The following is a 144179-nucleotide window of genomic DNA, read 5'->3' as shown; positions in this document are numbered from 1 at the left end:
GCAGCAATGAGGTGCTGGTCAGAGCGGGGCAGAGAAAAGGAAAAGAAGATTTCATTTCAACAGAAATGTTTTAAAGTTAACACTTTTCTTTAGTAAAAAACACAGGTGCTGCAGATAATACTGCCATCGTCATTGAGAGGACGTATATGTGTATCCCATGTATCCGACGCTGTCTGGCTAAAAATAGTGGCATGTCAAACTCTTTTTGGCCAGACAGTATCAGATATATGCATCAGATACAGTATATGGACAACATATAGTATGACAGTGGCTCTGTTTCACTCGCTCAGATGATTTGTCCAGCGAGATATTTTCAGCCTCTTGCGAATTGAAGGAAAGTTGGCAGGTGCACTGTTCGGATGCTGGAACTATTTTGGATGAATGTGCGAAGGTAACCTCCTTTTTAAGTGATGTGTTTGACAATCAGATGAAAACATCATGACTGGTTGTGCTCATGGCACATTCAGACTGGCCCCTGCCTGGAGCCTCCAAATCACTAAGACCACACCTTGAATGGAATATCACTAGCTAGGAGGTATAATACCAAGTCTTCAACTTAAAATTGAAAGTTTAGTCTAATTATAAAGATACATAAATCCCACTTCACACATAAATGTGCTTTAAAATATGAAATATGAAATAATGACAACTGTATGCTCTGTCTGGCAGTTAATGATTCATATTCTGGATTAGACTTGCACCAGAGTGTCATTAGCCTTACAGATCCCTGCACTACATTGCTGCATCTGTTGACCAGAATCTTATTCCCATTGAATCTGTACAGTAGTAGGCCTATTTGGTAATAAAACATCCGAATGTGGAATGCCAATGACAAACCACTGCACTACCACACACCAAAAATACTATTACGTTTTTTCTTGATTGCTAAAACGCTTTGAATGAAACTGGGGTCCACTTGATCTCCGTCAAGGGGCATTGTCATGTGCACAGGGGCATTGTCATGCTGAAACAGGAAAGGGCCTTCCCCAAACTGTTGCCACAAAGTTGGAAGCACAGAGTTGTCTATAATGTCATTGAATAATGTCATCAAATCCTCCACCAAACTTTACAATTGACAGTATGCATTTGGGCAGGTAGCACCAGTCTCAACGTCAACAATGAAGAGGCGACTCCGGGACACTGGCCTTCTAGGCAGAGTTGCAAAGAAAAATCCATATCTCAGACTGGCCAATAAAAATAAAGATTAAGATGGGCAAAAGAACACAGACCCTGGACAGAGGAACTCTGCCTAGAAGGCAAGCATCCCGGAGTCGCCTCTTCAGTGTTGACATTGAGACTGGTGTTTTGCGGGTACTATTTAATGAAGCTGCCAGTTGAGGACTTGTGAGGCGTCCGTTGTGAGGCGTCTCAAACTAGACACTCTAAAGTACTTGTCCTCTTGCTCAGTTGTGCACCGGGGCCTCCCACTCCTCTTTCTATTCTGGTTAGAGACAGTTTGTGCTGTTCTGTGAAGGGAGTAGTACACAGCGTTGTATTAGATCTTCAGTTTCTTGTCAATTTCTCACATGGAATAGCCTTCATTTCGCAGAACAAGAATAGACTGACGAGTTTCAGAAAAAAGTTATTTGTTTCTGACCATTTTGAGATTGTAATCGAACCCACAAATGCTGATGCTTCAGATACTCAACTAGTCTAAAGAAGACCAGTTTTAGTGCTTCTTTAATCAGAACAACAGTTTTCAGCTGTGCTAACAATGGTTTTCTATTGATCAATTAGCCCTTTAAAATGATAAACTTGGAATAGCTAACACAACGTGCCATTGGAACACAGGAGTGATGGTTGCTGATAATGGGCCTCTGTACGCCTATGTAGATATTCCATAAAAAAATCAGCCGTTTCCAGCTACAATAGTCATTTACAACGTTAACAATGTCTACACTGTATTTCTTAACAATTTGATGTTATTTTAATGGACAAAAAATGTGCTTTTCTTTCAAAAACAAGGACATTTCTAAGTGACTCCAAACTTTAGAATGGTAGTGTAGGTAATCACATGGCTCCCAGTTGGAGTCTCCCATGGCTACCGTTAAGAGTAATGGCCCTGACATTCAGCCATACAGATACCAGTGAGCATCGGACAGAAACATAGCACCGCAACGTTGGCCCAAATCGTAACCAGTACTACAATACACAGGTGTTTCCATTAAGCGTACACCCAAATCAAATCAAATGTATTTATATAGCCCTTCTTACATTAGCTGATATCTCAAAGTGCTGTACAGAAACCCAGCCTAAAACCCCAAACAGCAAGCAATGCAGGTGTAGAAGCACCCCTACTATATACCGTAGTCTAGGTCCGTAAAACATACCACTGCAGATATCATCACAGTCATATCATACAAACCCTTCTGTTGGTGCCCCCTGAGGGTCAAGCTCATGGGTGAATGCATGTAATATCTGAGACCTCTTAATACCATTTCGTGGAACACCTCAGAGCAGCCAGAACCACTTAAAGCCAAGCAACAGAAAATACATACCTGAGTACAACCACCGCATAGAGACGAGATGGTCACTCCCCCATTCTTAACAGAACAGTCTCACACCCACTGTTACAATGCATCTGAGCAGAGGAAGGTGGGGGGATGGAGAGGATGGGGGGGGGGGATTATGGCCAGATGACGCTGCCTGGCAGACAGGTGAGCTCAGCGTGACTCGGTGGACGGCAGGGGGGGACCAGGCCAGGCCAACCACAGGGAGGGGTGACCTCCTCGACCCCCGGCTCCGCCAGAGGGCCCACTGTGAGCGGCCGGAGGCGTCACCTCTTCCTACTGCCCTGTGGATCGCTGCCCAGAGCCCGCTGTCCTTGCCAATTCTACCTAGCGGACATGAGATGCATTCAGAGCAGCAACAAAGAAGGCCCAGGTTCAGGGGCCCTGGCATCTGATTCACAGGGGGAGGACCAGCGTGGGGCGAGGGAGGGAGGCAGCAGTGGAAGAGCAGATGCTGAGAGCACATCTGGAGGAGTGATCTGTCTGTCCCCCACCTACCAGACCACCACAGACAACACTAAAACACACACAGGAAGTACACACACACACACACAATATGTTGGATCAAAGGCTCAGATGAGGCCCCCATATCCATTATCAAGCTTGAAACCCATTCCAACCAAAATGTTATCATGTATAGCCTACTAGTGTACATTTAGGCTAGCTGTTAGGCTGTGCATAACTGTCGATGTGTCATAGCCCCTAAAGAAAGAGACTGAGATTCTGATGGAACGGCTCGAAGCAGTTTGTTCAAATTGTACTGCCTCGGGGCTGGAGGACTACTGCGGCGGTAAGTCTAGTCTACACATCACAGTGACAGTCTCATTTCATGTCCAGCCCTTGAACACGGACATGAAGGAGAAGGACCGGGAATTTTAAAAAGGGACATTTACTCCTGAAAAGAGCACAGGGTTTGAGCGGGTTTGAGCACAAAAGGGGCTGAAGAGCAAAGTGCCCTGCAATAAAATGAAGTCAGGTCAGCAGACTACCCATGTGACAGCACACTGCCTTGGATTAGGTGGTGTAAGCCTATTAATGTGGTTTGGACTAGGTGGACCACCCGGTCTCCCCACCCCGCCTGGCCGGCCAAAGATTAGCCTGTTAAACGTACTTCCCGCCTGCATAAGATACAAACTCTGCTCCTCATCCAATAGCAACCATTCAGATAGGGACCTGTCTGCCCACCCGTAACTTGAGTTAGCTTCTCTACCATTCAAATGCATATGGGATTTGTTTCCTTCAAAAGAGCACTTTTCTCTTATCAGCCATATTGTAGTAATTGGTTTGTCTTTATTAGGGCAGTGATATCATGAGTAAAGGAGGATGTCAAACTTCTCAGCCAGGCATGTGGCATTGCTTTTACACTCCAATTAGAATCAAAGCACTTTTGAGTGAAAGGTAAACCTCTTTTATTTTTTACTCTGGACATTGGTGAATCATGCAAGGAATTTTAGTAGGCCTAGCTACACAATTTGAAATACCCCTACAGGCAGTATGCTATGTCATTTCTGAAATATGAATAATTTGGCTCGTTTACCTGGTTAGGCCTCTGAACAGAGCAGGTAAATCTATAGCCTAATGAAATTCAGTCAGCGACCTTTATCATTATGCAATTTCCTTGCATAGCATTTTGGCAGTGTAACAAATGAAAGGGTACAGTTCGACACCGTGCCATTTAAAAACGACAAAAATACAATCTACCACTACATTTCCCCCCCCCCCCCTACAGAGACTGGGGATTAACATTTCTGAGATTAGGTGGGCGGGCGTGTAGAATTTCAGCATCTTTCAGAGGCACAATGGCTCCTTCTTACGGTTTCCTCGTCTATTCTCCGACGGTGGGGGCTTGCTTGCCTTTGCTCCTGTATTCGTTTTACGTTTTCAGAATACCCTTGTTTTTGAAAACATGTTTAAGAACCACAGAGGGAAAACAAACTTTGTACTTAACACAGTCGCAAACTGAGTTTTTTTCTCTCCCACCGACACTTCCTATCACGCCGCTGCCACCTTCTGGGAAAAGCACGACATGGCGTAATAGTGCACAGGTGCGCTACGACATGGGTTATTTATTTATTCTGGTCTGCTTTCTGTAGCCTGGTCCCCTCACCAGTAAAGAAATGAAGTTAATTTTGAGCCTTAATGCTAAACAGCAGTATGCCTGTAGTCCAACTGCTGCATGTGAAACAAAGTAGCCTACTTTGTCACAGAAATTGTACTTTCGCATTTCAATATAAAAAAGATTAAAAGGAATTTAGAGCCAAGTTAACATTTATTTAATCGATGTGAAGCTGTTTTGGGAGGAAAGATGCAATGAATCCCCTTGTGTGGAGAGCATAGACAATCTTCCCAATCATGGAAAATGACAATTACTGAAATATACTAGAAACAATGATCAAAAACATACATCATATAGCACATCCAAACTACACACAAAGATAATGTCATACTACAGTAACAAGTTATTTCATAATGAGAGGAAAGGCAAAGAATGAACTCATTAAACAGTGAAGTCAACCTGCCCAGAATAGAGTCAATGTTTTCATTGCACATTCAGGACAACCACAAAGCAATCTTCTCCTCAAAGCTTGACACCCTCCCCTGGCTCCATGTACCCATCAAGAGGCAGCAGGGGGCTGAAGCGCAGCAAGGGCAGGTCCATCGAGGGGCAGCAGTCCTTAGGGCGAGCCCAGCCCTCCTTAGGGCGCCGTACGGGTGGGGGCAACTCCGAGTTGGTGCGGCTGGAACGGTTTTTGCAGTCAGGAGGGGGGATGCTCCCGAGGCTGCTGCGCCGACAGTGGACCAGGAAGGCCCCCCAGTGGTGGCGGTGGTACAGCACGCCCACGGTACAGAGGAGCAGCAGGATGAGGAAGCTGAACAGGAAGCACACCACGTAGATGCCTTTGATCATCCCGCTGGACTGTTCCGAAGTACAGCCTAAGGTCAAAGGTTAGGCAAGGATTAGATGTACACAATTGACTTAGTGCAAAGTCACCTTCATAACCATGCAACTTTATGTTTAACATTCTGTTAGGGTTACCTAAAAAAAATCAGGAATGTTAGGGTGGTGGTCTAACTTGTCAACTTCCGTGCCACTGATTTTGAACTAACCAATGTCATACTAATGTTTTCCTTAAACTTCAGAGAACAATAATTCTACGAGGTACCAGTGTTACAGTGCTGCTACTCAGGACTATGCTGATCTACCGTAATCGTTGACTTATTGTGGCGGTCCATACCAGCGGCCTTGGTGTCCACGCAAATGGTTCCTCCACCCCCCCCCCCCCCCCAAAAAAAACATTCTGCAACTAATTTTTATTCTGACATTTGGAACATCACAAATAATCATAACATTTAAAACTATATTAAAATATATACAAAATAAGACTCAAATATCAAAAGTAGATAAAGACAAAAACAAAATATATAAATACAAATAAAGAAAATCGAATAATTACACTATTACCCTATTGTTAACACAAAACTAAAGTTGCACAAATCCTATCACACAGATAGAATAACACTTATAAAGAAGAGAACCTGATGATCACACTATTGCACCTCTATTTGATAGATTCCCCCGCTCCCTCGGGCTTCCAGTGGGAAGACCTGAGGTCAACCTACCCCCACCCATCTCGTACATCTGAGTGGGAGACCTTCCCAGGCAGTAACCTGCCTAGCTCACAAACTAGAATCAGGGCGCCCACTCTGACAAGGATAATTGACACAGTCCCACACGGTGACATATCATTGACGTGACGTGCAAATGAGAGATAGAAAACAGATTGCGCAAATGTCACCATTTAGATTTTTCTTTTTGTTGTTGTTGGTGCCAACACGGGCAGCTTTCCATGTCGCCGAAACCTAAATCTGCCACTGCGCTTTGAGCATGGTGAAGTTACTAATTACACTTTGGATGGTGTAGCAATACACCCAGTCACTACAAAGACACAGGCGTCCTTCCTAACTCAATTGCCGGAGGGGAAGGAAACCCCTCAGGGATTTCACCATGAGACCAATGGTGACTTTAAAACAGTTTAATAGCTGTGAAAGGAGGATACTGAGGAGGAATCACTGTACATCGACCAAAAATATAAAACGCAACAAGTTCAAAGGATTTTACTGTGTTACAGTTCATATGGAAATAAGTCAATTTAAATAAATTTATTAGGCCCTACTATATGGATTTAACATGACCCGGGAACACAGATATGCATCTGTTGGTCACAGATATCTTAAAAAGAAAAGGTATGGGAGTGGATCAGAAAACCAGTCAGTATCTGGTGTGACCACCATTTGCCTCATGCAGCGCACCATCTCCTTCACATAGAGTTGACCAGGCTGTTGATTGTGGCCTGTAGAATGTGTCCCACTCCTCTTCAAATGGCTGTGCGAAGTCGCTAGGGGAACTGGAACACGCCATCATACGTCGATCCAGAGCATCCCAAACATGCTCAAAGGGTGACATGTCTGGTGAGTATGCAGGTCATGGAAGACCTGGGGCATGTTCAGCTTCCAGGAATTGTGTACAGATACTTGTAACATGGGGCAGTGCATTATCATGCTGAAACATGAGGCGATGGCGGCGGATGAATGGCATGACAATGGGCATCAAAATCTCATCACGGTATCTCAGTGCATTCAAATTGCCATTGATAAAAAGCAATTGTGTTTTTTGTCCGTAGCTTAAGCCTGACAATACCATAACCCCACAATGGGGCACTCTGTTCACATTGACATCAGCAAACCGCTCACCCACACAACGCCATATGCGCTGTCGGACATCTGCCCAGTACAGTTGAAACTAAGATTAATCTGTGAAGAGCACACTTCTTCAGCGTGCCAGTGGCCATTGAAGGTTAGCATTTACCTACTGAATCCGGTTATGACACCAAACGTCAGTCAGGTCAAGACCCTGGTGAGGAAACGAGCACGCAACTGAGCTTCCCTGAGATAAATAACTGCACAAACGGTCAGAAACTTTGGTTGTACAAACCCACAGTTTCATCCGCTGTCCAGATGGCTGGTCTCAGACAATCCCGCAGGTGAAGAAGCTGGATGTGGAGGTGCTGAGCTGGCGTGGTTAGACATGGTCTGCAGTTGTGAGGCCTGTTGGGCGTACTGCCAAATTCTCTAAAACAACTTGGAGGAAGCTTATGGTAGAGAAATTAACATTAAATTCCCTGGAAATAGGTCTGGTGGACATTCCTGCAGTCAGCATACCAATTGCACTCTGGCTCAAGACATGAGACCTGTGACATTGTGCTGTATGACAACTGCACATATTATTGTCCTTTTATTGTCCCCCAGCACAAGGTGCACCTATGTAACGAGCATGCTTTTTAATCGGTTTCTTGAGACGCCACAGATGTCAGTTGGCTGGATTATCTTGGCAAAGGAGAAATGCTCACTAACAGGGATGTAAACAAATTTGTGCACAACATTTGAGATTAAAGATTTTTGTATGGAACATTTCTGGGATCTTTTATTTCAGCTTGTGAAACATGGGACCAACACCTTACATGTTGCATTTATATTTTTGTTCAGTATCGTTACTCTGCAATACTAACTGACAGAGTGAAAAGGAAGCCTGTACAGAATAAAAAAAGATTCCAAAACATACATCCTATTTGCAACAAGGCACTAAAGTAATACTGCAATTTTGAAGAAGCAATTTTTGTCCTGTATACACTGTTGTGTTTGGGGCAAATTCAACAACACAGTACCAAGTACCACTCTCCAGATTTTCAAGCATAGGGGTGGCTGCATAATGTTAAAAGAACACTTGTTATCGTTAAGGGGAGTTTTTCCAGGATAAAAAAAAGCTAAATCCAAGAGGAGAACCCAGTTCAGTCTTTTCCAGACACTGGGAGAGGAATTCACCTTTCAGCAGGACAATAACCTAAAACACAAGGCCAAATCTACACCGGAATTGTTTACTAAAAAGACGGGGAATGTTCCTGAGTGGCCGAGTTACAGTTGACTTAAAATCTACTTGAAAATCTATGGCAAGACCTGAAAATTGTAGTCTAGTATTGATCAACAACCAATTTGACAGCATGAAGAATTTTGAAAATATATTTTTTTAAATTGGCAAATGTTGCACAGTCCAGGTGTGGAAAGCTCTTCGACTTACCCAGAAAGACTCATAGCTGTAATTGCTGCCGAAGGTGCTTCTACAAAGTATTGACTCAGGCGTGGGAATACTTATGTCAATGAGATTTTTGTATTTCATTTTCAATAAATTAGCAAACATTTCTAAAAACATGTCTTCACTTTGTCATTATGGGGTATTGGGTGTAGATGGGAGAGGAAAAATGTCAATTTAAATCCATTTTCAATTTAGGCTGTAACAACAAAATGTGGAATAAGCCAAGGAGTATGAACACTTTAATGGCACTAAGACAACATCAATTTATGAAGAAAGTTATTAGAATACCAGTCTAAATCCCATAAAGCCTAGTTGTCAAACAGGGGAAGGTTTCCATTCGTTACCCCACCATTCATTCTCCCCATAGTGGACATTAGACTTACCCTGGCGTGACCTTTTGATAACAGTGTAAATCTCTAGGACAAAGGTGACTTTTATCAACATACCCTCGGAAAATACCCAGATCCCCTGACTTTTTCCACATTTTGTTATAGTACAGCCAAAGTCTAAAATTGAATAAATAAAAATCCTCAGCAGTCTACACACAATACCCCAGAATGACAAAATGAAAACATTTTTTCTAGTTTTTTAATTCAACAGAAATGCCTTATTTATATAATATTCAGACCCTTTTGCTATGAGACTCGAAATTGAGCTCAGATGCATCATGTTTCCATTGATCGTCCTTGATGAATTTCTACAACTTGATTGGAGTCCGCCTGTGGTACATTCAATTAATTGGACATGATTTGGAAAGTCATTATGCGGTATTGTCTGTAGATTGATGAGATAAGAACATTACATTTTAGAATAAGGCTGTATAATTTATCAAAATGTGGAAAAAGTCAAGGGGTCTGAATACTTTCCGAAGGCACTGTATACACATGTATTATCCCCCCAAAAAACAACACGTCACACCAGGGTAAGAACACGAAACGCAGCCCTTATTTTAAGTGTTTCTAAAATCCCCTATGGGAAAAATAAATGGTGGAAAAACAAATTGGAACCATTTCCTTGTTTAGACTGCTAGGTTTTATGGGTATTATGACACCTCCACTGTGGGGCTCTATTGTTCATGAGATAACTCACCAGAGACTTCACTGAGATCAACAGTGATCTCACAAGATGGTCCCAATTCTCCTCTGGCGCCACGAGGATGTTGACTTCAACAGCCACCTCAAATAGGTGGTCAGAGAAATACAGAAAGTAGGCATCTCCTTTAATACTCATTCACAGCTCTATAACTATTGTACAAAGGTGAGTGACTTGCAACTTTTGTTATAGCCTTTGAACTATATTAAAAATATACAGTGCCTTGCGAAAGTATTCGGCCCCCTTGAACTTTGCGACCTTTTGCCACATTTCAGGCTTCAAACATAAAGATATAAAACTGTATTTTTTTGTGAGGAATCAACAACAAGTGGGACACAATCATGAAGTGGAACGACATTTATTGGATATTTCAAACTGCACCTGCACTGTGATAGTCTCAGAGGTCCGTTAAAAGCGCAGAGAGCATCATGAAGAACAAGGAACACACCAGGCAGGTCCGAGATACTGTTGTGAAGAAGTTTAAAGCCGGATTTGGATACAAAAATATGTCCCAAGCTTTAAACATCCCAAGGAGCACTGTGCAAGCGATAATATTGAAATGGAAGGAGTATCAGACCACTGCAAATCTACCAAGACCTGGCCGTCCCTCTAAACTTTCAGCTCATACAAGGAGAAGACTGATCAGAGATGCAGCCAAGAGGCCCATGATCACTCCGGATGAACTGCAGAGATCTACAGCTGAGGTGGGAGACTCTGTCCATAGGACAACAATCAGTTGTATATTGCACAAATCTGGCCTTTATGGAAGAGAGGCAAGAAGAAAGCCATTTCTTAAAGATATCCATAAAAAGTGTCGTTTAAAGTTTGCCAAAAGCCACCTGGGAGACACACCAAACATGTGGAAGAAGGTGCTCTGGTCAGATGAAACCAAAATTGAACTTTTTGGCAACAATAGAAAACGTTATGTTTGGCGTAAAAGCAACACAGCTGAACACACCATCCCCACTGTCAAACATGGTGGTGGCAGCATCATGGTTTGGGCCTGCTTTTCTTCAGCAGGGACAGGGAAGATGGTTCAAATTGATGGGAAGATGGATGGAGCCAAATACAGGACCATTCTGGAAGAAAACCTGATGGAGTCTGCAAAAGACCTGAGACTGGGACGGAGATTTGTCTTCCAACAAGACAATGATCCAAAACATAAAGCAAAATCTACAATGGAATGGTTCAAAAATAAACATATCCAGATGTTAGAATGGCCAAGTCAAAGTCCAGACCTGAATCCAATCGAGAATCTGTGGAAAGAACTGAAAACTGCTGTTCACAAATGCTCTCCATCCAACCTCACTGAGCTCGAGCTGTTTTGCAAAGAGGAATGGGAAAAAATGTCAGTCTCTCGATGTGCAAAACTGATAGAGACATACCCCAAGCGACTTACAGCTGTAATCGCAGCAAAAGGTGGCGCTACAAAGTATTAACTTAAGGGGGCTGAATAATTTTGCACACCCAATTTTTCAGTTTTGGATTTGTTAAAAAAGTTTGAAATATCCAATAAATGTCGTTCCACTTCATGATTGTGTCCCACTTGTTGTTGATTCTTCACAAAAAAAGAGTTTTATATCTTTATGTTTGAAGCCTGAAATGTGGCAAAAGGTCGCAAAGTTCAAGGGGGCCGAATACTTTTGCAAGGCACTGTATATATTTTAAATAAAAAAATAACTCACCTTCTGGTAAGTGTGGTACTTCGGTGTGATTTCTGACTTTCTCTGCAAAGTCAACATTCAAGACAGTTTTCATAAAACAGACAAAGGATGCAAATGAAATTGCTGACTGCCTACTATATTGTCTGCTGTCGAAGAACGGTTCAACCATGTCTGGGAGATGGTCAAAGGGATCCTGGGTCTCAGTGGGTGTATGAGTGGCACTGGATGCTGTAGACTCACCCATGGTCATTTTTAGCAATTCCTTATTGCCACCTCACCTTGGTCATCCACATCTGTTGTGTGTGACACAATGTTAGACTCGGTAGGAGGGATGGCATTTGTAGTTTGGGCATCCACGTTCCTTCGCATAGCAGATGAAGTGTGTGGCGAGGGTTTGGGATTCAAGACAGGGGGCTGGTGTGAGGGGTCACTTCCAGGGTGTGCTGTGTGGGTCTGTGTGGCACCCCTCCCTGACCATGATGTACCCTGACGAGTGAACACCATGGGGGGAGTGGGAGTCAAAGGCAGATGGGATTCATTGTCCACCACATCTCCACTCAAGTTACCCACTTCCCAGTCTTCCTCTAATTCAGTCCCCTCGGAGATTCCTCTGTTCCAATCTTCTTCCTCTCTCTGAAAAGGATAACATTTGAAGGGCCCCTCTCTGACCATTGGCTCATCTGCTTCCCACGATGGAAGCTCATTGGACGCAGAGGAGGAAGTGAGTTGGTCGAAATAGTCAAACACCATCGCCGGGTTGGTCTGAGCTGGCGGGGTGGGGGCGCACCAGAAAAAAATGGCCTCCGTAGGGGGAGAAACTTGGTGAAACTTCTCAGAGAGGGAAAGGGTTCCAGTTCTGACGCTTTTGGTTCAGTCATCAACTTCCTGTCTTCTTCGGTGGTATCACCATAAGCATTGTACTTGACTGGCGGTACGAACGCCTCGTAACACCCATAGAAGCCCCTGTGGATCAGCTGAACCACATGGAGGATGTTGGAGAGGGACCTGTACTTGGCCTCACGCCAACACTTCTCCAGGATCCTGTGACCCCCAGGGGCTCGTCCAGGTGGATCTGGTCCAGCTTCCCGCTGCATGCGTCTGACTGGGTGAGGTCCTCTAGATGGAGGAGCACACGTTTACCAGGGTCTACCTGGATGGTCCAGTTACACCAGAACGGTGGGTTGGAGCACAGGTAGTCTGGGGAGAAGAACTCGCTGGCATCACCTGGTGGCAGCTCCGCATTGCCCTCATTACCACGGTGGTCATCTGAGAAGAGGTGGACAGAGAGTGTGGAGGACAATCCAATGTTGTCAGAGTTATAGGCCTAAACAAGACACACGCATGCAGATCCTCACACACATACAATTTTGAAAGAATTCAACAAATAGCATAGTACAGGGCAGAAAGGCTACATAATACATATTTGTCTTACCCGGAGGGTTGTAAACGTCATTCCTATTTACCTGAGGACGCAATAAAAACGTTGCGGTAGCATTAAACCAATAATGTTATAGTCAACATGATAAAATGTACCTACAATCTCGAGCTAAATGTAGGGGAAATGCTTATAGAAGGAAGACAGTCATCAATTTACCCAGGACAGTTCGCAGTAAATAAACCATAGGCTAGTAGTGCACGTACAAATAGTAACTTTGAATGATTTCGTGGCATTTTAGTGTCACGCTGTGTTTACTTTTTCCAGTATTTGGCAAGCAAGTCCACTTCCCACACTGTCCCAGCTATTGTCAATTTTTTCATGCGGTGCTTCTTTCCGTTTCTGCCAAAAGTGGACGTAAACAGGTGAAATATATTGCTAATTAGCACGCCTTGATATTCGTGTGCTTCTGGTCTATATGGGTTGTATCCACTAGGTGTCACTGCTACACTGTTGGTAAGTTTACTTGTCTTCTGCAGCTCAACTTCTCAGGTTCAACACAGATATTATATGTTATACCTTTATCTTACCAAGTACTTTATAAATACAAATATATTTGACAAGAAAGACACTTCCATCAATTTATTAATTATCCAATGGTAAAGATGTTTATTCTAAACATTTTATGTTTTGTATACAGTAGTGAACAGATAAAGAAAGATACCTTTAGTACCTTCATGATTCAGACCAACTTTGAAGAACGAGAGTGATTCCAAGGTTTGATGTTTGAATATTTTTTTATTCACTGTCATAAAAAATTGAAATACTCCAGGTATCCATCACATTTCTGAAAACATAAAAAGAAAACAGACATAGGGCATAAAATGGAGTTGGAAGTACAGACCCAGTTGATTCCATTATAGGCTTGTGAGTCACAGGAGGTTGGTGGCACCTTAATTGGGGAGGAGGGGCTCCTGGTAATGGCCGGAGTTGAACCAGTGGAATGGTATCAAATACAAACACATGGTTTGATGCCATCCCATTCACTCCATTCCAGTCATTATTGTTGAGCTGTCCTCCCCCCAGCAGCCTCCATTGTTGTGAGTATACAGGAAGAGCTCTACACATAACATCTCACTACAGCCTAAAAAAACACTGGGTCACAGGACTACTAACGCCTTAAAATTCTGGATTATTCAACAAATATTTATTCACCAAATGTGCAATTTTGTTTTATTAATACAAAAAAATACTTTAAAGCTGAGCTCCTCATAAGGTGAAATAGAGCCACTGGTCGCCCCAGGCACATTTGTTATTGTTTTGTTTATGAAACGGAGAAGAGGAGCTCGATAAGTGTGGTAAAACATATATATATATATATATATATATTACACACACTGAGTGTACAAAACATTAAGGATGCCTTCTCTTTCCATGACAAAGAATGACCAGGAGAAAGCTATGATGCCTTATTGATTGTCACTTGTTAAATCCACATCAATCAGTGTAGATTTTTAAGCCTTGAGATAATTGAGACATGAATTGTTTGTGTCCCATTCAGGGGGTGAAAGGACAAGACAAAATATTGAAGTGCCTTTGAACAGGGTTTGGTAGTAAGTGCCAGGCGCACCCGTTTGTGTCAAGAACTGTCTTGTTACTATTAAAAGAGATATGGATCCCCCTCCCAATCGTAGGTGATTTTCACATATGACTTATTGTGGCAAATTACATTTATTGCAAATGAAGGACCTGTTGTGCAATAGTGCTTGAAAAGTACATACAGTACAAGTACATTTATATTAATGATAAAACATTTGCCAAACACAGTCTTGAAGAGTTTACATGAATGGTTGCTCATGTAAAAAAATACTTTGGAATGCTTGAGATATATCAGCTGATTCTATTGAAGCTGGAACACATTGACTTGTGACGTGCTAGTCGGAACTAGGAAACTCAAAAATGTTCAACTTGCTAACTGGTTGAACACGGCACGTGTATAACTACAACTAATTAGCAAGTCAGAAAATTCAGAGTTCCAACTAGCACGTGAACCCAGCATTGCTACCGAACCTCAAGGATTTTGCGAATTCCACAAAAACCAAAGAAAGCACTTAGAACACATCAAAAAAATAGTGCACTATGTAGGGAATAGGGTGTAATATGGGATGCATGTAGATGTCTCACTGACAGTCCAATTCTGGATCGCTGAGCCAGGCCCAGATTTTGATCATCTCCTGCGGCGTCCTGCTGTGCACGAGCATTAAGCTCTTATACGTGCACGGGTTGCCCCTGTATTTCTCATCAATGTCAAACGTCCTGAAGCCCTTGTGCTTCTCCGGGACCAAGCCCAGCTTCTGGAGACACATCCCTGTGTAGACATCATCAATAGGATACAGCGCCACCTGCTGGGAGATGTTGTGCAACTGCAGTGCCAGTTCCCCCGAGTACAGGAACCCTCCTCCGCCGGCATAGGGAGGGTATGGCCCCACGAACACACTCTCTGGGATGAAGTACTTGAGCTTCCGGTCCCGGTGCGGGCCGGCGTTGGTGATTACATCCCCTATAAACAGATCCCTGGCCCTGATGTCTGGGAGATTGTGGAGGAAGTCTAAGATCCTCCAGGTGTTGACGAAGACGTCATCATCCCCCTTGAAGACAAAGCGGGCGTCGGGGCAACGCTGGCTGAACCAGTCCAGGAAGAGCACCTCTTTGAGGGTGAGGTTGAAGAAGGAGTCTCGGTAGTCCCACTGGAGGAGGTCCCCGTAAAGTCTGGCCTCGTGGCTGAGCATCCCAGACAAGTTGGGGAAGTGGTCGACTGCCACGGCATTTCCAAGGAGGAAGACCGTGGCTACAGTCCGATTGGCCAGAACGCCCACCCGCCCCCACGACTCCCGGATGGCCTGCCTCCGGTCGAAGTGGGGCGCCAGGGACTTGACGGCCAATAGGAGGTAGGGTTTGCTCTCGCATACGCGTGGCTGGTCCATGATCATCGGATACGAGCGGCAGCGCATGTGCTGCAGGAAGTCCTGGAAGCGGGGTGGCAGGGAGTTGTAGTCCTTCACCTGGGTGGTGACGCTGTAGTCCGGTTGGCAGGGGTCCGGGGACTTGGTGTCGTTGAGCCAATCAGGTAGCTCCAGGAGAGAGTCATTGGTCAAACCCAACATGAGGATGGGGTTGTAGATATAGTCCAGCCTCTGCTGCTCCTTATTCCAGAAGATCTCGCTGGTCATCTGCTTCTTCCAGAACCTCTTGGAGGGAATGCGTGGCTTCCGCTGGTCCCCCTTATCCTGGCCCAGGTTCCGAGACACACCCACAAGGATGAAGACGAAGACATTGAGTATCATCATCACACACAGCACCCTGGTTTTCTTCCGACCGCCGTGCATCTTGGCTCTCTGCAGTCTCTGGACCTGGACAGGAAGTGGTAGAGACAAACAGGAAGTAAGAGACCAAACCCAGAAGTTACAGACTTACAACGTACAGCGTATGAAGCGACCATAACGAGATCGGCAGACTTACAACAAACCCAGGAGGCATGGGCCCATTCAGAAACATAGTGAAGGGTAGTCGTGGGTCACAGCTGACGGCCTAAAGTTTTGAGGCAGTAGACTCAAGGAGAAATGTTTGAAGGTAAAGCAGGTTAGCGGGCCTTCTTGGCCAGTGCGTTGTTCGTGTCCAAGCCGGACCCAGCAGCAGCCGCATACCAGCCTGCTTTTCATCCCCTAATCCCAGAGGAATGAGCTTGTGCACATTTTTCTTTAACCCTTCTTGATTTCCTTCTCTTCCTCCCTCTCTTTCTACAATGCCCAGACGAGCATCATCATGCGGTCCCAATTCGAGGAGCTCTCCCCGTGACACCAATTACAGGTGGCAGTGTGTCAGTGTCATCTCAGGCTAAACTGGCCTCGCCACACAAAAAGAGCCACACATTTCCACGTGCATTATTCACGTCACTGAGAGCTTTCGTGAGCCCCAGGGCACTGGCATGTAAAGGGATCTCTATGATTGTGTCAATGGTAACAGAGTGTAAAATTAGACAAACAGAGCCTTGGATAGAAGCAGAACATGTCGTGATTTAATCATACAAATGATGACAATGGTAATGGCTTTAATTCAACACATGTACGTACGGTATCCTCATATATTTCCAATTTGGAAGTGAGGGTGAACATACAGGCCGTCATTGTAAATAAGAATTTGCTCTTAACTGACTTGCTGAGTTAAATAAAAGGTTAAATAAATAAATAAAAAATAAAAAAATACAGCTCTGTGTTTCAATCACCATGATCCAACCCACTGAGCCATTGTAATCACTTTTAGTTCCTCCCGCTGTTATCAAATGATATCTAGCATATTACCTGTGACTAGCAGGAAATGACTGGTCAGGCTGTTCCTGTGGTCCCGGCCCAGACCTTCTTAGCCCATGTGGGTCTCCTGCATGGGAGAAGGTTCTAGAAAGGGGAACTGAAACAGGACTGGTGTTCCTGCAGCAGCCACCTGGAAACAAACAACAAAAAAGACACAAGCACACAGCATGTCAACAACACTGCGTTTTTTCTCCCGGAAGGGCAGGCTTTTTCTCAAGGGGTTATAAAAGGGCTTGCGCAAACCAAAGTGCAATTAGCCATGCTTATACGCTCCCTACTGTAGCTAAGCCCTACCCTATCCCTCCAAAAAAGAACACACAGACAAAGAACTACAAATCCCTCCAAAGAACCTGGTTACAACAGAGGTGTTGCTGTAGTTACTAGAACCGTCACTGTAGATCATCTACTGAAAGCAATGGAATCCTGTACCTTTGACCTCAGAGTTTCTTACTTGTGAAAGTAGACGGAAGAATCTTAGCCTTTTAGGAAATGACGGTTGCTGATTGGCATTGCACCTCTTATAAACAAAACTAGACAGAGAGCTAGGCTACAGTAATTCAAAATATTGCTCTGCCGTGTGTGTGTGTTCAGCAGCAGCATGATACTCACAAGCTGTCAAATCTAACCAGACAAGTTGAGCTTTGAATGCCGAGTCACGAAAATGACCCCCCCCCAACTCACTTGCAGTGGCAGAATAGTGTGCGTCCCAAATGGTACCCTATTCCAAGCTGCTTACCTATTGCAGATTCAGTCTTCCTGCCTGGTGCAGGTCTACAATTTTGTTTCTGGTGTCCTTTGTCAGCTCTTTGGTCTTGGCCATAGTGGAGTTTGGAGTGTGACTGTTTGAGGTTGTGGACAGGTGTCTTTTATACTGATAACAAGTTCAAACAGGTACCATTAATACAGGTAACGAGTGGAGGACAGAGGAGCCTCTTAAAGAAGAAGTTACAGGTCTGTGAGAGCCAGAAATCTTGCTTGTTTGTAGGTGACCAAATACTTATTTTCCACCATAATTTGCAAATAAATTCATAAAAAATCCTACAATGTGATTTTCTGGATTTTTTTTCTAATTTTGTCTGTCATAGTTGAGGTGTATGATGAAAATTACAGGCCTCTCTCATCTTTTTAAGTTGGAGAACTTGCACAATTGGTGGCTGACTAAATACTTTTTTGCCCCACCGTATATATATATATGTCATTAAGTAGTAATATTGGACTCAATGAAGTAAACTGATGAAGTAAATACGATGTAACATAAAATAAACAACCACATCATAGTCCACTAAATCGTTACATAGTCTATCATTAGTTTACTTCATATGGTCAGTCATTAAACTTTAAGTAAAGGTTGAGGGAGGCACTTGGGCACATGCTGGAGAGGCCACACAGATAGAGACATCTTTATAAACATCTTTATTTGTATTTATTTTTTAAAATGTAACCTTTATTTAACTATTTGAGAGGGGGCCCCCATAATTAAACATCAGAAAAATGTGTTTACTGAAGCACAGATGACTCAGCAGTGTGATATCAACAGGACTTAACAGGCCAGCCACTGATAAGAAAGTGAGAAGTGCTAACTTGAAGGACATTAGGTTTGAAATACATACACTCATCTAAGTATTTATTTGGACAGTGAAGTTACATTTTTTTATGTGGCTCTATACTCCAGCACTTTGGATTGAATGTTTTATATGAGGCAACAGTACAGAATGTTACCTTTTATTTGTGGGGATATTTTCATACATATCTCTTATATTGTTTAGAAATATATGCACTTTATGTATCTAGTCCGCACATTTTAAGGTGTCAAGTATTTCGACAAATTAACTTATAATGTATTACATTTAGTCAAAATGTTAGTATTTTGGACCAATATAAGAGTTGAGGAAAGACTGACTCACTTCTTGTTTTTATAAGAAAATGAACATGTTGGAAATTCCAAATTGTTTCCATAGTCAACTTACACACGGCACTGACAAACACACTTACCCCACCACACATGCCACCAGGGGTCTTTTCACAGTCCTCAGGTCCAGAACAAATCCAAGGAAACATATAGTATTATACAGAACCATGAGTGCATGGAACTTCCTTCCATCTCATATAGTGCAAGTGAACAGCAAACCTGGTTTCAAAAAACAAATAAAGCAACACCTCACAGCACGATGTCTCTCCCCCATGTGACCTACTTGTTGTGTGCATGTACTGCCATGTACAGTATGTGGAACTGATAGATGCACACACACACGACATGCTCATGTTTTTGAATGTATGCAAATTGTAAAGTCTTTTGTCTGTAATGTCTTCTTCGTTATTTGTCGGACCCCAGTAAGACTAGCTGTCGCCATTGGCGTCGGCTAGTTGGGATCCTAATAAATCAAATCAAAATCCCAGCACACAATGACTACGTCAAGCTTGTGACTCTACAAACTTGTTGGATGTATTTTCCGTTGTTGTTGTTGTGTTTCAGATGATGTTGTGACCGGTAGAAATGAATGGTAAATAATGTATGGTCATTTTGGAGTTGTTTTTTAAAATCGTAAATAAGAAAATATGTTTCTGAACACTTCTGCATTAATGTGGATGCTACCATGATTACGGATCATCGTGAATCCTGAATAATAATGAGAAAGTTACAGATGCACAAAAGTCATGCCCCCAAAACATGCTAACTCTTACCATTAGCAAGTTTGCAGAGTCACAAGCTTCATGTAGTCATTACATGTTATGAATAGGGGACCAAATACTACACTTTTGACTAAAGGAAATACACTAGAAGTGAATTTGTCCAAATACTGATGATACATTCAAATGGGGGGGGGGGGGGGGGGCTAGATACATAAAGTGCTTTCATTTCTAAAACGGTAAAACCGATATGAAAATAACCTCAAATAAAAGGTGATGTTCTGTATTCTCGCCTCATGTAGAACATTTGATTTCAAATCCAAAAATGCTGGAATATAGAGCCACATTTTAAGTTTAGCTTCACTGTCCAAATAAATATGTAAGGGGACATGTGAATGATATAGATTTCAAAGGTTACTATGGACCTCTAGTGATGTAAGCCACTGATGTAAAAGTGACAATTGAATGAGCATGCTAACTGTTAACTCGAAGGACATTTGGTATGAGGAGAGAAATATACACATGTGAATGATGTAGATTTTCATGGTTACTTTGGTTGGCTCTGGAGTGTCATAAATGGAGATAATGGAGAATAGAGTGCCTCTCAATGCTCCCTCATCAAATACAAAAGGAAAACATTGAATTACTAATAGGCTAGTCTCTTTTCACAGATGCTGTGAGACTAGTCATAGGCCTACATATGGAGCAACACGTTTGAGATGGATGTAGTGTACAGTTGGAGTGTACAGTGTGTGTGTGTGTGGCCTCCCCAGCACATGTCCAAGCGTCTCCCTCTGAACCATTACTTACCCTGTCAGTGAAGAATATGCAACAGACAAAAGGATTTTGACAGTATCACTTCATAACCATTTGGTTTCTATGGTGAATTTCCCTTTGGAATCCCATTAGGTCTCAAATAACTGTTTCAATCAATGGTTCTACCTAGTGTTCCATATATCCAGAAATGACTGCCTCTCTCTCCCCCTCCTCCTAATGCATGCTATGCTATTAGATGAGCAACTGCTAGCAATCAGGTACTCAATGAAAACACAGACTGAGCCCCTTGTAGACTATACTGGTCACACACTGAGTGTATAAAACATTAGGAACACCTTCCTAATAATGAGTTGCATCCCCTTTTGCCCTCAAAAAAGCTCTACAAGGTGTTGAAAGCATTCCACAGGGACGCTTGCCCATATTGACTCCAATGCTTCCCACAGTTGATTCAAGTTGGCTAGATGTCCTTAGCAAGGTGGACCATTCTTGATACACACAGGAAACTGTTGAACGTGAAAAATCCAGCAAGGTTGCAGTTCTTGACACAAACCTGTGCGCCTGGCACTTACTAGCAAACACCATTCAAAGGCACTTAAATATTTTGTCTGGCCCATTAACCCTCTGAATGGCACACATACACAATCCACATCTCAATTGTCTCAAGGCTTAAAAATCCTTCTTTAACCTGTCTCTTCCCCTTCATCTACAATGCATTTGGAAAGTATTCAGACCCCTTGACTTTTTCCTAATTTTGTTACGTTACAGCCTTATTCTAAAACTGATTAAATCGTTTTTTTTCTCTCATCAATCTACACACAATACCCCATAATTATATATTTTTTGCAAAGTAATAAAAATTGTAAAACTGAAAAAATAAACATTTACATAAGTATTCAAACCCTTTACTCAGTACTTTGTTGAAGCACATTTTTGCAGTGATTACAGCCTCGAGTCTTCTTAGGTATGATGCTACAAGCTTGGCACACTTGTATTTGGAGAGTTTCTCCCACAACGACCCTCTCAAGCTCTGTCAAGTTGAATGGGGAGCATTGCTGCATAGAGATTTTCAGGTCTCTCCAGAGATGTTCGATCGGGTTCAAGTCTGGGCTCTGGCTGTGCCACTCAAGGACATTCAGAAACTTATCCCAAAGCCACTCCTGCGTTGTCTTGGCTGTGTGCTTAGGGTCGTTGTCCTGTTGGAAGGTGAACCTTCCTGAGAGGTCCTGAGCACTCTGGAGTAGGTTTTCATCAAGGAGCTCTCTGTACTTTGCTCCATTTATTTTTCCCTTAATCCTGACTAGTCTCCCAGTCCTTGCCGCTGAAAAAAATCCCCACAGCATGATCCTGCCACCATGCACAACGCATCATCGGGGGCAAACTACCTGCCCTCCAGGACACCTACACCACCCGATGTCACAGGAAGGCCATAAAGATCATCAAGGACAACAACCACCGAGCCACTGCCTGTTCACCCCGCTATCATCCAGAAGGCGAGGTCAGTACAGGTGCATCAAAGCTGGGACCGAGAGACTGAAAAACAGCTTCTATCTCAAGGCCATCAGACTGTTAAACAGCCACCACTAACATTGAGTGGCTGCTGCCAACACACTGACTCAACTCCAGCCACTTTAATAATGGGAATTGATGGGAAATGATGTAACATATATCACTAGCCACTTTAAACAATGTTACCTAATATAATGTTTACATACCCTACATTATTCATCTCATATGTATACGTATATACACTGTACTCTATCATCTACTGCATCTTTATGTAATACATGTATCACTAGCCACTTTAACTATGCCACTTTGTTTACATACTCATCTCATATGTATATACTGCACTCAATACCATCTACTGTATCTTGCCTATGCCGCTCTGTACCATCACTCATTCATATATCTTTATGTACATATTCTTTATCCCCTTACACTTGTGTCTATAAGGTAGTAGTTTTGGAATTGTTAGCTAGATTACTTGTTGGTTATTACTGCATTGTCGGAACTAGAAGCACAAGCATTTCGCTACACTCGCATTAACATCTGCTAACCATGTGTATGTGACAAATAACATTTGATTTGATTTGACCATGCTTTTAGGTGCCTTTTGGCAAACTCTAAGCGGGCTGTCATGTGCCTTTTACTGAGTGGCTCCCATCTCTCAAAAAATCCAAGATGGCATAGCAGTCAGGCATCTTTGTCTTCGTCTTGTCGTGTCCCGTGTATATATATTTTTTCTTCGCATATATTTTTAAACATTTTTCTTAACCTCAACTTCAACATACTCTCCTGCAACCCGCCTCACCCAATGTGGTATGGATCTGCTATTTTCTTTACTTTAGAACCGAAACCCCCAACAGAAAGTACTAGCTAGTAGTCAGCTAGCCACTGCTAGCGGTCATCAGCTAACCTTTAGCCCGGACAACTCCTGCCAGTCTGCATAGCGCGATTCAACCCAGCGCATATTGGACTTCTTCTTCCCCATATCTCCGGATTCCTACCGCAAGCTCTGAACCTTTTCACCTGGATCATCGCAGCTAGCTAGCTGCTACTCCTGGCTAACATCTCTGTCCCGTAGTAAGCACCAATTAGCCTGGAGCTAGCCTATGCTAGGCCCATCTCCCGGCTAGCTGAAGAGGTCCATCAGCCACTCCATCAGCCACGCCTCTAGCCGTACCCTTATCCTACTCCTCCTCTGTTCCTCTGGTGATGTAGAGGTTTGTCCAGGCCCTGCAGTGCCTCGCTCCACTCCCATTCCCTAGGCGCTCTCATTTGTTGACTTTTGTAACCGTAAAGCCTTGGTTTCATGCATGTTAACATTAGACGCCTCCTCCCTCAGTTTGTTTTATTCACTGCTTTAGCATACTCTGCCAACCCGGATGTCCTAGCTGTGTCTGAATCCTGGCTTAGGAAGGCCATCAAAAACCCTGAAATGTTTATCCCCGTTTTAACATTTTCCGACAAGATAGAACTGCCAAAGGGGGCGGAGTTGCAATCTACTGCAGACATAACCTGCAGACATCCGTCTTACTATCCAGGTCTGTGCCCAAACAATTTGAGATTCTACTTTTAAAAATCTTCCTTTCCAGAAACAAGTCTCTCACTGTTGCCACTTGCTATAGATCACCTTCTGCCCCCAGCTGAGCCCTGGACACCATATGTGAATTGATTGCCCCCCATTTATCTTCAGAGCTCGTGCTGTTAGGTGACCTAAACTGGGACATGCTTAACACCCTGGCCATCCTACAATCCAAGCTTGATGCCCTCAATCTCACACAAATTATCAATGAGCCTACCAGGTACAACCCCAAATCCGTAAACACAGGCACCCTCATAGATATTGTTATGTTCTTTTAATTACTGATGTCCCCTTTAAGGATGGAGCACCCTTGGTCATGCTCAGTATTGTTCTATGTTATTCTGGTACTAACTAGTTTGAGTAAATGTGAAGCTCCAGTTAAATTGCTTGTATTCAGAGTCTTTCTTATTACATAAATAAGTACTAAGTGTTAAGACACTACAATGGTGACGAGGATGATTACCTGCAGTGTGCATCACGAATACAGATGGAGTTCGTAGGAAGAGAGGAAGATTTTGACCCTGTAGCACAACAGCTAGCAAGCAGTGAAGACGAGGGGAGAGCTGACGACAACGAGGCGGCAGATCAAAGACCCGTGGAGCCGGAGGTAAAGAGAATGGCTAGCATCGGGAAAATAGATGTGTTTGATGCCACGCAAGAAAACTGGGCAACTTACATTGAACGACTGGAACAGTACTTCATTGCAAACGACATTGCTGATAACAAAAGAGTTTAATTGGCCCAAAAACATACAGTTTGCTAAGAGATCTGACTGCCCCTCTGAAGCCCTCAAATAAAACATTCACAGAGATTGTGGAGATATTGCAAAATCACCTATCACCTAAACCACTCCTCATCGCGGAACGTTTTCGTTTCCACAAGAGAGATCAGAATGAGGGGGAGGGTGTTAGTACATATGTAGCAGTGTTGAAGAAACTGTCTGAACATTGCCAGTTGGGAGAGAACCTAAATGACACATTAAGGGATAGATTTGTTTGTGGACTGAAACATGAACACATTCAAAAACGTTTGCTCACAGAATCAGAGCTCACATTTGCAAAGGCTGTTGAAATTGCTGTGGCTATGGAAATCGCGACTAAAGATTTATTTGAGTTGCAAAGTAAAAGAAGTACTGACCTGACAAATTTCCCTGCACAAGTTTTCACGCAGTCGACAGCGCCCCCGTGTGGCCGAAAAATGCAACAGGTGTGACAGAGATGGTCACAGAGCAGAGGACTGCCGTTTCAAAGACGAAATTTGTCACAAATGCAGTGGAAGGGGGCACATTCAAAGAGCATGCAGTCACAACAGGAAAACTGAGAAAATGAAAGGGTCTGTGAATGCACTAGCAGAGAACAGTGGCAGTGATTCAGATGAACGATTAATTGGTACAATGGAGTTAAACACAGTGACTTCTCCCAGCAGTAGCATAATATGGGTGACACCAGAAATCAAAGGCAAACCCCTCAAAATGAAGCTGGACACAGGATCTGCAGTGTCTATAATTTCCACTACTGTCTACAATGAGCACTTTAAGGCTATCAAGCTGAAGAACACAAATGTGTTGCTGAAGACATACTCAGGAGAGAGATTGAGCCCAATGGGGGCGTTGCAGGTCAGAGTGCATTATGGGGGGCAAACACAGCAATTACAGCTGTATGTGGTGCCTGGAACTGCCCCCCCCCATTATTTGGCAGGGAATGGCTTTCAAAAATAAAGCTGAATTGGTGTGACTTGAAAATGCTCCACACGTTCCAGTCTAAAGAGAAAGGCACAGACCAAACACTGGAACACTTGCGAAAGAAATACAACACAGTTTTCAGTGATCAGATGGGAACAGTAAAAGGCTTCACAGCAAAACTTGTACTAAGAGATGACGCAACCCCAAAATTCTGCAAAGCCAGATCTGTTCCATACTCCCTGAGACCAAAGGTGGAAGCGGAAATCGATCGCTTGCAGGATACAGGGATCCTGACGAAAGTGGACAGAAGCGAATGGGCCACACCCATAGTTCCTATTGTGAAGAAAGACGGGTCTGTTAGAATGTGTGGGGACTTCAAGGTAACTGTGAATTCAATGTTGCATGTGGACCAATACCCCCTACCACGTCTGGATGACATCTTTGCTGCACTAGCTGGTGGGAAACACTTCAGTAAAATCTATCTGAAACAGGCTTACCTGCAGCTACCGGTTGAAGAGAGTTCCAAACAGTACCTGACAATAAACACACACAAAGGTCTATACAGGTATAACCGCCTGGTTTTTGGCATTGCATCAGCCCCAGCCATTTGGCAACGAACTATTGACCAGATTTTGCAAGGAATCCCAGGACCCAGTGTATCCTGGATGACATGATCATAACAGGACACACCGACAAAGAGCACCTGGCTAACCTGGAAGAGGTCCTGAAAAGACTGAAAGAGTATGGTCTACAGGCAAACTTAAAGAAGTGTGAGTTCTTCAAAGACAAGATTGTCTTCTGTGGACATGAGATTGACTGCAATGGATTGCACAAAACACAGGACAAAATCGAGGCAGTGGTACAGGCACCACGACCACAAAATATCACAGAAGTGAGATCTTTCACGGGACTGATCAATTACTACAGAAGATTCCTCCCAAACCTTTCAGCAGTACTCCAGCCTCTAAATCAGCTCCTGGAAAAGAATAGGACATGGCGGTGGACAGAGCAGTGTGAAAATGCATTTCTGGAGGCAAAACGGCTCATAACATCTGAACAGGTCCTGATGCATTACGACCCTGAAATGCCAGTGAAGTTGGCTTGTGATGCGTCCCCTTATGGATTAGGGGCAGTCCTTTCACACACACTGAAAGATGGGTCAGAGAGGTCAGTTGCATTTGCGTCACGAACATTGAATGATGCAGAGAAAAACTACTCACAAATCGACAAAGAAGCACTGGCACTAGTGTGGGGCGTCAAGAAATTCCACGCATACCTATTTGGCAAGCGTTTCACACTGGTTACAGATCACCAGCCGTTGCTTTCCATTTTCAGTCCAAAGAAAGGCATTCCGGCAATGACAGCAGCCAGGTTACAGCGATACGCCCTGTTCCTTGCCAGTCATATGTATGACATTGAGTTTAAGCCGTCATCCCTCCACACAAATGCAGATGGATTATCCAGACTGCCTTGTACAAGAGAAAGACAAAGGAGGGTGGATGCAGTGGACATGTTCCATACCACTCAGCTCGAGGCACTACCAGTCACAAGCACAGTTATCAAACAGGAGACAAGGAAAGATGTGACCTTGTCAAAAGTGTACACCTACACCATGTCAGGATGGCCAGCTACTGGCAGAAAGGAGCGGACTCCGTATTTCCAGCAGAGAAACGAAATTACAACGTACCAAGGATGTTTGATGTGGGGAATGAGAGTCATGATACCCCAGAAATGCCAACATCTAGTCTTGCAGCAACTACATGAAGGTCATGTTGGAATTGTCAAAATGAATCTGCTCGCAAGGAGCCACTTCTAGTGGCCAGGTCTGGACCAACAGATAGAAAATATGGCAAAGAACTGTAGCGGATGTTTGGAAACCCTTTACATGCCTGCTCCTGTCCCAGTCCACCCATGGGAATGGCCCGCAGAGCCATGGCAGAGAATTCATGTGGACTACGCTGGTCCCTTTGAAAAGCACATGTTTCTTGTTATAGTTGATGCCCATTCCAAATGGCCAGAGGTGTTTTGCACTGACTCCTCCACCTCAGCTTAGACGATAGAGTGTCTCAGAACAACGTTTGCACGCTTCGGTTTGCCGCTGCAGCTGGTAAGTGACAACGCGCAAGCTTTTGTAAGTGATGAGTTTACAAGATTCATGTCAGTAAATGGAATCAAACACTCAACCTCAGCTCCGTACCACCCTGCCACCAATGGGTTGGCAGAACGCTTTGTGCAAACCCTAAAGCAAGGACTCCGTGCAGCAAAACGAGACGAAGGGACTTTGCAAACAAAACTGGCCAAGTTCCTGGCCTCCTACCGAAACACTCCACATGCCACGAAAGCCCAGCCGCACTGATGTTCGGGAGGCCTCTCCGCACACAGCTGGACATCATGAAGCCAAACAGGCGTAATGAAGTGCTGAACAAACAAGCCAAGATGCTCTCCGGTGGCCGGGAGCGCCATCTCCAAACAGGACAGGAAGTGATGGTGCGAGACTACAGAAGAGGAGGGAAATGGACAAGAGGGACCGTACACACACAAACGGGACCCAGAACTTACCAGGTTCAAGTGAGCCCAGACATAATGTGGCTGCGTCACATTAACCAAATGCATTCCACGGAAAACAGCACAACAATCGAGAGAGAACAGGCACAGAGAGCTCCTGAGAGTGACACACAGGGAACTGTAGAGGACGGTGGGGCAGTAGAGAGACCCCAGGCTGAAAGAAGGGATTGTGTTGATGAAGGTGCTGCTATAGCAGACGCTATAATGGAACAAGCACACACTGAGGATGTTCAGGAGCCTCCAGACAATCCGAGGCGCTACCCAGAACGAAGGCACCATCCACCAGACAGACTAGACAAATAAACAAACAAAAACGAACTGTTCAAGTTCAAAGATGCAAAATAACTACAAGTTCTGGGAAATGTTTCAGTTGTGGTTTGGTAAAAGTAAGTGATTGTATAAGAGAAGGAATGTTATGTTCTGTTAATTACTGATGTCCCCTTTAAGGATGGAGCACCCTTGGTCATGCGCAGTGTTGTTCTATGTTATTCTGGTACTAACTAGTTTGAGTAAATGTGAAGCTCCAGTTCAATTGCTTGTATTCAGAGTCTTTCTTATTACATCAATAAGTACTAAGTGTTAAGACACTACAGATATCATCCTAACCAACCTACCCTCCAAATACACCTCTGCTATCTTCAACCAGGATCTCAGCGATCACTGCCTCATTGCCTGCGTCCGTAATGGGTCTGCGGTCAAACGACCACCCCTCATCACTGTCAAACGCTCCCTAAAACACTTTAGCGAGCAGGCCTTTCTAATCGACCTGGCCGGGGTATCCTGAAAGGATATTGACCTTATCCCGTCAGTAGAGGATGCCTGGTTATTCTTTAGAAGTGCTTTCCTCACCATCTTAAATAAGCATGCCCCATTCAAAAGAATGTAGAACCAGGAACAGATATAGCCCTTGGTTCACCTGTGGCGTACTGCCTTAGTATCGAATAGCCCCCGCGATATGCAACTTTTCAGGGAAGTTAGGAACCAACATACACAGGCAGTTAGGGAAGCATAGGCTAGCTTTTTCAAACAGAAATTTGCATCCTGTAGCACAAACTCCGAAATGTTCTGGGACACTGTAAAGTCCATGGAGAATAAGAGCGCCTCCTCCCAACTGCCCACTGCACTGAGGCTAGGAAACACTGTCACCACCGATAAATCCACGATAATTGAGAATTTCAACCCCTACCCCGGTCAACAGCACTGCAACCCCACAGCAACTGGCCCAAGCCTTCCCCATTTCTCCTTCACCCAAACCAAGATAGCTGATGTTTTGAGCTGCAAAATCTGGACCCCTACAAATCAGCCGGGCTAGACAATCTGGACCCTCTCTTTCTAAAATGATCCGCCGAAATTGTTGCAACCCATATTACTAGTCTGTTCAACCTCTCTTTCGTATCATCTGAGATCCCCAAAGATTGGAAAGCTGCTGCGGTCATCCCACTCTTCAAAGGGGGAGACACTCTAGACCCAAACTGATACAGACCTATATCTATCCTACTCTGCCTTTCTAAGGTCTTCGAAAGCCAAGTTAAACAGATCACCGACCATTTCGAATCCCACCGTACCTTCTCCACTATGCAATCTGGTTTCCGAGCTGGTCATGGGTGCACCTCTGTCACGCTCAAGGTCCTAAACGATATCATAACCACTATCGATAAGAGACAATACCATGCAGCTTTATTCATTGACCTGGCCAAGGCTTTCAACTCTGTCAATCACCACAATCGGCAGACTCAATAGCCTTGGTTTCTCAAATGACTGCCTGACCTAGTTCACCAACAACTTCTCAGACAGAGTTCAGTGTGTCAAATCGGAGGGCCTGTTGTCCGAAACTCTGGCAGTCTCTATGGGGGTGCTACAAGGTTAAATTCTCGGGCCGACTCTTTCCTCTGTATACATCAATGATGTCGCTCTTGCTGCTGGTGATTCTCTGATCCACCTCTATGCAGGCGAGCACCATTCTGTATACTTCTGGCCCTTCTTTTGACACTGTGTTAACTAACCTCCAGATGAGCTTCAATGCCATTCAACTCTCCTTCCGTGGCCTTCAACTGCTCTTAAATGCAAGTAAAACTAAATGCATGCTCTTCAACCGTTCGCTGCCCACACCTGCCCGCCCATCCAGCATCACTACTCTGGACGGTTCTGACTTAGAAAATGTGGACAACTACAAATACCTAGTTGTCTGGTTAGACTGTAAACTCTTCTTCCAGACTCACATTAAGCATCTCCAATCCAAAACTAAATCTAGAATCAGCTTCCTATTTCGCAACAAAGCATCCATCACTCATGCTGCCAAACATACCCTCGTAAAACTGACTATTCTGCCGATCCTTGACTTCAGCGATGTCATTTACAAAATAGCCTCCAACACTCTACTCAGCAAATTGGATGCAGTCTATCACAGTGCCATCCGTTTTGTCACCAAAGCCCCATATACTGCCCACCACTGTGACCTGTATGCTCTCGTTAGCTGGCCCTCGCTTCATATTTGTCATCAAACCCACTGGCTCCAGGTCATCTATAAGTCTTGGCTAGGTAAAGCCCCACCTTATCTCAGCTCACTGGTCACCATAGCAGTACCCACACGTAGCACGCACTCCAGCAGGTATATTTCACTGGTCACCCCCAAAGCCAATTCCTACTTTGGCCATCTTTCCTTCCAGTTCTCTGCTGCCAATGACTGGAACTAATTGCAAACATCACTGAAGCTGGAGACTCATATCTCCCTCACTAACTTTAAGCAACAGCTGTCAGAGCAGCTCACAGATCAGTGCACATAGCCCATCTGTAAATACCCCATCCAACTACCTCATCCCCATACTGTTATTTATTTATTATTTTTGCTCCAGTACCTCTACTTGCACATTAATCTTCTGCACATCTATCACTCCGCTGTTTAATTGCTAACTTGTAATTATTTCGCCACTATGGCCTATTTATTGCCTTACCTCCCTTATCTTACCTCATTTGCACACACTGTATATAAACTTTTTTCTATTGTGTTATTGACTGTATGTTTGTTTATTCCATGTGTAACTCTGTGTTGTTGTTTGTTTCGCACTGCTTTGCTTTATCTTGGCCAGGTTGCAGTTGTAAATAAGAACTTGTTCTCAACTAGCCTACCTGGTTAAATAAAGGTGAAATAAATCAAATAAAAATCTACCCACTCTACCATAAAGGCCTGATTGGTGGAGTGCTGCAGAGATGCATGTCTTTCTGGAAGGTTCTTCCATCTCTACAGAGGAACTTTGGAGCTTTGTCGGAGTGACCATTGGGTTCTTGGTTCCCTCCCTGACCAACGACCTTGTCCCCCAATTGCTCAGTTTGTCCGGGCAGCCAGCTCTAAGAAGAGTCTTGGTGGTTCCAAACTTCTTCCATTTAAGAATGATGGAGGCCACTGTGTTCTTTGGGACCTTCAATGCTGCCGACATTTTTCGGTACCCTTCCCCAGATCTGTGCCTCGACACAATTCTGATTCAGAGCTCTACGGACAATTCCTTCAACCTCATGACTTGGTTTTTCCTCTGACATGCACTATTGGACGTTATCTACACAGGTGTCTGCCTTTCTGAATCATGTCCAATCAATTGAATTTACGACAGGCGGACATAGCAAAGGGTCTGAATACTTATGTTGTTGGCCACTGTTTCAAATACTAAATTATTTTCGTAAGTAAGTCACTATATTTATAGAACATTATATGAAAAGGGCCCATTTGGTCGCAATTAATTAGCTTGGTTTCTCAGAGATCAAACTATATTTCAACAAAATAATGTTGCAAGAATGCTAATCCTATCGGTTTCTAACTACAGAAACAATTTCTGAACAATAAGAGATGGCGGATGTCATGGCTTGATGAAATGACATTGAACGACCCATTATGAAGTAATTATCAACAGTTCCTATGTTCATTACAGGTGATTAACTAAGTCATCTTTCCCCTAGAAACAATGATGATTCATAATATAATCTAACATTGATCAAATACTCGTATTTATAGGAGCAAAACTGATGGAAGCAAAATTAATAACGTTCATATGTTTTTCTATCTGGCATACGTAGCTATGGTGGCGTTGCAATATTACAATCTAATATAATGTTTGCTATAGCAGCAGGACTCAAACGCAATTACTGGTCTTCTAAGTTATAATATGCTAACCAATACGGTTAAACAGCATGTATTCTCTAAACCTGGTTGCTGTACTTTACCTGAATAGCAAAGTTTCCAATCCAAGGAGCCACATTTTGGCCCACAGCCTACAAAACGAGTTTATATGAATATACTCCTTTTCCGCAAAAAGTTACAAGAAACATAACTTTAGAGTGAGGCGCCTATGCTCACTATAAGCAATCCATGTTAGTTTAATATTTCATAGATCACAGTAGAAGTCCTGTGTAAAGTGAAAGTCCAGGACTTGCCAAAATGAGAGAGAAAGAACACGCCATAGTAACGTTCGGGGTCTGTTCCTCTCTGATCTCGACTTCTACTCACCCTCCGCATTTTCAGGAAGAGGAAAATTCCAGCCTGCGTTCTGATCAGTGGGAGAAATAATAATATTCGTATTTTTTTCTTAGCGTAACGTTTGAGGGGCACGACTCCTCCTTGAATTATGTGACGTACCCTTTGATATTAACTAGGGGCAGCGTGTTTCCTTTTTTTGTGTACTTTACTGAATATGTTGGGAGAGCATGTCATTTAGATTTCTCATATTATAAAACCAAAGTAGAGCACTTTCATTTCCCTCGCTATACAAGTAGACAGAGACAGAATGAAATGCGTGAATTCAGTTGAATGCATAGTATACATGGCTTCAAATATTGTTTCAGTTAATGTTGTTTGTTAATGAGGATCACCGACAATGACTAACCCACATCCTCATGTCACCCTCCCCCAAGTCAACTCGGTTATGACAGTGTTTCTGTCGCAGGTTGTATATTATTGTCATGAATCTTGCCCTGGAGGCAGCTCTACAGAGTGATCACTATAGCTCGCACAGCCACAAAGTAATACAATTGAATTTTAAAACTAACTCTAACCTTAACCACACCTATAACACTAAAAATAATAATTGGCGACGCCACTAGGCCAATGTGTTACTTTGCAGCTGGCGCAGTTAGCGTAAATCGCTCCGTTCTGCCTCCAGGGCAAGATTCATGACAATAAATGTCAACCTGCGTTTCTGTCTTGCCTTTACAGAACCAAAAGCTCCACTGTGATTACCATCTATTTTATGAGCTTGCGGTTCCAAGTTCATATGTGGACTCCATAATTAAATGTGTTGTTTGTATCTTTATGGGTAGATAGAGAGTATATACACTGTATACAAAACATTAAGAACACCTTCCTAATGTGGAGTTGCACCACCCTTTGTCCTCAGAACAGCATCAATTTGCTGGGGCATGGACTCTACAAAGGTATTGAAAGTGTTCCACAGGGATGCTGGCCCATAATGACTCCAATGCTTCCCACTGTTGTGTCATGTTGGCTGGAAGCCCTTTGGGGGATGGACCATACAGACAGGAAACTGTTGAGCATGTAAAAACCCAGCAGCATTGCAGTTCTTGACACAAACTGGTGCGCCTGGAACCTACTACCATAACCCGTTCAAAGGCACTTCAATCTTTTGTCTTGCTCATTTACCCTCTGAATGACACACATGCAAAATCTATGTCTCAAGGCTTACACATCCTTCTTTAATCTGTCTCCTTCCCTTCATCTACACTGATTGAAGTGGATTTAACAAGTGACATCAATAAGGGATCATAGCTTTCACCTGTATTCAACTGGTCAGTCTATCATGTACAGAGAAGGTGTTCCTAATGTTTTGTATACTGTAAGTGATAGGCTTTAATATACAAAATTCAAGGCTCTATACAGCAAGGCAGTTTTCAAATGAATGACTAAACAAAATTGGCTGAAGATTTCAGTGAAATATAGTAGGATGTAATGTTGGATGAAATGTTGTAGAAAGTAAATCCTCTTATGCAGAGGTTTCGGCCGGTGATTCAAGACTACAGGTGTTTCTGGTACACCATCTCTGCCTCACATGCTTCAACTTCCTCTTTACAGTAATCTTATAGTACGTCCTCTTTGACATAACTTTCTCAGCAGTGTCACGCTGGCCGTTTCCTCCTTCGGGGAAGTAGTGTTGTGAGCTTTTCCTTTACTTGAGAATGGCAAAAGCCCTGTGTTCTCCAGTCAACACAACACCATTAAGACTCTCTAAAAAGGAAGTGACAATGCAATTAAATCCATTTCATGCCTCTCAAAGTTCCTAATTTCCCAGTTCAATAATCAACTCTGGTTGCGACACACACTTGCTTATTTACATATTAACTAGATTCAACTTTGAGTGTCACCACCCCACCTGTATTTGGCAGGACTCTGTAGCACAGTTGTCATGCTCGTTCATAACTGGTAATGTGTGGTATTTAGCACTCAAATGACCGTATTTAGCAATAGTATTCGTGCCAAATTATCTCTATCAGGAGATCATGTCAAATTGAAAATGCATCATCTTGTCCACGGAAATCATTAGTGCTTAGGTTCCTGCTGGATTGAGAAGTGTGTGTTATCCATGTTGTTCAGGTGCCAAAAAGACCCAAACGCATAAGATTTCACGCTGTAACATTTAGTTTACTAATAGGAGTTGGACAGAGTGAAAGCCATATGAGATTGGTGAGCTCTGAGTAACCACAACAGAACCACTGTTACCCTGGCCTCCTCCACTTTATCTGCTAATGCAGTGGACCCCATCTAACATGCACTAACACGATGAAAGATGAGGAACGTGCATGGGAGGCAGAACTCTTGCTGCTTTTCTCTAAATACAAGGCAGACTCAAACACAAAAGAATGACTACAGGCTGGTATAATTGGGTTAGCTGGAAAGTCCATTTCTTTATCGCCTGTCGTAAACATGGACCGATGCCATAATTATAACTAGAACTCAGTCTGATTTATTTATAACTGCTAATTGAATGTCTCTGGCTCTGAGTCCCAATTAGCACCCTATTCCCTACACAGTGCACAACTTTTGACCAGAGCCCTATGGGCCCAAATGTGGTGCACTATATTGGAAATATGATGTCATTTGGGAGGCAACCAGGGATGTAAGCAGGGAGTCTACAGCTGCTTTCGTCAGCGAGCACTTTCAAGCCTAAACCATCACACGCCCCTATGCTAGTCCTTAACCAAAGCCCACTCCTTATTAAAATTGTTACTAAAAATTCCATCTTGAACTCTGGTAAACTTTGGACACGTGTCCATGTGACTCAACGGTACACATGCTGGTGTTACATTACAATAATGCCTTTGAGATCTAGATGTTATAGTATGACAGCTGTAGCTGTCTGTTGTCTAATCCACATCCAGTTTACTGCAATTGTAAAATGGGACCTCCAGGTCCCATGTAAGGCTGACACCTCCAGGCTGAGATGTTTAGCTAGAGTGCTGGGTTTGTCTTCGGGTTACGTAGTTGGCAGTGCCTGGATGACGTAGTTGACTTGGGTAACGGAGTTGACGACGACTGGATTTCAGAGCTGACTTTGGTCACTTAGTTGACGGTGAGAGGGTGTGAATGTACACTAGAAGACTAGTGGGTTACACGGCCTACAGGTCAGCTCAGCTCACGGCAGATGAGTAAGCCACCAAATCTTCCCGACCTGTTGGTCTCATCACTGCCCCGTGTGACCACAATCACGTCACACAACCACATTAACGATACCTAGATAAGGCCTGAAATCTTCCTCCTATCACGTTACAAGGAGGGTGTGATGCGGACACACAAGAATGTCTCCTTGTATACGAGGGTGTATCAGTCCTCTCAGACCCAGTCAGCTCCCTGTCAATGGTGGTGGTACGCAAAGGGTGTGTATGAATCAACTTCCCCCACCTTATCAAAGCCCCGAGTGTCATTCTCTTCCCCCCTGTCATCAGGAAGCCAGCCACCCCTCCTCCACTCCTCATTTCAGAGGCAACAGTGCCAGTCAGTGCAAGTCGGCTTGGTTGTCAAACAGTAACACTATCGCTTCCGTCCAGACTTTGAGCAGGAAGATTCGAGGACCTATGGTTCTTGGAATGCGGACGACGCAGAAAGAGGTGATGAGGTCCTTTACACTCTGTTTTATTACATTACAAAGACAAAATGAAAAGCAGGCGTTGATACATTTTGTTAGTTTAATTTTTTTCCAATTATACCTGGTCCAAAGTGTTTAGCTTGGTAGCCTGTTACGGTGGGTTGATATCCCATTCTGCAGATGGGGGTAACAAGATGACATGAACCTTCATTAGAGCTGGGCGATATGGACAAAAATCCATAAATTGACTGAATTATCACAAAAACGACCAACTGCACGATAAATCGATAACATGAATGTGCACCAGTTACTTATTTTGTATTACCCTTAAAAACTACCTTGAATGTTGCAGCTATCAATTATCCAGTTAGAAATAACGCATATTAGCAGACTTAATTAAGTTTTTCAAACTACACATTCCTCTAGTAAAGGCTACTTATCGTCAATATCAGTCAAATGTCCTAGATAAAAATGGTTGGTTCGGTATTGATTGTTTTATAGTCCCAGCTCTAACCTTCACTGTACAAATTCATCTTTATGACATTACTATGGATGAATAAATGTTAGGTTTTTTTTCTCTTTCATGATCACTGACAGTTCGAAGGACCAGATACATTTCCATCATTTTTTACTTTTCAACAAATCAAGTCTTTCAAATCAACCCAAAATAAACGAGACAAGAAAATAAGGATATGTAAGCCATTGGGCCAATTGGGACAGCACGTAGGCCTGTCCAGGATGGTGCAACCATGCAAAATAACTCCCTGAATATGTTGTACGTAGAACAGATAGTCTTGCCTGTCATGTAGAATAGCAAATCTTGTCGGTTCTATTTGCAATGTTGTTGAATGTCTCACCTCACCCAATATCCTACACCCTACACCCATGGCCTGTGCCCAGTGTTGAAAGTCTAGACCAGGTCAGGCAGTCAGAATGTTTCAAGGAGCTGTGAAGCACATTTCCCCCAGAAGGAAATTCATGATGGTGAAAGTAATAGTGTGGAAAGAAGCAGCTCATTTGGGAACAACGATATTGTACAAGTTGTCTGCCCAACATTAAGCAAGGGGATGTTAAGTTTACTAGGCTTAAACTGAAAATATCAACGTGTCACTGTCTGGAATGGCAAAGCGTACGTACAAAATGGACACTGCACTAATCGTAAAATCAAGCATAACAGTAGTGTAGGTTCTGTACGTGAAAATAAGTCTTCCTTTCCGGCCACAAATTTTTTTTTTTTAAAAATGCATGTTTTCTCCTCTAGCAGTGATAGAACAATATCCCCTTTGGAGTAAATAAGGCCAATGTTAGATTAAACAGATAGGACTTACTAAGAAATTAACTAGCCAGTGTGTACAGTAAATAAAAGTGTAAAGATACATCTATAAGGCATATTTGTCCTGTCTGATGTGGCAGGCTAATGTTTTCTGTCCAAGTTATAGAATGAAGGGAAATGACAAGACAAAAAAAACTTTTTTTTACAGAATGGGGACGTTCCTCTCTTTCTATCGCTCACACACACATTTACACCCTAGCTGCGGTGTACGATGGTGTTGATGCTCTCCTGGATCTCAGCCATCTTCTTCAACACCTGGTTCACCTTCGCCTCGTCAAACTCCAGACACACAAAGTCTGAGTCCTGGAAGGAAAACAAGAACGGAGAAGAGTGAAAGGGATGGGGGAAGGAGAAGGGAAAGGCAAAATAGGGACAGTATACTAAGAACAAGACAACAGGCAGTAGAGCATACTTCATGGATGATTGGTTGAGGGATGTAGCTCAAATGACGTGACATCAGAAACATTGTGATAATAGGAACCTTACAACTTTACAGCAGAGGGAGAAGTTCCCATCAAGTCCTATTTTAAGGTCCGGGCTCTCAGACAAAGTGGGAGCAAAGGTCAGATTAGGAAACTCCTATAAACATCCACTGAATAACATCAAAGAGCTGTAAGAACTAGACTGTTATGCAGTGGTGCTAAAGATGGGACCTGAGATCTAAGTCAGTTTGTGACCTCCATTGAACCTTTCGAAAGCTTATTCAACACTTTGTGCTACAGGAAGGAGGTGTGTGTGTGAAAACTGGGTCAGAAAGTTGAGGAGCCTAGGATCAGGATGTGGTCCAGACACATTCAGTTAGGACCAAACACTTGTTCTTTCTCTTTCCAATGGACAACAAACTAAAAAGGACTAATCAAAATAAACATTCATGAATAAACCATTATAAATGCTTCTACATTTAAAATATTGTTTTATAAAAAGGTTTATAAATTATGCTTATTCAAGAAATGCATTTTTAGCGCGTTTCCAAGAAACTAATACAGTGGAAGAAGATTTCAGAAGACTGTTAAGCGGTGCGCGCGATGACCTAGATGTACAGGAAGCGTCACTTTGACAAATAAAAAGGCAACAGTTGGCCTAAATATAGCGACACTTTGCCTGCAGCACAGCCATGAGTTTCCCCCACTTATAACAGGATCCCTTAACTTTCACTTTCATTCCCGCTTACCCTCAGAGGCATTTAAAAAAAATAGCCTCCAATATCACTAGTGAGAATGTGACCTTTAACCAGAGTGCCATCAAAGAGAGATGACGACAGGCACAAGGGATGAAGGACAAATGAGGGAAAAAGAGACATCTTAAACAATTTAAAAATAAACAGTTGACTGTCCAAGGACATCCATACCCCTTGAAGAGCTACCTTTGAGTCTTAAACATGATGCCACATAACATCATGTTAACTCATAATGGTCACAGTTAGGACTAGATAATGGAAGCTGGTCCCAGAACAGTGAAGTTAAGCCAGGAGAGCAACTATAGCACCTGCCCTTAAAGGAAAACTCCACCCTAAAAACTAGATTTAGGTATTTTTCATTAATCCACTATTGATATAGTCCCAAAATAGTTTGTCAGTAATCAAGTTTTCAAAATATATAACTTGCGTCACACCAGCTGTATTTTTCTATTTTGAAAGTTATACATCTTGAAAAGTTGGTTGCTGACATGCAAAACATTTTGGGATATTTGAGTCAGAGTATATTTTCAAATGAGTAGCAGTGTACACAGACTGTGTGCAGATCGTGTGATTGGCCCATCTACTCACCCATTTCTATGATGTGTAGCATCTTTATTACATGCCACTGAAAAATTCATGAACGTCCCTGGGTGGCCACAATAGGACACAAGACCCTCCATCTGGCCATGTCTTTGTTAGTCTGATTGTTCCCGAGAGTGGACATCACTACACAAGGACCCCATCACTGCTCTTAAAGAACAGTTGCCTGGTTACTGGCTACCGCTGCCCTATTTCTTTCCACCGTCATTTGTTTGATTGAAACACAGGGTTTGAAGCGCGTCTGTTGCCCGGGACGATACAGTGTTCATTTCGGTTGGCGAGAGAGAGGACCCTCTTGAAGCTGTCCATCCACCTCGGCTTAATGGAATGCCATGCGCATTGTTCAACTGTCACTCAAGACTATAAAACACAAACATTGTAGCTTAGTGAATCCAGGCTGTATCACAACCGGTCGTGATTGGGAGTCCCATAGGGCGACGCACAATTGGCCCAGCGTCATCCGGTGTAGACCGTCATTGTAAATAAGAATTTGTTCTTAACTGACTTGCCTAGTTAAAAGGTTAAAGTTAAAAGGTTAAATAAATAAAATAAGTGAGTAGGACTTGATAGATGAAATTACTCTGTGTAATCTCCTTGCATAGGCTTGCCCTGAACACCTATAATAATTTACTTTTATTAGGCTGCAAAACAGTTACTGTAGAAGTGCTCCCCATTAGCCTCAATACCATTACATTTAGTGTTTAGCCTACTAAATTGTCAACTAAGTACCATATGAGGCACACCTCAATCCTAATCTTCCTCTACTCTCAGGTGGAAAAGTAGATTCACCATAGCGGCAGCAACTGAATTTATGTATAACTCCTACTACAACAGCATAGTAGACTTCAGCTAAGTGGTATCTTGTCTTCAAGGGCGTGCTGCTCTGCTGGCCTCATTCTCAGTACCAGGGGAGTGGCAGACTGTCACAGATCTGAGGGACATGGCACTGGAGCGACTGCTGACACCAGTTGCACCGGCAACTGATCACCTGTACACGTTCTCAATGGGCTTGACCCCACAGTGACCCACATCCACACAGTGCCACATGCCCGTTCGGCTGGACATGGCAAAACACAGGTAACCAGGGGTGTATATTCATTAGTGTACAACTTAGCAAATGTTTTCAAATCAAATTGTATGTCACGTGCCAAATACAGCAGGTGTAGATCTTAGTGAAATGCTTACTTACAAGCCCTTAACCAACTATGCAGATTTAAGAAAATAGTTTTTTAAATGTAAGAGAAGAATAACAAATAATTAAAGAGCATCAGTAAATAACAGAGGGGCTTTATACAGGGGGTACCGGTACAAAGTCAATGTCTGTGTGCGGGGGCACGAGTCGAGGTAATATGTACAGTTGAAGTCGGAAGTTTACATACACCTTAGCCAAATACATTTAAACTCAGTTTCACAATTCCTGACATTTAATCCTAGTAAAAATTCCTGTCTTAGGTCAGTTAGGATCACCACTCTATTTTAAGAATGTGAAATGTCAGAATAATAGTAGAGAGAGTGATTTATTTCATATTTTATTTCTTTCATCACATTCCCAGTGGGTCAGAAGTTTATAGACTCAATTAGTATTTGGTAGCATTGCCTTTAAATTGTTTAACTCGAGTCAAAACATGTCGGGTAGCCTTCCACAAGCTTCCCACAATAAGTTGGGTGAATTTTGGCCCATTCCTCCTGACAGAGCTGGTGTAACTGAGTCAGGTTTCTAGGCCTCCTTGCTCGCACACGCTTTTTGCAGTTCTGCCCACAAATGAGGTCAGGGCTTTGTGATGGCCACTCCAATACATTTACTTTGTTGTCCATAAGCCATTTTGCCACAACTTTGGAAGTATGCTTGGGGTCATTGTCCATTTGGAAGACCCATTTGCGACCAAGCTTTAACTTCCTGACTGATGTTGAGATGTTGCTTCAATATATCCACATCATTTTCCTACCTCATGATGCCATCTATTTTGTGAAGTGCACCAGTCCCTCCTGCAGCAAAGCACCCCCACAACATGATGCTTCATCAGACCACTTTCTTTTTATAGACAGTCACTGGTGCTTCCTGCTTTAATTTTTGCTTGTAAGCAGGAATCGGGAGGATATAATTATGTTCAGATTTGCCAAATGGAGGGCGAGGGAGAGCTTTGTACGCTTCTGTGTGTGGAGTAAAGGTGGTCTAGAATTTTTTCCCCTCTGGTTGTACATTTAATATGCTAGTAGAAATGAGACAGTTAACCTGCATTAAAGTTCCCGGCCACTAGGAGCGCCGCCTCTGGATGAGCGTTTTCCTGTTTTCTAATGACGGTATACAGCTCAATGAACGCAGTTTTAGTGTCAGCATTGCTCTGTGGTGGTATGTAGACAGCTACAAAAAAATACAGAAACTCTAGGTAGATAGTGTAGTCTACAGCTTATCATGAAATACTCTACCTCAGGCGAGCAAAACCTCGAGACTTCCTTAGATATTGTGCACCAGCTGTTGTTCACATATATGCATAGGTCCCCGCCCCATGTCTTACCAGAGGATGCTGTTCTGTCCTGCCGATGGAGTGTATAACCCGCCAGCTGTATGTTCTTAATATCGTCGTTCAGCCACGACTCTCACAAAATTTAAGATATTACAGTTTATGTCCCGTTGGTAGGATATATGTGCTTTCAGCTTGTCCCATTTATTTTCCAGTGATTGAACATTAGCTAGCAGGACGGAAGGCAAGGGCAGATTAGCCTCATCGCCTGATCCTCACAAGGCAACCGGGTCTTTTTCCACTAAATCTCTGTTTCCTTCTCCAGCAAATCACGGGGATCTGGGTCTGGTTGGGTGTCTGTAGTAGTATATCCATCTGTCCGACTCGTTGAAGAACTCTTCGTCCAGTTTGAGGTGAACAATCGCAGTTCTGATGTCCAGAAACTCTTTCGGTCACAAGAGACAGTAGTGGCAACATTATGTACAAAGCAAGTTACGAACAAGGCAAAAAAACAACAAAAAAACTAGCCGATAAGATGGCAGGCCTCCCCTCCAGCGCCATCGTGTTCAGAACAAGCATTTCTAATTGGAATAGTTCAGGTAGGTCCTGTTTGGTTACTAGTGAAGACATTCCTGATACTGTATGTTGAATGATACAAGTGTTTATCCTGTTTGGTTAAGTATGTGCTCTTATGCTAGCCATGTGTGGAGGGAAAAAGCATTGAGAATTAACTATGTTGCAAACCATCGATGCACTCTAAAAAAGTGTTTCAGTTCTCTGAGAAAGCATTAATAGTATGCATGCGTTTATGTTGCGCCTACACACTTAACAGCACAATAAACAGAATGATATGCTATATAGGCCTACACAGCATACCTGGCACAATTAACCGAGACAATGGTTTGCTAAACACTGATAGGCGACTAACATTTGTAATACAAAAGGATTCAGAAGACACTGAATACAAACTGCATTTTAGACACACTACAGGTCAACCAAAAGACAACAGTAGGCCTATCCAAATCTATCTTCCGTCACCATTGTGTGCATAGCCAATAACCACCAACCACTCCTTACGTCTGAATACAGTAGTTTCGCAAGTTTGGCTGTGTCTCAAGTTAGGCAATCTATTCCTTTAAAAAAGTGAACTATTTTTGAGGGCCATAGGCGCTGATCAAAAGTAGTGCACTATGTAGGGAATACAGGGCCATTTGGGATGCACACAGCGTTAGAATGCTGCCTCACTGTTGCTACACCCATTCATTTCTTCCGTATTGGAGGCACCTATGAGTCTACCGGATCTGTCATCATATATTAGAGAACTCATTTAATGCACTCAAAGGGTCACGCCCAGGATCGCGCGGCACGCTAATGTATTTGTTTACTGGAAAAACAATAACAAGACATGAGATAACGAGAGCGCTGGCCAAAACGGAGCCGAGGCTTATTGTGAGATATGATACCCAAACCTGGTCTCAGAGCATTTCTTATTATTCTGTATGTAAATCCGATATCATACCAATTGGGAGTGTATGTTACGTTTTGTATGGTACATATTTATTTGTGGGTGTCCAACACCCATTTCGTATGATATGTTACGAATTACAATTCGTATGATATGTTACGAATTCTAGCAAGGTGGCTAACATTTGCTCACGTTAACTAGGCTAGCGGTTAGGGTTAACCCTTTAACCTAACTGTTAAACTTAAGGGTAGGGTTAGGGGAAGGGTTAGCTAACATGCTAAGTAGTTGCAAAGTAGCAAGTAGTTAAAGTTGCCAATTAGCTCAAATTGGTCGTGATGAGATTCTTATGGAACCATACCAAACGTAAAATATCATACTAATTTGAGTGGGCTGGATTTACATTTACTATGCTACGGCTAGTCTATGAGACCAGGCTGGATACCCTGGGAATACAAGTGTGCTCCCATTACTGTTATCGAGATCCATCATTCTTCTGTTTGTTGTGAGAGAAGACAAGCAGAAAAAATGTAATTTAAGATTTCACTGTGCAGTCCTCTGAGAAATCACCTGTGTGGAGAGAAGAATTGGTCATGCCTTCTATGTTTGCCAATGCACTAAGGCTTAGGCTGTCATCCAGATGAAAAAAGACCAACGCCTGGATGGGCTTAGTTAATGGTGTTCAGTAGGACAAAATGTTTTACAACGGGAAAAACAAATATGTGTTCTTATTGGACAAGATCCTGTAGCACCTCCATTTTGAAGTATTTCATAACGTTTCGTGCCTACAGAACAGGAACATGTGCTATATGGAAACTACAACCTCATACATTACCCACATACAGCCGGTTTAGTTCTGGAGCTCTGAGAACTCAATAGAATGTACAGCATGTACTGTGGTCATGCTCAAAAGGAGAGAGCACAGCCACCAGTGGTGCAATTTACGGAGCTTCTCTCAGCTAAGTAAATAGATCTATTGAACAACGACAATTTTAGGGGACTTCCCTAAAACCAACAGAATTGGTTTACTATTCCACAGCATCTGATAAACAGTCAGTTACTTAGAATAGTATGTGTGGGTAAGATAGAGGATGTTTTAACCACAATCACTGGGAAAATTATAAAAAGGGGGATACCTAGTCAGTTGTACAACTGAATGTGTCTTCCGCATTAACCCAACCCCTCTGAATCAGAGAGGTGCGGTGGGGGTGCCTTAAAAATCGAAGTCCACGTCCTTGGTACCCGGGGAACAGTGGGTTAAACTGCTTTGCTCTGGGGCAGAACGACAGTCAGCTCGAGGATTCGATCCAGCAATCTTTCGATTACTGACTCAATTACAAACTGTTACAGAACCCAATTGGCCTCATCAGAAAACCTGTTCTGCATAATTCAGACTTGTGCAACTGTTTGATTTACAGATGAGGGGCGACTAACCTGTAGAAACATTGCATGTGACCTTGCTAATCTTACTCCACACAGACTACCAATTGTCTGTTGGCCTCTAGTTTGCATGCTGTAAACGTTACAACGACGCTACTAGATTAAAGTGAGGTTATTGATTTAGCACGTTATTGTAAGAAGTATACACATGGGAATTCTTAGTTAAAGTTCTCGCAAGCGGAAAATAGTCTCTCCCACTGCCAAATCAAAATGTCAACAGACCACTTCTATTCACCCTAGTACAAATGATGTCTTCATAAATCAGCTGTGAATCTGCTTTAGTACCCAATGAAAAGGAACAATGGCTGTGGATACAGCAAGAAAGTGATTGGGTCAGATTAGATCTTTTTTGACCCCAGATAAAAGTTGAAGCAGACACCACCCAGCCCATTATTAGGCTATACCAAGTTTATTGAAATAAGTGGGAGTGGAAGCTGTGCTCCATTTTAGCTCAAGTCTACAGGGAGCTACCGATTCAGTGTTGAATGAAAGTGGGCCACTCCGGTCTATTAGAAGATGAGACATGCAAAAGGAACAGGAAGCCATTTTAAATGTTGTCGGGATTGTATTCTGTATGGTTCATATACATTTTCCTGTTAAATTAAGTCATTTCTGGGCAATATTTCTGCCGGACCCCTTTTGGTTCTAGAGCACCCTCCGAAGCAAAAGTTCTATATAGCCTTTTTAAGCAGTTGACTCTAGACCAGGGCTGCCCAACCCTCTTCCTGGAGTCCAACCCTAATTTAACACACCTGATTATACTAATTAGCTGCTCAACAAGACCTTAACTAGCTGAATCAGATATGCTTAATTGGGGTTGGACTGAAAACCTACAGATCTCCAGGAAGAGGGTTGGGCAGCCCTGCTCTAGAGAGTCAAGGCTATAGAAGCATTAGCGGGACAAACCAACCAACCATAGGATGGATGTAGCTCAGTCATGCAGATAAGACGTCGTCCAACAGCTGGAATAGAGTCAGGTTGGTGCTTTGGCCGTTGGTGATTAAGATGAGGACAGGAGTGGGGCAAGCTGATCCCAGACCTGTAACCTCCGTGGTGGTGGCTTCAGCTGGGGTCTGTCAGTTGACTTGTAGTGCGTCCCAAATGGCACCGTATTCCCTCTGGCCAAAAGTAATGCCCTATAGGGAATAGGGTGCCATACCCTTCAAATTATTTTTCACCCTCTCAGACGTGCAAGGAATATCCATGTGTACTTCTGGGCGGTGGCGTCCATAGCGGTTTGACAAACCAAACAAGGGAAAATATTTTTTATTCTGATCTATGACCAAACCAAAGCCAATCAACATTTGGCATATAGCTTATAGATACAGTTGAAGTCAGAAGTTTACATACACTTAGGTTGGAGCCATTAACTCGTTTTTTAACCACTCCTCAAATGTCTTGTTAACAAACTATAGTTTTGGCAAGTCGGTTAGGACATCTACCTTGTGCATGACACAATGAACTTTTCCAACAATTGTTTGCAGACAGATTATTTCACTGTATTAAAATTCCAGTGGGTCAGAAGTTTGCATACACTAAGTTGACTGTGCCTTAAACAGCTTGGAAAATTCCAGAAAATTATGTAATGGCTTTAGAAGCTTCTGATAGGCTAATTGACATCATTTGAGTCAATTGGAGGTGTACCTGTGGATGTATTTCAAGGCCTACCTTCAAACTCAGTGCCTCTGCTTGAACTCATGAGAAAATCAAAATAATTTAGCCAAGACCTCAGAATTTTTGTTGTTGATCTCCACAAGTCTGGTTCATCCTTGGAAGCAATTTCCAAATGCCTGAAGGTACCACGTTCATCTGTACAAACAATAGTACACAAGTATAAACACCATGGGAACACGCAGCCGTCATACCGTTCAGGAAGGAGACGCGCTCTGTCTGTGCAAATCAATCCCAGAACAACAGCAAAGGACCTTGTGAAGATTCTGGAGGAAACAGGTACAAAATTATCTATATCCACAGTAAAACAAGTCCTATATCGACATAACCTGAAAGGCCGCTCAGCAAGGAAGAAGCCACTGCTCCAAAACTCCATAAAAAAGCCAGACTACGGTTTGCAACTAGCACATGGGGACAAAGATCATACATTTTGGAGAAATGTCCTCTGTTCTAATGAAACAAAAATAGAACTGTTTGGCCATAATAATAATAAAGACCTAAGAAAGGGAATGTTTACTAGGATTAAATGTCAGGAAATGTGAAAAACTGAGTTTAAATGTGCTGAACTTCCAACTTCAACTGTATGTGTTAGGTCTGAGGACTAACAGGTTAAAGGCAGACTAGTGTATGTAGTGCTGGTACATCAGACAAATGTTGAACTGTGACAATGCAATAAATATACTGCTTAAGCAGGAAAGAGGAAGATGAGAACAAAGCCACTGATGTGTTCTGAATGACATGTGCTCTTCAGCTTCCTCAGCTTGCATAGTCCTGCATTATATTCACATTAGATTTCTTAGAGGTTCAACCCGGTGGCCCGGGTGGGTGGAGATTTAACTTTAGGACTAATTAGATGGTTTAAAATCAAAATGTGCAAATTCCACCCACCTGGGGCACATTATGGAACAAGTCCAGAGCATAAAGCCTGTTGATTTGCATAATTTACTATGTCTGAAAGCACAATTTGGGAATCAAAACATATAATATTGGTCTAATTGCAGGCAGCCATGTAATGTGCTTGTACAGTCAGTGTGACTGGTATTTTAGAGTGTGGGCCTTTTTCTCTCCCCCCACCCCAACTCCCCTCTCACCTCTCCAGCCCTGCCCAGTTCCAGCTCCACCAGGGCCACGGGAATGTTGGCGGCACCCCCTCTGCTGGCTGAGGTCTGGAGGTCCACCCTCCAGGTGAGGCCCTTCAGGCCGGGCTCCCAGCGGCTCTGGCCCAGCAGGCTCTCCCTCACCCGGGCCCGATGGCTCTTCCAGAACCGGGAGAGGGCGGCCGCCTGCTCGGCGCTCACACTCCCCGTGCCCTGCTTCTTGGTCTGGGCAGTCAGGAAGGCTTCCAGCTGGGCCTGGTCCATGTTTGCAGCGGCAATGGACTGAGAAGGGGAGAAGAAAACAAGCAGAGATTTGTTAGTCTAACAAAGAGGTTGATGTTTTTCTTGTTGTATTATCTTGGCCTGGTCAAGACAGAAATTTAGACACAATGTCATCTCCACATCAAGTTGCTACCATGCGGTGTTGCTGCCTTGCCGTGATGTTGTCGTCTTAGGTCTCTTTATGTAGTGTTGTCTCTTGCCGTTTTGTCCTATATTTAATTTATTATCCCAGCCCCCGTCCTGGCAGGAGATCTTCTGCATTTTTGGTAGGCCTTCATTGTAAATAAGAATGTTCTTAACTGACTTGTCTAGTTACATAAAGGTTAAATAAAATAAATAAAAAAACAAGGACAAAGGGAAGTTGACATGTGTTTACACAGGTGTTCTAGTGCTGCCATCTAGTGACATGTAAATCTCAGCCTGTAGGGAAGACAAACTGATCTATCATTGAAAACCACCGTTCTCAACATGAATGAAGTTGTCAACATGAATGAATCCACACACCCTATGCTAGCAATTTATTTACAATGCCACGTGTACAAATTAAATTAACTGATTGAGCTGAAAGCTTTGTTTTGGTAATATTTTACAGACACAGACAATTAAAGAAAGACAATAGAGAAACAGGGTTCGGGCATATGGGCTGCAGGACGAGGTTGAGCATTTGAAACATGTAACTATTTGTTACCTATTGCCTAATCCCATAATAATGTAGCTGGTTACGTTTCTCAATCAACACAAGATTAATCAGGTGAGAATGATATCCAAATGCAAAGTTGACAGTACCTTTAAAAGACCTTTCATCTTTTCATGCATCGCGCGAAACTCCTCCTGCGTTAAGTCTGGATAAAGTTCATTTTTCAAAAGTTCCTCTGTTATTTCAGCATTATTATAATACACTATTTGTGCTATTCCATTCAGCAAACCGTTCAAAGATTTGGTTGTTCCGACATCTGCCATGTTTCAGCCCCACGGGTCACGTGACTCCTGTCATGTGTATGCCCGCTCATTGGTTGTTTTTCTCACCATACTCACGCACATAAATCGCTGATTGGCCTACATATCCTCGAAAACCCATACACACACACCAATCATCGTTGAAAGCGACGTGAGGTTGATAAAAAAAAAAGTTGTCTTATATAATTAATACCCAAAATATAGCATAGTTGAAAACAGTATTTCTTTTTGGACTTTGTGAACCTTTGCCAAACTAAATAGAACATGACAAGTATGTTAATGGTTGAACAGTCTCAAAATCAGTCTTTAATGTCTATTTATTAACATCAATAATACAGTGGTGAGTCTTGAAATGAGATAATGAAAAACATTGTAGCTTCAAGTTACAAATAGCGTCACTGCACGTGTTTGCTACATTTTGTGTAGCTAAGTACAGTCTTGCATTGTGTACTTACGGTATACATGAGGTTTAAGACAATTGCATTAGGTTAGTCCTAATTACTGTACTTAATTATAGAATAATACCCGTAAAACACTCACTAGAAGGACACAGAATAGGTACAGCAAGAACCCTATCTACTTCATAAAAAAGGTACCGGGAAGTATGTATGAGTGTGTGTGTGTGTGTGTGTGAGAGAGAGAGAGAGAGAGGAAGAGAGAGAGAGAGCGCACGTGCGTGCGCGTGTGTGTTCATGGCAACATAGTAACAGTTACCGCAGGCTGTTTTTACAATTTGACATCGCATCTGTAACGTCAAACACCTATTTTATAGTTTGTGAATTACTGTATCAGCTAGTAATAATCTAAAAAATATTTTTGAGTGTTCGAATATAAACAAAGGTTCACAAGCTACTGACCTCAATTTCTTCAACTCCGATCATAAACTACTATGAAGTTTGAGAGCAGCATTACATGCAGAATGAGGTTAGAATAGGTTGAGTTTGTGGCTCAGAAAATTAGGATGGTAGAGTGGTTAGTTTGTATTAGGTTGTTATAGGTTGTGACAGGATCAGGAAACAGGTATTTGGCTTCAGTCCACTCAATCCGGTAGTGGACAACGTTGTGGAACTCTCACATAGAAATACATACAAAAGTATAGGACAACCCTTCAAATGAGTTGATTCGGCTATTTCAGCCAAACCCGTTGCTGACAGGTGTATAAAATCGAGCACACAGCATGCATTCTCCATAGACAAACATTGCCAGTAGAATGGCCATATTGAAGAGCTCAGTGACTATCAACGATGTCACCTTTCTAACAAGTCAGTACGTTAATTTTCTGCCCTGCTAGAGCTGCCCCTGTCAACTGTAAGTGCTGTTATTGTGAAGTGGAAACGCCTTGGACCAACAACGGCTCAGCCGAGAAGTGAAGCTCACAGAATGGGACCGCCGAGTGCTGAAGAGCGTAAAAATTGCCTGTCCTCGGTTGCAACACTCACTACGAGTTCCGAACTGCCTCTGGAAGTATCATCAGCACAAGAACTGTTCGTTAGGAGCTTCATGAAATGGGTTTCCATGGCCAAGCAGACGCACACAAACCTAGAGTGTGGAGGCTTTTATAGCAGCAAAGGGGGACCTACTCCATGTTTAATACCCATGAATTTGTTATGAGATGTTCAACGAGCAGGTATCCGTATACCTTTTGGTCATGTAGTGTAGCTATATTGTGTTATACAGGCATGTCATGTAGTAGTAGGGTTAACATTTTGTTTTCCTCTCTCTCCTCTGTCCTCTCTCTCCTCCTTCCTCTCTCGCATCCTTCCTTTCTCTCATCCTTCCAATATTTTCAGGTGTATGGATGGCTAACGTTAAAACATGAAATGTAATGGGACACCTCAACTCGTCTGGCTCTGGTAGGCCTTGGCCCAGGCATGGACTTTACCTGCTCCACTGGTTCTCCCATAACTACGTCATATTCGACAACAATGGTGACCTGCTGGCGCCGTACAACCCCAAAAGGAAGGAGTTCGGCTTCCATCGCTCCGATAACCGACTCGAGTGTGACGGTTACTGTTGGCAACTGCTTCCCAACCAGAACTTTCCGTACTATGAGATGGGCAACCTGAATACCCCAGGGGCAGATTACTTGCCATCATACGTTACGCAGAACTACGAAGGACACCATGATGACAGCAGTATGGACCGTATCATCATCAGCCTTCACCCCGACCCAACATGAGGATGTGAGGACCTTTGATCACCAGAAGACCTATCGGATCATTAGGGATTTTGTCAGGCTCATCCGTAATCTGGAGCTGGGGGAGCTGCTAAGGCAAGCTGGGTACCTGGTGCCCAGACCGATTATGTTTGTCAAAGCAGTCAAGCGGCAAGAAACTCCAGCTCGAAGCCACACCACCGTTTATCAACCAGCTGTCAGCCAACCTGACCGGGTCAACATCAAGGGGCCATCAACATCAAGAGTCCCAGGCCAACACCATCAAGGGAGTCTGTGATTGACATGCCACATGACTCAATGCCTCGTAAGAGCAAAGGAAACATGCGGACACAGAGTCATGTTTCTGTCAGTATCCCTGAGAACAGAGACTCCCATAAGCCTCGGCCGGAGAGGCGATGCTGTGTCACTCTGTAGACTGGGCCAAAGAGAGTCAAAAGAGTTGTGCTACTTCCTCTTACAGGATGAATTGGGAAAATAACCGTGGACATCATTTATTGCGGTGCTCCTGTGAGTAAGTTTACTGTGCAATACTATTGTAATTACTCATTATTGTTACACTGTAGCTACAGCAGTGACCCTTAACCCTAAGTAACTTTTTAAACAATTATTTAGAATAAAGTAATTGTTTTATTAAAAAGGGTTCATTTCAACATACAATCACTTTTTAATATGTGTAGATTTATTATAGATTATAATCAACCTCTATACTTCTAGTCTAAAGAAAACTACAACACAGCCCAGTTACCTGGTTTGGAACAGAATACAGAACCTGTTCCTGGTTTGGAACAGAATACAGAACTTGTTCCTGGTTTGGAACAGGTTTGGAACAGAATACAGAACCTGTTCCTGGTTTGGAACAGAATACAGAACTTGTTCCTGGTTTGGAACAGGTTTGGAACAGAATACAGAACCTGTTCCTGGTTTGGAACAGAATACAGAACTTGTTCCTGGTTTGGAACAGGGTTGGAACAGAATACAGAACCTGTTCCTGATTTGGAACAAAATAAGCTACATTGGATGTAAATGGAGCTATGCTTGCAAAGACTGACAGCCCAAAGACTGACAACCAGGACTCCAACCTGGGTCTGTAGACTGTTGGTCCAACTCCCAAAACAGTTGGGCTAAGCCAATAGGTCCAAACCGCTTCTCAAAATAACTGTGATATGTTGAAGGTATACATGGTTTGTTTACAAAGACTCAAATGACATCAAAAATATAAGTATGGAGTAATACAACCTTACATTTTAGATGAAGCTTTTCGATAGGTGTATCCAAGTCAAATGATATACTCTTGTAAATTATATGTTAACAGTTCAGTGAAATGTCTGCAAACTTTTTTGTCACTTTTGGTTATCATTGGAATACATATTTTTTCAAAGGCCTTTTATTTACCTAAATCCTAAGGGGGATTCCCCTAGCTAGACCTTTAGGATGCCCAAGGATTAGAAACATTTGTACAATAAATTAATTTGTTCCATATGCTGTACGGGGCTTAATGTGATGTCTCAAGGTATTTTTTGTAACTATTTTACATGAAATAGAATATTTGTTATCTATTGTCTATGAATTTATACTGTCTATGAATTACAGGATGGTTACATTCCTTCAGTCCTATCCCTCAGGTTTTTACCAAACAGTAGTGGGGTACCCAGTTTGTTATTATTTGAACCGCAGATTGCCCTTTAATAATCGTAATTCTCTTTCACTAATGCAACTGTACATAGTTGATTTTCTGTAAAATCAAATTTCCACAGTCTTGTAACAGCTCTGTTCTAATTGGTTAAACAGCTTCTTGTTTAGATTCAAATGGCTAAAGGGCTCTATTCAATTCATATCGGCTTAGTTCAGCGTTACAGCATGATCGAAATTTGAGGGCAAATTTCAGCGGAGACCGCGCGTTCACGGTAAACTCGGCATATGTCGTCTCAATGGGAAATTACCTTTACGTTTCTATCTCGCAATCTGTAACTCTTCAGCGACACAGATTGAATAGAGCCCTACAGTAAATTGCTCCGATAAAAAGCTGATAAAAAAAGTAAGACCATTTTTTCCCCACCTTTATTTAACCAGGTAGGCCAGTTGAGAACAAGTTCTCATTTATAACTGCGACCTGGCCAAGATAAAGCAAAGCAAACCACAAACCGACACCACACCTTATAGTTAATTAAGACGTTTGTTGAATGCAGAAAGAGATGAGTAAAATGGTTTTACAAGCTGGTACAAAAGTTTTACAAACTGGTACAAAGTGTCAACGTAGACTCATTATGAAGCATTCATTCAGAATGTGAATTTGTTAGAAATCACAAGCCAACTGTTGATAAAAGGGAATAAGTCACCATTAGTGCATTAGCGATCAAAGAAAGCATACATTAAATCGACCCATCTATTTCCCACTCTTTATTCTCTTCGCTTAAAGATAGCACTGAGAACTATTGACCAGTCAGAACATACTGTAGTTCCTTGATTGTGCCTGTGTTATAGTTCCCAGGTGTGGGATGCTATAGTGTTAAGGGAATTTTTATCTATAATGACTAATTATGTATACATTTCAATCAGGATGTACTAATCAGAATACTATTATGTTACTGAATATGTACTAATCAGAATACTAAATGTTACTGTATATGTATGAGTTTTCTTTCTTGATCCCAGTACTGAAGATAATGTGTGTGTGAATGTAGTCACGAGTTTAGAACAATGACGGTCTGTTCCTTGGTACAAATGAATGAACTATATCTCCAGACTGTCTAGAATGCTTATCTACACTGACTGACCTTGGCTCTAGGCGAGGAGGGAAGGCTTGAGAGCTATAGAGCCTTTCTACCAGTATCAAGAAGAGACGGAACATTTAGAAAACGCTGACGTCATTTTCAGTTTATAACCTGCGGTAAAATGTGTGTGTACTCAGTACTCTCTTGAATAAAGGCTGTTACTTGACTTTTAAGACCGGGCTCTGTCCATTCCTATAAAATAAGGGTCTTACAAATTCTTATGAATTGACAGAGTGTTTAATTGTAATTGGGAATTAAAACAGAGGAATTCAATTCATTCAACATATAGGCAGATATGTAATGAAGAGAAAGAGAGAATTAGCTTCTTTAACTTGGTTTCTATTCCAATGCATTTATTAAAGTTTCTCATATTCAAAATGTGTGTTTAATTCAAAATCATCTCATTACACTGTATATTGTAGAAAATGACACGTTTACATTCATTTTGTCACGCTCTGACCTTAGAGATCCTTATTATTCTCTATGTTTGGTTAGGTCAGGGTGTGACTCTGGTGGAAAAGTCTATGTTTTCTATTTCTTTGTTTTTGGCCGAGTGTGGTTCCCAATCAGAGGCAGCTGTCTATCATTGTCTCTGATTGGGGATCATATATAAGTTGTCATTTTCTTTGTGGGATCTTGTTTTTCTGCTTAGTGTCTGTTCCTGACAGAACTGTGTGCTTTTCGTTTTCACATTTGTTATTTTGTTTGAGTGTTTTTTGAATATTAAAATCATGAATACTTTCCACGCTGCGTCTTGGTCCACTCTTCATTCAACAAACGAGAGCCGTTATACATTTAAAGAGATTCACATTTTTATTCTCATATCAATTGAAATCCCTTTTTCACAAGCAGTAGTTTATAACTGTAACGATGTACGCTGAGAGTCGGGAAGTAAGTTCAGGGAGTGAACACATTGAAATAATAAATAAACAAAACAAGAAACACAAAGAGCGCACTGACATGAAACAGGAACAATGATGACTGGGGAAGAAACCAAAGGGAGAGACATAGAAAGGACAGGTAATCAAGGAGATGATGGAGTCCAGGTGAATGTCATTATGCGTGTAACGATGGTGACAGGTGTGCGCCATAATGAGCAGCCTGGTGACCTAGAGACCGGAGAGGGAGCACACGTGACAATAACTACTGTGTATCTTTGTGTGTATCACACCTGCTGTGATTTATACAAGGTCAAAGTTCAATGATTAAGTCAACGATGGTCTATTTATAGACGGTTTACAATATACACTATGTTAGTGTCAGAAGGTGGTCCGTCTCGATTTCTCAAATCACATTGTTTCATAATAACCTCATCTCCATTCAGTTTTTATTGAATATGTAGTTTAATGTCACCAATAAATGGGACTAGAAACTTGTACAGTAACAAGAACTGTCATAGTGAAGAGTTCAGCTGACCTGGACAGGGAGACTGTTGGGAACTTCATCTTTCAGGTCAGACACTCTGAAACACAGCAGTACTTAGACCTCCAACGTTTATCCATTTAGCAGCAGACATAATCACAATAACTTATAAATCAGAAAGGAACCTGTAAATATGTCTAAAAAGTTGCAAACCAGGTCTAATGGCACTTGGCAGTGCCCTGTACCGTCTAATAAAACGTATCTTATCAATTAGTCTGTCACAATGGGCAGTGCACACGTCAGTTGTTATGCTGTTGAACACCTTCCCATATCTTCCCTACATCAAATATGAAGATTGAAGCACGGGAAAACGACCCACCTAACCACGTTGCGTTGGCTGATGTGAACGTCACCCTCCTGGATGAGAATGACAACAGTCCTCAATTTAAGAGCTCCAGGTACGAGGGCAAGGTCTTCAAGAACCAAACGGTGGGGATGTTGGTTACCCAGGTGAGATGGTTTCTAACCTTGCACCTCAATTCGTCACTGTGTTTGGTAAAGTGGTTTTTGTCTGAGGCATTTGCAACGTGGGAAACACATGATAGCCTTTTTCATCAGCTGATGTCACCATACATATCCACAGGAACACGACTGTAAACAGGAAACAACGGTACTGCTTTGTCACCACATGCATTTTATGCCATGTGATTGGTAGGTTTTATGCGATGTGATTGGTAGGTTGAAGCAGCAGATCTGGATGCTGGTGCTAATGGACAGGTCAAGTACTCAATAGAGTTTGGGAACCTGGAAGGATTTTTCTCCATCGATGAAAACACAGGCGAGATAAAACTGGAAAAGAACATTCCTCTGGAGGAGAACAAGGTCCTTCAGTTCCCTCTCTATGTGGCAGCAAGAGATGGTGATTCTAGGTACAGTCTCTGTCTACAGAACTTGAAGGCACTGTCATGTAAACAATTTTGTTGAGCGCATTGTAGTGTGGAATTAATCTGAACGTAAAGTTGAGAAAATATGTAAATTAACCCAAGCAACTCAAGAAAACATACTATAGCCTAGTAGTCATAGCATATATACACTGTAGACTAGGAGAATATGAGAGGAATAGTGTATATCTACAGGAGGCTAGTCAGTCAACAGCTGGAGATTTGGTTATGGGTTCCCACATTGTTTTGGGCCCAAAGTGACTGTGGATGTTCTTCTCCTGTCCTGTAGGGGGCGGAATTTCTCGTTCCTCCGCGGTGCTGGTGGAGATCCTGGCACCTGGAGATTCCAAACCCATGTTCATTTTGAGCACCTACCGTGGGAGCATAGAGGAAGAGACGGATCCAGGGGCTGTGATTGTCAAGGTGAACTTCCCCAGATCCATTAAATTCTACTTCATCTGAAAAAACAACCAGATCGATCCTATAACATTTTTGTCACCACAAATACAGGTGACCTTCCTAGCAGTAACTACAGTAGTTCCCGTGACGCTTCAGGTCCTGACAGACGCCGACAAGTTTGCCATCGACTCCAAAGGCGTTTTTACCTCTAAGGTCAAACTGGACTATGAGACTCAAAGGAACTACTCAGTCCACATCTCAATCTCGGATGGCACAAGCAGCGATGCGGCAACCATCGTGGTGCTAGTGATTGACATCAATGACAACAGCCCTGTGTTTGGCACCAGCTCTGTGACACACCCTGTCCCGGAGGATACAGAGGTAGGGGCCAACCTCACTGCCATGACCGCCAGGGACGCGGACGACGGCTTCAACAGGGAGCTCCGCTATGCCCTCTGGGGAGGCGAGGAGAAGTTCACTATCGACCCCAAAATGGGGATGGTGTCCCATGGCTGGGGCGCTGGACAGAGAGACCAAAGCCGAGTTCAGCCTGGAGGTGGTGGCTCAGGACCAAGGTCGTCCAGCTCTCTCCCTCTACCGCCACCCTGCTCATTCAAGTATCTGACATCAACGACAACGTTCCAAGTTTCTCCAAGACGGAATATGAGGTTGAGGTCTTAGAAACAGAGTCCGTGGGAACGACACTGGTCACCCTAGAAGCGGTGGACCTTGACGAAGGCACAAACGGTGTAGTGACCTATAGTATATTTCAGCAAGACCCTCCCTCGACCGTGGCGCTCTTCCAGCTGGACTCTTCCACTGGGCTACTGCGGCTGGCTCGGGCCTTGGACTATGGAGCAGTGAAGGTGTACAACCTAATGGTACAGGCTGCAGATGGGGGGACCCCGTCCTTCGTTGGGAATGGATCAGTGGTGGTGAGGGTGACAGATGTGAACAACCCGCCTCAGTTCAGCGCAGAGCGCTACGATGTCGCCGTCTCTGAGAACCTGGGGTGGATTCTCGAGTGGTCACTTTGTATTTACAAGTGATACCTTCAACATAAACAAACAAGGTGGTTGTGTCCCTGAAGAGTGACGTCACCTTGGACAGAGAGACAAAGGATAACTACGTTTTACAGGTATACCACGTCATGTCAAGCAGCATGTGCTTCAGCTGCGTCTCTCATAAGATCTACACCCAAATATAGGCCCCAATAACAGTCGGGTCTACTTCCATAAATGTAATCCATGTGGAGGAGGGAACATTTTTCATATCTTAACAATGGGCAAGGACACAGCTGGAGGAGAATCTCTCTCTTCCTATCAGCCTGACCTTAACTCTACCCCACCTAGACGCCAAAGTAAACATTGTCTTTGCTCATGTTGTTAAGTCATATAGGTGATAAAAATGTACAATGTGGATAGGCAAATGCAGGCTGGTAATTTGACTTAAGATGCTCAGGTAGACCATGAAGGTCAGCAACGTTATGCGCTGGAGTCAACAATGTTACGTTTTGTCAACTACGTTACCTGTTAAGATCTTACCCCTATCACTGTGTTCAGGTGGTGGCGGTGGACAAAGATGGGCTGAACGCCACAGCCCAGCTCAACATCACCGTTCTGGACTACAATGACAACACACCCCAGTTCCCTACTCTTCCAGACCCCATCCCACCATGACTGGGAATACATATATGCATCTGTTAGTCACAGATACAGTACTTGGGTCAGAAAACCAGTCAGTATCTGGTGTGACCACCATTTGCCTCATTGCGCGACATCTTCGCATAAAGTTCATCAGGCAGTTGATTTTGGTCTGTGGATTGTTGTCTCACTCTTCAATGACTGTGCGAAGATGCTGGACATTGGCTGGACCTGGAACATGCTGTCGTACACGTCGATCCAGAGCATCCCAAACATGCTCAATGGTGACGTGTCTGGTGAGTATGCTGGCCATGGAAGAACTGGGACATTTTCAGATTCCAGGAATTGAGTACAGACCCTTGTGACATGGGGCTGTGCATTGTCATGCTGAAACATGCAGTGATGCTTGAAACATGCACGCATTGAAGCTGTTCTGGCAGCTCGTAGTGGATGTATATAAATAAATTTGCCAACATCTCAAAGCATAGCCAAGGTGATTTGTCCACACTGATGCTGACATGGAGGCGCATGAAAATATAGCCAAACGTTTAATTACATAAATAGGCCTAAAGGCAGTAGTGATGTTTGACAAATATCATTTAAGATAATTAACATTAACGTAAAGGCTCGTTCTGTTGACATACTCAAGGCATGGTTCGTTCAGATCAAATGGTCACAAGAGCCGCTAGAAAGGCCAGTGCCTGTTGCGCACCACACACGTCAACCACCTTGAAATCTGAACATAGGTAATCAGCATTTTATAACTAAACCTGGAGGTTTTAAGTCATTTTGAGGCATGTCTTACCTTGCTCCAAAGTAGCCTAGCGAAAATCAGACCATGAAATGTTGAGGGATTTTTATAAACAGTTCCTTATACCACTGAGCAGCATTTCTAGCATGTACTGGGTTTCTATCAACTTCATTTCAGTTTCCAGCAGCCCAAGACAATCCTAGTTACACTAGCAACCAATGCTAATTGCATCTTTAGATCTCCCCTCTTCCTAAATGTTAATATCGGTCACATAGAACCACTGACGTACTGTGCATTTTGAAACATTCGAGTGTAGCCTATACTGCATTGTGCGCAGTGCTGCGCCTACCATGGGCCGGTCCAAAAGCATATTTTGCAGTGGGGGATACGATGATAAAATGAGGAACTGATTCTGTGGTGCAAAGCCAGTAGCTGCTTGGCGCTTTACAGTGGGAAATCAAACTAATCATGGCATATTAACGGGGGGGGGGTTCAAATTGACGCGTTTCTAATAACCCGCCGCAAGTTAGCGTGTTAGCATCGGCCTGCTAACTGTCAATCGCCGTGGACCCACATGTTCACTTGGCTACGCATGCCTCTCTCTAATATCAATATGCCTCGTCCATTACTGTCCTGGTTAGTGATTACTGTCTCACTGTAGAGCCTCTAGCCCTGCTCAATATGCCTTAACCAACCATGTTGTTCCACCTCCTACATATGCGATGACATCACCTGGTTAAAACGTCTCTAGAGACTATCTCTCTCATCATTACTCAATGCCTAGGTTTACCTCCAATGTACTCACATCCTAACTTACCTTTGTCTGTACACTATGCCTTGAATCTATGCTATCATTCCCAGAAACCTGCTCCTTTTACTCTCTGTACCCTTAACCTACTTCTCCTGTTTCTCTGGTGATCCAGGTCCTGCAGTGCCTAGCTCCACTCCCACTCCCCAGGTGCTCTCATTTGTTGACTTCTGTAACCGTAAAAGCCTTGGTTTCATGCATGTTAACATAGAAGCCTATTCCCTAAGTTGGTTTTACTCACTGCTTTAGCACACTACCAACCTGAATGTCTTAGTCGTGTCTGAATCCTGGCTTAGGAAAACCACCAAAAACCTTAATCTCCATCGCTAACTATAACATTTTCCGCCCAGATAGAACTGCCAAAGGGGGCGACGTTGCAATCTACTGCAAAGATAGCCTGCAGAGTTCTGTATTACTATCCAAGTCTGTACCCAAACAATTTGAGCATCTACTTCTAAAAATTCATCTTTCCAGAAACAAGTCTCTCACTGTTGCCGCTTGCTATAGACCTCCCTCTGCCCCCAGCTGTGCCCTCGATACCATATGTGAATTGATTGCCCCCCCATCTATCTTCTGAGCTCGTGCTACTAGGTGACCGAAACTGGGACATGCTTAACACCCCGGCCATCCTACAATCCAAGCTTGATGCCCTCAATCTCACACACATGATCAATTAACCTACCAGGTACAACTCCAAATCCGTAAACACAGGCACCCTCATAGACATCATCCTAACCAACCTACCCTCCAAATACACCTCTGCTGTCTTCAACCAGGATCTCAGCAATCACTGCCTCATTGCCTGCATCCGTAATGGGTCTGCGACCAAACGACTCTCCTTCCAGACTCAAATTAAGCATCTCCAATCCAAAAGAAATCTAGAATTGGCTTCCTATATCGCAACAAAGCATCCTTCACTCGTGCTGCCAAACATACCCAAGTAAAACTGACCATCCTACCGATCCTCGACTTCGGTGATGTCATCTATAAAATAGCCTCCAACACTCTACTCAACAAACTGGATGCAGTCTATCACAGTGCCATCCGTTTTTGTCACCAAAGCCCCATACACTACCCACCATTGCGACCTGTACGCTGTCGTTGGTTGGCCCTCGCTTCATATCTCACCGGTCACCCCGAAAATACAATTCCTCCTTTGGTCGTCTTTCCTTCCAGTTCTCAGCTGCCAATGACTGGAACGAACTGCAAAAATCTCACAGATCTCACTCACTAGCTTTAAGCACCAGCTGTCAGAGCAGCTCACAGATCACTGCACATAGCCCATCTGTAAACAGCCCCCAGTATCTCTACTTGCACATTCATCTTCTGCACATCTACCATTCCAGTGTTTAATTGCCATATTGTAATTACTTCGCCACCATGGCCTATTTATTGCCTTAACTCCCTTATTTTACCTCATTTGCACTCACTGTATATAGACTTTTTGTTCTACTGTATTATTGACTGTTTTGTTTATTCCATGTGTAACTCTGTTGTTGTATGTGTCGAATTGCTGTGCTTTATCTCGGCCAGGTCGCAGTTGTAAATGAGAACTTGTTCTCAACTGGCCTACCTGGTTAAATAAAGGTGAAATTAAGTTCCACAGCTGCCTGAAGGGTCCCTGTGTAAAAGTGGTCTTCAGTAACCCTGTAACAAATCAATACATTTTTACAGAGAGGATGATTATGATAAAATACCATCACACACACACCACACTGGTCTCTCAAGACCAGGATTGGGTAACGTTGAGTACACCGCATGTCCTCCTCTCAAGGACAGTTTCAAGACTGTTTCAAAACACTGACCTAGCATTGGGTTGTGCAGGACTTACACCATGTTAAGATTGTTACGGTATAAAGCAAAACCAGACGGAGCAAAATTAAAAACAAGAGCAGAGCTGATAACAGCGGCCATTACTGTCGCAGTCCACCCAAAGACTTCTCTCAAAACTGCCGGACCAGGTTTCCCTTGAAAACATACATCCATCTAAATGGAACACGATTGATTTGATAAAGACACGGTTCAATTAAAATGATTGTGGTTCTTCACAGCAGTGTAACGTGTGGCGGAATAAGTCCGAAAACATTCTAGTAAACCTGACGAGCACGGTGAAGGCTGTAACGGGGGCTCCTTTAAAACAAATCAATCACAATGCTAAATCAATCAGATTGTAATCCAGGATGTGCGAGGACGCTATAGAACAAAATGATCATAGCTCATTTGTGGTTCAGTTCATAATTATTCAGATTACAATTTTTATTCATTGATCCTATAATCGAAAATAAATTAAAAAAAGAAACAAAACAACCAGAAGAAGCAAGAATGACAATAGATTATGGAATGTATTTTCAGTAAATAAAATAAAGCTCCAACTGTTACACCAAGACTGCTTTATTTCACCCACAGATATCGTGTCAAATAAAGCACCATTATATATATATATATAAAGTTTTATATATATATATATATATAGTTTTCATATACACTGCCAGGCAACAACTAGAGAAGATTCTTTACAGAATCAAGTTTCTTGTGGTTCTTTTTTAATGTACAGGTAAACTTAGTTTGGATATTAACCACAGAAAAAAGCAAGGCAACTTTTGCCTCTCATCAAGTACAAAACTGGCACAGAGGACACCATTTTATACAGAGTAAAAATGCAATCAAATTAAATTGCATACAGAAGAGACTAAAATTCCTGTAAACCTTTCCCCGTTACAGCAACCTCAAAACAAATAAATCACTTCAAAAAGAACTCGGAAATCGGTAAAAAAAAGTAATTATTTTTCGTCCAATGGATCGGCGGCTGTGCATGTTTATAGTCATTTGGGAGCATGCTGTCTAGAGCCTCCTTCTGCCATTGAAGCTGGGGAGGAGTGATTGCGTGACAAACCGGAGCACAAGAACTGATAGAAGCACATCAGCAGAGGCCAACGCAACACACACAGAAAATGGAAAACAAAAACGAAAGGATGAAAACAGGGAAAGAAAAGTGTTAAACGAAAGAGCATAATACACTTAGAGAAAAAAAAAACAGATAAAAAAGATTTTTAAAAAGGGCTCATAGCGCTGAGAGCAATAATGGGGATGTCACGAGGAGGCGGAGCACGGCCCTTTCACAGATAGTTTTGTAACCACGGCGATAGTGGCCTCCACTGTCCTGTAGAGCATTTCCAGGGTGTCCGGAGGTGGGGCAGAGTTCGTCAGAGCCTGCGAGGGAGTGTGGCTACTGCACCCTGGGGCCTCTGGCCCCTCTCCTGCCAGGCCCAGGGCAGAGGGGAAGGCCAGGTCCTCCGAGGCCAGGGTGGCCGAGCCTCCGCAAGTCTTAGAGCCCGTCTCCCTCTCCTCCTTTGTCTCATCCATTGCCGCCGTTGCTTCCCTCCTCTCTTCCTCCTCCGCTCCTGCCATGGCTGCCTGCTGAGTCTGAGACGACTGCGGCTCCTCCCCTCCCTGTCCGCTGCCGCCGTACGACAACTCTCCCGTCTCCGGGAGGGAGGAAGAGGATGATGATGAGGAAGAGGAGGAAGAGGAAGCCTCCATCTTCTCCTCCTTGGGGGAGGCGTCCCCAGGGGGTTGGCTGCAACTGGTGGCAGCGGTAGGATCCGGTGAGGGCGGGTCGTGCTCGGTTCCCGGGTCGATGAGGGATGAGGAGTCCCGAGTCTCTGTGTCCGAGGTGCTGGTGGGAGTCAGTGCCTCTTGGTGCTCCGGCTTCAGCTCGACACATGGGGGGAGGGAGGAGGTGGTGGCGGCTGCGCAGGTGGGTCCGGATACGGTAACACCCCCGGTGCTGGTGCCGGCGCTGGTTCCTTCCCCGGGGCCGTCGTCGCTACTCATCCGCCGGCGCTTCACTGGGGTGGCGCCCTCCTCCTCCGCTAAAAGACAGAAGAAACTCGGGTGATTAACCTTCACATCTGTGTACAGGTAAGTACTACCATTAGCATTTTCAACTTCAATTCATCATTTCCCAACGAGTTTAAATGACACAGTGTAAGCAGATAACAGGGTTGGACTAAGTGACACCACACATTGACTACCATCAATGCGTTTCAATTTTTCCAAGTTTGTGACAGTATACTGTATGTGTCGTACCTTTGGCCTTGCGGTCCTTGGCCTCCTGTTCGAGCGCGCTGCGTTGCTGCACACAGGCGCTACACTTGGACAGCAACTCCTGCAGGGCCGGACCCAGAGCCGTGTCCAACGCCTGGGGGGTGTGTATGGACAACATCAACGCCAACGCTCGCAGGTCCTGCAGAGAGGGAGGGAGGGAGGGAGAGGGACAAAAGAACAGTGATTATCTAGTAGAGAAAAGCATTTGAACAGGGAATGACAATCTAGTAAGGCATGACTATGGAATTAACGAGTAAGCATGAATAAGGCCTGAGTAGAGCGTGAAAAAGGGATGAATAGCATGTAAATAGGGCATGAATTGCATTAGAATAAGGCATGAATAGTGCACTAACAGAATGTGAATAAGGCGTGAATAGGGCGTGAATAAGGGGTACGGACAGCGTTGAGGAGGCCGCTGGTCTTGCTCAGCTCCAGGCGGTGCGAGGCCAGCTCGGGCTGTAGGCTGCGGTACTCGTTCAGCAGGTTGGTCACCAGCAGACTGATCAGGTTGGCGCAGCTGGGGCCTGACAGCACCTGGCTCTGGACCTGAGAGATGACACACACACACACACACACACACTTACTTACGGTCATGCACTCGAAAGGCCCATCAACATGGCATTTACAAGTAGCAAGGTTAGTCTGAGTCCCAGATCAGATTATGCAGTCTTGCCAACAGTCTTGCCAACATAGACAGGGCTCTAACTCCTCTAGCTCCACAATGAAATAGGGTGCAGGCCAGGCAGCAGGCTGTTAGCCAGCCTGCCAGCATAGTGGAGTCTGCCACTAGCACAGTCAGTGTAGTCAGCTCAGCTATCACCATTGAGACCGTGTCTGTGCCTCGACCTAGGTTGGGCAAAACTAAACATGGCGGTGTTCGCCTTAGCAATCTCACTAGGATAAAGACCACCTCCATTCCTGTCATTATTGAAAGAGATCATGATACCTCACATCTCAAAATAGGGCTACTTAATGTTAGATCCCTTACTTCAAAGGCAATTATAGTCAATGAACTAATCACTGATCATAATCTTGATGTGATTGGCCTGACTGAAACATGGCTTAAGCCTGATGAATTTTCTGTGTTAAATGAGGCCTCACCTCCTGGCTACACTAGTGACCATATCCCCCGTGCATCCCGTAAAGGCGGAGGTGTTGCTAACATTTACGATAGCAAATTTCAATTTACAAAAAAAAAAATGACGTTTTCATCTTTTGAGCTTCTAGTCATGAACTCTATGCAGCCTACTCAATCACTTTTTATAGCTACTGTTTACAGGCCTCCTGGGCCATATACAGCGTTCCTCACTGAGTTCCCTGAATTCCTATCGGACCTTGTAGTCATAGCAGATAATATTCTAATCTTTGGTGACTTTAATATTCACATGGAAAAGTCCACAGACCCACTCCAAAAGGCTTTCGGAGCCATCATCGACTCAGTGGGTTTTGTCCAACATGTCTCTGGACCCACTCACTGTCACAGTCATACGCTGGACCTAGTTTTGTCCCATGGAATAAATGTTGTGGATCTTAATGTTTTTCCTCATAATCCTGGACTATCGGACCACCATTTTATTACGTTTGCAATTGCAACAAATAATCTGCTCAGACCCCAACCAAGGATCATCAAAAGTCGTGCTATAAATTCACAGACAACACAAAGATTCCTTGATGTCCTTCCAGATTCCCTCTGTCTACCCAAGGACGCCAGAGGACAAAAATCAGTTAACCACCTAACTGAGGAACTCAATTTAACCTTGCGCAATACCCTAGATGCAGTTGCACCCCTAAAAACTAAAAACATTTCTCATAAGAAACTAGCTCCCTGGTACACAGAAAATACCCGAGCTCTGAAGCAAGCTTCCAGAAAATTGGAACGGAAATGGCGCCACACCAAACTGGAAGTCTTCCGACTAGCTTGGAAAGACAGTACTGTGCAGTACCGAAGAGCCCTTACTGCTGCTCGATCATCCTATTTTTCTAACTTAATTGAGGAAAATAAGAACAATCCGAAATTCCTTTTTGATACTGTCGCAAAGCTAACTAAAAAGCAGCATTCCCCAAGAGAGGATGACTTTCACTTTAGCAGTGATCAATTCATGAACTTCTTTGAGGAAAAGATTATGATTATTAGAAAGCAAATTACGGACTCTTCCTTAAATCTGCGTATTCCTTCAAAGCTCAGTTGTCCTGAGTCTGCACAACTCTGCAAGGACCTAGGATCAAGAGAGACGCTCAAGTGTTTTAGTACTATATCTCTTGACACAATGATGAAAATAATCATGGCCTCTAAACCTTCAAGCTGCATACTGGACCCTATTCCAACTAAACTACTGAAAGAGCTGCTTCCTGTGCTTGGCCCTCCTATGTTGAACATAATAAACGGCTCTCTATCCACCGGATGTGTACCAAACTCACTAAAAGTGGCAGTAATAAAGCCTCTCTTGAAAAAGCCAAACCTTGACCCAGAAAATATAAAAAAACTAATCGGCCTATATCGAATCTTCCATTCCTCTCAAAAATTTTAGAAAAGGCTGTTGCGCAACAACTCACTGCCTTCCTGAAGACAAACAATGTATACGAAATGCTTCAGTCTGGTTTTAGACCCCATCATAGCACTGAGACGGCACTTGTGAAGGTGGTAAATGACATTTTAATGGCATCGGACCGAGGCTCTGCATCTGTCCTCGTGCTCCTAGACCTTAGTGCTGCTTTTGATACCATTGATCACCACATTCTTTTGGAGAGATTGGAAACCCAAATTGGTCTACACGGACAAGTTATGGCCTGGTTTAGATCTTATCTGTCAGAAAGATATCAGTTTGTCTCTGTGAATAGTTTGTCCTCTGACAAATCAACTGTAAATTTCGGTGTTCCTCAAGGTTCCGTTTTAGGACCACTATTGTTTTCACTATATATTTTACCTCTTGGGGATGTTATTCGAAAACATAATGTTAACTTTCACTGCTATGCGGATGACACACAGCTGTACATTTCAATTAAACATGGTGAAGCCCCAAATTTGCCCTTGCTAGAAGAATGTGTTTCAGACATAAGGAAGTGGATGGCTGCAAACTTTCTACTTTTAAACTCGGACAAAACAGAGATGCTTGTTCTAGGTCCCAAGAAACAAAGAGATCTTCTGTTGAATCTGACAATTAATCTTAATGGTTGTACAGTCGTCTCAAATAAAACTGTGAAGGACCTCGGCGTTACTCTGGACCCTGATCTCTCTTTTGAAGAACATATCAAGACAATTTCAAGGACAGCTTTTTTCCATCTACGTAACATTGCAAAAATCTGAAATTTTCTGTCCAAAAATGATGCAGAAAAACTAATCCATGCTTTTGTCACTTCTAGGTTAGACTACTGCAATGCTCTACTTTCCGGCTACCCGGATAAAGCACTAAATAAACTTCAGTTAGTGCTAAATACGGCTGCTAGAATCCTGACTAGAACCAAAAAAATTGATCATATTACTCCAGTGCTAGCCTCTCTACACTGGCTTCCTGTCAAAGCAAGGGCTGATTTCAAGGTTTTACTGCTAACCTACAAAGCATTACATGGGCTTGCTCCTACCTATCTCTCTGATTTGGTCCTGCCGTACATACCTACACGTACGCTACGGTCACAAGACGCAGGCCTCCTAATTGTCCCTAGAATTTCTAAGCAAACAGCTGGAGGCAGGGCTTTCTCCTATAGAGCTCCATTTTTATGGAACGGTCTGCCTACCCATGTCAGAGACGCAAACTCGGTCTCAACCTTTAAGTCTTTATTTATTTATGCTGCAGTAGTAGTTTATGTGTCGGGGGGCTAGGGTCAGTTTGTTATATCTGGAGTACTTCTCCTGTCCTATTCGGTGTCCTGTGTGAATCTAGGTGTGCGTTCTCTAATTCTCTCCTTCTCTCTTTCTCTCTCTCGGAGGACCTGAGCCCTAGGACCATGCCCCAGGACTACCTGACATGATGACTCCTTGCTGTCCCCAGTCCACCTGGCTGTGCTGCTGCTCCAGTTTCAACTGTTCTGCCTTAATATTATTTGACCATGCTGGTCATTTATGAACATTTGAACATCTTGGCCATGTTCTGTTATAATCTCCACCCGGCACAGCCAGAAGAGGACTGGCCATCCCACATATGCTCTCTCTAATTCTCTCTTTCTTTCTCTCTCTCGGAGGACCTGAGCCCTAGGACCATGCCCCAGGAATACCTGACATGATGACTCCTTGCTGTCCCCAGTCCACCTGACTGTGCTGCTGCTCCAGTTTCAACTGTTCTGCCTTATTATTATTCGACCATGCTGGTCATTTATGAACATTTGAACATCTTGACCATGTTTTGTTATAATCTCCACCCGGCACAGCCAGAAGAGGAAGGGCCACCCCACATAGCCTGGTTCCTCTCTAGGTTTCTTCCGTGGTTTTGGCCTTTCTAGGGAGTTTTTCCTAGCCACCGTGCTTCTACACCTGCATTGCTTGCTGTTTGGGGTTTTAGGCTGGGTTTCTGTACAGCACTTTGAGATATCAGCTGATGTACGAAGGGCTATATAAATAAATTTGATTTGATTTGATTTGATCATTGCGGTCATTTGAAGTTGACAAGACGGCAAAACAGATCTGGGACTCAGACCAGCATGACACCTTGGTAGAGCGTCAACATTGGATGCATACATGCAATGACACGCTAAAAAAACAGGCTAAAGCAGAGGCTGTCGGTGTTGAAATAAACAGATGGTAGCGGTGGCTCCAAGATCGCTACCTTGTGCAGGAAGCAGGTGAGGAAGGAGTAGGCCATGTTGTTGTTGAGGAAGGTCCTCTCGTCCATCAGGATGCACTTGATGTACTCGCCGAACGCCGGGTCCTCGCACAGAAGCTTCACACACGTCTTAGCCAGGGCCGACTACAGAACAGCACAGCAAGATGTTGGTGACAACGACCAATTATATTTTGTGTGTTACGTGTGTTTGTAGATTTGGATGTGTGTTAAGTGTGTTTTGCAAGTGAGAGAAATAGTACACATTTGTGTCTGAGTATTGTGTGTGTGTGTGTGACTGTATTGGAGTGAGCGTGTTAAAGTGTGTGTGAAAGCGTGTGATATTTACCTGAGACTGGCAAAGCTCCGTCCACAGCTTGGGGAAGAGGGCCAAGTGCAGAGGCAAGCCCTCGTACGCTATCAGGACACCTGGAACCAGAGAGACATGGTCACATTGGCGACACACCAGATACACACACACACACACACACACACACACACACACACACACACACACACACACACACACACACACACACACACACACACACACACACACACACACACACACACACACACAGCCTTTTTAGTCATTAGATACAGTAACATTAGAAACGCATCCACACACACTCACTTAGTTTGACAAGGGTCTCTGTGAACTTCTCGCAGTTGATGGCGACTCGACACAGCAGGTGGATGAACTGGTGGTAGGAGAGAAAGTAGTCTAGGAGCATCCGGTCATACACCTCATCTTTACCCTAAGAGAGAGAGAGCGAGAGCGAGCGAGCGAGAGACATGGAAGTTGATGATCCTTCTCAATGAAAGCAGGAAGACCACACTAGCGCAAATATACACATGAAATGAACAGACCTTGAAATTGCGAAGAAACATGCATACATAAACCACTTTATTTACTTCAGCTTCCACTTATCCAACCATGATTGTAACCAGGTAGGACAGATGGTCTCATCTTAAATTAAGCTTTACTTAGCCAGGTAAGCTATCAAGAACAATCTCCCTTACAACAACCTGGGGTGAGATTTCCCCCAAAACATAAACATCCTCTTTAGCACCAAGACCACTGTTCAATCAAACTTGCCATGATCTTGGTGCCAAAGATGGCCTTTATGTTAAGAAAATGACAAACTGGCCAAGAGACATGAAGCAGTGGTAGTATTCAGAGACACACACCTTGCTGGTCTCCACCATGGAAGGCAGGAGGCACATGTTGAGTTCGGGTCTGGGAGGCCGGATGTTGTTCTTGCCTCCCATCAGCTTGATGTTCTCTCTGCAGGGCAGGTAAGGCCCAAAGGACACTGTGTACAAAAGAGGGTCACATTCAGACAAATCCTACCTGGTCTTACACAAATCTACAGCAACATTTACGCCAATGGGAGATTGTGGACAAAAATACGTAGTTTTTTTGTTGTTGTGACTTTCTAGATATGTGTAGGACAGTTGAGTGACTGCCTCAGGCACAGAGAGGCCAGGACAGTCAGACTCCCCCGGTACTCTGGCATGCACTTGGAGAACCAGAGGCTACAGACAGAGCCAGGGTCCTTAGGATAGCATGCTGTGTAGTATTATTCGTCGGCATTGTTTCCTTGATCACTTGCGTTGGTCCTCGTTAACTTTCGTCAGTACATAAGACGAGCTCCAAGTGTAGCAGCTGGAGGGGGGCACTCACTGGGGATGTTGCTGTGGTGGTAGGTGCAGTGGTTGTGCTGCAGGAAGGGCACCAGAGTGTGCAGGAAGTCATGGGGACTCAACAGGACCAGCTCCTTCAGAACATCTGGAAGGAGGGGGGGGGAAATAACCAGGAACTACTAGTGACATCACATCTCATATTACATACAACAACAGGTACTCCCTCGAGTGATTGGAATTGTTCCAAAGGTCTATTGTATATACTATGTGGAATAGTTTAGAGGGGAAAATGTGGTCAAATATTATCCAAACTGTGTGCGTGTTCTTACCCAGGCAGGCGTTGCGGAGCTCCGGAGGGCTGTAGGAGTTGAGGAGGGTGAGCAGCTTATGGGCAAAGTCGATCCTCTCCTGCCACTGGATAAGAGCCTGCTTCACATCTATAGGAGAACAACAGGTTACACAGAGACTTTACAGGGTCCATAAATAAAGAAAGGCAAGTCACTGAGCTCTAGTAAACAAAAAGGCTCCGACAGAAGAACACAGGGCTTATTCACACGGGGGGGTGAATCCTAACTTTCACTTCAGTCATGCATTGATGTCAATGGGAGACAGAACATTTGACTCGGAAATTAGGTTTTGCTACAAGGTAGGTGGTCAGCGTAGAATAACTGTCTTGAAAGTAATTGACTAGGGACGTTGGTGGTGAGATGAAAGCTTCTTTTTAGTAATAATACATTTTACCACTTTAGATTCTACAGAACAATAAAAATAAAGTTTAAAAAAAAAAACTTCCTATTGAAAGGCATTCTGGTACTTGCAGTCAATAGCGTAATCCAATACAACATAAATATGTACATAGCTCTCAAATCGCCACATGAATTCTAATACAATTACTCTTACATATGTAAATAACTCAAATAAAATATTTTTAGGATACAGCGGAACTAATTAACTGTAAAGATGAACTCTGTACCCCATTACGGTTACAACATCCAGAGGAGAAGGGGGAGGGAGGGTCGTTTTTGCTGACCTTTGCGCTGCAGATAGGGCCGTGTGGCCTTGAGTACCGACAGGAAGATGGACAGCAGCTCCACCAGGTCCCCCGTCACATGACACGCTGTGGCCTCGTGGTACATCATGTGCAGGGTGTTGAACGACTGCAGGAAGCGGAGGGCGAGGGAGAGCGCGAGAGGGGCACATCAAATGACAAACCGTTGCCTACGCTAAGAAATTAACGTTCCTACACTTTATAGTAAAATATGATTTTACTGGATACAGTTCACAATGAAGAAACTTCATCAAACTACCAACATCATGTGTAGGGTGTTAAAGACAGCAGGATGGAGAGGGTGGGGGTGGGGGCACGTCAAATGACCGGTAACGATTTATGCAACAGCTGACACTTTACATTGAGAAACGTAAAAAAAAAAAATATATAGAATATTTTATATTGGATACTGACTAATACTACATTAAACGCTAATATTATTTACACTTTGAACCCGTTAACCAAACCTTGATTTCCGCTAGCCGAGTGATACAAGAGACTTGGAAATGTGGCAACACGAGACTTGCCCCAACCCCACAACTAACTCCAAATGATAATATAGAAGCCAGTGAAATGAAGCCATGTATGAACGGTTCGTTATAAGCCTAATAACCATAATTAGTGCAGAATGTCTTGATGTACCTCTGTCATAAGGATGAGTCCTCTGTTGAAGACCACCAGTAGTCTGTCCTCGTCGTTCTCCAACAACACACGGAAGGCACTGCGACGGACACAAAACACAGTTACACTATATTATGGACATATACCGTAGTTCACAGTGCTCTCATCTCAAAACTAAAACAGTGCCCATATGATCCTCTAAAAGGCATCAGACATCTCTCTGGTTAAGTTGCCGTGAGTTCATATTTTTTTTAAACTCTGCAGATCTGGGCCGTGTTTTAGGGCATGCAACGGAATAAAAAAACAAAACAACGTTTTGCAACAAATGATTGTGTCCTATTGGACCATTCCAGGTAGTCCCTGTTTCAGTCCATTTTCTTCAACGTGCTGCCTGATGAACATGATCCTGGTGGCAAGTGTGCGCGCGCAATCCCCTCTGTGTGCGCGATCCCTCTGTGGCTTTTGTGGAGCAATGGGTAACGATGCTTCGTGGGTGACTGTTGTTGATGTGTGCAGAGGGTCCCTGGTTTGCGCCCGGGGATGGTCTAAAGTTATACTGTTACATCCCCCTCCGCGTGCGCGACCCCCTCCGCGTGCGCGACCCCCTCTGTTTTACCTGATGAGTGTGGTCCAGCAGGAGCGTCCGTCCAGGCAACGGAGGTAGCAGCTGATGGTGGTCTTCTTAAACTGCTTGACGTCCTCCAGCTCCTCCTCCCTCATGTCCGACCGCTGGGCCACAAACAGCTGCATCAGGTTGAACAGCTCCTCCACCGCCTGCAGGGTGACAAACACACAGACACACCAGACAGTGGTCAGAGATGTAGGGGGGGGGACAAACACACAGACAGTGGTCAGAGATGTAGGGGGGGGGACAAACACACAGACACACCAGACAGTGGTCAGAGAGGCAACAGAGACAAATGCAAATCAACCTCATACCGGAGTCAGAGAGACTACGTAGAAACATCTGAGGCCTAGCCCCTACTCCCTACTACTATCCATCTGATCTCCTCATGAAGTGCTTAGAGGATGATAGTGGACAAGGCACAAGAGACTAATGAATCGCCTGAGGGGTCATGGACACAGGCAGTATAACAGAGGCATAAGATATGTCGACCTGACGCAGTAAGAGAGAAAAAAAGACAAGACGGAGAGTCACACGAACAGACAACACACACCAGCACCCAGTCAATCAGGTCATCTTCCCATTACACACAAAGGGACAGAGTCAGTCAGTCAGCCGGACCACCCACCCCTGGGTACTGGCTGGCGTGCGGCGTCAGGTTCTTGAAGGCCCACTGGATGTTCTGGTGCGAGGCCAGCTGGCGGGTGAAGGCGGGCGACTGCTCGCAGCACATCCTCAGGATGCCGTAGTACGCCGGCAGCATTCCCCGGTTGAACAGCACCACCTGTTGGTAAATCATTTCAGGCAGGCTTTCAGACTCACCTCTAGCAACTGGGCCACCTTCATTTTGGCGGTTGTGTTTTTGCTAGTAACATTTTGTACATTTACAATGTGTTCCTGGATAAATTGCTCAGAAAAAGTTGAGTTCTCTCCGCTCTCGTTGCCAGTGGAAGGCGCTTCTTTCACCGACGGTTATAACTATTGTACTGTTGGACGTAGGGGCAATGGAATTTGGTAAAACTTCAGTTGGAAAGGACAGTAGGATATGACAGTGCCATGGTAGCGTGAGGCCTCGGAGGCGCTGTGGCCAACATGCACTACACATAACTCATCACCTTTTTGAGCTAGAATCATGCAACTTGGTAAACACGGTTAAGAGAGGTATCGCCTTCGCCCCGTTTACCGTCATGCTTCCCAACGATTGACCAAGTGGTACCGTTTCTATAGCTGGGACATTGTTGCCTCTGCTCGAAAACTAGATTCATTTCATTAATATTATTAGTTTTTTAATAATTAGGGGGGGTTTGCAGCTAAAATGTATTATTTCTACCTCCTGGTCGTCGTGGTCGGCCAAGATGTAGTTAAAGGCGATGTTCTTAGTGACCACGGGGTTCTGGACGACCAGACGGACGTTCTCGGGACACTCCATACACACGTTGTACCAGAAGGAGAGGAGGGCCTGCTTGTTGTGGTTAGTGGCGATGGCTGGTTCAGACAGCTTGGGCTGAGAGGGGAGGGACATGGTGAAAGATCAGAGAAGTTGTCTTACTGCAACTCAATTATCTGATTACTATCACTAGTTATTATTCAATAAGGTGTGTACAGGTGAACACACCACAGAGGAAGAGAAAAAGGAACCAAACAAATCTAAATGAAACTAATAAACTTCATTTTCATGCCGTGAGATGAACCAAAACGCCTGTATTTAGTTATTCTAGCGTGGTGCAGTGAATGCACAAAGAGACTAACTTCTAAATGACTAATGTGACAAATCTAATCCCACTCTCATTTAGCCCACTCAATTCTTCCCAAAGCAGACACAGCCCTTTCAACACCCCCCCCCCCACTCACCTGGAAGAGGTTCCACAGGTCCATGAAGTAGCCGGAGAACATGAGCTTCTCCGTCTTGGAGATGAGGCAGTAGGTCATGAAGCTGAAGTACTGCACCAGCTTGGTGGTCCCATGCACCGCCGCGTCCACGTAGAGCTTGGCCCGACCCAGCAGGCCCAGAAGCAGGTTGTACACCTGGTACAGGAGCAAAAGGGAAAGACTACAGATATTTCTCTGTATTTTTCGTTTTCACACAAAATAAACACAATTTCAAAACAGTTCCTGTGAAACACGTACACTTCCATCTAATCGTTGTACATACTGTATCTTGTCAATAAATTGTATTATGTAAGTCTCCTTCACGGGTTGTAAATTACATCCACTTCTCCCAGTTTCAATAAAATATCTGTACTTGAAGTCTTCGAACTAGAAGATATCTGGGCAGGTGATCAAAAAATACCAGCAAATGGATATTATTGCCAAGACCCGATTGGTCGAAACGTCACTGATGATGGAAACCGTTTGACTTGAGCCCATTATAATTGTATAATACGCTCATTAGTAGTAGTCTTGTTATGGATTTGGTTGATGGAGCTTGTTATTGTAGCGGCAAAGGGGAAGCACAGAACGTGTAGGTCTCAGGTCAGACACTGTTAGTGCTGTATATTAAGATGCTAAGGAAGTAGGTAAAAGAGCAACAGTTGGGTTGCTGTTGAGCTAAGTTAGTTTCTGAGGGACAAGGGCAAGGAGAGGACAATAGTTGGGTTGCTGTTGAGCTAAGTTAGTTTCTGAGGAACAAGGGCAAGGAGAGGACAATAGTTGGGTTGTTGTTGAGCTAAGTTAGTTTCTGAGGGACAAGGGCAAGGAGAGGACAATAGTTGGGTTGCTGTTGAGCTAAGTTAGTTTCTGAGGAACAGGGGCAAGGAGAGGACAATAGTTGAAGAGGGAGGAAACATCTGCGAAGGGGGGGCCAGAGTGGCGCCAATGACACTAACTGCAGCTTTCTCTCCCTCACAGACACACCGGCCCACAAATTTTCTGGACACTAACAAAGAGGCACAGACCTAGTTTCCGCCCAGCAACAGAGACTAATTGTTTATCTTAGACATACAAGAAGGGGAAATCCGCCTAGTCGGGGTATAAATATATGCTTGTGTAACTTGCATGCAGGGCCGGGTCCTTGCCTCTCTGCCGCCCTAGGCGAGACACACACAAAAAAAAGGACCTTGGCTGGTGTTTACTGGGGTGCAGCCTACCATGTCGACCAGCCATGGAATTTTATGAATGCCCATACACCCGGTAGGCCCACCATTTGTAAAACAGGCTGCTTTATTGGTCCTGTGACTAATCAATTTGTCTATTTAAGCTCCGAATGTCAGCTACCCAACTTCATCAGGAGTTATCCTGAGCCTATTTGCAATGTGTTTGCACAACACGTAATATAAACAAAATTCAAGGAGAGCCGCACACTCCAGGAGCTCAGATGCAATAATTTAATGTCCAACGTGTCAACAGACAAGCCGTCTTCATCAGGGTAGAATCAACACGTAATGCAGAAATATTCGATTTTTTCGCTATGGTCAACTTGTTAAAAATACACAAACTTGAAACCACTGATCATGACAAAGGGGGGGGGGAACTCCTGGACAACAGTTGTGATTGTAGATTCTATATTGTCCATGTTACTTTGACCTGTCCTGTTTTCAGGATATGTTGTTTGTTAACGCGACAGCGCATTTGTCGTCGTCGATTGGGCGCCATTTATTTTGGTCAGAGAAACCTGCACGATGTCCGTCTTAAAACATCGTCGTACGTTTTGATCTCCAGCCTGCTGGCTACAGAAAAGGCCACATTCTCTTTCTACCATATCTGACACGTGATTTATGTTTGATTTTCTTTTTGACGGAACGTTGGTGGCGCGCCGCATCTCAGCAACAGCACCCTGGAGAAGTGCGCTGGGAATGGACAAGTGAAATATTTCCCGCCCCCCCGTCTTCGACAAAGTGGGCACTGCTCATCACAGGGCGGCATCAGAGCACACCTAAAAAGCCCATATGCCACTGGTTGAAAGAAATTGTAATTGTTTTTGGCTAGAATTCCGTGAGGTTTTATGTGTTTTTGTTGGTGCACCTTGGTCAGTTTAGATCAGAAAATGGCGCCCTCAATCAGTCTGCCGCCATAGGCGGACGCCTAATCCTGCGAGCAATGAGCAGGCCAGCCATGCTTGCATGTTACGCTATTTAGCTGAAGCATCCAGGCTGGGTGAATAAATCTGGTTTGAGCGTTTCTCAGTGTCCGACTGTACCTGGAGTAGAACCTAAACACGAATAAAAACACAGGGAGGAAAGACTGCAGCGTGTAACCGTACCTGGTGGAGCACCACGGTGGTGTCGGGGGACAGGGGCAGGTCCCGCGTGGGGATGTGGAGGGAACGCGTGGAGCGGAACATCTGGCGGAACGAGTTGCTGGGAATCAGGGAGACCAGGAGGTAGGCTGCCGCTGGAGGGTCAGAAAGAGGACTTCAGAGTTGGAGCAGCGTTTAGCCTAAATGTCTGTCTTTAAAAAAAAGATTTCTAGGCTAACTACACACAATCGTTCTTTTGATAGAGTGAGAAGAGAAGGATGGGGATGAGTGCAGTGGACAGCAGTGGTACCTAGCTCTCTGTTGGTTCTCTGTGAGAGGTGGGGATGGAAGCGAGAGAGGGAGTAACATATAAAACAAGTTGAAAAGGGCACTTAAGGAACCTGTTTTAGGGGATTGTTTTATGGGGAAAGTTTTGTAACCTACACTATATATATTTTTATTTTACCATTATTTAACCAGGTAGGCAAGTTGAAAACAAGTTCTCATTTACAATTGCGACCTGGCCAAGATAAAGCAAAGCAGTTCGACACATACAACAACAGAGTTACACATGGAGTAAAACAAACATACAGTCAATAATACAGTAGAAAAATAAGTCTATATACAATGTGAGCAAATGAGGTGAGATAAGGGAGGTAAAGGCAAAATAAAGGCCATGGTGGCGAAGTAACTACACGCGCAACGCCAAGCAATGGCTGAAGAGGTGTAAAGCTCATTGCCATTAGACTCTGGAGCAGCGGAAACTTGTTCTCTGGACTGATGAATCACGCAGTCCGACGGACTAATCTTGCTTTGGCGGATGCCAGGAGAACACGACCTGCCCCAATGCATAGTGCCAACTGTAAAGTTTGGTGGAGGAGGAATAATGGTCTGGGGCTGTTTTTCATGGTTCGGGCTAGGCCCTTTAGATCCAGTGAAGGGAAATCTTAACGCTATAGCATACAATGACATTCTAGACAATTCCGTACTTCCGACTTTGTGGCAACAATTTGGGGAAGGCCCTTTCCTGTTTCAGCATGACAATGTCCCTGTTCTGCCCCTGAACAAGGCAGTTAACCAACTGTTCCTAGGTGGTCATTGAAAATAAGAATTTATTCTTAACTGCCTTGCTTAGTTACATAAAGGTAAAATAACATATAAACAAAGCAAGGTCCATACAGAAATGGTTTGTCGAGATTGGTGTGGAAGAACTTGACTGGCCTGCACAGAGCCCTGACCTCAACCCCATTGAACACTTTGGGATGAATTGGAAGGCCTATTTGCCCAAAATAAATGCCCAACCTCACTAATGTTCGTGGCTGAAAGGAAGCAAGAACCCGCAGGAATGTTCCAACATCTAGTAGAAAGCCTTCCCAAAAGAGTGGAGGCTGTTATAGCAGCAAAGGGGGACCAACTCCATATTAATGGCCATGATTTTGGAATGAGATGTTTGACGAGCAGGTGTCCATATACTTTTGGCCATGTAGTGTAGTTCGTAAGAACTTCCAGACAAAGACATCACAAGTGTTCTTACAGGTGCGGACACGGGGGTAGTTGTGGGCCAGTAGGAAGCGCTCCACCCAGTTCTCCATGTTCTGCAGCACCCAGCTGTGAGCCAGCTTGTTCCTGGGGGTCTGCACCGCCAACCAGTCCAGACACTGGCTAGGGTTGTACTCTATCACCTGGGAGAAAACACACACACACACACACACACACACACACAACAAAAAGGATAAGATTCTGAATATTTTAGGCAATGACGTCAAGATCAACTGAAATAACTTGACTAAGTGAATTAAGGACAAATACATAGATACATTTATGTTTAACTGAAGTAACTTGATAAAGAACAATGAATCAGATGAACCTATGTGACTATGTTCACTCCAAGCTCATCACTAAGTTCAGTACTCTGGGACTGAACACCTCCCTCTGCAACTGGATCCTGGACTTCCTGTCGGGACGCCCCTAGGTGGTGAGGGTAAGCAACAACACATCTGCCACTCTGACCATCAACACTGGGGCCCCTCAGGGGTGCGTGCTTAGTCCCTTCCTGTACTCACTATTCACCCAGGACTGCGTGGCAACACCTAACTCCAACACCATCATTAAGCTCGCTGACGACACTACGGTGGTAGGCCTGATCACCGACGACAAGACAGCCTAAAGGGAGGTCAGTGACCTGGCAGTGTGCTGCCAAGACAACAACCTCTCCCTCAATGTCAGCAAGACATCGTGGACAACAGGAAATGGAGAGCCAGGCACGCACCCATCCGCGCGATGTAGTGGCGCGGGTCGAGAGCTTCAAGTTCCTCACTAAGGAATTAACACGGTCCACACACACCAACACGACAATGCCTCTTGCCCCTCAAGAGGCTGAAACAATTTGGTATGGGCCCTCAGATTCTCAAAAACGTCTACAGCTGCACCATTGAGAGCATCTTGACTGGCTGCGTCACCGCTTGGTACGTCAACTGCTTGGTATACCGACCGCAAGGCGCTACAGAGGCCAGTGTGTACGGCCCAGTACATCACTGAGGCAGGTGATCATCACTGAGGCACGCTCCCTGCCATCCAGGCCCTCGATACCAGGCGGTGTCAGAGGAAAGCTCTAAAAATTGCCAAAGACTCCAAGTCATAGACAGTTCTCTCAGCTACTGTATGGCGAGCGGTCTGGAACCAACGGGACCCTGAACAGCTTCTACCCCCAAGCCATTAGACAGCTACATAGCTACCTGGACTATCTGCATTGACCCTTTTTGCACCAACTCTTTTGACTCATCACATACGCTGTTGCTACTGTTTATTATCTATCCTGTTGCCTAGTCACTCTACCCCCTACCTATATGTACATATCTACCTCAATTACCTTGTACATCGACTTGGCTATATACACACACGTGGTACCAGTACCAAGCTAGTTATTTATTCCTTGTATTATTTATATTTTTCTATCTGCACTGTTGGGAAGGGCACGTACCGGTCACTGTTTACGAAGCATGTGACAAATAACATGAGATTTGATGTTTGTGTGTGTGTGTGTGTGTGTGTGTGTGTGTGTGACCGTACCTCCCAGATCCTCTGTAGGATGTAAGAGGCGAAGGAAGGCATGCCCGGAGGACCACCTGACAGCTCCATCAGCATGGTGAGCAGCTTGAAGAAAGGGTTTGCCGCCTAGACGAGGAGAAGCGGGAGACGGAGAGCAGGGTGAAGATAAGGAGAGGGACGGAGAGAAAGAAGTAGAGAACATGAGGGACAAATTGAGATTTGTACAAACTAATAATTGAGTTGGATAATAGACAGAGCATTATGTATTAAAAGTATAGGTTCTCACATCAGTGCTTACCTCAGGCGTCAGTTTAGCGATAGAGGTGAAGAGCATGGATACAATCTGGAATAAAAACACAGGAGAAATTATGCCCCTCTATGTAATAATAATTTGGTGGGTGCCTATATTTGTCCTATTTCAAACATGTAAAAGTCTGTATTAATACCAATTGTGTTTTATGCAAATCCCAACTCTCTCTGAGACACCCTCGGAGAGTGAGGTCACGGCCAGGGTCTACCATTAACAACGGCGACGTGTTTGTTTGTGGGTGCGTGCGTTAGTGTGTGTGTGCGCGAGCGTTAAACGTACGTGCTCGGCCAGGCGGTTGTTGTAGCGACACAGGCTGAAGATGAGGTTGCAGGTCTGCCTGATGTTGATGCCGTCTCGGATGTGCTGGAAGAGGAAGGGGAAGCCTTTCCCCCCGGTCAGGGCTGCCATGTCACTCTGGGACAGAGTCAGGTGTCTGGAGAGAGAGGGAGGGAGAAAAGGAGATTAGAAAGAAGATGAAAAATTAAGCATATGAAGAAGGGGGAGGATTTGATACCGACAACAGTGAATACATTTGGGTGCTATATGTGGTAGTATTTCTAGCTAACTTTTGGGAAGTATTACCAACACTATGTTGTGCTGTGCCAAAGCTATGAACATTTCCTGTGACCCAGCAAACGTAAATACCAAATTGTCTAGTCACAACAATTTGTCTAGTTCTGGGTGATACTCAAATTGCTCAGTGACGTTGACAAATCTCACTTTGCTAGTGGCAGGTCAAATCCCTGTGCCAGAGACTGCTTTTCCTGTGTCCCAAGTGGTGCCATGCCATGCAATGCCCTACCTCTCAGAGCGGGACTGTTCCACCAGCAGGGCGATGAGAGCTATCATCTTCTCCAAGGCGGCAGGGCGGTACTTCTCTTCCGCCAGGGATAAGATGTCCTCCTCCTCATCCTCCTCTTCTCCCTCCTCCTCAGACAGCACCTCCACCTGGGGCTGGGGGGGGGGGGGCAGGTTATTACACACCCAATCACAGAAACACACACACACAACTAGTGTTTACTTACGTTCTCAGGCCCCTTGGTGCCCATGTAGAAGTGCACCATGATGGAAATGGCTTGTAGGGACAGAAGGAACTGACTCTGGAGGTATGAGAAAAGAAAAAACAAAACAGACTTAACAAAAACCTTGTTCTCTAAAAACCCTTTCAGCCATGTATTTTGGTGAGGTAATGCCAAGGTCATGGGGTTCAAGACCTGCAGGAATCACAGAAAACATGTGCACTCAGAGAGCAGGCTCTGGTCAAAAGTAGTACACTCTCTTGGTTATAGGGTGCCATTTGGGACTCCTTTTTACACACTTAAGTCCTTTGGGATAAAAGTGTCAAGAGTATTTTCCTATAAAATGACAATTGTTATCAACGACCCACCTCCTCCTCTCCCATCTTGGCGAACTCGTAGAGGAAGGCAAAGTACTCAGTCAGGTGTTTGCTGTGGGGCTTGACGCCGTGTTCCATGATGGACAGCAGCGTCTTGACGAAGCGCGTCACGCACGAGCGGCTGCCAATGTCCTCCACCGGCCCGTCCATGTCGTCAGACCTGGAGGCAGCACACAGGAAGTGACACCAGACAACTTGTGAGGTCATGTTCATTACCAAACAAATGAAGATGGACTGAAACAAAGGGACTACCTAGACTTGTTCAATGAGAAACTCATTTTCATTTCCTTTTGCAAAGCATTTTGAAACGTTCTCTGTTGAGTACCCTAATGAACATGATCCAGGTGATAGTAGAATTAAACATGGAGTCCCCCCCCGAGTTTTTCAAAAAAATTATAAATCGATACTTCTTTGGTTTGTGACCATTAAACCTCAATGTTTTTCCACAAAACTCTGCAGGTGCCCATAGTGCTAGGGCAACAAGGTGACACATGGCCAGCTAATGACACCGACAACACGGTGATGTCATGCTGCAACACCTCTAGTTTCAGCAAAACAGAGGAGAGGTCTTGCTGACATTGAGGGTGTGCTCAAGAGCCACGTTATAGACTCATGGGATATCAGAAGCCAGTTTAATCTGGGAAAAATTCAACAACAAAAAAATAATATAATTATGTGTAAGCCATCAATTGTTAACATTATAAAGCATACAAATTAACATGTTTCTCAGGTTGTGAGCGATTGAGTGGGTGGATGATTGATTGGTACATAAGTAAACATTCCTACCCGTCCTCCATGCCAGGTTGTAGGTAGAGGTGGGCGTGGACTGGCCGTAGCCTCTGGATGACGTGGATACACAGCCTCTGAAACATCTGATGGGGGACAACAGGGTAGAGAGTATGAGTGAGTGAGTGAGTGAGTGTGACCGCCGAATAATCTGATTGGGGCTCTCACCTGTCGAACAATCTGATTGGGGCACTTGATGAGGATCTGCATGGGCCACCAGTTGTCATCAGCCATGCGGTCCAAAAACCACTGAAAGACCATGACAACAGGAAGTTAGCAATTACCCCGCTAATGATTGAAAACCATTTCAGCACAATGTGTTCCCGGATTTGTCCTTCAACAAACAGTCAATTCACCTCGCAGGCCGCCTGGCTGTTGTTGAATTGTTTGGTCAGTAGCTCGATCCACTGCAGCATGGTGGGCTGAAAACACACAGACACAATTTAGACAAACCCTTGCTATAAGTTACAGACCATCTTCCACGCGGTAAAACAAAGGGGAAAAAAATAGAATCATTAAAAATAATAATAATATATATATATTTTTTTATACATATATATAAATAATAATATAAATAATAATAATAATAATAATAAATAAATTGCTGAAAAGTAACCAGACTGCAATTGAGGCTGGCAACTAGAGGGAGCCATCCACTGACAGTAAGGAAGGACAACTCACCTTTTCCTTGGAGTGAATGAACGTCTCCAGGACAAATGATGTGCTAAGCTGTAACCAAGGAGGAGAAGTGTGAGTGTGGAAAGTATATTCAAAAAGTGTAAAGGTAAAACCATAAAAATTAAACGGTGAAAAAAGTCAAGGATTTTAAAATGAAGTTCTACGGTTGAGAATAAGGCTTTTGTGGAGTGTGGTCGTACCTTGGCAGTCATGAGGGAGATGGCTTTGGGGTCTGGTAAAGTGCTAGGGATGCTGCTGCAAAGTTGCCACATGAACCTGTAGGTAAGAGTAGAGAGAGTCACAACACTGATCTCAGACCAGTTGATCCACCAAGGCAACACTACATCCTACATAACTTGCACTATGTTAATAGATCAAGACCACATTTGATTGCATATGAGCTTTAACTGAGACAGTATTTCATAAGTAAAATCGATTTGGTTATACATTTCAGGGTAAAGTCAAGGGCACACAAGCAAAGTACTGTTAACATAAACTCTCAATTATATCACATCTGCATTCTAGCTTCAGAAAAGGTACAGTCTTGACGGCTAGTACAAACATGTGTCACTGACCCAAAGTACGTGTGCTCGAAAATGTTCTTGTCCTGGAGAAACTGCATGTTGTCTTGCCAAATCCACTGAGTAGAGAAAATAAAAAAGAAACACAGAATAAGTATTTCAACGTTTCGAGAGAATGAAGAATGTGAGAAAGGAGAGTTGCTATGAGATTGTGACCAGCCGGGTACCTCGAGTAGATCTGGAGAAACGTCGAAGTTGAAGTCCTTGCCATTTTCCTCCTCGAGCTCCACTCTCTTGTAGAAAAGCATGTAGGCACTGTGGGTCTGGAGGGAGAGACACGGGACAAACTGTCAACTTTAAAACCCAGCGTTTTTAAAAAAAACTACATTTAAACATTAGAAAATGATTTTACAAGGAAACTGACCTTCTCAAAGGAGAAGTCCATGAACTTGTCGGTGACAGAGTCATACGTTTTTGTCTAAAAGACAAAAATGTAGGCGAGACAAAACATTTAAATATTTAAAAGGTATTAATTAACAGTAAAACATTGGAGCTTTGTCTTTTTAAAAAAATGATTTACCGTCATCTCTCCACCGAAGCACTCGGAGGCTAGCTGGGCGGAGTCAAAGGGCTTCACCTCGGCATCGTTGAATAGGTACCTGAGAAAAGCAAACAAATGACCTTAATGACAGTCGGTTGTATTCCCTAAAATTCAAACGCATCCAGATATCAAAAGGCGTGTCATGAATGAATCTCCATGTAAAGGGACAATAAAAAGTGTATCGTAAGACAATAACATGAGACCTCTTTTAAAAAAATTCCCCCAATGATCTTATTTCAATACTAGAGCCAGAGATATTCCTCACCATTTGTTATTCTTGTAGGCGTGCGGGTTGACGATGTCTCGGATGAAACTGTAGTAATGGCCGCCGTCGGCCGTGCCCGTGTGAACCGTGACGCCGATGAGGTCGTACTCGTAGCTCTCCGCCACCTTGGCCTCACCCTCCTCCCGGAAACCTGTCGTAGGACATAGTGGACCACATCAATGAGCAACCCATTCCTCCAATTATTGGTCCAGCTAGCCTCTAATAGGCTAGATAGATGAAGATACCAAGAGGATAAAAACTTTATATTAAATCACCGATAAATCACTGGGGAGCATTCAAGGTGCAGACATTACTTTGTTTTCATATATTTGTTTTTCTATCCAGCACATTTGTCCTCTTTCTACAGACTGCGAAAAAGGAATTATCCGCAAATTGCTACTCAACCCGATTTCAAAACACACCGACTAGTACAGTGATACAAGTGAATTTAGTACAGAGCCTATGAGAACCAAATCATGCAGTTGGGGGGGGGGGGGGGTCTGTCGGAACAGGAAGTGACGCGTACCCTCTTTCCTATCGCCCTTGGCCATGAGGAAGTCCTCAGTGTAGGGGGTCATGTCGAGGCGCAGGGGGAAGGAGAAGTGCGTGTTGACCTTCTCCTTCATCATGGTGACCATGTTGAAGGTGTAACGCATGGTGTTGAAGCTCAGGATGCGAGGCAGCTTCTTGAAGCAGGCCCTGGAACAGAGCAGGATGGAGAAAGGGAAGGGAGATTAATATAAGCACAGGTCTTGTACAAAAAAAAAAACAAAAAAAAACTAGAGACGTCAATAAGTTATTTTTTCAAACGGTAAAACCAACATCAACTAGTGGAAAACCAGCCAACTATTCCAAAAATGTCTGGTATACAACTACGACTCCCAGTGTAGGATAGTTGGCTTATTTTCAGTAGAAACCAGCAGGGCCCTCTTCATGAGGTTCGCGTCGACTCACCTCTTCTCTGCGCGTACTTTCTTGCCACACTGGGAGCAGGTGTACATGTTGTCCCCCTCCAGAGTGTCCTTGATGGTCACCTCGTCCAGAGATTCCTGAGGAAACACGAAGACAAGTCTCTAGCAACATGCCAAGCAGTACTATATGCCCACTAGAATTAGGAACATAGAAAATACACCGTACTAACAGAGTACGACATAGGATGACTTGAGGAGAAGTTGCCATTTGCCAGAGTAAGAATTCCAAGCTGAATGGAAGGGCGGCAGTGTGATACTACAGTGCTATGAGATTTCAGACGTGTGATTGGAAGGTAAACCCCGAGTCTATAACACTTGGTTGCACTTCTAAACGACGTCAACGATGTTGATGGCGATATTGTCCTTACGTAGATGTTCTTCATGTCGGCCACCTGGCACCTGACTGTGTAGAACTCCTCGGCTGTCTGACTCACGTGGTCACAGTCCTGTTGGACGGGGAAAATGACTTGAATGAGAATGTGTGTGTAAAGCCACACACACACAAGTGCAATAAACACACGTAGGGCAACATTTTGTAGTGAATTTTTGTAGTGCCAAGGAATAGTGCAATGTGCACAAAAAACAGTGAACCTCGTAATCAAGCAGTGTGGTTTAATGCGGTTTATGATGAGTTTTGCAGGTAAACATTTAAAGGAGTATAGTGATTCTTACCAGCGAGACCACATTGTTGGTGATGACACCTCCAAAGAGCGTCTTCACAGTGTTTTTCAGGTCCTGGGACATCTCCTCTATCTTGGTGATGAGGTCGGTGAAGAACTCGGTCATGTCCTTCTGCTCGCCCGTGTTCAGGGGCTGCTTGTCCATGGTGTAGGTCTTACAGAACGGGCGGGGGTTGTACGCCTTCCTCTCGCTCTCCTGGAACGAGGGATGGAGAGCGAGGGGGTAAAAATGGAAGAAAGAGGAGCGGAGCAAAATCGAAGTAGCAGGCTCTCCACGGGGACAACGTCAGTTTGTTCCTGTCATGTGGACGGAGGAGCTAGATGAGAAGGGTGTGAGACAGAGGGCTGAGAGAGAGAGAGACCGGCTGCGTACCATGAGATAGGTGAACATCTTCTGGAGCTCCAGCAAGGTGGTCTTGTGCTTAATCTCCTCTGCGTACTGGGAAAAAACAAACACACAACTCTCATTAGCAAACAACATTCGCAAATACCAACATCGAAAGCATTCTTCCGGGTGGCAGAGGGAGTGAAATAGCATGTGTGGGATGAGCATTCTTGCGCAAAATGGCTGCCGTGGATCATCCAAGCGTGGATGAGGTGAAATTGCCCCCATACAAACTACAGCATTGTGAAAAGGGAACCACGGTAATATCATCCATTACAAATCGCTAATATAGAGCGAGGAGAGAGAGCGAGAGAACAAGACAGGGGGGAAAAAAAACAAAGAGGCGTAAGAAAAGCAAGAGGGAGAACAAGAGAGGAACGATAGAACAAAGAGGAGCACAGTATTTAGCAGACTGACCTTCGCAGTGAAGACGGCCTGGCGTGCCTCAGGGATCATGTAGAGCTGTTGGATCGTGGAGGCCAGGTAGCAGGTGGCCCCCAGGTTAGTGAGGCCCACGAAGCGACACTCGGCACGCACGTCGTCGTGGGGCCAGTAGTCCCACTTGTATGGGGCGTGAGAGGCTGTCAATTAACATTAACACAAATATTCATATCGTTCAGGGGCCTAATAGAATGTACCGGATCTAAGATTATGTTTGATGATGCTGAAATATCTTAAATCATAGCATTTTCAAAAAAAATTGACTTTGAACCTTAATAAACCAACTTGGTTCACTCATTTGATCCGGTAATGGAAATCCATGGAGCAGACATTACCAACAGGAAGGCCTGACTTCAATGGGATGCTATTTGGATGTTTGTTTAAAACCAGCGTATATAGTATTTCTATTCCCCGCACCCCACCAAAAAAAACAGCTAGGCGCAGTTTAGGGGCGGAAACTATTTTCAGATTCTGTCAGCCAGCACAATGTCTAATTCAATGGCCATTGTATTCCCATGGGCCCTCCTACCAATGCATTACTCTCATTGACAAATATCCCTAGTAGCATTTTCAACCGTTCTTAAAAGGTCCTTCTCACTCTGCATGTGCTGGGACATGACCCAGTTGTGAAGCAGCCTGTAGTTCTCCACCGAGCCCTTCACCGTCTCCACCAGGAGGTCGTAGGCGGCGGCGCGGGCCGCATGCGACTTGCACTTGGGCTGGGCGCGGTCGGCCAGGCTGGGAAGGAGGAAGAGGAGGTTGTGGACGTCGCGCAGGAACTCCTGGCCCTCTCGGGAGAACTTGAAGGGGGGCTTGTGTTTGAGGACGCTGGTGGCGAGGCGCAGGAGGCCCGTGAGGCCGTCGTCCTCGATGGCGCCGTCCTGCTGGTCCAGGATCTCGCGGCTGGGGAGCGGGAGACAGGTCAATGTTTGAGCAAGCAAACTTTAATTGTAGAAGTGGTTGAAAAACAATATTGTCCCGTGTATTTGAACTGAGCTGGCCTTAATTCTCCAGAAAGAATGTGGACAACGCAAGCCATCACACATTAAAACATAATATTTCCTATATAGCGCACTTCTTTTGACCCCGGCACATGGTCCAAAGGCAGTGCACTAAATAGGCAATAGGACACCGTTTCAGAGCGCCGAACTGGTCTTGGATTCATCTTGGACTCACCTCCGTATGCAGTCGGCCAGGTGTCTGGCTAAAGCATCCAGGTCCAATAGAGTGGTTTGGCTGGCGTCTTTGACGTGGATGTTGTCGATGAGCTTGCACAGCAGCCAGAAGTACTCTTTACAGCCCGTCCTCAGCACGGGCTCCTCTTCATAGTCCTCCACCTGAACACATGACCACACAGCACATCAGCTACAGAGCCCCCTTCATTTATATTAGACATGTGTAACTTGACGTGACCTAGGAATTGAATAACCCACAACGAACACATTTGTTTTAGTCAGTATACAGTACAAAACAAATTGTGCTTGTGTGTGTGTGTGTGTGTGTGTGTGTATATATGCATCTGTCTATACGCGCAAGTGTGTATGTGTGCTGTACCCACCCGCAGTGGTTTGAGGGCCTGTGCGTCGGGCAGGAACTTGAGCAGCGTGGAGGCGGCCAGGAGCAGGAAGGACCTGTTGATGGACTCTCCTCCCTCCAGACCCGACAGGGACAGCTTGTACAGGCCGTTACACGCCTCGTGACGCACTGCCGTCTGAGAAGGCACACTCACGTTAACCCCTTCCTCTATTTGATGTTGTTACCAAGGTCACACGGATCGATTGGGTCACAGAATAGTTAGTATTCCAGTGGCATCAAAATAGAGACAATATTTTTGGATGGAAATACCCACAAATGTTACACCGAAACAAACTGGGGGGGGGGGGGGTCAGTGTCTCATTATTCCCCCAGATCTCACCTCCGGGACCAGCAGGGTGAGCTTCCTGAGCCAGTCGTGAAGGTGGTCGCTGTCGGCCAGACCGGACTTGACCGTAGAGCAGCAGTGGGCCCAGCTCACCAGCAGCCACATGGAGTAGTGGGTCACTGGAACATAGGAATAACGTTGTCATTTCACATGTCTAATGTGTCATTCCTAAGAACAATGTGCTTAAGCACATACAGAATGGATAGGAGGCTATGAAAGCTCTACTTTCAGTGCAAAATGTTTGTGTGAAAATAAAAAAAATGTGGCTATTAATTTCTCATGTTGATTAACATTTAAGCATATGTAAAACGTAGCTCACCTTCATGGCGGGACCGGTGATCCGATTGGGCCTTCAAAACTCTGCAGGTGAGACAGGAAGTAAACTAAGTCAAGATAGGCTGACGGAAGTACAAAAACATTTCACACCGATACCCCATGTCCATACGACAACACAACTTACAATGAATGCCTTCCTTCAAATCCAATAATTTGTTCCCTATCTTCAAATTCAAAAGCCTTTCTTGGCATGGAGAGTGTTGCCACATACATTGAGCCACACCAAACATACTTAGTAGTTAAGTACTACATAGCACGCTAGTGGGTAGTGTGACCACGGAAACACAGGCCTCGTCTTTGGTGTTCTCTCACCTGTGTGCTAGGTTATCGTAGGTGTAGGCCACGTTGATCAAGCGCTGGATCAGGTTGGTGCCTTGGACAAGGCCCAGGAAAACCTGACATGAAAAAAAAAAAAAAAAATCAAGTATTACCAAGTATTTAAGATACAAATAATTACCCATGGGGATAGTTTTGAAGTTCGTGTAGAGGCCAAGACACCACAGGGAAGGAAGTACAGAGAGACAAAATAGCTGTGGGCAATAGAAGACTGCTTCAGAGGGAGAGAAGAGGCAATAGAAGACTGCTTCAGAGGGAGAGAAGAGGCAATAGAAGACTGCTTCAGAGGGAGAGAAGAAGAAATAGAAGACTGCTTCAGAGGGAGAGAAGAGGAAATAGAAGACTGCTTCAGAGGGAGAGAAGAAGAAATAGAAGACTGCTTCAGAGGGAGAGAAGAGGAAATAGAAGACTGCTTCAGAGGGAGAGAAGAGGCAATAGAAGACTGCTTCAGAGGGAGAGAAGAGGAAATAGAAGACTGCTTCAGAGGGAGAGAAGAGGAAATAGAAGACTGCATCAGAGGGAGAGAAGAGGAAATAGAAGACTGCTTTAGAGGGAGAGAAGAGGCAATAGAAGACTGCTTCAGAGGGAGAGAAGAGGCAATAGAAGACTGCTTCAGAGGGAGAGAAGAAGAAATAGAAGACTGCTTCAGAGGGAGAGAAGAAGAAATAGAAGACTGCTTCAGAGGGAGAGACGAGGAAATAGAAGACTGCTTCAGAGGGAGAGACGAGGAAATAGATGGGGAGACAAAAAGATGCTGCAGGACTTTCTCTACTACTTTCTACAGAAATGTTTTTACGGTTTATGGTTACTGGTTGCTCAATCCTGGGTTATTACACGTTTCTGTATTTCCTGGTTACGTCAAACAAAATAATACAAAATCGATCGATCATTTCTCTTTTAAGTGCCTCAGTTGTGGAAAGAAAAGCTGTGTCCCACACAGAAAGAGTTAAGGATGGCAACTCTCCCCACCCAGCGGTGAGCATAAGCTGTTAGCATTTAGCTGAGGGACCAGTGTACCTCTGTGAGGCGGGGGATGTGCAGGCCCTTGCCGTGGTCGCCGGCGGACTTGCGGGACTTGCCAGGCCAGGCCCTTTTGCGCTGGCTGTCGGTGAGGCCCGACCAGGAGAAGACGTCGTGGTAGGCTAGGTCCAGGTCGGCCGGGTCCACCGCAAACTGGCAGATGAGCTTAAGCAGGCAAGCCAGGCAGTCCAACAACCACTGAAGGAGAAAGAGAGCGACGTGACTTGTGTTAACACTCAACACTAACTACAGAACATTATTTTTCAAAACAATGAAGGACATGGTTTTATTTCTGTCCTGTTCATTTCCCCCCATGTTTTTCATATATATTTTAGGATTGTCCACTTTGAAATTGGAAATCATCCACACCTCATAAAGCAGTTTTCAATGTGTGAAAAACTGTTTTTTTTTAACAGAATCATTACCACTCGTCATATGACTGTAGAGTACCGAGACTTCAACTTTATTTAGTTTAATCTATACAACCCATTCTATTCCATTTCTCCCATGTATTAGAATGTGTTTCTGATCCACCCACCACTGTCCAAGACTCCTGGTCCTTGGGCTCCAGAATGGCAGAGTTGAAAATCTCCAACAGCAACTGAAGCCCTCCAGACGACACAAACTGTAAGAAGAGAGCAACAAAAAACAAACAGGAAATGGAGTTGACGTGATGGATAAGTGGTTTGTGTAAGAGTGTACAGTATGAGAGGTAGTCAGTTTATAAAGAGGCGTACCTTGCAGCTCCAAGAGTTCTTACTGTTCTCTATCTGGTCCTCGCTGGAGTCGTCAGAGTCTGGGTACAGGTCACTGTAGCTCCCCTGGACACACACGGACAACACAGGGGTCATTCATATGCGTGTTTGAATCAGTGAGCAGAGCAAGGGTGTGCATATGTGTGTGAATGTGGGTGTTCATAAATGAGAAAAAAAAGGTGTTTGAGTGACAAAGTATATATATATATATATATATATATATATATATATATATATATATATATATATATATATATATATATATAAATATAAATATATATAAATAATTAGTCCCAGTAGTACCGTGGACTCCCGGTGGATGCGTCGGTTGGGCTTGCCCAGGGCCTCGATTATCTCCAAGGCGTACAGCAGCTTGTGGGGGCTCTTGATCCTCAGCAGGTCTTTCCAGCACAGACCCTCGCCTCCCTACGGACAGACGGAGAACACACACGAGACAGGACGCATATCTTTATGTTGTCATTCATTGGTGAGCAAAGTGGGTCAGAACAAGCACGGCTCATTGAACAACTCAACTAAATCGGCAGGCCCTTGATATGTTGAAGGAGGTGTGTGCGTGACGGGCTGAAACTAAAATGTACACCCCTGGGGCCCTGGGAATGTTTAAGAAATACGAGCAGAAACTAATGAGCAGGATGCAAAGGGATAAGCAGGCCAGCATGAGCAGGGGCACAACAGTATTGGGGAGAGTGACGGCGTCTAAGGGGAGAGTGACGGCGTGTAAGGGGAGAGTGACGGCGTGTAAGGGGAGAGTGACGGCGTGTAAGGGGAGTGTGACGGCGTGTAAGGGGAGTGTGACGGCGTGTAAGGGGAGAGTGACGGCGTGTAAGGGGAGAGTGACGGCGTGTAAGGGGAGCGCAACGGCGTGTAAGGGGAGAGCAACGGCGTGTAAGGGGAGAGCAACGGCGTGTAAGGGGAGAGCGACGGCGTGTAAGGGGAGAGCGACGGCGTGTAAGGGGGGAGCGACGGCGTGTAAGGGGGGAGCGACGGCGTGTAAGGGGGGAGCGACGGCGTGTAAGGGGAGAGTGACGGCGTGTAAGGGGAGCGTGACGGCGTGTAAGGGGAGCGTGACGGCGTGTAAGGGGAGAGTGACGGCGTGTAAGGGGAGAGTGACGGCGTGTAAGGGGAGAGTGACGGCGTGTAAGGGGAGCGTGACGGCGTGTAAGGGGAGCGTGACGGCGTGTAAGGGGAGAGTGACGGCGTGTAAGGGGAGAGTGACGGCGTGTAAGGGGAGCGCAACGGCGTGTAAGGGGAGAGTGACGGCGTGTAAGGGGAGAGTGACGGCGTGTAAGGGGAGCGTGACGGCGTGTAAGGGGAGCGTGACGGCGTGTAAGGGGAGAGTGACGGCGTGTAAGGGGAGCGCAACGGCGTGTAAGGGGAGAGTGACAGCGTGTAAGGGGAGCGTGACGGCGTGTAAGGGGAGCGTGACGGCGTGTAAGGTTAGCGTGACGGCGTGTAAGGGGAGAGTGACGGCGTGTAAGGGGAGTGTGACGGCGTGTAAGGGGAGTGTGTGTGAGAACAGGTGACGTACCGTGTCATCGGCGATGTTCTGGAAGGCCAGCAGCATGTTGGGGCAGGTGGGCAGCAGCATGAGCAGCTCCCAGACGCGCCTCGACAGGTTTTCAGCATGGAGATGCAGCTCCTCACATCGTAGGTTCTGGAGAGTAAAATAAAATACATCTTTATTTAGATATTTGTTTGTAACGCGTTATTTTCTGCTGTCACAGTGACAGAACCCATACACCACACACACACACACACACACACCACAGCGGCCTTGGAGCAGTACTATAAACACAGCCGAAGGCAGGCACACACTATAGGCAATACCTCATTTTGATTCAAGTAATTGTGTTAACGTTCTGGTCAGATGAGTGTTAGATGTGTGTAAGTGAGTGAGAGAGAGAGAGGGATAAATGCATGCAAAAGAGAGAGTGAGTGACGTACAAACAGCACACTGGATAACCCCTCTCTGAGTCCCTGTGAAGGGAGAGACTATAAAAAGCACTGACCGCCGGGTGACTTTGCATTTCAAAACGAGACGGCTCCCGCCGCTGTGACTAAAATATACACGTTGAGCGCCTTACATCCTATGTATTACACACCCGAGGCTCGGTCCTAAATAGCAACTTATTCCCTACACAGTGCACTACTTTCGAACGGAACATATGAGCCCTGGTCAAAAAATAGTGCACTATCAAGGGAATAGGGATGGCATTTGGGACACACTCCATGCAGTACGTTTTACTGGACTATCAAACGACTGCCAGAAGACCATTGGACAGTCGTGATACATTATGCATGATGCACCTGGAAGGAAGAGCCTACTTTATATTCTGGAAGGACTTTTTGTTCAAAGACTATTTCACATTTAATCGGATGGAGAGTATTTCAAGTCTGGTTTCTATGTAGCTGTTTCCAAGCTGCTTTTTCAAACGCTCTGTTGCATTCTTATTTCCTTAGCTATATTATCAAGGGTATCTAATAGACAAAAAAAAGTTAAGATATACAATGAAACCCATCTACTCCAGCACACACACATTTTTGATGGAGATGCCGAAGGGGACTCTTCCCCCCCCCAACACACAACCCCCTCACACACCGCGTCCTGCCAAACCCACTTTGTCTCCGCCCCACCTATACACACAAACCATTGGACTGTAAAGGGCCTCCTCTCACAGAGCACTGGGGGGGCTTAAAGCAGGCCAGCATCTCACATACCCACAACACGCACACTCCATGACCCACCTCGGGGCTGTCTCCCAGAGCACTGGGGGGCTTAAAGCAGGCTGGCATCTCACATACCCTCAACATCCCCTCACACACAGCCCTAAACCACTCACTGGACCCATATTCACTTTCAATCTCTTTTCGATATTTAATTCGATTATACCTTCCGGTAACCTGCCTCGCCCAATGTGATACGGAATCGCTATTATTTAAAAATTTTTAGAACACATTCAAGAACCTCCAGAAGCTAACCAGCTACAAGCTATTTAGTCATTGTTAGCCACTGCTAGCGGCTTTTACCTTCTGCACAGCCAGCAAGTTTTTTTTTTGTTGCCTGGATAATACTCGCCAGTCTAGCTTCCCTGTCCCATCCACCGCTGCCCCCTGGACACTGTGATCACTTGGCTACATAGCTGATGCCTGCTGGACTGTCCATAAATCACGGTACTCCATTCTGTTTGTTTATGTTTTATCTGTCGGCCCCAGCCGCACTCAGGCTCTGTGTGTAATTAATCCGACCCTCTCTGCCTAGTCAACGCCATTTTACCTGCTGCTGTTGTGTTAGCTGACTAGCTGTTGTCTCACCTACTGTTTTAGCTAGCTCTCCCAATCAACACCTGTGATTACTGTATGCCTCGCTGTATGTCTCTCTCAAATGTCAATATGCCTTGTATACTGTTGTTCAGGTTAGTTATCATTGTTTTAGTTTACAATGGAGCCCCTAGTTCCACTCTTCATACCCCTGATACCTCCTTTGTCCCACCTCTCACACATGCGGTGACCTCACCCATTACAATCAGCATGTCCAGAGATATAACCTTTCTTATCATCACCCAGTGCCTGGGCTTACCTCCGCTGTACCCGCACCCCACCATACCCCTGTCTGCGCATTATGCCCTGAATATATTCTACCATGCCCAGAAATCTGCTCCTTTTATTCTTTGTCCCCAACGCTCTTTTAGCCGCACCCTCATACTACTCCTCCTCTGTTCCGTGGGTGATGTGGAGGTAAACCCAGGCCCTGCATGTCCCCAGGCACCCTCATTTGTCGACTTCTGTGATCGAAAAAGCCTTGGTTTCATGCATGTCAACATCAGAAGCCTCCTCCATAAGTTTGTTTTACTCACTGCTTTAGCACACTCTGCTAACCCTGATGTCCTTGCCGTGTCTGAATCCTGGCTCAGGAAGGCCACCAAAAATTCTGAGATTTCCATACCCAACTATAACATTTTCCGTCAAGATAGAACTGCCAAAGGGGGAGGAGTTGCAGTCTACTGCAGAGATAGCCTGCAAAGAAATGCCATACTTTCCAGGTCCATACCCAAACAGTTCGAACTACTAATTTTAAAAATGACTCTCTCCAGAAATAAGTCTCTCACTGTTGCCGCCTGCTACCGGCCCCCCTCAGCTCCCAGCTGTGCCCTGGACACCATTTGTGAATTGATCGCCCCCCCATCTAGCTTCAGAGTTTGTTCTGTTAGGTGACCTAAACTGGGATATGCTTAACACCCCGGCAGTCCTACAATCTAAGCTAGATGCCCTCAATCTCACACAAATCATCAAGGAACCCACCAGGTACAATCCTAAATCTGTAAACAAGGGCACCCTCATAGAAGTCATCCTGACCAACTGGCCCTCCAAATACACCTCCGCTGTCTTCAATCAGGATCTCAGTGATCACTGCCTCATTGCCTGTATCCGCTACGGGTCCGCAGTCAAACGACCACCCCTCATCACTGTCAAACGCTGCCTAAAACACTTCTGTGAGCAGGCCTTTCTAATCGACCTGGCCCGGGTATCCTGGAAGGATATTAACCTCATCCCGTCAGTTGAGGATGCCTGGTCATTCTTTAAAAGTAACTTCCTTACCATTTTAGATAAGCATGCTCCGTTCAAAAAATGCAGAACTAAGAACAGATATAGCCCTTGGTCACTTCAGACCTGACTGCCGTCGACTAGCACAAAAACATCCTGTGGCGGACTGCAATAGCATCGAATAGTCCCCGCGATGTGCAACTGTTCAGGGAAGTCAGGAACCAATACACGCAGTCAGTCAGGAAAGCAAAGGCCAGCTTCTTCAGGCAGAAATTTGCATTCTGTAGCTCTAACTCCAAAAAGTTCTGGGACACTGAAGTCCATGGAGAACAAGAGCAATTCCTCCCAGCTGCCCAGTGCACTGAGGCTAGGTAACACGGTCACCACCGATAAATCCATGATTATTGAAAACTTCAACAAGCATTTCTCAACGGCTGGCCAAGCCTTCCTCCTGGCTACTCCAACCTCGGCCAACAGCTTCGCCCCCCCCCCCCCCCCCCCGCAGCTACTCGTCCAAGCCTCTCCAGGTTCTCCTTTACCCAAATCCAGATAGCAGATGTTCTGAAAGAGCTGCAAAACCTGGACCCGTACAAATCAGCTGGGCTTGACAATCTGGACCCTCTATTTCTGAAACTATCCGCCGCCATTGTCGCAACCCCTATTACCAGCCTGTTCAACCTCTCTTTCATATCGTCTGAGATCCCCAAGGATTGGAAAGCTACCGCAGTTATCCCCCTCTTCAAAGGGGGAGAAACCCTGGACCCAAACTGTTACAGACATATATCCATCCTGCCCTGCTTATCTAAGGTCTTCGAAAGCCAAGTCAACAAACAGGTCACTGACCATCTCGAATCCCACCGTACATTCTCCGCTGTGCAATCTGGTTTCCGAGCCGGTCACGGGTGCACCTCAGCCACGCTCAAGGTACTAAACGATATAACCGCCATCGATAAAAGACAGTACTGTGCAGCCGTCTTCATCGACCGTGCCAAGGCTTTCGACTCTGTCAATCACTATATTCTTATCGGCAGACTTAGTAGCCTCGGTTTTTCTGATGACTGCCTTGCCTGGTTCACCAACTACTTTGCAGACAGAGTTCAGTGTGTCAAATCGGAGGGCATGCTGTCCGGTCCTCTGGCAGTCTCTATGGGGGTGCCACAGGGTTCAATTCTCGGGCTGACTCTTTTCTCTGTATATATCAATGATGTTGCTCTTGCTGCGGGCGATTCCCTGATCCACCTCTATGCAGACGACACCATTCTGTATACTTCCGGCCCGTCCTTGGACACTGTGCTATCTAACCTCCAAACAAGCTTCAACGCCATACAACACTCCTTCCGTGGCCTCCAACTGCTCTTAAACGCTAGTAAAACCAAATGCATGCTTTTCAACCGTTCGCTGCCTGCACCCGCACGCCCGACTAGCATCACCACCATGGATGGTTCCGACCTAGAATACGTGGACATCTATAAGTACCTAGGTGTCTGGCTAGACTGTAAACTCTCCTTCCAGACTCATATCAAACATCTCCAATCTAAAATCAAATCTAGAATCGGCTTTCTATTCCGCAACAAAGCATCCATCACTCACTCCGCCAAACTTACCCTAGTAAAACTGACTATCCTACCGATCCTCGACTTCGGCGATGTCATCTACAAAATGGCTTCCAATACTCTACTCAGCTAGCTGGATGTTCTCAACTAGCCTACCTGGTTAAATAAAGGTGAAAAAAAATAAATAAAATTAAAACCATGCCCCCACAACACGCACACTCCATGACCCACCTCGGGGCTGTCTCCCAGGGCACTGGGGGGCTTAAAGCAGGCCAGCATCTCCAGCAGGTCGAACAGGGTGGTGAGGTGGGGCTCCTGGAGCAGCAGTAGCATGGGGATGTGCTCCTTCTGGGGCGGGGGGAGACACGAGGCCGGAAGCTGCACCCCCTCGCCCTTACGCTCCCGCCGTGGGGCGCCCAGCGAGACAAACACCATCTGTAAATGAGGAGAGGGAGAGGCATGAGTGCCATAGCTGAAGGGGCCAATCGTGTGTTATTAGGCATTGCGGCTTTGAAAGCCAACGTTCCCCCGTTCGCAGAGATATCGTTCACGTAAGACGCTGCATATGGTCGGCTCAATCGGAAATGGCCTTCAAAAAGCCTCTATTCCTAATAACCTGCCGATCGGTTTGAAATCCCCGGCTAATATTTACACCTAAGTGCAGACTGCCAAGTGTGTGTAGGTAGTTTACCTGCATGTCTTTGAAGCCCAGCTCATGAAGGGTCTTCTCATCGTAGTCCGTGGTGAGCTCATGGCCAGAGGAGATCATTCTGACCGGGCCCATCAAACCACCTGACGGAAACACACACACACACACACACGTTAGAAACACAGACTGGCGAAACACCCAATACTAAAAGCGGCTTCTGATCCATTAACTTGTTCCTTTCCCTTAGTGAAAAACCATGCCTCAGATCTGAAAGGACGGCATAGAAACGGTGTAATCCTTCCTTCTGAGGTGATTACCTCAATAGATCACTGAAGGAAGTGTGCATTTCTAATGAGGGGGTAAGGAAACCATTCGCTACATAAGAATTGCCAATTAAATTCAAGACTACTGACACCACAGGCCCTGTTTGAATACCCCTAAAATACTGATACAAAATACACGATGAGATCAGAGATTGCTTCAAAAGGGGAAGGATGCAACAGCCTTGGGGAGAATCTCAATTGCATTTCCTTGATCCCATCCAATCACATACTCATTATCCAATTGTTTTTTTAAAAAGGTGAGGAGAGGATGCGAGGAATCAAGGAAAAGCAATCGAGATTCTCCATTGGTATTGCCGCCACACTGGATCAGGGGTCAAAGGTGAGAGGTGACAGACCTGGGAAGTCCCCCTGGCGGCTGCTCTGCCCAAACTCCTGCAGCTGGGCCTGCTGGTTCATCTGCTCCTTCTGCAGGTTCTCGTACCAGTGGGTCACCTCGGCCCGCAGGTCTGCCACCTGGTCACTGGGGTACATCTCGATGGTCATCTGGTACCACATACACAGGTAGGAACGTAGACACACACACAGACAGACGCACACACACACAGACAGAAAGAAAGGGAGAGACGCACGCGCGCGCACACACACACACACACACACACACACACACACAAAGGCAAGTGACCAAACAGACACACACAGACGCGCACACACAGAAAAAGTGTGTTAGAACATCCTTACAAACATCAAGAATGAGAACACAGCATTCTTCACAGTAGTATCACAACAAACATTTCTACTCCATAAAAGCATGAAATTAGCTTGCACCAATTGTTTCCATTCATTTTGACATTGTGGCCTGTAGATTTTCCCTAACACCACAGAACACAACAGCAACAAGAGCATTTGAGTGTTTCCAAGCGACCAAGGGTTAATAATTAAGTACCAAGATGCTGGGTACTTTCTTGGGTACCTTGTCGGGCAGGCCGGCGGGCTGGCACACGATCCTCAGTGGCAGAGACTGCTTGTCGCTCAGCGCCTTCAGGTGGCTGCTGATGCCCGTGCCCTCGATCTGCCACTGACGCAGGTGGTAAGCAAACCTGGAGAGGGGGCAGGAGACAAAGAGAGTGTTGGGGGTGCAGAGAGAAAGTGAGAGAGCGCCAAAGAGAGACACGGTTCTTCGTGCTGGTTGAAATTAGCGTGGGAGTTGAGTTGGGGGGGAAAAGTTTGGGTGAAGGGTGGATGGGTCAGGAGAACTGGACCAAGAACTTGTCCTGTAGCTCTCCAGGTCCAGGGATGATCTCTACTAGGCGAGGCGGAAATATAGTTGATGATAAGCAGCGTGCTGGTTAAGTTTAGAGGTTCAGGACTTAAAGTACACAGGTTGAGAGGATGGAGATGAGGAGCATGTGTCTCTCTCTGTGAGAGTTTCGGTGCGTGTGTGTCTGCTTGCGTACATGCATTTCTGTGTGTGTGTGTGTGTGTGTTCCCAACCTGCGTCGGAAGGCCTCCAGGTGGGTCTTGAGCATGAGCAGGCCCCTCTCGATGACGGTGAGGCTGGAGTGGGCGTCCTTCTCCAGGTTGGCCGAGGTCATCATCAGGCTCTCCATGCACTTACTGATGAACTCCTGCTCCTTCTCCAGGCCCGTCTTACCAGCTGGGGGATGGAGACGGACACGCAACCGCAGAATCAATATCGGCAAAGATCGGAAATCAGTAGGTCATCGCGGTGACTCCTGATAGGCACGTTGCAATAAGCTGAGCTTCTAGGCGAACGTCTAAAACCGCTCGTTCAAAATAATGACTATAAAGTAGGATGTTTTGGATCTGGACGTGCTGCTGCGGACAGGGTTTTCACTTCCTTTTTTGCAGCAATATAAAACAAGGGTGTTATGGTGGAGAAATTCTACTACGAGTCTTCAACCATGTACCAACTGAAGGTGCACTGACCGTTGATGTAGTAGGAGTTGATGTACTGGATGGCAGCGCGGCTGATGTCTGCGGACTGGGCCCTGAGGGCGATGCCCCACAGCTGGTCCATGCCACACAGCTACAGAGGTGGTGGTCAAAGGTTAGAGGTCATGGACAAGCGTTGACAAGTTGACAGCAGGGTTCAGTGTGTGTAGAAGTGTATGTGTGTATGACCAACTGTACTCGGGTGGGTGTGTGTGTCCCTGTGTGTGTGTGTGTGTGTTTGAATCCTTCTCTGTAATGTGATTTGTGGATTCAAATAAAGTGTATGTGTGTGTGTACCTCGCAGTTGGAGCCGCTGTCGTAGGCGCTGGTGGCCAGACGGGCCAGGTTACAGAGATGCTGGAAGAGGTTGAGGCCCGTCATGCTGATGGTCTCTGGCTTCAGCTGGGGCATCTGAGGAAACAGGAAGTATTAAGGGCAAACGGTATTACAATGACAGATTCTGAGACTTTAAGACCAACGCTTTGGGCAACTTTTCCGATTTGTTTCCTCCGGCTAGTGAATCACTTTTCAATGACCTTTCACAATGAATTGACAACTTTGGGACTTTTTAAATGACAACCTCCTCCCACCCCTTTTTTTGTTTGTTACAGATTCTAGCTATCAATTCATTGAATTGGTTTTTAGCTCAGGTTCGCCATCACAGACCACGTTGGAATGACCCTTGTCCAACACCCCTCCCCACTAAGACCAGATGGTCCAGTCCGGTCGTACCTTTTCCAGGAAGAGGTGTTTGTAGGTCTCCATGCCCATGGCGTGCTGGTCTTTGCTGCGGACCTGGTTGAGGAACCAGTGCAGCGCGTCGTCGTAACACTCTCCGTCCTCCACCAGGCAGTGCCACAGGATGTCCACCTGCTCTAGACTCAGTCCTGAGGGAGAAGAGAGGCAGTTAGCGTGTTCATATACTAATACCCGCTGTTATATATGCACACATTCACTGCTGGGGAGAGGAGGAGTTAAACTGGTTTCAGCGTTGGTACACAACCACACACACACTTCCCCGACTATAAGGGGAAGATGAGCGTATCACTCCCACACTGGATCCACAATAGGCACACAACCACACAGGCAGATAGTCATGTACACCACATCCACATTTTCACATACACACAATATTAATGGTTCCCAGAAAAAATTGGCTGCAGTATTAATCCTTTTGTGTCCTGATCGAGCGCCACCATAAGACTGCAGGGAGTCTCCCAGTCTACCTCTAAATCCAAAATATTAGCTCCCCTTCACGCATACACACATACACAAAAGTCACACACACACACAGCTATGAACAGAGTGAATTAGCTAGGTAGATCCAGTCACCCCTCTGGAGACGCCAGAGGACAATGAGGTCTCTGTTGTAGGAGAGAGAGGCTCATCAGGTTGCACATCTCCAGGGCCAATTCCATTCCCAGGGTGTAGTCAGCCAGCCATAGAGGGAGAGAATGATAGGGAATGTTTCTGTTGAACTGTATGTGAAGACTGGGTAATGTAACGGAAAGCTGGAATAAGCCTTCCTTATTGGACACGTCATGGCTGAAACACTCGCCGTTTCAGTCTGTTTCGCTCCATTTGGTGCCTAATGAACACGACCCTGTTGACTTACTGAAGTGGTCTGGGGAGCCCAGTGTGGAGAAGACACAGGTCAGGAACTGCAAGCGAACTTGGACTTCCGCACTGTGGCCATACCTGTGATCGCATAGTAATCAAAAGAACATATTTCAATAATGAACTATTTCGTTTCCTTTTGAACTGCAACGTCACTCTAACGTCCATTCCAATGCGTTTCACATTTCAAATAAGGAAATCAAAAAGACTAGCCACGCTCTCTGTGGTTCTGTCAGGACAAAACATGCACGTGTCGTTTTGTCTCGGCGGTCCCTTAAAGCAGCCAGCAACTCCCGAGCTGGCCACATACACAACCACAGAGTCACTGTCCGCAGCCATTGCACACCAGAACCGCACTGCAGCGAGACTGGTCGGCTTAATAAGCTGCAGTTACATTGGTGTACCTACAATACATGCTGCGTTACCAAATATGTTGCCATACTCCACAGTAATAAGACTGTTACTGTTGTATAGTTACAAGGCATTGGGGGTGGGGGTAGGGTAGTGGAGAGAACGGGTGAGTTACTCACAGGGCAAACTTGTGCCTCTGCTCTCGGACTTCCTGGATGTAGTGCAGCAGGTTCTCAAAGAACAGCTTCATCATGTGCAGCTCCTTCTCCGCCCACCTGAAAGACACGACACCAAAGGGTGTGAGTTCGGAAATTCATTATCGGCTCCGATTTCGGAGCACTCTCGCCCGAGTGTAGCCAGAGCGAAGAATAACTGATAACGGCCGTTGAATATGGCCGGTGTACGTAAACGTCTGCAAAACAAACGGAATTAAACTGTAGCCAGCAGCACAGTTACAGTCACCAATGCTGTGGATAACAGCCTAACAGCTCTGCTAGTAGGGAGAGTAAAATGGTCAGAGTGAAGTGTTCTAGCATTTGTGTCTGAAAGTAGCTTGCAAAGCTAACCAACGTTAGACAGTTAGATTGGGTGCTTGACTGCCGTGTGAGAACACTCCTGAGAACGCTCAGATCAACCCTATTCCTCGGCCAGAGCATCCAGTGTGCGCTCTGAAAGCTCAGAGTACAAAACACTCTGAATTTACGAACGGACAATCTGACAACACTCTGAACTTACGAACGCCCTGACCGTACTCTGGCAGTCCAACGTGAATTTACGAACATACCAAATGTCACAAAAACAGTAGTTATTGTCACAATATGTCCAATATGTGCAAATCTGTTGCATTGCCAATGTTATTCTGTGATGCCATGTAATGGACAACGTTTGTCTGTTCTAATCATGCTGAGGGTGCGATGCTTACATGGTGATCCAGTGGGTGTCGTAGCTAGAGCCGAACTGCTGAAAAGTGCCGAACAGTTTGGGAAGGAGGCGCAGGGAGACGACCACAGATCTGTGGGAGAGAGAAGCATGGAGTTTCACATAACAGCTAGCCAACGAAGGGATAATACAAAATCATTTGACATTTCAGAGCTATGTTGTTCACACAGACATACACACTAATATATATATATATGCGCACACACACACACACACACACCTGTGGTGGGCAAGGTTCTCCAGGCAGCCCTCGATGAAGCGCATGCGGATCTGACGGTCGGTGAACCAGCACACCAGAGAGCACAGGAGCTTCTCCGCCTCGTTGATCAGGCCCTCCGACAGGTGGATCTGAGGGAACAGGGAAGAACGGAGAAAGGTCACTCGCACCTCTTTCCAGACTTCAGAATATCACAACAGATCCTAAATTAATAGCGATAACTAACCTTAATAATAAATGAGCTGCTCCTTGAAACCTGAAGGAGGAAGTGACGCATTCTCCTAATACGTTGAGTATTTAGTAGCTGACAAACGTGTTTTCTACACAGTAACCAGGTTTCCATCCAACCATTTTTATCCGAGTAAAGTACCCGTTGAAAAAATAGCAAAAAAAAAAAAATACTCATAACAGGCCTGATTTAAACTGTCAAATTGTCAGAAAATTCCCTAAAAAGTCAACAAACAAAACAAATAATCGAGACAAGGGTGGATACTTTTTTTGGTCGCCGATTAGAATATGCAACAAATTGCAGTGCAAATTGCACAATTGCTGATAGACTAACCATGACTTTGAGATATATTTACAGTCATGCAATGCTGTGCGTGGTCTTGTCACTACAACTTGAAAAAGCATGCACAGTTTATTAAGCTCCAGATGAAATCATTTATAATGAGCTTCACAGGGTGGTGAAAGTTGACAGTAATGAGCTTGATGCTCCTTTCCAATAAATATCAAGGGTCTTCATTTGTATGCTGGTGACATGATGATCTGCCTATAACCAAATAAAAATTCTCGCATTGTATTTGCGAGCTGTTGACTATACATTTGCTAGTTATCATGGACCTTATGTGCCAAAACTATCGACAGAGTTAATTAAAGATAGGACACTACTCCTACTCCCCCCCCCATATAAGACATGTCTATGTCCTGGAAAGTTGGCCATTACATCATTCTAGTCACATTCTAGTCACATTAGCGCACGTTAGCATCAACTGTCCTGGTATAGGGACACCGATCATATAGAGGTTAAAAATGGGATGGAAAAGCTGACTTTTTTAAATGTATTTTTATTCGGTGAATTAACATTTAGACAACAAAATGTGTCACTTGTTTCTGGGAACTCAAACTCTAACGGCTTCTATGCCGCTAGGATTCAAGGCTGTCTGACTACTAGAATGCTACATGCTTTTGCACAGCAAGACAGTCGCCAGCAGAATGCTTTCTTAGTGCACGGTGTAATCCAGTGTCACGGTTCTTACCGCGTCCTCATCCTGCACCAGGTCCCAGAGCAGCGTGTTGCCCTTTTTGCACACGTTGTCCAGGTTGATGTCAGTCACGGCGTGGCCAGAGTACTGGTGCTTGTGGACCTGCGGGCCTGCAGAGGAATAGAACACAGCCGCTGGTGAAAAAGAGAGCCATAAAAAAAGGTTCAGTAAAGATTTACTGAAGTGCTAAAATGTCAAGCTAAAATATCATGCTAAAATGTGGCAAGGATGACAACAAACCGAGTGACACTAAGAATGGCAATAAGAAAGCAGCCATATGGAACGCCAGACGGTCACGTTTACAGGTAGAAGATGATTTTGTATTATTTAGCAGACGCTCTTATCCAGAGCAGTAGTGAGTGCATACATTGTCATACTGGTCCACCGTGGGAATCGAACCCATAACCCTGGCGTTGCAAGCCAGGGGCGGCAGGTTGCCTAGCGGTTAGAGCGTTGGGGCCTGTAACCCAAAGGTGGCTGGATCAAATGCCAAAGCTGACAATGTAAAAACCTGTCGTTCTGAAAGCTGAACAAGGCAGTTAACCCACTGTTCCCTGGTAGGCCGCCATTGTAAATAAGAATGTGTTCTTAACTGACTTGCCTAGTTAAATAAAGGTCCAAATTTAAAAAAATAAAAGTGCCATGCTCTACCACTTGAGCTACACGGGATTAACTGATGGTGAAAGCGTTTGACTGGATTAGCCCATCCAGACGATTAGTAGAACCATAACTACATGATTCGTGCCGCTGTAAACTGAGGCCCGTTATCGGTGTGCAATTAGTTGGGTGAACCGTTCCGCGAGTAGGGTATTCTGTGAATTTTCCAGCCACGATTTCTGGGAAACCTGGGAATTTTGGGCTAAATTTAAGTCAATTCACAACCCTAGGTGCACCGTGCAGTGCAGCCTACCTTGCACCATGTGCTCGTGGTAGATAGAGGCCAGGTTGGGCAGGTGCTGCTGCAAGTGGGAGCTGAGCTCGGCGTGCGAGTTGATCTGCACCAGCTCCTCCTCACAGCCAGACTCCTCACCGTCAAAGTCGGCCATGTTCTTCTCCGACTTGGCGCTGATCTGGGAGCTGCTGCAGGACACGTCGTCTGCGCTCAGCATGTCGTCCGCCATGTGCCTGGTGGATGATTCAATGTTAGAAGGGCAATGCATGTTGTCACTTGAATAAGCCTAAGATTCACGTTGCAAGGAAAACAAATACATTTACACTGAATGTACAAAACATGGCTCTTTCCATGACAGACTGACCAGGTGAATCGAGGTGACAACTATGATCAATTACTGATGTCACTTGTTAAATCCACTTCAAATCAGTGTCGATGAAAGGGAGGAGACAGGTTAAAGGATTTTGAAGCCTAGAGAGAATATTCTTTATTTCACCTTTATTTAACCAGGTAGGCTAGTTGAGAACAAGTTCTCATTTACAACTGTGACCTGGCCGAGATAAAGCAAAGCGGTGCGACACAAACAACAACACAGAGTTCCACATGGAATAAACAAGCGTACAGCCAATAACACAATAGAAAAAAAGAAAGTCTATATGCAGTGTGTGCAAATGGCGTGAGGTGGTAAGGCAATCAATAACGAAGGAGTTACTGTTGATTACAATTGAGACATGGATTGTGTATGTGTGCCATTCAGAGGGTTAATAGGCAAGACAAAACATTTAAGTGCCTTTGAATAGGGTATGGTAGAAGGTGCCAGGCGCACCGCGTTGAGTGTGTCAAGCACTGCAACGCCGCTGGGTTTCACACGCTCAACAGTTGCCCGTGTGTATCAAGACTGGTCCACCACCCAAAAGACATCCAGCCAACCGTGGGAAGCATTGGAGTCATCATGGGCCAGCATCCCTGTGGAACGCTTTTGACCCCTTGTAGAGTCCACGCCCCGACGAATTGAGGCTGTTCTGAGGGCAAAACGGGGTGTAAAACGGGGTTCCTAATGTTTTGTACACTCAGTGTACATCTAGTTCCTCATGACAAATGTAGAAATGATTGACTGGACACTTCTACACAACTACAGGAAACTCAACTTGTCTACGGGTGGTGTCTAGACTCATTTGGACGCCGACATAATTGCTAGTAGTTGGTCCTGATTCAACATGTAGAATCGGCCACGGAGAGTTTGTCTTGGTTGGGGTCTGTAGTCGAAAGAAGCCTTAAAAAGAACCTCATCTCCCGAGGCAAATTTGCCAAACATAGAACATTGTGAAAGAGGAGATATAAAGAAGATAACAGGTTAGCGTAAAGAAAGCAAAAAGAGATGGTGATAGTCTTACCCTTCGTGGTGGTGGTGATGGTGGTGGTTGTGGGGCCCGATGAAATGTCGGCAGTTGAACAGCTCGTTGCCCATGGCGTCCCCCAGGAAGTCCCCGGGGCAGGGCAGGCAGGTCTGCTCCTGGGGGCCAGGGGCCATTTGGGATGAGGGGCCTCCCATCTCTGAATGTTGTTGATCGGGCCCATCAGGCCGGGCCGAGCAGGCGTCCAGCATCCTCATGCGGCCCTCCATCGATACCGCAGCCGTTACCATGCCGACGGCTGCCTCGGGATTAAAAGGCAAACATTTGGGCTTTGGTCCGTCTCCTGCCCCTCTCTCGGCCCTGTCGCCATGCTCCTCCACCAGCGCCTCGCCCGCTTTCCGCTTCCTGACCTCCGGCTGGTCCCGGGGCTGCTTCTGCGGGCTGCCCTCGGCCGCTACGCCCCGGTTGTTCCCCTCTTCATCCTCTTCGTCGTCCTCATCTTCATCATCATCTTCATCATCTTCCTCCTCCTCCTCCTTGAGGACCTCGCTGTCAGCCATGTCATCAGAGTGCAGCTCACTGCCTGGGCTTCCCGCTGACTGGCTGGCACGGCTGGAGCCCGCCTCGTTGCTGGAGCCCTCGCTGTGGCCACTGCTGCTGCCGGGCCCACTGCTGCCCTCCTCCATGCTGTTGGCCGTCTCGTCCGAGCTGCCCTGCATCGACTCCTGGACGGGGGGGAGAGAGGAGACCAAATCAGTTCCCGTTAAACCGGCCATACATCAGAACCACGAGACGGGGATATTGACTTAGATTAGCTTTTTGATAATAAGTCTAAAAAGTTAGCTATTGGAGACAGTGGCTAGGCAAACAAAAAAAACAAGCCATGGATTTCTGAACAGCGCTGGAAAGTAACAGTTTGCTACTAACAACAATTCCCATTAAATGTATTGAGAACGTGCATCATTTGTTTCTCCAGCTAGATGGCGTGAAAAGGGTACTGGAGTGCTACTAACCTCCGTGTCAGAGAGTCTCTGCTGGCCCCGCTTGCTGCCGCCCATCATCTGCTCGTCCATCTCCATGTCGCTACCGCCGCTGTGGTGAGTGTCACTGTTGTCACTGCTGTCCGGGCTGGCCGCTGGGGAGCCTGGGTAGAGACGAGAAGCAGAGGCTTGATGCATCAGATTCCGCATCTCACAAAACATAAGGTAGTCTATATACAGCAGATATGTTTAAGAGCATATTTATCTAAGCAAGTGGTAAACCATGGTTATTGGTATCTAAAAAGGTGTTCAAGGCTTTTGTTCCATCCCAGCACTAAAACATTCGATTCAACACCTTGATTAGTGCTGGACTGGACCAAAAACATGCATACCACTCACTTAACAGCACCGGAGTTGTTGACTACCACTGATCAAACAAAAGGTATATCCCCTTGAAATACACAGACAAACAACACAAACCATCGTACCTTTCTTGTTGCCCATGGGGACGTTGGTGTTGAGCAGCGAGGCGAAGGAGCTCTGCTTGGAGAGCTGGGCCTTTGCGGACAGGGCGTTGTTCCACAGAGCCTTGATCAGCATGGAGGCCAGGTACAGGGTCTGGGGGAGCAGCGTAGAATTACATACAGAATCACAATTATAGGATCTTTATGGTGGGCAGGTGTCCAAGACAAAGAGCAGCTCTGTTAGTTAGACTAGGTGTATGTGGCTATAAAGCTCCTTATCAAAGTATTTTTTATTTATTTTTGTATTTCACCAGGTAGGCCAGTTGAGAACAAGTTCTCATTTACAACTACGACCTGGCCAAGATAAAGCAAAGCGACAGAGTTACATGTGGGATAAACAAAAGTACAGTCACTAACACAATAGAAAAATCTATATACAGTGTGTGCAAATGGAGTAAAGTAGTAAGTAGCGAAGTAATTACAATTTAGCAAATTAACACCGGAGTGATAGATGTGCAGATGATGATGTGCAAGTAGAGATACTGGTGTGCAAAAAGGCAAAACAAAGTAAATAAAAACAGTATGGGGATGAGGAAGGTAGTTGGATGGGCTATTTACAGATGGGCTGTGTACAGCTGCAGCGATCGGTAAGCTGCTCAGATAGCTGATGCTTAAAGTTAGTGAGGGAGATATGTCTCCAACTTAAGCGATTTTTGCAATTCGTTCCAGTCATTGGCAGCAGAGAACTGGAAGGAAAGATGGCCAAAGTAGGTGTTGGCTTTGGGGATGACCATTGAGATATACCTGCCGGAGAGCGTGCTACGGGTGGTTGTTGCTATGGTGACCAGTGAGCTGAGTTAAGGCGGAGCTTAACCTAGCAAAGACTTATTGATGACCTGGAGCCAGTGGGTCTGGCGACGAATATGTAGCGAGGGCCTGGCCGACGAGAGCATACAGGTCACAGTGGTGGGTAGTATATGGGGCTTTGGTGACAAAACAGATGGCACTGTGATAGACTACATCCAATTTGCTGAGTAGAGTGTTAAAGGCTATTTTGTAAATGACATCGCCGAAGTCGAGGATCGGTAGGATAGTCAGTTTTACGAGGGTATGTTTGGCAGCGTGAGTGAAGGAGGCTTTGTTGTGAAATAGGAAGCCGATTCTAGATTTAATTTTGGATTGGAGATGCTTAATATGAGTCTGGAAGGAGAGTTTACAGTCTAGCCAGACACCTAGGTATTTGTAGTTGTCCACATATTCTAAGTCAGAACCGTCCAGAGTAGTGATGCTGGACGGGTGGGCAGGTGCGGGCAGCGATCGGTTAAAGAGAATGCGTTTCGTTTTACAAGCATTTAAGAGCAGTTGGAGGACACGGAAGGAGTGTTGTATGGCATTGAAGCTCGTTTGGAGGTTTGTTAATACAGTGTCCAAAAAAAAGTCAGATGTATACAGAATGGTGTCGTCCGCATAGAGGTGGATCAAGGAATCAAGAGGGACATCGTTGATATATACAGAGAAAAGAGTCGGCCCGAGAATTGAACCCTGTGGCACCCCCATAGAGACTGCCAGAGGTCTGGACAACAGGCCCTCCGATTTGACACACTGAACTCTGAAAAGTAGTTGGTGAACCAGGCGTGGCAATCATTTGAAAAACCAAGGCTGTTGAGTCTGCCGATAAGAATATGGTGATTGACAGAGTCGAAAGCCTTGGCCAGGTTGATGAAGACTGCTGCACAGTACTGTCTTTTATCGATGGCAGTTACGATATCGTTTAGTACCTTGAGCATGGCTGAGGTGTTGCACACCGGAGAAGGTACGGTGGGATTCGAAATGGTCAGTGATCTGTTTGTTAACTTGGCTTTCGAAGACTAGAAAAGGCAAGGCAGGATGGATACAAGTCTAACAGTTTGAGTCTAGAGTGTGTCCCCTTTTGAAGAAGGGGATGACCGCGGCAGCTTTCCAATCTTTAGGAATCGCGGGACGATATGAAAGAGGTTGAACGGACTAGTAATAGGGGGTTGCAACAATGACGGATAATTTTAGAAAGAGGGTCTAAATTGTCTAGCCCAGCTGATTTGTACGGGTCCAGGTTTTGCAGCTCTTTCAGAACATCAGCTATCTGGATTTGGGTGAAGGAGAAGCTGGGGAGGCTGGTGATATGTAGATCAAATCACACTCAACATTTGATTGTCCACTCCTCGCCGTGGCCTAAATTTGCTTAGTGTTGTGTTTCCTTGCCACAATACTAACTAGTATCGCAATACTGGCATCTTCCCGGATCGAGGTAATTCGTAGAATACCATCAACTACCATTGGGCACTCATGGTGTGTGGTGTGTGTGCGTGTGTACCTGTTCGGTGTGCGCGCTGGGGTGCAGGCCAGACACCAAGTTGAGGACGTGGCGCAGCGGCACCGGGTCCAGGTTCTTGATGAGCGAGGGGAACAGGTCGTGGATGTAACGGCTACAGTGCTTCAGCTACATGGGGAGATAGAGAGGCAGGGTCAAGGAGAACATCAATGGAAAAGAACACAAATAATTAAATGGATTATGATAGCAAAACTAATTGGTAGAATACAGTAAAGAAAAATAAGTTAAAAATATGCATACAAATTCAGAGTAGGAGTGCTGCTCTAGGATTAGGTCCCTCAATTTGATTAGAGGCTAAATGTATCCTAAAAATCCGCATTTCTACGCTGAAAATCTTTATACATGCGGGCCCTGGTGTTTAGGACCTAGTTACCTGAGCTGCGGCCCAGATGCAGTCCACATGCTGGGTGCTGAGCCTGCCCTCTGCGGCAAGGAAGTTCAGGATCACTTGGCACTGCTTAATTATCTGGAACGACAACAAAGAGGCACAAAGACAAACTCTGCATTATAACAGGGGAGTTAAAATACAGATTGCCCATAAAAATGTATCGAATTAGTGTAGGAACGACTTGGAATGGGAAAACTCACCTCTATGTGCAAATTTGGCCCAAATATGTGCTCCACCACATTGTTGTTGATTAGCCAGTCAGCTAGTTCCTTTGCTATTGACCTGGAGGGACAGTTTGAGGTACGCTGCTTTTACGGTCCGTGACGCAGTGCTAAATCAACTCAATGGACTTACGTTTCATTGTAAAAATCGACACAACTGACTTGAGTTTCATTGTAAAAATCAAATCAATTGACTTACGTTTCGGTGTCGGACACCAGAGACTCGTTATTACAGACATCGTTGAAGGTGTGGAGCTGATTCTGTGGGGAGAAAACGAGTTGTAAAAATGTAATGAATGTATGCATGTACACACCAGTGTACTTCATTTATTGAGTTATTGACCCTTGTGTAAAAGTCTTAGTTACATTAAACTGAAAGTCCTAGTGAAGCTTTAACAATGTACACCTGTGTCAAAAACAAAACAGCTGTCACAACGTGCTTCACAGTAACCCGGCCTAGACTCCTCCCAAAGAGCAAGCAACACGGCAGTGTGTGAGTCTCACCGTGATTTGGCTGAGGCCGGCTAGCCTCATGGTGAGCGTGGGGGACATGAAGTACTTGAAGGCCAGGTCCAGGCTTTCCTTGTCGAAGCACAGTGCGCTGTCCAGCGGCTCCTTCACCGTGCTCCACATCAGGTCGGCCATGTTGCGTGCAGCGCTCTGACGCAGCTCCTGGTCCGACAGCTTGCACAGATACCTGGGGAGGGACACATTTGGAAAGAAGTTACTTGTGAATTGAGTTAACTTTGTTCAAACCAGGAAGTTTCTTCATTAGGAAATACTTTTAATTTGTTCCGTTTAGTTTTAAAAAGTAGAAGACATGGTAGACAGGTTGGACATAATGACTGGACAAATGGGACTAAACAGTCAGGACTAAGTGTGGGGCATCTATCGAGGCTGGCTGCAACACTCAGATGAGGAGAACCGTGACAATAGTTGGCTGCAATGAGAATCGAGTCTTTGCGATCAATAAGATACAGTATGTATCTTTTTAATAACTTCTGAGAAAAACAAACATTTTGCTCAATTCAGGAGGAAGGAGTGATACGCTATAAGGTGTCAATGCACTGGAGTCAGAAATTCACATTTCATCATTCTTTGTCGACTAAGGATCAAAATGACTAAGGAATGTTCCATTTGGACATCAGGACCAGTTAAACCAGCCCACCCAGGTCACATGACAGAGGTATGACGAGGCCTGCGAGATGTCTGGCTGCTCCAAGGTCATGTGAGGAGAAGCTGACTGGAGCACTGGCCACTGTTACCATGGCGAGGGAAGCTCTTCCTAGCAACACCAGTTGGTGGCACAGCAAGAGAGGACTCTCAGCTGCAATTGCTTTCCATCCAGAAAAAAAATATATATACAGTCAAGTATCTGACCGAATTTTGAAATTCAACTCAAATACAAAAATATGCTTGCTTTGTAAGAGCATCCACTAAATTCATCCTTGATTTATGCTAATCAACTGCCAATATGCTGGATTACACCATTTGCATAATGTCCCCCTAATACTACATCCAATATTCAGGGGAGCATCTCTATCAAGTGCGTTTGATTGTGTGTTGGAAAGTGGCGGGCGAGTTGAACAACACCGCACTGTGTATACAAATTCAATATGCATCTCAAACAGCCCCTTGGGCCATTTCTGACGAGAGGAGCTCCGACTGCAACAGCAACTCTCCTCTCTCTGCCCCATTTTCTTATTCTCTTACAATGACTGCAGGAAAAAAAGCACTACGCAGAAGTATGGGATGCCATATTGTATAGAGCTGTATTTGATGTGGGGAAAACGGCATGACTAACATTAACCATTATATTCAATAAAAGATTTGTGATTCAATCTGTATTGACACATGCCTAAATAGGGATTTCAAGGCACTAGTGAAAACTCACTGGCGGTGAGAAACTAATGAAGACTTAATGATCCTCACTCTGAAGTAAATAGAGATTTCACCAAAAGAGTTTCAATTGATATGGAGAGTGTGAACTTACCGTATTACATACGTGCGAAACGGTATGATGTGCTGCATGACGGCGGGAATGTGCAACCATATTCGGATCTGTGTGTGTGGAGAGAACAAACAGAATTGGAATCAGACCGACATCCCTTGAGATGTGTGAGAAGCAGTGGAAAACCTAAAAATGGATGCCACTTTAACAGAGCTGGCTGACAACTGATCATTCACTGCAATTACTGACGGAGAGAGCATTCACAAATGAAACAGCTGTGCTATAACATAGAAACTGCATCAAGAACATCTGCATATGGAGCTGAAACAGCATCTGGAGGTAGTGGTAAATATGTCCAGGATTGGGTGGCTAAATATTAGGCGATTGGGTTGGGCTGCAATGTTGGGTGGCTGGATTAATTTGTTGGGTGGCTGGATTAATTTATTGGGCAGCTGCCAAGTGGGCTGTGGTGCCATTTTGGGATCAACTCCTACTCACATTGGAGACGATGGTGATGAAGGCGTGGGCGATGGGGAAGGGCAGGCTCTCCGGCGTGCCTGACTCAAAGCAGTCCTTCATGAGCGACAGACCGTGCTTGCCACAGAACAGGCAAACATAGCGCAGCAAATGCAAGGGGACCTCCACATCCTGGTCACGGGGAAAAACAAGGTCAATGCAACTTTATTGTCCACACGGAAGTGGAAAACTAACTTTGGCTTCATATCGCAAATCATAGTGGAAGAGACTAGCGTGATTGGTGCAACTCAATGGTTTCAAGTGGTTTCATACCCTCATCTCCTTTTGGTTTATCAGAACTATAGATTGAAAGCAATATGGTGGATGGATGTATACTGGGAATTTGCGTTCACTTGTCTAGTTCTTTCACACCATCTCATGAAGGAGAAGAGATTATGGCTTTTTTGCAGCCTATTCAGGAAAGAGTACGCAGACCAGAGCTGGGTACATAGTATATGACATCTTTGAGCATTTGCTTAAGCCTGACTGGTGTGCCAGATAAGTAGGGAGCTTCATCAATAAGTGTATCGATGACGTCTTTACCACAGTGGTCGTACGTACATACTCCAACCAGAAGCCATGGATTACAGGCAATATCCGCAATGAGCTAAAGACGCTTATAAGAAATCCCGCTATGCCCTCCGACGGATGTGGCAGGGCTGGCAAACTATTACGGACTACAAACGGAAGCAGAGCCGCAAGCTGCCCAGTGACAGGAGCCTATCAGACAAGATTAATTACTTATATGCTCGCTTCGAGGCAAGCAGCCCTGAAGCATGCTTGAGAGCACCAGCTGTTCTGGACGAATGTGTGATCACGCTCTTCATAGGCGATGTGAGTAAGACCTTTAAACAGGTCAATATTAATCTGGCCGCACGGACGTGTACTAAGAACGTGTATTAAGAACGTGTACTAAGAACATGCGCGGACCCACTGGCAAGTGTCTTCAATGACATTTCCAACCTCTCCCTGTCTGAGTCTGTAATACCAACATGTTTCAAGGAGACCACCATAGTCCCTGTGCCAAAGAAAACTAAGGTAACCTGCCTAAATGCCTACCGACCTGTAGCACTCACGTCTGTAGCCATGAAGTGCTTTAAAAGGGGGGTCATGGCTCACAGCAAACACCATTAGCCCAGAAATCCTAGACCCACTCCAATTTGCATAATGCCCCAACAGATCCACAGAAGACGCAATCTCTATTTCACACCACACTGCCCTTTCACACCTGGACAAAAAGGAAAACCTACATGAGAATGCTATTTATTGACTACAGCTCAGCATTCAACACCATAGTATCCACAAAGCTCATCAATAAGCTAAGGATTCTGGGACTAAACCCCTCCCTCTGCAGCTGGATCCTGGACTTCCTGACGGGCCACCCCCAGGTGGTAAGGGTAGGTAACAACATATCTGCCACGCTGATCCTCAACACAGGGGCCCCTCAGGGGTGCGTCCTCAGTCCCCTCCTGTACTCCTTGTTCACCCATGACTGCATGGTCAAGCACTACTCCTAAACCATCAAGTTTGCTGATGACATAACAGAGGTAGGCCTGATCAACACCGATGAGAATCTATAAGAAGGAAGTCAGACCTGACAGTGTGGTGCCAGGATAACAACCTCTCCCTCAACATGATCAAGACAAAGGAGATGATCGTGGACTACAGGAAAAGGTGGGCCGAGCATGCCCTCATTCTCATCGATGGGGCTGTAGTGGAGCAGGTTAAGAGCTTCAAGTTCCTTGGTGTCCACATCTCCAAAAAACTATCATGGTCCAAACACACCAAGACAGTCGTGAAGATGGCATGACAATGCCTATTCCCCCTCAGGAGACTGAAAAGATTTGGCATGGATCCTCAGATCCTCAAAAAGTAATACAACTGCACCATCGAGAGCATCCTGACTGGTTGCATCACCGCCTGTTATGGCAACTGCTCGGCCTCTGACCGCAAGGCACGACAAGCAGTACCAGAGTGCCAAGTCTAGGTCCAAAAGGCTTCTTAACAGCCTCGACCCCCAAGCCATAAGACCCCTGAACAGCTAATCAAATGGCTACCCAGACTATTTGCATCGACCCCCCCCCCCCCCATTTTTACACTGCTGCTACTCTATTATCAATGCATAGTCACTTTACCTATATCTACAGTACCAGTCAAGTTTGGACACTTACTCAATCCTGGGTTCTTCTTTATTTTGACAATTTTCTACATTGTAGAATAAGTGAAGACATCAAAACTATGAAATAACACATAAGGAATCATGTAGTAACCAAAAGTGTTAAACAAAACAGATTTTATATTTGAGAATCTTCAAAGTAGCCACCCTTTGCCTTGATGACATCTTTGCACACTCTTGTCATTCACTCAACCAGCTTCATCTAGAATGCTTTTCCAACAGTCTTGAAGGAGTTCTCACATATGCTGAGTAGTTGTTGGCTGCATTTCCTTCACTATGCGGTCCAACTCAACCATCTCATTTGGATTGAGATTGGGTGATTGTGGAGGCCAGGTCATCTGATGAAGCACTCCATCACTCTCCTTCTTGGTCAAATAGCCCTTAACACAGCCTGGAAGTGTATTGGGTCATTGTCCTGTTGAAAAACAAATGATAGTCCCACTAAGCGCAAACCAGATGGGATGGTGTATCGCTGCAGGATGATGTGGTAGCCATGCGGGTTAAGTGTACCTTGAATTCTAAATAAATCCCAGACAGTGTCACCAGCAAAGCACCCCCACGGTTCACATGGGAACCACACATGCGGAGATCATCCGTTCACCTACCCTGTGTCTCACCAAGACATGGCGGTTGAAACCAAAAATCGCACATTTGGAATCAACAGACCAAAGGACAGATTTCCACCGGTCTAATGTCCATTGCTCGTGTTTCTTGGCTCAAGAAAGTCTTCTTCATATTGGTGTCCTTTAGAAGTGGTTTCTTTGCAGCAATTCGACCATGAAGACCCGATTCACGTAGTCTCAGCTGAACAGTTGATGTTGAGATGTGGCTGTTACTTTGTGAAGCATTTATTTGGGCTGCAATTTCTGAGGCTGGAAACACTTAACGAACTTAACCTCTGCAGCAGAGGTTTCATCATAGCACTTGACGGTTTTTGCGACTGGCACTTGAAGAAACGTTCAAAGTTCTTGAAATTTTCCAGATTGACTGAGCATCATGTCTTAAAGTAATGACAGACTGTCGTTTCCCTTTGCTTATTTGAGCTGTTCTTGTCTTGCCATAATATGGACTTGGTCTTTTACCAAATAGGGCTATCTTCTGTATACCACCCCTACCTTGTCACAACACAACTGATTGGCTCAAACGCATTAAGGAAAGAAATTTCACAAATTAACTTTTAACAAGGCACACCTGTTAATTGAAATGCATTCAAGGTGACTACCTCATGAAGCTGGTTGAGAGAATGACAAGAGTGATAAAAAATGTCACCAAGGCAAAAGGTGGCTACTTTGAATAATTTCAAATATAAACTATATTTAGATTTGTTTAACACATTTTTGGTTACTACATGATTCCATGTGTAATTTCAGTGTTCATGTCTTCACTATTTTCCAACAATGTAGAAAATAGTAAAAATTCAGAAAAACCCTGGAATGAGTAGGTGTATCCAATCTGGTACTGTACATATTACCTCAACTAACCTGTGCCCTCGAACACTGACTCTGTACCGGTACCCCCTGTATATAGCCTATTCTTTTATTATGTTATTTTTTCTATACATTTTTTTACTTATGAGTAAATACTTTAAAACCGTTAAGGGCATGTAAGTGCCGCCCCGGCTTTCACTGCCGAAAGGTTGCAAGTTCAAATCCCTGAGCTGACAAGGTACAAATCTGTCGTTCTGCCCCTGAACGAGCAGTTAACCCACTAGGCCGTCATTGAAAATAAGAATGTGTTATTAACTGACTTGCCTAGTTAAATAAAGGTTAAAAAAAAATGTAAGTCTACTGTATTCGGTGCATGTGAGAAATACAATTTGATTAGAGTATTCCATTGCTTTTATTACAGCTAGGCAAGATCAATTAAGCACAGAATACTATATGAACTTTATCCTCTAAAAATATCCCTTAAAAATGTTTAATATGGTGGAGAGGTAAGAGCTGGAAAGTTATTCAATTAGCCTGAGACAAATTATTGTACTCCGGGGAAAGATCGACAGCACTTGGAGGTGGAATGAGCCTCAATTTAATAAAAACTCTAAATATACTGCAGACACATTTCACACCTCACGTGTACGCTGGCCTGAAAACCACAAGAGGGACCTGAGATCAGTGTTTAGAGAGCCGTCTCCCCTAGTCCTAAAGGAAACATTTGGACCCCTGAGGGAGAACTATTCTAGGACCTATTGTTAACCAAATCTACACCAAACCTCCTCGAGTGAAAACCCATTACAACAACCTGGGAACAGTGTTCAGAGTCCTGCCTCCCTACTCTCCCAGTCCTAAATGGGTTCTGGGCATGCCACTTTTCATGCAGCTTCCCAATAAAATATAAATAGAGCCAAGATGTCATAAATCACTAAGATGAGTAACATGACCACAGGAGAAAGGAGAGGGGACTAGGAGGAGATTGGCGAATGGTCAAACAGGCAGCCCAGACATTAAGGCAATGGGATGCATCCCAAGTGGCACCCTATTCCCCATATAGTGCAGTACTTTTGACCAGAGCCATACGGGCCCGGGTCAAAAGAAGTGCACTCTAAAAAGGGAATAGGGTGCTGTAAAGAGTTAGAACCGACACAAAGCGACGATCAGGCAGATTGAGTATTGTGTTTTCCTTACGTTCATGTCGCAGAAAGAGCCGAGGATATTGCTTTCATGAGCAGAGATGTCCTGGAAAAAGGAAACAAAAAGAAAGTATGACGAGTATATTGTATACTGAGAAATGTTAGAGAACATTTTAGAACAGGATGACACCAATGTCATTGTCAAGTATTAAGTACCCCATGGAGACAAATACTGACTCCATAATAGAGTTGTGTGTATGGGCGCATGTTACGCTTTTACCTCTATGTGCAGTGTGTGTTGTGTCGGCGGTACATATTAAACCATTAATGCTTTGGTTGGGTGGGTGTTGTGTAGGGGGGAACCATGTTATTCGTTTACCTCTACAGTGGGGTTTGGGTATGTATTGTGTTGTATCAGGGTGTGTCATTCCATTACCTCTATTGTGGGGTGTGTGTTGTGTTTGTAAGCCGTGTACAGTGGGAACTGGATCTGGAAAATCTTGGCGGCGCAGAGCAGCAGCTTCTCCCGGTCCTCTGTGCTCCACGAGTCAAACATGTCCTCCTGAGCCTGGCTGTCCGTACTGCTGCTAGCTCCAGCCTCAGACGTCCCAATACCACTACTACTTTCCTCTGTCTTGGGGGCCTCCTGCTGGGCCTTGCTTGTCCCCTGGACTGGGTTCTGGTTGTTGTTATTCTGGTTCTGCTCCGGTGCGTCCCCGGCGGCGTCCTCCTCCGCCGAGTCCCTCTCCACATTCAGCGGCTCGTCCTCAACAGGCGAGGAGGGCGGTTGCTGGGGGTGTGGCCCTACTCCAGTTATTCCACCCTCTCCCTCGCCTCCCCATTCTGTCCCGGGCCCCTCCGTGCCACCTGCGGCCCCGTCCCCGGTGTCGGTGACGCCCCGTTGGCTGTTGGTGCTGCAGAGGCGGTCCCTCAGGCTGGTGACCTGAGCGATGACCAGGTTGATGAGGGCGTAGACCAGCTGGTTGAACACCTCCAGGTGCTTGTACTCCTTGAAGCAGCATAGACATTGCCTGTGGAGGGAAAGGAGGGGTGGCCAGAGGGATTGTGTGAAATACGAATCACGAAGACCCACCAGTGAGTCGCAGTCAACTCCTACTGGGGTCACAGTTCGAGGCTGACTCATTCCATTTGGATGGTCAAAGAATCAAAACGTTTGGGACCATAAAAGGGCAATGCACGGTCCACACTGCAGTGAACTGTAGCTTCTGCTTGTGTTGGCCTCAACAACCAGCCATCTTTAGAGAGACTCATCTCCTGGCTCAATTCAATCAAACTTGCATTGAAGCGAATAAGGCATAAAATAAAATAAGGCATCAAATAAAATAGCAAGAGGAGCCTAGTTTTAGGTACTTGCAACAGAAAATATTCAGTTCACTCACTTTCTGAATAAGACTTGTAAGTAGGCTTTAGTTGTATTAACAACAATGCAGAATATTCATTGTTGGAGGATTTGATTGAATGAAGCCCTTGATCTACTGAGCTCTGTTCATGAATTCTGTTTCTTTTGACAGTTACGTAACGTTAAAACGCATGTCTGACTATATTACTGACCATCCTATTTTAGAACCCCCCCCCCCCCCAATGTATTTTCATAAGACAGCAACCAATTAACACACATGAAGGATCCCACACAAATGACGGATCCCACTAATCAGAAACACAAAGAGAAGATTGCAAAAGTAGAAGAATGCCTTCAGTCAAGTTTTCCCTGATTAGTCAAGCACTTTTCCCCCTGATCTCAGAGAGTGGGAGAACTACTAGGAAAGGTCAATAATTTCTCAAGGCTCTTCTCCGCACAGGCAGGCAGGCAGGCAGGCACGCACACATCTAGCTAAACAACAATAAAACCACCACTAAGCAAGACGAAAAACCTATTATGACCTACTTGTCCTCTGGTGACCTTAGCGAGCCTACATGCTAAGCTACACTTAAAACACATTGGTTAGCCTTTGGCGCTAGTAATAAATTATGAATTCACGGCTGATAATGACCTCCGAGTTATCCAGGAGCGGATATCCTCCCCTTTTAAATATTAACGGTCTACGTTCCAAATGAAACCCTTTTCCCTACATAGGGGTCAAAAGAAAGGCACCTGGTCACAGTAGTGCACTAAATAGGGAACAGGGTTCCATTTGGGACGAATCCGTGGAAGAATAATGAATGCGGGGAACAGAGGAGAGCGGGAGACTGACCTCTGGGTCCATGAGCTGATGTAGCTGAAGACTCGTAAAGCATGCTCCTTCTTCAGCTGTAGGCCCTCAGTGCTGTCTGCATCCGATACTGGAGGGGAGAGAGAGCAGACAAGGTGGTGAGTACAGTTCAATGTACATGGAAAAGGCAAGTGTAGGACATGACACTTGACCCACACTGCTTGTTCAAAGGCTACTGGCCTTTATAGTGGCCACGCGCTAGAAAATTGCACACATAGGAAGCTGAAATTGCAATGCAAATATTTTAGGCATTATCCAAGACCGTTGAAGAAGGAATAGTGGTTGTCAGACGCTTTGCTACAACAACAAAATATATTTCCCGAAGCGCAATGCGAACGGTCCTTTGGTCAACAGGAGAACAGAGATGATCGTCTCTCTAGTCTGGATGGGAGACTGACCCATGGAAGTCTCAAGCCTCTGGTGAGAAACGTGCCTCAGCACCACATTAGCACGGCGCCAGGCAAAGCTCCCCATCGCCGACCACTAACAGGTACACCAAAATGCCTTCCCAAGCAGCATTGGCTTGTACAACAGGCTAAAAATAAAGTCAGCTACTGTATTATGTGTTGGTGACTAGGAATGGGGGTAGAAATACATTTCACTATTTGAATAGTATCATACATTGTCGTCGGTATCCGGATATTAGAAATATACTAACGTTTTTAACCTGAGCACTGCTGTGCGAAAAAGAGGCTGGCGCTCTATCACTGCTCCTGCTTGGAAATGCCGGTGAGATGGGAGCGAGCAGACAGGCAGAGGTCGTGTCTACACTTGACACTTACATGCGACTTCTGCTATCAGAACACGAAGATCACATTGAAAAGCCCCTTTGCGGTCTGACTGTGTTCAGATCTGGCTGACCACTTCAGGAGATGGTCAGGGACGCATTGTGTGCCGATTTCTCCTAAGTCTGGACGTAAACAGGCTACCGAAATCGCATACAGTGTGCGATGTTATCAGCAAGCACTCCTCCCACAAGTCTCCAGAAAGCGTGTGTTTTGGGACCGAGAGGCACCTTTTCATTATATTGCTGGAGGAAATACACTACCGGTCAAAATTTTGAGAACACCTACTCATTCAAGGTTTTTTCTTTATTTTTACTATTTTCTACATTGTAGAATAATAGTGAAGACATCAAAACAATGAAATAAATAAAATACAAAAAAAATATTGGGGGCTGGAGTTATGCTAACCCGTTGCGTTGCTTGCTCTTGACTAGCTACAGAGGTTAGCTGGCTCGTGTGCAACACTAGTTCGCTACTGCCATCAGTTGTTGCTGTATCATATTTTGCCTAGTCCACAGTTTTTAGAATGCATACTGGCATTTGAATATAGCGCTGGAAAAGGGAATCCGGACACACTGTGGACACCATAGACACATTTAAATGTAGGTGCAGGCGCGTGACATGTTTGGAATTCCATAAATCAGAACTCTATATCAGAATACTAAATCTGCATGCACTGTCAAGTCTGGACACGGCCAGAGAGAGAGACGCTGCCTGGCTACAGCCTAGACTAGCTAACTTGTAGCAGGCAATGTTATTTATCATCCCATGCAATAGTGTCCGTCTTGACTGGAGTAGCCTACAAAAACTATAGGTAGCTTGGCTAATTTAGGCCACATTTAGCACCCTCTCCCCAACCCCATTCAATAAAACTAAAGCCTACCTATTGGTTGCTTGTTGTAGCCAAATAATTTTGCTTCCGTAATTTAATTCCGTCTCAATGTGTAGTGAACGCTCACTACACATTGAGCCTCATTGATTGGCCAACATAAAACAACAAGCGATATGTGAAGGCTACCAGACAGCTACCGGCCTTTTTTAAATGGGGCAAGTCATAAAAACTTAAAACAGTTGATTTTATTAAATTAATCATTTGAAATGTCACAGACCTTGTATGTAACAATGTCACATGGATATTTAAATTTAGAAAATGCCTGTGTTAAAATAGGCCTATACATTTTCTTGATGCAAAAATGCATTCCCACAAGTATTCAAATACTAACATCCTTTAAGACATTCGTAAAACCACGCACATCCCTATTGGTGACACACAAACACACAGTCTCAAAACAAAATGTAAGCGACGTGTGGGGCAAGGCATGTCCAATGGAAGGTTATTGCCGTGTCAAAAGTTCAGCTCTAACATTTCTGTGGAAAGTGCAGCATTGCCTATATTATTCCGCAAACCCAAAGCACTTGTGTCTTCACAAAGTCATTGGTGTAAATGAAAAACATTTGTGACACTGGGGAGGCTGCATTTGTGACGCATCATTTTCAGCCGCACCCACAGATCTGTTGTTGTTGTACCAACAGCCTATTTTCTGCTCTCAGAAAAAGAGAAAACGGACCATATTGTCGCCTCCCATTGGCGTACATGCCGAGGCTACTAACAAGAAAAGCAAAAGGACACCCCCATGAAAGCGTTAGCTGATACGCAAAATGACTTAGCCCACATATTAAAGGCTTTTTAACTTGCAAACCCACACGAGTGCTTCATGTTAGACTTTTTCTTATGCCACTTCAGACCCAATTTTTGTTGGGCTTTTCTAGTACTATTTCACGACAAGAGCACCTGTGGTTGTTTTGGAATACTTGAAGAGTTACTGCTACTTATTTTTCTTCACTACTAACTAAAAGTTAAAAGTTTAAGATAAATTGCTAATGAAATCAACTATACATTGAATATTGCACGTTATGTTTGAGGGAGAAGTGTCATTTAAAAAAGGCGCAGCCTACATGCAAACTTTGTGACAAAGTTTCCATACCCGACTGACCTAGGCCTCAATGTCACATTTTTATCATGCATAGTGCATAATAACAACCACTGTGAAAATTGGAGTTGTGCCAAAACGCTACCAAGAGAAACAGAAAACATAAAGTGGAACTAGTGTCTAGGTAAGTGGGTCTGTTCTTGAGATGAAGAAACAACAAACAGGGTTCTAAAGTTCACCAGGGCAACTTGTCTTAACTCTGACCTAACTGTGTGTCTGCCTTCATTCCCTTTTCAACCACTTTTCTTTTTTTATCTTGAACTGGACTCGGCCAAAATTCCCAGCTCCCTTCATAAAACAATCCATGACATTGTGTTCAGTGGCCTGTACCAAAAACATTGCGATCATCCCCAGATAAGACAATCTGGATATCCCAGCCATTGTTCTGACAGCAAAGCTTTGAGCTTGTAACAAAAACATTAGAGAAGTAAAATAGACACCTACACCTCAGCAGTTCTCAGCAGGGCTCTGCTGTGCTCAACTGCCTGTGTTGGTGGAAGTAACGTCAGTTGGCTTAGGTGCTGATCTAGGGTCAGTTTGTCTTTTTACATCAATGGATTAGTATTAGGCTAGGGGTGGGCAGGTAAGCTGGTCCCAGAGATCTATGCTCAAGAGCAACCTCTGCCTTGCTGGCCACAGTGCCAGACAGCATCTTAAAGCAGGGTGTGTGGAGATTGACAATGGCAGTCACATGTTACATTTTAGTCATTTAGCAGACGCTCTTATCCAGAACGACTTAAAGGAGCAATTCGCAGCGTCTTCTTCAAGGGGCCATCGACAGATTTTTCACCTAGCTGGCACGGGATTCGAACCAGCGACCTTTTGGTTACTGGCCCAACACTCTTAACAGCGAGACTACCTGCCACCCTGCAGGATTACTTGCACAGCATATTCAATAGCAAGTTGAAACCCTTCATTCCCTCAGTAAATCCCTCACTTCCCTTGCATGCATGCAGCCACACACAAAAAATTCCCGGCTTCATGCATACCGCAACAGCAAATTTGGGGTCAGGGGTCACCTAGTGAACGCACCCATGGGGCTGCCAGTCTCACACACATGGGGCTGCCAGTCTCACACACATGGGGCTGCCAGTCTCACACCCTGGCGCTCCAGACAAGACTCTCACACCTCTACTGGCAGCAGCCTGGTGCCAACAAACACTCACAGGGGTGTACTCTGTTTTGCTCAACAGAGGGAAGACCCCAGTCACACTTAAAACAGCAGCTCTACTGTGAAAACATACTACTGTGTGGCCGACTAGCCATTTCAGAATTATTGTTGATAGACGTACATGTGGGCCAGAGAGAGGGTGTTTTGCTCAAAGACAAAAAGGGGCCCTTTTAGAACACTAGTGACTTAAGCCTACTCCTCCACACACTTTAATAATACATCAGTGTGTTCACTGATTATAGGCCAAAGGAAATGTATAGAACCTTTAAGTAAGGCTACATTTCTCTTTATGTAATTTGCCTACAAACCACCAAATGAATGAGCACCTAAAGTGTCATACTCATTGCTCATTTGAATAACAGATTTGCAGAGGGGATAGGTTATGTTATATTCCATTCATCTAGTTTATTTTGAATGTGTATTGGCAGGGTGAAAGAACCTTTGAGCAGCAGCATCATGACGCCCCTTTCAAAGGGGTCCTGCAATAATCAACACACAACTGCTTTACCATGTGGGTTTGGATGTCCTCCCAAAATATGGAGACAATTTAAAAAACGATTAGTCCAAGTCACCAAATCAAACGCTTAGTCACTAATATCTGACTGAAAATAGGTGTAAAACATAAAAAAACTCACAAGACATCCTAACTAGTAAACAAACATATTAAGACTAAAATGCAAAATCCCATATTATTGATGGCAAACAACTCATATGGCAAGAAGCACAGTACACCAGGCCATAAGGCAGACTGTCAGCAGTGTCTTCTTGCTACCATCGCCAATGCATTCCCATATTCAGTTCGCTAACTAGGCAAAACAAGTACACTCTACATATACAAACCATTGCAATTTCATAGACGTATAACTAGCTATAGATGCAATGGAGGAAACAAGAGACGTAGCCCTAAAAAAATACCTAAAAAAATGGGCCTTTGTTTATTCGCTCCCATATCCCGTTATGAAAGCAATATGGCCTAGTTAGCTAACGTTACATCGTAGCTAGCAAATAATCTGTTCTGATGTTACTGTCCATTTTAATCTTAACTAGGAAATACATCCAATGGTATTCGAAGGCACATTTGATTTAGATTAAGAACAAGTTTATAATAGTTAACAAGCAATCAAAAACTCAAATGAATCATAGTTGGCATATGTTATACATGCCTAGCTTGCTAGCTAGCTTGCTCGCTTAATGTATTTAAGTAAATAAACTAGTGACCCCATATTACTCAGCTAACGTTAGCCGACAATGCTAAACATTTGCTTGTAATCTGGCAAATTTATATTACAGCGCCTGTGTCAACTCAAACATGAAAACTAATTAGTCCGTTTTGATGCTAGCTGGCTAGTCAGTGAGTTAACGTTGGACAACTCGTTAGTCAACGTGAAACTGACAAACATATCAACCAGGCAGGCTAGCTAGAAAGAGCGAACACGCCTGCACAACATAACCACTTCCACAACCACCCCTCTCGTCTCGGACATAAAAAAGGCACATGCAATGTGTAGCAAACATTTGTTATGGCCAAATACATGTCAAACCACATGTATACAAGCAGTTAACCAAACTGTTAGCTAGCTAACCAAGGCATCAACCCAATCTAATTAGTTAGCTAACTAAGTTAAATTGTTTAGATTCTCGTCTAGCTAACAAGCCAGTTCAATCTGCTCAGGCATCCCCTTTATCCTGCAGCGATTTGACAGAGACAGGCCTCAAAGTTGCAGACAAGGTTCCATTTACATTCAGATCATTAATTCAAGACAAGGCCTTACATTGGCAGCTGTCTGGCTAGTGGAGAACCGGGTACGATAGCTAGCTGTCCAGCTTCCATCAGGTAGCCTGACTTAGCTAACGTTAGCTAGCGTTAGGGGACCACTACGGCCAAAACATGTAATATATTTTTTTCACTTACTTTCATTTAAAACCTCCACCAGCTCGGCGCAGTTTTCACACATCGTTCATTAAGAAAATAACAAAGGAAAAGTGTAGTCAAACCATTGGAAATTGTTGATGGATACGAATTGTTGGCACCTGGTTGTTTTGGGGGAAAAGGCCCGACGTAGTGGTTGGTGAAGGTTTGCTAATGCATTAAATAAAATAAGGGAGAGTAATAGATTCAGATTGAATTTGATACTAAATATCGTTGATAAAGTCAAAAAGTAAGAGGCATTAAGATTCAGTCGAGTCAATATCCAATCGGAGCGTTACTGGAGAGTGTAGATACCGCAGCCATATTGAAAAGGGGTGGGGGCACAGCATGTTCATAATTCGTAACTTTCCGTTGTCTCCTTCGCCTTGTTCGTCTTTTTCCGCTAGTCTCGCGGTTACACCATCAGCAAGAACTGTTTACAAATGGCGTTTCATTCACAAGCAGCAGACAGTTAAGAGAGCACCAGCCAGTAGCCACTGAGGGGATTCGATTATCTGGCCCGGGTTACCCCGATGAGGGAAGGATACACAGGGCATGTGCCAGGTGTCCCCATCAGTAATGACTAGGATGTTATGTTTTCACATGCATAAGTGATTGCTTTTTATCGGCTTTCCCATTGAGAACTCTTTTGAAATTTCAAAAATAAATTTGATGGAAAAGATATGTTTGTTTCAGGACGAGTCACAATGCTGCCTTGTTAACAACATTATAGAGCGACGCAGATTACGGTTCGATTTGAAGGTGCTCCTCCCTCATTGCTTGTGCCCTTTCACGTCACGGACCATAGACCGGTGAACTGCGGCTCAGGTTTATAGATGGCCCTCAATGGCACCAGCAGACAAGCGCACCTTTGCAGACATTTTATTCATTTGGGGAATTTGTCAGAGAAGTACTATGCCAAGGAATCGTTTTTATTTTATTTGTTACTCCAAAGTATTTAAGTAATTTAACCTTAACGTTCAACCTTCCTCTCAAAATGCAGACTTATCAGTGAGTGTTTAATAGTTTCAAATCCTAATTCAGATATTAGATTTCATAACCTTCAATGATGGAAGGAAACACACACAGAATAGGACATACACAGTTTTGTAAAAATAACCAACTTTATGTTCCCATAGTACTAAGACAGCTTTACAAACAGGATGATATGCACATAACCTTCCTTTGATCTAACATTCTTGTCCAAATGTCAGAGCAGTCCGTTTTTGGTGCAAACAAAACCTGACTCGCCACATAAAAACTGCTGCCAAAACAGAAACAAAGGAAGCAGCGTCATTTACTGTCACATTCATCTGCAGGCTCCTCCAAAAAACACACGTTCTTTCTATTGGAGCACTTCCTGACACTACAGCGCTTTTTAAAGTAACCTTTTAACGTGCGCTTTTAACATATCTTACATATAAACAAATAGAAGAGGTGTTGGTGGGGGGGGGGGGTGTAGGGAAAGAAAGAGGGTTAAAAATAATTATTTCTTTCAACTTCATGCACGGCGAAACAGAGGATGACCAAAAATATAACGCTTGAATTAGGAGGGAAAAGGAGCAATACCATATTATTACACAAATGACTCTGTATAAAATGCGTCCGTATGCAAAAAAAAATGTGAGTGCCCGAATCATAGGCGCAATTCTCATTTACATATTGGCATTGATTTGGTCGACAAAGCACCTCTCAATCTCACACACACACACACACACACACACACTTGACAAGAGGAGCTCCCAGCTTCTCTTGGCTTTCTTTTTTTCAAAAACTGTACATGTTTACTGTGGTGTTCGTTCCTATGTGGCGGCACTCAGTCGCACATCTCCTCGGGGAGCTCATGGGGGTTGAGGATGCCGGGGACGGACATCTGCAGCTTGTGTTTCTCCTCCTGGGCCTGCCGCAGCGACGTCTCCCGCTCCTCCAGGAACAGGTCTGTGGTGTCCTCGCCAGCAAACTCCTGGACAGGGAGTAAAAAGAGGAAGTTGAGTGTGAGGGACAAATATCATGTACATCTACCATGCTTCAGTGGTTTGACACATCAGACTGATAGACACGCGAGGGCCAGAGAGTTACTAAGCGTTTGCACCCATGTGTGTGTGGCTACAAAACCAGAGTGACTCACCTTGATCTGCACCAGGAAGTCCCTCAGGTGCTCCTTGAAAGCGGGGATATCCTGGTTCAAGCTGAATAGACCTGTTACAAACACCTTCACCTGGGCACTGGAATGGAGAGGAGAGTCAGGATTACAACACAATCACCTACCTATATACCAACTACCTACAGTAAGTAGATCACTTTAGATCAACTAGTTATTGTCTGTAGTACAAATGTATCCCCAACACCAATGTAAAATAGATGAGGCCCATGAACTACAGGTTCAGCCATTTGGGCCAGTGCGGTCCATTGTAGAGGAAGCAGCGAATTTGACAAGGCTGACAACTAACACATCCCCATTTCAGTGCTCAGAGTGGAGCACAAAATGTTTAATTTAAAATTGACTTGACAGGGTCCCTCATGGCAGCTAAGAATAATGCAAATAGGCAGGCTGACAGACACACTTACTCTTGTAGATGGGGGAAGGCTGTCTTGAGCAGGTTGGCCACATACTCCTGAACGTAGCCCTGGTTGTTCTGGCTGGCTGGGTTGAGGGAGGTGCTGATTTTACCCTCCTCCACCAGGTTGAACATGTATGCCAGGATGGACGCGTGCATGGTTAGCCCTGCAGAAAGTCAAGCATAACATCAATTATACCTACGCTTGTCTGGCACTCACCAATGGCACATAAGCACATTGTCGTGTCCATCTGCCATGTCTGTGTTTGACTCTGCTGCAATGTGACATCAAAGTTAAATATCCCCATCAGGAATCAAACCATCTACCCATCTAGTGTAAAACAAGGACTCGGATTCCTCGCCTGTACCCAACACTTTTTACAGTACCATAGATGTTTCCGGTGATATTTAACTGTCAGCCACCGACCCCACCACCCCCTCACCTGCTGTATGCGAGGTATCTGTGACAACAGAGAAGATGTGCTGGAGGATGTCACAGAAATAGGTCTGGTAGAAGCTCTGTGCGGCAGCCTCCTCCTGGGCCACGTTCTGCAGCAGGGTGTAAAGAATCTGCAGACCTGGGGGACATAACGAGACAGACAGAGAAAAAGAGGATGCGGGATGAGTGGCTTGATGACAATAATAAGCAGGGCACATTCCACAATATACCGAAAGGACTATTTTCTCAGACTCAGATTAAGCCTAGTCCTGGACTAAAAAGCTGTTCTCCATTGAAAGAAAAGCCTTAGTCCAGCATTAGAGTTCACCTGTGTCTGAAACGCCCATAATATTTGAAATATAATTAAGTGAACTGCATTTCACCTCAGAGGAGTTTGACAACCTCATTCATCAACACAGTTCCAATCTCGTGAAAGTACTAGTATGTATGAACAGGTAGGTAAGGAAAAAGCATATGGAGGGTCCTACCAGTGTCTGCAACATTCCTCATGGTGTGTTTGAAAGCCCAGATAATGGAGTCCAGAACCAGTTTGAACTGGGCCGGGGGAATGGAAAGGAAGGCCGGGAAGCACTGCGAGTTCACAGCTTGGAGGAGGTAGAAGAAATGGGTCCTATGCTCTGGGTACTCCTCAAAGTCCTGGAGAGGAAGAAAAAGGGGACAATTCAAGTTGGACAATGTCAGTGGAATTACTTTCTATAAGGAATAAAGACTGCTTGGATTATCTCAGTCATACAGTCTTTGTTCACATAAACAATTACAAAAAGTATCCTGTGTTCAACAATCCTGCACAACCATGCATTGTAAAGACTTGACCGATTGTCTGTAGTACAAATTTATCCCCAACACCCACGCAAAAGGGATGTGGGGCCCATGAACTACAGGTTCACTGTGGCAGCCATTTTGGCCAGTGCGGTCCATTGTGGAGGAAGCACCGAATTTGACAAGGCTGCACACCAACACTAACTTTCTGTTAATGTTCCTTTGACATCATGTACAGTCTATAAGGGCCACTCAGGCCAGCTAAGAATACAAGCTAATTAATAGATTACCACATTTTTAGTAGTGCTATAATAGTATAGGAAACATCTATGAAACATACTTTATTGATCATGTTCAAAGTGCACTCGAAGACTGCGTCGAAGATCTTCGGGATCTCCCCGGTAATGTGTCCGCCCAGTTTATTGACGATGGTCGCCATGGTGCTGAGCACCTCAGGCTCTCTGGCGGCGGGGACGTTGCGCTGGTAGTCGATGAGTACGGCCTCCAGCAGGGGCGGGACAAAGTTCTCCCCCACCTGAAGAACCACGGAACGTGGTAGAACGTGATCAGTTAATAAAAGGACATTCAATCTAACAAAGCAAACTGTCAGATAACTGAGGGCTTGGGGCTCCACTGGGGGATAGTGGTGGTTCAATTCATTGGCACCATAGTTATTTTAGAAGAACTGACAGGCAAATGCTATATCTTTGTCTGTGATGTGAGCTATACTCTGCTTTTTCAACCTGTAAGTGGATGAAATTGTTTCAATGGGCATGATGCCTCTGGATAAGGTTGGGACTGTGTGGAGTGCAAGCTAGTCCAGACAGCGAGTTCCATCTTTCTGGTTGTCTTTTTGCCTCCCGTTTCTCTATGGTGTGGTTTAGACAGGCCATCTATGGTCTGAGAGACGCCCGCTCTGATCCCACCATTAGATTTACTGTTTATTTAACAAGGGAAGTCAGTTAACAACAAATTCGTATCTACAATTACGGCCTTCTGAGAGGATCTATAGAATAACCACTGGTCTATACCATTCCCTACAGGCTGTGACTCTAGATTTGATTAAGACAGGACAGACTCGCCATTTGTGGGTCGTTGGAGCGGCTGACCCAACCTGAGATCAGCTTGAGCGTTTCTCTCTTCACCGTCCTCATACTCCGGATCAGGGGCTGCTTGGTCACCATCTCTCCTAGCAGGACAATAGAGCATTAGTTAGCTAGCATAGGGATTAGTGTGGTAGCATGGAGTTAGCATTGGACAGCTCAGTGACGCTTAAGAAACATTATTATGCCACGTTCAAAACAGAGAACTTCAGTACGTTCAAGACAAACGAGCTCTGACTGAGAAAAATTGTTGTGAATGGTCACCCAGCCCCGACTTTCCGACCTGAATATCACTGACGGCATGATTTGACATTGTAATTTTCCAGAGTTCCCAGTTGTCTTGAACGCACTGTTTGACTGGACTTATAGTTCTGTGACTGATGCCGCAGACAGACAGTTAAGCACACACACACACTTTGACAAGCAAGTGCCTCAGGCATACTAGAGTGACAGACCCACACACCAAGACAAACAAGCACCTCGGGCACACAGATCAGATAGACCAGAGACAGACGACTAGGCACACACGTCTCACCGTTGGTCTGGATGGCAGAGGAGATGTTCTCACTCAGACACTTGTAGACATTGAGCATGTCCAGGTAGATCCGTCCTAGCTGCACCACGAAGGGATGACCCACGGCCTTGCAGGCCCGCACGTTGGTCTTCAGGATGCTGCCCAGCTGACGCACTGTCTCTGCATCCTTCAGGATGTCCACATTCTGGGGGAGAGAGAGTCAACAAGTCAGTTAAAATGCTTTCACCGCATCTTCAGACAACATATGGTAAGTCGCTCTGGATAGCTTTTTACTCAAGTGTAAAAAGATGAGGCTTTGCGAGTTGCTATTTACAACAACAAATGGGAGAAAAGGCATTTGTTGCTTATAAAACTACAAGGGCATCTAAGACGGTGGGTGTTCCTCTTCATTTCTTCATGGCACAGCGGTACAAGGTGGGTGACACCCTCGTGCTGTTTGGGTTGTGGGGGAGAACTTCGTGGGCTACACTCAGCCTCGTCTCAGGATGGTAAGTTAGTGGTTGAAGATATCCCTCTAGCAGTGTGGGGGCTGTGCTTTGGCAAAGTAGGTGGGGTTATATCCTGCATGTTTGGCCCTGTCCATGGGTATCGTCGGACGGGGCCAGTGTCTCCCGACCCCTCCTGCTTCACCCTCCATTATTTATGCTGCAAAAGTTTTTGTCGGAGGGCTAGAATCAGTCTGGAGTATTTCTCCGGTCTATCCGGTGTCCTGTGTGAATTTAAGTATGCTCTCTCTAATTATCTTTCTTTCAGAGGATCTGAGCCCTAGGACCATGCCTCAGGACTACCTGGTATGATGACTCCTTGCTGTCCCCAGTCCACCTGGTAGTGCTGCTGCTCCAGTTTCAACTGTTCTGCCTGCGGCTATGGAACCCTGACCTATTCACCGGACGTGCTACCTGTCCCAGACATGCTGTTTTCAACTCTCTAGAGACAGCAGGAGCGGTAGAGATACTCTCAATGATCGGCTATGAAAAGCCAACTGACATTTACTCCCGAGGTGCACCCTTGACAACTACTGTGATGATTATTATTTGACTCTGCTGGTCATCTATGAACATATGAACATCTTGGCCATGTTCTGTTATAATCTCCACCCGGCACAGCCAGAAGAGGACTGGCCACCCCTCATAGCCTGGTTCCTCTCTAGGTTTCTTCCTGGGTTCTGGCATTTCTAGGGAGTTTTTCCTAGCCACCGTGCTTCTACACCTGCATTGCTTGCTGCTTGGTGTTTTAGGCTGGGTTTCTGTACAGCACTTTGTGACATCAGCTGATGTAAGAGGGGCTTTATGAATACATTTCATTGATTGATTGTGTTGCATCCATATAATTTAAAATGCTTTGAAACAAGAGGTAACCAAAATCCAATCCCATAGTGGAGTGTGACTTACCTTGGTGGCCTGTTGGATGATGCTGTCCCACACCTGGTTGGGTAGCAGCATGTACTTCTCGATGAGGTGCTCTTGCACGGCCTGGTCCGTCTGGGCCCCAATCATGTAGCCCACCGCCTCGTAGAACGTGTGCACCTGAGGGGAAGCGATACGAGGTTGATTATGGTCATATGAACAACTCCAGCCATTTCACATGGCTGTGACAACTGGAAACAGGGTGCTCCCTGAACTTGGCCAATAGAAAACTCAAAACCAGTGTTGCTACTTGAAAATGTTCTTCAACTACTACTGTATTTTACTCTTAGTTTTGTTTGTTTTCAGAGGCCTGTAGCTCAACTGTGTTACTGCTAATCTTGGTGTATCTGTGTACCTGTTGGGGCTGGAGGTCACAGATGATGGTGTTGATGTTGTTGAGGATCTCGTCGATGAAGGGCATCACCTCGCCCACCTGCACCTGGACAAAGTGGCGCCGGCACTTCTGGGCTATCTTGATGAAGGTGTCGCACGCCATGTCCTGCACGCCATCGTGAGTCTCTGCCGGGAACAATTACATTCAAATAAAACGTTTAATAAAAGGACGTGTTCATTTGGACATACCGTAGCGGAACTTTTTTTTAAAGCTTTGAATCAAAAACCGCAAATGACTTTCTTATGGGACTAGTCCAGGTAGTCCCTCCCCCTGTTTCACAGTTGTCTTTCTTCTGTCTTGTGCCAAATGAACAGAGCCCTGGTATTTTGCATGGATGCAAAATCACACCAAGGAAATCCATTTTCAAACGACACTGAAAACAGTATCCTGTATCTTTTTGAGATATGCAAGTGGTGGCCTGAACAAAGTTGCTTACCGTGCATGAACTCAAAGAGCTTGTTAACAACAGTCTTGAGGAACTTCCAGTGGGCTCTGAGGAAGCGTGGGTACTGGCCCACGATGTACATGATGTTTGAGGCGATGATGGCTTTGTTGTCCTTCCCCCTCTTCTGCTCACAGAGACCCAGCAGGTCCTGAAGACATGATGAGAAAACGACAGTCGGTCAACAACACAGAAACGCAGCTCAGTACATCCTGACAGTCACTCTACAGCAGCAGAGTTGGGGCCAATTACATTTTAAGTCTTGTCAGGTGACTTGGACATGTAATTCAATTATTTTTTTGGCCAAATGTCGTTTCTATCAATCACTCCAAGCACCCACTGTTCTGAGTCCTCGGCGTAGACATAGCCCTGTTACTCTCCGCCCCTCATGACACAGGCTCAACACGCAGTCGGACTACAACACCTCAAGGAGCAGGTTATTCAATTTCTGAACAGTAAGTGGAACATTTCTGGTCTAACAGAGCACGGAATTGATGACTAAGACCAGCAACTACTGTGTGTGTATTTTCCCCTTTAAAGACCGTAGCTACCTGTGAAGGTGCGACACGTGTATGTGCGTGGTTGCGAGTGCATGAGTGTGCGCTGTGTCCGTTAAGACTACTACAGACCTTGATGACGGTGACCAGGAAGCGCTTCTCGTCCTCCTCGTGCATGGCCCCGCTGATGGAGCCGATAGCCCAGCATAGCGTGTTCAGGTTCCTCCACGACCACTCTGTCCCGTTGACCTGGTTGTGCAGCTTCTCCGTCATGATGCGCTCCGTGTCCGCATAGTCCAAATGGGTCAGGTAAACTGGGGGGGGGGGGGGAAGAGGGGGGTATGGTAATTACAGAGAGAGGGAGTATGTGAATAGTTCCCTACGTTATAGACAGCGAACAAAAGTGTACAGGAGAGATGTGCATCACTGACAGAGCGATCAATTGTGGAAAGTTCCTTTGACAAAGGAAAAGATTGCGGATTAACTGACATTACAGACTAGAGAGAGGACGTGTATGTGTGTGTGGAATGTTCAGACGGTCCTGGGCCAGGCACTTACCCAGTGTCTCTCTCATGTTCTTATAGAGGTTGATTGAGTCTGTGTCCTTCATGAACTCTCGGACCACCTCGCCCTGGTCGTTCTCCACCACCAGAACTTCCTCTGGTTTGGCCATTCGGCTCACCATCAGCGTACGCACCTGTGTTACCAGGCAGACAACATGCCAGTGACAATTAATGGACAATCTAAATAGTGTGATCCTATCAGAGACACCATGAGGCAGGGACACAGTCGGGGGACAACAGTTTGAAGTGGTGGGAACCTTGTTCAATTGTCACACATCTTTTTAATTTGTCGATTGCTTTGCTACTCTCTGCCCTATGACACGACCCTGAAGGACATTGGTTTGGGGGAAGGTCAAGAGAGAGTGTGTGTACCCGTCCGTCGGTCTGTGTGTTACTCCTCACCTTGGAGAGCACGGGCAGGTAGAGGTGCCGGCGTGGCGGCACGTCAAAGTGCTGGCTCCCAGAAAGCAGGGGGGAGGTGGAGGTGGAGAAGGGGCTCTCCCTGTAGAGCTCGGCCGCCAGGTGGTTCCAGTACTCCAGACAGATCTTAAAGATCTCTGTCTCCTCCACCTCAGACACGAGCAGCATGTAGTGCAAAGCCTGGAGAGGGGGGGGGGGGGGGGTTAGAACAACAGAAGGTAAGGAGAATGTTGAGGATTGGGGGGTTAGCGCCATTTCAATGGTGCGTGACTTGAGGACAAAAACAAAAACTGAAAAAATAATAATAAAATGCAGATAATAAACTCAGCAAAAAATAAATAGGTCCCTTTATCAGGACCCTGTCTTTCAAAGATAATTTGTAAAAATCCAAATTACTTCACAGATCTTCATTGTAAAGCATGTTTCCCATGCTTGTTCAACTAACCATAAACAATTAATGAACATGCACCTGTGGAACAGTGGATAAGACACTAACGGATTACAGACGATAGGCAATTAAGGTCACAGTTATGAAAACTTAAGGACAGTAAAGAGGCCTTTCTACTGACTCTGAAAAACACCAAAAGAAAAGATGACCAGGGTCCCTGCTCATCTGCGTGAACGTGTCTTAGACAAACTGCAAGGAGGCATGAGGACTGCAGATGTGGCCAGGGCAATAACTTGTTATGTCCGTTACTGTGAGACGCCTAAGACCGCGCTACAGGGAGATAGGAAGGACAGCTGATCGCCCTCGCAGTGGCAGACCACGTGTAACAACACCTGCACAGGATCGGTACATCCAAACATCACACCTACGGGACAGGTACAGGATGGCAACAACAACTGCCCGAGTTACACCAGGAACGCACTATCCCTCCATCGGTGCTCAGACTGTCCACAATAGGCTGAGAGAGGCTGGACTGAGGTCATGTAGTTCTGTTGTAAGGCAGGTCCTCAGACATCACAGGCAACAACATCGCCTATGGGCACAAACCCACTGTGGCTGGACCAGACAGGACTGGCAAAAAGTGCTCTTCACTGACGAGTGGCGGTTTTGTCTCACCAGGGGTGATGGTCGGATTCGCGTTTATCGTCAAAGAAATGAGCCTGTACTCTGGAGCAGGACAGAGTTGGCGTTGGAGGGTCCGTCATGGTCTGGGGCGGTGTATCAAAGCATCATCGGACTGAGCTTGTTGTCATTGCAGGCAATCTCAACGCTGTGCGTTACAGGGAAGACATCCTCCTCCATCATGTGGTACCCTCCCTTGCAGGCTCATCCTGACATGACCCTCCAGCATGACAATGCCACCAGCCATACTGATCGTTCTGTATGTGATTTCCTGCAAGACAGGAATGTCAGTGTTCTGCCATGGCCAGCGAAGAGCCCGGATCTCAATCCCATTGAGCATGTCTGGAACCTGTTGGATCGGAGTGTGAGGGGCTAGGGCCATTCCACCCAGAAATGTCCGGGAACTTGCAGGTGCCTTGGTGGAAGAGAGGGGTAACATCTCACAGCAAGAACTGGCAAATCTGGTGCAGTCCACGAGGAGGAGATGCACTGCAGTACTTAATGCAGCTGGTGGCCACACCAGATACGGACTGTTACTTTTGATTTTGACCCCCCCTTTTGTTCAGCGACACATTATTCCATTTCCATAGTCACATGTCTGTGGAACTTGTGCAGTTTGTGTCTCAGTTGTTGAATCTTATGTTCATATAAATATTTACACGTTAAGTTTGCTAAAAATAGTTGACAGCGAGAGGACATTTCTTTTTTTGCTGAGTTTAGTATTTGAGGTCAAAGGTAAAATTGTTCTGGCTGCAGTACAGGTTGGTAAGGAACAAGAGGGTATGTGAACTGTTAATACGTGACTTATGGATGAAAGCGATTGATTCGTGCATTTCTCCTGCCAAAAAAATTGTAGGAACAGTATCTCTGCTGTTATTGTCCAGTATTCACGGCGTTAACGCTACCTCCACGAGTGTCTCCCTAAGGTTAGGCCTCTTCTCGATGAGCTGTCCATGCTCTTTCAGGAAGGTGCAGAGGAACAGGCTGAGGTTCTGGATGAAGTTCTGCTCATCGTCCTTGCCATTGGAATATGCCAGGCGGATGTTTGTGTTCAGGGGGAGCATCTAACACGCAAAGAGAGATAGGGGAAAATGCAGATTATGTGATGCGTCAATTAGTGTTAAATCACTTATTTTTTTCTTTATGTAAAAATGTATGCTAACTTCTTAATAGTTCTTATGATGCCTGCAATATGATCGTTGTTGAAACATAGGATCTGCAGTATCCTGTTTAAAATAATATATGAAACCCATCGGTTTGTCCTGCTCCATCATTTGGGTACCACTGCTACAATAGAGTTTTGACAGTAGGCTTAACTGGCCAGCAGATGGAGCTATGCATACCAGTTTGAGCTGACATGGTGTGTACCTGTTTGAGCTGATCCATGGTGAGCGTGAAGAGGTTGACAAACTGCTCCTCATACTGGTTGACACTCACGCCGGCGATCTCCGTCAGACACTTCAGCGTCACGTTGCGGAACATGGGCACGTTCAAGAACTGGGAACGGACAAGAGGAAGAAGAGGTTAGTCAACAGGGTCGTATTCACTAGGCACCAATCAGGAGAAAACTGACTGAAACAACGTGTGCATTACATTCTGTACTTTGACGCATTTGCTGATAACGAAATCTGAAAATACTCTGGATACATTCAGTAACAGGTGCAACATAAGACAAAAAAAATGACACGGATTTGAGTGAGAGGACTAACTGGTGTCTCCAAGTGGCCACACACCTCTCAAAGAAGAGTCTTCAACTATAAGCTTCTTTTTTTTGCTCTCCTATCTGTGCTGTTGAGGAACTAGAGCAAGCACACTTGTAGTTTAGTCCTGAACACATCCCCGCCATCGCACAATTACTATTGTGGTTTATGCAATCCAATAACACCCAATTATAAATCGCAATCTGGGTCAAGTGGGCATGATTTGAAAGCGTATTCTATTGCCAACATGACCAGTCTTTATAAAATATGATATTACAGTGTTCAAAAGGCAATTCAGAGAAAGATATCGGAATTTTGGTGCACGTAGAAAGGAGTCTTGACTGCATTCAGGTGCTGCTGCAAATGTTCTAAACAATTAACAAACATAGGGTCATTCTGTTCAGAACAACCCAGGGTATGCCGCCATATCATATTGTAACTGTACAACAAACAGTGATCATAAACTGACACGGTATATGACATAAGTTTTGAGATTTGGACACGTGAAAGTCACATTTGGACGAGTGTTTGGCTTGCTTGTATGACATCAAAGCGGTATTTATTATAATCCTCATGCCTCATCTCTCAAAATACAGTCCTGCTCAGCCACTATAGAGCTCTAACGTCATGTACAGCATGTTACTTACTGTACAGCCACTTGGTTCCAATTTAGGCATTTATTAGTGGCTAAATCTGCCATTTTCAACCGGTAAAGGGTACAAGTGTACGGATGTTTGCAGCAGACCAAGTCGCCGACGCAACAAGGTGCAAATGTCTCAAACATTCACAATATTGTTCCTCTGGTTCTTACGCACTTGCAAGCAAAACCAATGCAAGAGCGCCTTTGTGAGAGGATGCCTATAGCTCAACTGCCGTTTCAAGTTTACACAAGCCGGTATTGCTGTATCACATCAAAAACATCACTAAATTGCCTAGGGAGATGTTTCAATGGAACAGAGAAGTAGTAATACGCCGATACTTAGTCATCTAATTTTCAGTATGGGGACAGGTGCAAGTGAGTCATCAGGAGTTGAGTTACCTTGTACACCAGAGTGCTGATCAATTTGGTCTCAAATATGTACCCCAGGGGGATCCAGTTCAGGAAACGCAGGAGAGTCTCGAGTGTGGCTTGGACCAGAGGGGCATTCTGGGAGTTTTCCTGCAGAAAAAAATGCATTTAACTTGAGTTGGGTATTCAACATGTCAATTTCATATCATATTTAGAATCCCTGAGCCATTGCTTACCATGACAAACTGGCAGAGCTGGAATATTTGCGAGAATTCATTGCACATACTGAAAGAAAAAGAAAATCATTACTAAATAGCATGTCAGTGTACAATTCCATCTTATCTACCCCTGCCTTCAAATAATGTGATGATAACATTTTTACAATTCAGTTGCCATGAAGAGACTGGTAATGATACCAACCACTAATACTCAGGGAAACACTCTTTGTGATATACAATACATCTCCAAGCAGCCAAAGCATTTATTGTATAAATAAGCATTCAATTGTACCGTGTAGACTACATTGTATCCTGCGCATATGACAAACTTTAAAGTTATTAGGTAGCTGGATAGGAGACGTTATGTACCTGTCTTTCAGGTGCTTGGCCTTGACCTGGGTCATCTGTCCACTGGAGAAGTCAAAGACCTCCTCACTGAGCAGCTTGAGGATGATCATGTTGTTCTGACACAGACTCTCGCTGGTGCGGCTGGCACCCACGATGTCACTGATGAAGGTAGGCCAGTGCTTGGGCCACTCCTGCTTCAGGATCTACACAAGCAGAGGAGACACGTTGCGTTTGATTGTTTCGGTTTTAACCATTTGTAATGACAGGACAGACGTGTTTCTTACAAAATTGCTTTTTTTTTTTTTTTACCTGTACGAGGATCATGTTAAGTTTTGCAATGTACACTCCATCTTTCTGAAACACAGATTAAAAATGCAGATGAAATTTGGGAACGAGCACAGAATTTCAACATGGAAAACATTGCAGCGAGAACAGGGTCAAACACAGGAACGACCTTTTACCTCAACATTTGCGGCATCAGATGAGGTCTTGATAATCAGACCAACGACATACTTCTTTATTCCTGAAAACATGCAGAAATGTTTGACTCAACATTGTCAAAGATCAAATGTTTGTGCCTGCATAACACGGAACATTAGCTATGTAGTCTAGCCACGTTATTCCCTTATCTTAATGTCACTGTTCATTCCCAAGGTTCGTATCTCACGCTTGGCCCTAATATAGTGGTGTTATTCCAAACAACCTATTGTGTTACCTTCACATTGATTTCTTGGAAGAATCTTCCAGCGTGTCTTGATCACAGTCTCCAAAATTTGCAGTGCATAGTACTGGAATGGAGAGGAGGGAAAGGCTTAGACTATCAGGAAAGGCATATCACTCACAACTTCATCTCCACTAATAAGACAGATCTTTTATGTTTGATACATTGGATAAAATATATCAAAAGTTAACAAATGTAATAAACAAGATCTACGCATCTCTATGGCTCCAACTGGACTGCCAATGCCTGGCTGTAATGATATGCTTTTCGATGTTGACTTATATATTCGCCCTGGTTAGAGGATGTAAACCGATCACAAGGAATGAATCACTGGCACACATACTTTAGTCTTCATGTTCTGAGAAAACTCCAGGATGGTGTCGACTCGTGTCCATGCGTCCGGGTGATCCTTGAGGTTGGTCAGCACCTCCTGGGCCATGCGTTGCTGTGGAAGACGAGGAGAGAGAAACTGTTCTGAGATCTGTGTGGCTTTAAATGTCTAATCCGCAGTTGAAACAAAGCATGAACCCTGCCACTAAGGGATGGAGAAATGTAAACACTCAAATTCATAGAGAGCAATGGATGCAAGGACTGATCTTCCATGATATGAAAGTTACAGTTTTAACCATGTTCAGGCTATACAGTATATGTTTATGTTTACCAACATGGGAGTAAAGTAAGTTTGTATTTTGAGTCATAACGGGGTACAATTAATTGTCTGGCTACCTAAACTCCTTGCTCCGGCCAAATCCTACACCAAACCTACTGACGTAAGTTTCTTCTTCGCAATGAGTCTGGATCTGAGTAACTCCTAACAATTTCTAGAATGGAAAGCTATTCTAGACCGTAGGACTGGTCCCATAACCCAAAAAGGTTGGGCGAGAGCCAGAACACACATGGGTAAAGCAACTGAAAATGTGGCTTTGATACTCAAAGCCAATCAGAAATGATCCAATCACTGATTACTTTGTTTTTGTACAAAGCCCCTGGTTTTGAAGTCACTGCAAACAGCCTAAATGATGGCAGTCTGTAGCATATGTAGCATATGACAGAGCAGCAGAAGGGCAAGGAGCAGCTCTCACCTGTGATCCAATGTCATAGTACATGGAATTGACTACATTGTCCAGCAGATTGATGTCCAGCTTTTGACTGAAGTCTAGCAGCTGTCTTGCTGCATGATCCGCCAACATTGTCATGTTTGCTGGCATAGAGCTCTAGCAATGGAGGGGTAGGGAAACATGAGAACAAATGGCAGAACTTAACTACAGACAGACCTGTAAATAAAACCTAACCAGAAGACCAAAGATATTATTTTCACTCCCGATATTACTACCTATGGCTACACCCACCCACGTAACAACAATGGCGAAATATTGAGTGTGACTAAAATTGCGACATCACTCGCAAGCCTGTAAACTTAAATAGATGTGGAAATTGCGACACCATGGACCACAAGTGGTACTTATGGCGCGTTCAAGTGCTCGTCGGAACCAGGAGAATCGAAAATGTCCGATTTATAAACGGGTTATAGTCAAACACGTGCCGGGTTTAAACCAGTTAGTCATTCGGACATTTCTGAGTTTTCTAGTTCCGGGAAGCACGTAAACGCGGCAATACAGCAACCCCTCCCTCCATCCAGCGATTCAAGAGTGCTGCTAGTTGATAACGCAAGCTAACGTTACTGTTTAACTCAAGGCTAACTTAGCGTTTACTATTGTTAGCTAGCGTTACCTCTATTGTGTATACCACTTAGTTACGTCTAAATTAACTGACCTCAAAGTTGACACAGGTCTAGTTAGCTTATCGCATAAACAAACGTCTGGCTAATGTAGTTATGTTAAGTCTGTAAGACGATAAAATTTCACTTCACTCACTCGTATTAACAAACTAAGTAATATTCACAATTATAGCTAGCAAGTTGGTTTAGCTATAAAATCAGCCAGATAGCTAAAAGGCTAGTTAGCTACCACTAATAGCTAGCTGGCTAACGTTAGCTACATCACTAACCAAACTCAAGCGATTCAACCCACTAAACAGCTAGCTACCAAACTTACCTTATTTAGTCTTTCCGTTGTAATAAAAAAAAAGAAGAGACTTTTGCCCTTATTTTTCAACTGTCGTCTGGCTGGATGTCAAGCTATCTCATGGCACACGTTCCAGTGTGGTTGACATTCACTAGCTAGCTTCCTGGCTAATTAGCTAGCTAGCCAAATTATTTATGTCCTAATAGCACGTCGTTAGCTGCATGTCCTGCCACTGAAGCGAAGTTTCAGTATGATAATGTACATGTAACAATTTACCAAATAGCAAATAAATGTCCACGGACTAGTCTAGAAGTAGCTTAGCAATGACTGAACCGTTGCTGACGGCGAGAAATGTTGTCACGTTAGCCTGCTAATGCACAAGCCAATGATGACTTAGCTTCCCTTGGCTAGCTAACAATTTACGGAGTCACACGTATAGCGTTATTCCGGTTCATAATCACAAATTAAAATAATCTTGAATTTATTATTGGTTCTATTCGTATATAATATTTGATAGCAGGGCTGTGTAAGAGCTTGTACGCTAGCTCTTCATCTCATGCTTCAAACCCAAGACCGGTTGAAACCGGTTAAGACTGGGATATTCCATCTAGGTTTTTCGGCCCATGGCGCCGCGTAAAATTTGGACTATGTGCACGCCCTTGAGTGATCCGATTGGTTTGTCATAAAATTATACAAGGGTTGTCCTGTTATTTTACGGGCTAAAGATGCTGTCAATCAAAATGAACATCCATCCTTCAGTACCCATGCGGCTGTGTTTTCCGTTGGTCTGCGGGGTCCACACACCCCAAAACATATATAATCCATTTGGGTTGGTAAATGACTTCAAGTCTATGTACTGTACATAGACTTGAAATCACTGGCCACTTTAATAATGGAACACTAGTCATTTTAATAATGTTTAAATGTTTTCATACGGCTTTACTCATCTCATTTGTATATACTGTTTTTAGTCTATGCCCCTGAAATTGCTCATCCTAATATTTATATATTCCTTAATTCCATGATTTTACTTTTAGGTTTGTGTGTATCAAATCAAATTGTAATAGGTGAAATGCTTACTTACAAGCCCTTAACCAACAATGCAGTTTTCAGAAAAGTATTTTGTAAAAAAATACAAAATAAATATTTAAAGAGCAGCAGTAAAATAACAATAGCGAGACTATATACAGGGGGCACCGGTAGAGTGTCAATGTTAGGTTAGTCGTGATAATTGAGGTAATATGTACCTGTATATGTAACTATAATATGTAGGTAGAGTTAAAGTGACTATGCATAGATAATAAACAGAGAGTAGCAGCAGTGTAAAAGAGGGGGTGGGGAGACAATGCAAATAGTCTGGGTAGCCATTTGATTAGCTGTTGAGCAGTCTTATGGCTTGGGGGTAGAAGCTGTTAAGAAGCCTTTTGGACCTAGACTTGACGCTCCGGTACCACTTGCCATGCGGTAGCAGAGAGAACAGTCTATGACTAGCGTGGCTGGAGTCTTTGACAATTTTTAGGGCCTTCCTCTGACACCGCCTGGTATAGAGGTCCTGGATGGGAGGAAGCTTGGCCCCAGTGATGTACTGGGCCGTTCGCACTACCCTCTGTAGTGCCTTGGGTTGGAGGCCGAGCAGTTGCCATACCAGGCAGTGATGCAACCGTTCAGGATGTTCTCGATGGTGCAGCTATAGAACTTTTTGAGGATCTGAGGACCCATGTCAAATCTTTTCAGTCTCCTGGGGGGGGGGGGGGGGGGGATAGGCTTTATCGTGTCCTCTTCACAACTGTATTGGTGTGTCTGGAGGACCATGATAGTTTGTTGGTGATGTGGACACCAAGGAACTTGAAGCGCTGAACCTGCTCCACTA

General features: G+C 44.7%; 5 protein-coding genes, 4 non-coding genes and 1 pseudogene across 12 annotated transcripts; all 10 read right to left on the bottom strand.

The window, feature by feature from the left end:
• Nucleotides 1–4770: 4770 nt before the first annotated feature.
• Nucleotides 4771–11992, bottom strand: LOC139423856 (uncharacterized). 2 transcript variants are annotated; one of them, XM_071175497.1, is made up of 5 exons: nt 11550–11992; nt 11437–11477; nt 9748–9849; nt 7504–7660; nt 4771–5444 (listed from the first exon to the last, which is right to left on the bottom strand). In XM_071175497.1, the coding sequence occupies exons 1-5, from the start codon at nt 11662–11664 to the stop codon at nt 5089–5091; spliced, it is 771 nt and encodes a 256-aa protein (XP_071031598.1). In that variant the 5' UTR covers nt 11665–11992; the 3' UTR covers nt 4771–5088. The 2 variants fall into 2 exon arrangements, with proteins under 2 accessions (XP_071031598.1, XP_071031599.1); XM_071175498.1 differs by having other exon boundaries at nt 11655–11992.
• Nucleotides 11993–13567: 1575 nt separating this feature from the next.
• LOC139424696 (N-acetyllactosaminide beta-1,3-N-acetylglucosaminyltransferase 2-like) lies at nt 13568–32506 on the bottom strand. Of its 3 annotated transcripts, none has more exons than XM_071176767.1 (3): nt 32388–32506; nt 17148–17286; nt 13568–16199 (listed from the first exon to the last, which is right to left on the bottom strand). In XM_071176767.1, the coding sequence occupies exon 3, from the start codon at nt 16173–16175 to the stop codon at nt 14970–14972; it is 1206 nt and encodes a 401-aa protein (XP_071032868.1). In that variant the 5' UTR covers nt 16176–16199; nt 17148–17286; nt 32388–32506; the 3' UTR covers nt 13568–14969. The 3 variants fall into 3 exon arrangements, with proteins under 3 accessions (XP_071032868.1, XP_071032869.1, XP_071032871.1); XM_071176768.1 differs by lacking the exon at nt 32388–32506 and adding an exon at nt 19149–19619; XM_071176770.1 differs by lacking the exon at nt 32388–32506 and adding an exon at nt 17893–18036.
• Nucleotides 32507–35946: 3440 nt separating this feature from the next.
• LOC139424695 (COMM domain-containing protein 1-like) lies at nt 35947–48492 on the bottom strand. The gene is made up of 3 exons (XM_071176766.1): nt 48284–48492; nt 47210–47497; nt 35947–37609 (listed from the first exon to the last, which is right to left on the bottom strand). The coding sequence occupies exons 1-3, from the start codon at nt 48455–48457 to the stop codon at nt 37502–37504; spliced, it is 570 nt and encodes a 189-aa protein (XP_071032867.1). The 5' UTR covers nt 48458–48492; the 3' UTR covers nt 35947–37501.
• A 13339-nt stretch (nt 48493–61831) lies between these two features.
• Nucleotides 61832–126408, bottom strand: LOC139424694 (ubiquitin carboxyl-terminal hydrolase 34-like). The gene is made up of 78 exons (XM_071176765.1): nt 126087–126408; nt 120210–120297; nt 118433–119027; nt 118052–118102; nt 113237–113386; nt 112781–112848; nt 111292–111484; nt 110987–111048; nt 110767–110848; nt 110552–110644; nt 110161–110286; nt 107835–107964; nt 107380–107510; nt 106406–107091; nt 105030–105244; nt 104114–104229; nt 102858–102985; nt 102621–102710; nt 101878–101973; nt 101346–101428; nt 100463–100617; nt 100028–100141; nt 99725–99824; nt 99269–99431; nt 98748–98874; nt 98173–98320; nt 97536–97636; nt 97076–97279; nt 92278–92403; nt 91032–91154; nt 90711–90794; nt 90512–90598; nt 89971–90171; nt 88930–89012; nt 88601–88641; nt 88276–88400; nt 87919–88071; nt 87537–87697; nt 86959–87263; nt 86337–86500; nt 85908–85973; nt 85527–85730; nt 85223–85300; nt 84838–84932; nt 84410–84582; nt 83884–84034; nt 83598–83676; nt 83442–83495; nt 83245–83340; nt 83072–83136; nt 82697–82772; nt 82500–82547; nt 82175–82240; nt 81987–82067; nt 81819–81904; nt 81024–81192; nt 80662–80736; nt 80439–80590; nt 79916–80069; nt 79625–79669; nt 79348–79452; nt 77813–77960; nt 76303–76433; nt 73956–74129; nt 73435–73608; nt 72733–72888; nt 72096–72253; nt 71501–71579; nt 70841–70967; nt 70140–70247; nt 69851–69955; nt 69355–69479; nt 68798–68921; nt 68513–68592; nt 68170–68310; nt 63812–63958; nt 63395–63551; nt 61832–63177 (listed from the first exon to the last, which is right to left on the bottom strand). The coding sequence occupies exons 1-78, from the start codon at nt 126127–126129 to the stop codon at nt 62396–62398; spliced, it is 11025 nt and encodes a 3674-aa protein (XP_071032866.1). The 5' UTR covers nt 126130–126408; the 3' UTR covers nt 61832–62395.
• Nucleotides 69609–69739, bottom strand: LOC139365351 (small nucleolar RNA SNORA44). The gene has a single exon (XR_011626637.1). It is a non-coding gene; the product is annotated as a small nucleolar RNA SNORA44 (small nucleolar RNA).
• LOC139365327 (small nucleolar RNA SNORA70) lies at nt 101604–101737 on the bottom strand. The gene has a single exon (XR_011626614.1). It is a non-coding gene; the product is annotated as a small nucleolar RNA SNORA70 (small nucleolar RNA).
• Nucleotides 126409–127188: 780 nt separating the features above from the next.
• LOC139424693 (exportin-1-like) lies at nt 127189–142904 on the bottom strand. Its single transcript, XM_071176764.1, has 25 exons — nt 142340–142904; nt 141368–141499; nt 140629–140730; nt 140280–140352; nt 140026–140087; nt 139874–139918; nt 139586–139767; nt 139235–139283; nt 139029–139148; nt 137658–137786; nt 137195–137353; nt 135203–135400; nt 134796–134934; nt 134370–134551; nt 133735–133891; nt 133260–133423; nt 132890–133024; nt 131499–131682; nt 130943–131049; nt 130201–130395; nt 129569–129737; nt 129085–129219; nt 128652–128808; nt 128212–128308; nt 127189–128046 (listed from the first exon to the last, which is right to left on the bottom strand). The coding sequence occupies exons 2-25, from the start codon at nt 141491–141493 to the stop codon at nt 127900–127902; spliced, it is 3213 nt and encodes a 1070-aa protein (XP_071032865.1). The 5' UTR covers nt 141494–141499; nt 142340–142904; the 3' UTR covers nt 127189–127899.
• On the bottom strand, nt 128400–128526 carry LOC139365350 (small nucleolar RNA SNORA5; annotated as a pseudogene).
• LOC139365348 (small nucleolar RNA SNORA5) lies at nt 129916–130052 on the bottom strand. Its single transcript, XR_011626635.1, has one exon. It is a non-coding gene; the product is annotated as a small nucleolar RNA SNORA5 (small nucleolar RNA).
• Nucleotides 134047–134177, bottom strand: LOC139365362 (small nucleolar RNA SNORA17). Its single transcript, XR_011626647.1, has one exon. It is a non-coding gene; the product is annotated as a small nucleolar RNA SNORA17 (small nucleolar RNA).
• Nucleotides 142905–144179: the final 1275 nt, after the last annotated feature.

Source organism: Oncorhynchus clarkii, chromosome 13 (genome assembly GCF_045791955.1).
Source record: "Oncorhynchus clarkii lewisi isolate Uvic-CL-2024 chromosome 13, UVic_Ocla_1.0, whole genome shotgun sequence".
Classification (NCBI taxonomy): domain Eukaryota; kingdom Metazoa; phylum Chordata; class Actinopteri; order Salmoniformes; family Salmonidae; genus Oncorhynchus; species Oncorhynchus clarkii.
The sequence above is the reverse complement of the archived record's forward strand: the minus strand, read 5'-3'. Positions and strand labels throughout refer to the sequence as shown.

Coding starts and splice junctions, on each gene's coding strand:
- LOC139423856 (XM_071175497.1), bottom strand. CDS start 11,664: ATGACCATGGGTGAGTCTACAGCATCCAGTGCCACTCATACACCCACT. Junction 7,661..9,747: donor TGATCTCAGTGAAGTCTCTG/GTGAGTTATCTC, acceptor CTCTACCATAAG/CTTCCTCCAAGTTGTTTTAG. Junction 5,445..7,503: donor GACAGCGGATGAAACTGTGG/GTTTGTACAACC, acceptor CTTTGACCTTAG/GCTGTACTTCGGAACAGTCC.
- LOC139424696 (XM_071176767.1), bottom strand. CDS start 16,175: ATGCACGGCGGTCGGAAGAAAACCAGGGTGCTGTGTGTGATGATGATA.
- LOC139424695 (XM_071176766.1), bottom strand. CDS start 48,457: ATGGCAGATGTCGGAACAACCAAATCTTTGAACGGTTTGCTGAATGGA. Junction 47,498..48,283: donor AGATGAAAGGTCTTTTAAAG/GTACTGTCAACT, acceptor TCCCCTTCTCAG/TCCATTGCCGCTGCAAACAT. Junction 37,610..47,209: donor AACTGGGCAGGGCTGGAGAG/GTGAGAGGGGAG, acceptor TTTTCCTTCCAG/GACTCAGACTTTGTGTGTCT.
- LOC139424694 (XM_071176765.1), bottom strand. CDS start 126,129: ATGTGTGAAAACTGCGCCGAGCTGGTGGAGGTTTTAAATGAAA. Junction 90,795..91,031: donor GCATCCACCGGGAGTCCACG/GTACTACTGGGA, acceptor GTGTGTGTCCAG/GGGAGCTACAGTGACCTGTA. Junction 82,068..82,174: donor ACAGCCAGGCGGCCTGCGAG/GTGAATTGACTG, acceptor ATGGTCTTTCAG/TGGTTTTTGGACCGCATGGC.
- LOC139424693 (XM_071176764.1), bottom strand. CDS start 141,493: ATGCCAGCAAACATGACAATGTTGGCGGATCATGCAGCAAGACAGCTG. Junction 139,919..140,025: donor CTGATGCCGCAAATGTTGAG/GTAAAAGGTCGT, acceptor TCTGTGTTTCAG/AAAGATGGAGTGTACATTGC. Junction 135,401..137,194: donor TTAGGGAGACACTCGTGGAG/GTAGCGTTAACG, acceptor CCCCCTCTCCAG/GCTTTGCACTACATGCTGCT.